The sequence below is a fragment of the Thermobia domestica genome, chromosome 5 (genome assembly GCF_964235325.1).
Source record: "Thermobia domestica chromosome 5, izTheDome1.hap1.1, whole genome shotgun sequence".
Classification (NCBI taxonomy): domain Eukaryota; kingdom Metazoa; phylum Arthropoda; class Insecta; order Zygentoma; family Lepismatidae; genus Thermobia; species Thermobia domestica.
The window spans coordinates 228085588-228217769 of NC_137458.1; the positions used below are offsets into that span (position 1 = coordinate 228085588).

The 132182-nt window shown below is 35.6% G+C and overlaps 1 protein-coding gene across 4 annotated transcripts; it reads left to right on the forward strand.

The window, feature by feature from the left end:
* Positions 1-51555: 51555 nt before the first annotated feature.
* On the forward strand, positions 51556-110882 carry LOC145686438 (erlin-2-B-like). Of its 4 annotated transcripts, none has more exons than XM_081759737.1 (8): positions 51556-51620; positions 71183-71297; positions 78589-78669; positions 89745-89853; positions 96484-96590; positions 100541-100692; positions 102806-102987; positions 110070-110882. In XM_081759737.1, the coding sequence occupies exons 1-8, from the start codon at positions 51571-51573 to the stop codon at positions 110384-110386; spliced, it is 1113 nt and encodes a 370-aa protein (XP_081615863.1). In that variant the 5' UTR covers positions 51556-51570; the 3' UTR covers positions 110387-110882. The 4 variants fall into 4 exon arrangements, with proteins under 4 accessions (XP_081615863.1, XP_081615864.1, XP_081615865.1 ...); XM_081759738.1 differs by lacking the exon at positions 51556-51620 and adding an exon at positions 51872-52014; XM_081759739.1 differs by lacking the exon at positions 51556-51620 and adding an exon at positions 52026-52292.
* Positions 110883-132182: the final 21300 nt, after the last annotated feature.

A 132182-nucleotide genomic window follows, 5' to 3' on the forward strand; every position in this document is an offset into this window, starting at 1 on the left:
TTGTCCACAGAGGTTTCTTTAAAATGTATATTCTAAACGGTACCATGTTACTTTATTAACACTTTATTATATTTAGAAAGTGCGCATAAATGTATATTTATTTACAATATGTTCTATCAATTAAATATGTGTGAAAAAATTATATAGTAACAGTTTAAATTTATATGTAAGTGGATTTGCTCAACTTGACTCTATTGCTGATATTATCAACACATTAAATTTATAAATGTTATAAACTAATTAGATTGGGTAAATGCTAGAAGATACATGTCTCACCAATTTATCAACATTTGCGCATACAGATTTATGTTCACAAAATTTGCAAGATACTTACTTATCTTTATATTTTAGCATGTAACATTGCCATACACGAGCTTTCATTATACCTATTTCTCGAAATTCCATACGTTAATTCACATGTAAAAGAAGACCGAGTACCTCTTCAGAAATTCGAGTCAGAGAGAGGAGACAGACCGACGTCTATTACTAATGTGGTTCACGGTTTATTAATAGTACTTCATCTCTATTTCTACATAATTCTAAATTACTTTACAAAATGGTACCTTTTCATCATTTGTAAATTATTACTTTGCTAATTTTGGCTGTTCTTTAGCATTGGGGGCCAGCTTTTGCACCTACTTTTTTGCGATATTCTATTCCGATGCGGTTGTTTTATGGTTTCATACGTTAAATTATGTTACCAACATTAAATTTAGGCAGCATTGCCGAGCGAGCGTCAGTGAGTGAAGGCGGGTTAGAGCCCCGCAGGACACGTTGTTCTCTATCTTCGTTACCAACAATTCACATTCTTTTCTCACATAAATGATTTCGAATTACCTTTACGGTTTGTACAAATCCCTTACTACCCTAAAAAAAATGTGTTAGATACTTTCTTGACTACTTGAACACCATTATCGACCCATTTAATCCATAAATCATCCTACTTTTTGCTAGTTTTGGTCCCCAATACTAAACAATTACTCTACTTTTTGTGCAAATGGATATGGAACTTAAAAAATCATATTATTAGTTATATAAAGTACTGTCAAAAAATCTTAAATATTTTAACCTCCAAATTCTTTAAATCCTAGAAGTAAGTCATAATATATTAAAATAAAGTAATTAGTCATATAGTTCTTATAATTTGGAAGATAAAGTAAAGAAATGGAAATAAATTCCTTCCCGGGAATTTATAGGCCAGGGAAAAAACCCGGGAATATTCCCATTTTTAAATTCCTTCCCACCGGGAATATTCCCACTGCCCATCACTAGTTCCAGCACGCACAAGAATTTTAATTTGGACCCGTTTCACTTGCGTTTAAGTCAGCCATGTTACCGACTGACTAAGGCAGCCTCAACTTATCTTTATAGTACCGGCATATTTTACTTTATCACAGCACAGCCCTTTATGACAATGTTCATAAAAGATTTTAACTAAAAATAAATCAATCAAATATCGACACTTCGCTGAAAACATATAAGCTAATAGTCTAGCGGCGAAATCGAGTAATGGGGGCTTAGGGGGTACAACATGTTACCGAGTGCCAACTGATATATTTTGAATTATGTGCCCCTAAGGAACGTGAAACGGCTTGTTGGCAGTCTTGAATTTCTAAAATTACGTCAGGAGCCGCCATTTTGTAAAACGATGGCAGTATTCAGAATACACTACTTTATCTGTAAATATACACGAAAGCCGTTCAATATATGCATATTTATTATATGTTTGTATGATATGAGGTTGTGTAAGTTAGGATAAATTATTTAAAATGTGATACTAGAACTTATAAAATATATTTTTCAATATGGCGGCCAAGAATTTTCAAAATGGTCGTCATATTTTTGCTTATTAACACAAGCCACGTTTGGTATCAAATAATATGTTTTAAAAGGATGCAAAATTCAATGAAGATGTTTAAAATGAAGGAAAAAGCATGTAAAACAAGATTATAAATATTTGTTCATCAATTTAAAATTATGCACTCAGTTTGACTCAATTTCAAATAAAAGCCTTTTGTTCGAAATCGCTACTCTAGCACTGTGCGATAATCGTATGCATAACAGCAGTGAAATATTAATAACATGACTCAAATAAGAGCAGATACAGAATTTGCACTTAATAGTTAGTCCATAAGTATAAATTGTCACTTTACGGTTATATAACTTTTTTAAAAAATATTAAAGTTCTTTGTTTTAATTTATTTGAACCAGCTATTGTTCTATCTTCTAGAAAACGAGATACATCTGTGAACTGGAAGGGATGCGTCATTTGCCAAAGTGCAATATGTGATGGTATTAGTAACACTGGCGCAAACCCCGGTGGGGGAGTCGATGAGGGAGACATGGTCCCTGCAAAGTGGGAACTGGGGTGGACTGTCCCCTCAATAATCCGATGTGATTTTTTTTAAGGAGAAATGTGATGTTTTGTGTCCGATTGCCACAAAGGAAAGTAAGATGAAATTGATGTGTCCCCAAAATAAGCCTCGAATTTGCCCGCCTGCCAATGTTCAAGGCAACTCTGCTCCCCTGATCCTCCACAGCATTGGTTTTTGAAGTTCATAAATATTTTGAACATCGCTTTAAAAAATACGGAAAAGGTCTTAACTCGCCCCCCCCCCCCACACACACACAATGTTGAAGACAGATTTGCGCCGCTGCTTAGTAAGCTAGCGGGACAAGATGTCCTGAAACTGAAAGAAGCTGTAAAGGATTTATCAGGTACCAGGATCAGAAAAATGGGGGGTATTTTGGATAGACTTGAAGAAGACTTAGAAGCAAAGTGGAATAACATCGTCGCTGCTACAACATATAACATAAATAGCATAATATATATATATATATATATATATATATATATATATATATATATATATATATATATATATATATATATATATATATATATTATCACCGTCGCTGCTATTCTGACATAACCAACAAAATTAGTATCAAGACATTCCAAAGGAAGCTCTAAAAATGTCACAAAACACCACTAACACCTGCTACCCCAAAGGATGCACGTATATTAGGAGTTTGTTTTATATTTTCAGGCATTTTGGATTACAGTCCACAAAGTATTTTCTTCATGAGCAGCAGCATTGATAATTGGCACACATCCCGCAATTGTTAAACCATTTTTGGCCGTTATAGAAGACAAAGCATTGGGTTCTGTCCACGAAGGAATCTCCTGAGCGTTTCGATCATTCATTCTGAAAAGTATCCACGCAATGTCTTGTGCAAGTGCCTTATCAGCTTCCGTACTTTCATTAGTTATGAACAAATCTGACTTTAGTACTCCAGGTGAATATACAGGAATTGGTCGGATTTGCCCCCTATAAGGTGCCTGTATTACTTGGTTAGGAAGCAACTTAGAAATTTGGAAAGCTTTATTCAAAGTGCCTTAAGTTCCCCCTGTTGTTCTTTTTCTGCAACAACTGAAGACTTAACTTGATATGCTACCATCTGCGTTGCATTTAAAGTTCCCGCACCATCAAGAGTTTCTTCAATATCAATATTATGTGCTGTGAAGTGTTCAAAATTGCCTGCTTGAAGATTAGAAGGAATCCCTATACAGTATTTCCATTCAGACCAAAGTTTTTACACTCTTTTTGTGCTAATGTTGTGTCGATACATTGGACCTGATCGTAACTGATAGTATTTCCCCCTTTATGCATTGACTCAACAAGTGACTTTGATTTAGTAGCTTGATGGACTGCCATACCAAGGCCAATGGACCTTTAGAAATATCCTGACACAGGCTGAGTAGGGTCTACACTTATATTATTTTTGGTGTTTGTGGTATCTTCATCCCATGCATCATATGTAAGAAGGGTATGAACAAACATGTATAGATTTTCAGGAATCACTTTCTTGGCTAGATTATCACTAACATGGGCATAATTACGATATGTTGGTAATGCTTGTAAATTTGTTTTAATATTCTTTGCACCATGATATACAGTAAGAAGGATTTCTGATTTGCAGTTGGTCATATGCACTAGCTTTATGTCCTCTAGCTGTAGCTTCTTCACATATAACCAATGTTTGTTTGAGATTCTGTATTTCAGGTTTTCCTGCAAGACCAGGATTCTTGCGCAAGAGTCTTGCACAAGTACCGGCTCAGTGATAGAGCATTCACCTATGGTGCATGGGGACCCTGGTTCGATTCTAGTTTGCGCCATGTGAACTTTTTTGGTAGACAAACACTGTGTGCGTGGGTTTTCTCTGGATTTTCCCGTTTCCTCCTACTTTCTTCATTCCACCATTTGATTCATTTCTCATTATCACCGTCTCCCTTAGCCTCAGTGCGTAACGTGGGACGTTAAACTAGATACTTAATTTCATTTCAAAACATATTAGTGGTGTTCTTCTACCAAAACTAAAGAGAAATGTAGTACTGAACATCGATGATTCCGTACACCATATGTGCCGACTACATGGGTATAGCCTTGATTCTAAGGCTCAAACATCCGTTGGAAAGTTTTAATGTGTGCTCTTAAAATTAATATCGAAATAACATTTTCATGACATTGACAAAAACTTAGTGCATGTGACCGCACGTTTAATTTTATGGGCGAATGCTCATACGTTGAACAATTATTTATCAATATAACTTTTAACCTCTTTAGGTATACATCACATCGAAGATTGAGCAATACGAGGATTGATTATACAACACTAAACAATCCATATTCACAAGTGAGAGTGATTTTGCACAGTTATTTCAAATAACTTGGAGTTTGATGCTGTTATTTTGTATTTCCAATATAGGTCAAAAGTATTTATATAAATTGAGATTACACAAAAGATATAAATAGTTGAGTCATTTTCAGTTTTCATGCAAATTATTCGAAAATATGTAGTTTGATTATAATCATTGTTTTCTTTAATTTTTTCTATCTTTTTGGCCAGTATTGTTAAACATATCAGCGCCATCATCAGCATCATCATCATAGCTATTATGCTATTACAGAGGTTGTTCAGGCTATATCTGGCCGATTTCGTTTCTCTCCCTCCCGGCCAGAATGGACTCACCCGACCTGGCTCGTGGCGTCCTCCAGTGTTGTGCAGTGACATCCTGGGAACGGAGTTGTTTTTCCGCGCGGACGACAATAACGCACAAAACAGGACCATTGTTGTGAGTGTTGTGTTAAATTTGTTTCCAAGTGTGTGGGTTTCCGCTCTGTGACCAAAATGCCGCCCAACCTAAGCCACTTTTGGGAAAGCTATTTTGCGGCTCTTCATCAACCCCATTTTTGTGTTTCTGTCATTAGAAAACAGTGAGAGAAGAATGGTTGCAACATCAGTTCAAGTGTAATAAAAAATGTTATTAAAAAGTACAAGGACAACGAAGCTCCACCATTTGCATCACCAACGAAGTTGCCTAGGAAGTCGGAATGCACCAAGGCCATTTCCATCATGTAGAGGAAACTTTCGCAAAATGGCAATGCAAGAAAATTCGCCAACACAAAGGTGTATGGCTAATAGTCTTCACGTGTCTTTGGGGACTGTGAGCCTAACGTTACACCATCAACTCGAGCTGGAAAAAGTCATGAAAGCTCGCGGCCATATTCCCACGGATGACAACCATCTTGAACGAAAGTGTAACGCCCGGAAGCTGTACGAACGCCATCTGGCAAAATAAAGGTGGATGTACGTCGTAACGCTCGATGAAGCATGGATTTACCTTTCCGACTGCGGCAAACCGAGAGCCATCATGTATCGAGAGAATGGGGCCAAGAACTTCAAAAGGTGGGTCCATGGCTGTAAAGAATCCTTCCCAAAAGGGTTCATGGTCGTTACTGGCTACTGTTACTGAGGTAAACTGAAGATTCGTAGGGTGGCGAAGAACTGCAAAATAAATTCGCAGTATTTTCATGAGCAGATATTGCGGCCGATCTACGAGCATGAGTTTCCAACAATGTACGGAAATGACGCCAATCTGGTGCGCATTTACATGGATAAGGCCTCATCACATACCTCAGGTCCTCTCTCGCATTCTACAGGAATATGGAGGAGACAAGTGGTGTACTGGTGATAACTTTCAATGAGGTACCTGTCAAATCTCCAGATGCAAGTCCTATGAACTATTGTGGATTTGGATTGCTGAAGTGGATTTTGGGAAAACGGTGTGTGACAACTGTGGAAGGACTTTGGAAAGCTGTGCAAAGGAAATGGGACAAGATTCCCCTCCCAATTCTTCAGAGAAGCCTATTAGAGGGGAAATTACGCTGTCGGGCTATTGTTAGGAACCAAGGGAAACACATTGAGCCCTTACGGACTTGGCGCCATGGATTCTTCTAAATTTTTAGGTAAGTCGAAATTAGCCAAGTGTAGACTGAACAATCTCTGTATTGGCAGGTCACTTGCTGCAACTGAGAAGCTTCGATATACAGTGGTCCTAAGCTAGTCTTTGTGTTGATGTAACAATTTTCTGTTTTAACACCTTCCTTCAACTATAGTCTCCTTCGCCCCTCCCTCACTTTCCTTCCACCATACCCTCTAGCACGTCCCACATAATACAGTTCCTCCTCAGCCAATGTTCCAACCAGTTCCTCTTCCTATTCTTTATATCTAAAATTCTTCTTTTCTTGGGCCAAACCAAATCCCACCAGCCTTCCTACATTACCCCAGTCAAATCTAGCATAACGCCCTGACATTCCCCAACGTGTCCTCTCGGCGAATGGGATAGGGTGGTGATGCATTCGGTTTGGCACGTTTGACGTTTTATATGGTATTCCAGAGATATTCCGATTATTTCATAAGGTTAGGGTCTTTAAATATTCGATTAAATTTTAGCTGTACTTTGGCCGTGCAGGAAAAGAAGAAGTGGAAACAGCACTGTACTAGACGCGAATCCCAGTTGCTCGATTGGCAAGCAGGCATGCTTCCAAAATTTTAAAAACTACTTATTACTAGGTTTTCATTTTTTTTACTCATTTTTCCAGTAACCTAGAACGACAAGGACACGAACACAGAAATATCGAGGACAGTTAAATTTCCAAAGGGTCTCCAAAAGGGAATATAACTTGGGACCTATTACACCAAAGGTGCACGTGCTAGCTACTAGACCAGCGGGGAGGGTAACTCAGCCACAATCACGCAAATTATAAGTGTTGGATATTTGACAGTTATTGCTGTACGTTATAAATTTTCTTTTTAAAAAACGCTCACTATACACTATGTATAGGAAAATGATTCAACATACACAACACGAACTCATATTTTGTTTTCGTAATTGGAACACAACAAGATGGAGGTGAAGAACTTCGCATGAGCAGTGACTCACTCTACCAGTATCAAGTATGATGGAGTTAGCGACCATTAGACAATGACAAAACAAAATGGCCGAGTAGTGGGAAAATTGCTTTTCGTTGAGCAGTTCTCCGACACTTAGCCAACGCTAAAGTAACTTATTTCTTAGTTTGTAAAACATTCAATTTTAGTGTCGTTGTGCAGGGGTGCCCACAAGGGGGAGCTATGACGCAAACTGCGTCATTGAAATATTTGGGGGGTTAAAATCTATATAAATATGTTTGAGGGGGTGTAAAAATTAAACGAAAAGTTTTTTTTCATGGAAGAACACCTACGGATAGACAATTGAGGGGGGTGCGTCATGGACATGAGGGGGGGTGGGCACCACTGTGTTGGGTGAAGGTCGGGAGAATAGTTGGTTGGCAAACCATACCTTTAACTATCGTTGGACTAACATAAGTTTTTCCGTTATAGGCTTGCACCGACCATCACCCACCGTTTTGACCAAATCCCATTTAATTCCCAACGGTGGACCAACCAACCTTGCTACTAGGATCCTACTGCTACTATTTCCAGTACCTTCTCATTCGTTTTCCGTTTAGCCTAACTAATTCTCTCCTCTCTACGCCCAAGTTTCGAAAGCCTCGAATTTTTTCCATAACTTCGTATGATATACAAACAGTTTTCTCTTTCTTTACTGAGTTGAACGATATATAGGTTCACGGCGTAGTTCTTTGCAGACGATTTTCTTAAAAACAATTCCTCCGATTTTCTTAATATATCATAAATAAATATTTTATAACCTTACAATATGACAACTAAAAAAAAAAGAAAAGAAAGAAAGAGTTTATTATAGGGGTAAGTTCATTGCGGATGAATTTTTTCAAAGCGATTCATCCGATTTTGTTCATATTTCATAACTAAACATTTTATTAACCTGGCAATACGACATAATTTACTTGTTCTGAAAAAATCTATGAGGGCTAGTTTATTCTTGGGAATGAGTTCTTACGACCGATATTTCAAAAATGAATCACAATATTTTGTTCATATTTCACAAATAAATGTTTTCGTTAATGATAAAATACACTTACTAGTGTTAGAATCACAGTGTGCTGTTTTTATAGTTAGTGAAACGTGGCTTGACAATTCAACTGATACAAGGCTCATTAATATACCTGGTTACTCCGTTCTTCGACAAGACAGAGAACATCATGCTGGGTGAATTTTAATGTATTATCTTTAAAATTTAGATGTAAAACTAGTTGAAATACCTAACTTAGATCAAGTAGAATGCCTCACAGTAATGGTCAAATTAAATTCGCTAGATATCAATGTATAGACCACCAAGTACTCCCCACACCAAATTGTCTATTCTTGAGGATCTGATTGATCTAATGGGTTCGGTGAATCATTACTTGATCTCATTATTACCGATTAAATTGATATGATAGCATCAAGTGGCGTTAGTCCACTCATTGATCATCCGATCACTAGGTGACACATGCTATCCTGAACATTAAAAACGCACCAAGAAAGTCATTTGATAGTATTCGTTATCACAACTTTAATATATTTAATCGTGACGCATTTGTACAGAGTGCCGAAACCAGAACTGGTAGGAAATTGAATTTCAGGATTCTATAGATGCTAAAGTTGATTTTCTTCAGACTTCTTTAAAACATCTGTTTGTTCAGCACGCTCCGATGAGAACGGTTAAAGTTTCAAATAACAAATTACCTTATGTGTCTACTAATACGAAGATGCTAATGAAAATGCGCGATCATGCGCTCCGTACGTTCAAACTCACTAAGTTGCAGCAACACTGGGATGGGTACAAAGAGCTTCGTAATTTTTCTACGGCAGTTATTCGACAAGAAAAGATTGTGTATTTTTCCTTTCGTAGAAATAACGCTAAAAGCAACAAAGACACTTGGCGGACGTTACATAATTTGAGAATAGGTGGGAAAAGTTCATCGTTGAACCTCCCTGAAGAACTAAATTGTCCTGATGTCATAAACCGTCATTTTGCAGGTTACCGAAATCTCAGTAACAAGTAACGATACATTTGATAAACAAATAAATCGACACAGTTCACTGAAACACACTGATTGTGAAACTCGTTTCATTTAAGACCTGTTTATGAACATGAAGTTAGAAGAGCAATTGTTAACATTAAATCCAATGCAGCAGGCTTTGATGAAATAACCCCACATATGCTTAAAATAGCTTTATCTGTTATCATATCTCCCTTTATTAATGTTGTGAACTGATCTTTATCGAATGGCAAATTTCCTAATCCTTGGAAACTAGCTAATGTTTTGTCATCACCAAAGAAGCATTGTATTAAATTATTGACCTTAGGCCAATGTCAGTTTTTTCAAAGGTAATTGAAAAATTAGTGTTTCAGCAAATGATTTCATATATTGATAGTTCTGGCATATTTCCATCCGAACAATCTGGCTTTCTAAATTTCACAGCATTTCTACTGCTTTGTTAGGTATTAAAGACGATTTGCTTCATGTACTAAATGACAAATATGTGGTAATATTAGTTTTATTAGACCTCTCAAAGGCATTTGACCTTGTCCAGCATGATGCTCTCTTAGCAAAAATGAAATACTCTAACTTTCAGTAAATACCATAAAGTGGTTCGAATCCTATCTAAATAAGAGAAAACAGCACGTTGCTTTACGTAGTTCCTCATTACAAAATTTCCGAAGCTGCTGTTCTTGATAGAGGTGTTCTACAAGGCTCAATTTTAGGGCCAGTTTTTTGTTCACCTTATATACTGCAGATCTGGTATCTGTTGTACAGCATTCAAAGATGTACTGTTACGCAGACGACACTCAATTGTTTATAAAAAGACTAGCCACAAGTTGTTCGACTCCTCAATCAAGAGCTTAATGCTGTCAGTAACTAATTTTTGATAACGGCCTTGTTATTAATCCCTTAGAATGTACTTATACTCTTCTAGTTTCCGCTTATCAGCTGAATAAAATTGTTCCTGAAAAATTAGAATTACAAATAATGGAACATAAACTATTCACATTGTATAAAAAGTCTTGGAGTACAAATTGATGATAAACTTTCTATGAATTATTGCGTCTCTACCCAATGTTCAAAAGCTCTGGAAATGCTGAGAAACTTGTACAAAATACGAGACTCTTTGTCCAAAACTACTAAGCTACTCCTGATACAAACACTGATACCATCTTTGTTTGGTTATTGTAATATTGTATATGGCCCACCTCTTACAAAAAGTAATGCTATTCTGATTCAAAAGGTACAAAAGTCATGCATCCGCTTCTGTTACAATGTGCAAAAATTCGATCATATTTTGCCTATTCTGAACAATAATAGCGTGCCGACAATGTCCAAAAGACGACATTTGCGTTATAGCTGTCTCATTTATAAAATTCTTAAAAAAAAACACGACATTTTCAGTATTAGCTCTAAGATTATAGGATGCTCTACCAAATGTAGTAAAAGAAGCTAAAACATTTAATTCCTTCAAGAAAATGTTAAAAATGATTTACTCAGCCAACAAAATTTAAGTTCAGGTACCCATGATTTAAATTATTCACTTCAAACACGTAAATGCAACCAGACTTGATTTGCTACACTTTTCTTTATTAAATAACCATGCATTGTAGAAATATTTCATCATCTCCCCATTGTCAACGACAAGCATACCTTATTTTGTATCTTATTTATCGGTTTGTGTTCGTTTTCATGTTTGTGTTTGTATGCTTTTTTCCATTATTGCTTTTTCCATTCTTCACTTCTAGTATTTGTGAGTTTTGTTAAAAGTACCACTTTTTCTTTTCTCTTTCTTTTATCATCTTAATGTATACTTATATTTTTTGTTGTATATCACCGTATCTTTCTGCTCGATTGATTGTATCTTTTTTTTTCCCTTGTATAACTGAATGTATTTCCTTGATAAGGGTTAGGTGGTACAGCAGCAATATGTTGAGCCTCGCCTACTTGAATAAAACCTTTTTCAATTTCAATTTCAATTACTTTAATTTACATCATAAGTCATGTCTTATGAAAAATCCATAAGGGATAGTTTACTTTCACAGGTTGAATTTTCTTAGGGCTCAATTTTCTCAAGATGTCTTATGTGAGTATTTCAGAAGAAAATATATTATTAACACAGCTGTAAGGACGAGTCTTCGCCCTTACTGTATATATTAATATTAAATTAATAGTGAAATATAATTATGCTGTTTAAATGTTTATAAAGGTAAGTCTGGCCAGACGTATATATTCTATAGTATAATTAATAATTATATTCATATATATATTCATATGTTGATAGGGCAAAATATTATTTTAATGCTTATTCCTGAAATTGTATATATGCTGCGTTCTGTTTTCTTCTTGTTTTTTCTAGTTTCTTAAAGTTATTCGTTCAAGTTTTTTTATATAGTTTTTCTAGCATGCAATGGAAAATTCCAGAGGGTAAAGACGGTTGGACAAGATTTTCAAATGATTTTTTGCGGATTCTTTTTAGCGAAAATAAGAAACAACATAAAAAAAGGGACATGTTCGCTCGAGGATATATAAGCGAAGGGGGCCATTGCATTGTGCAGGAGTTGGGAATTAGACTTGGCTGTTAGAAGCCTCCCGTCGTTGTCTTGGATATTGCCTCGCCTGGAATTTTTTTTATATACTTTCCTATCTGTGAGGGATCGGTTTGAATGATAACCGAATGACGGAGAATTAAGTTCTCTGGGGCCAGAGTGATGGCTGTAGTTTTTTCTTGATTTTTTTTAAATAGGCTTTCTAGAGGGACTAACCTGAATGATGGTTAGAGCAAGGGAGAAATTCCTTGGGTCAGAGTGATGACCGTAGCTAGTATGAAAATTTAGTTCAGATAGAAATAAGCTTGAGTGATAGCTTATCGGGATGAATGATTCCCGTAATCTTCTAGCTAGGAGAAAGTAGGATTTTGGGAAATAAAAAAAAAACCTCTGTAGTAAGGTTCATTAAGGTACTTTTAGATTTTTTTTTTGCTAGGCCAGAGAAACCTAAATGATGGTTTTCTCTTTGATATGAATAACCGTCTTTGGACTGAGTGATGTCCTTTGACATTTCTGGTTATTCTTGATATTTTTTTTAATTGACGGAAGGTTGGAGTCAGGCCTTCCTGATAGAATTAGGGTAAGACTGAGCTGTGAGGAGATGACTGATCAGTGAAGTCTGAATAGAGACTGATAGGATTTTGATTTGCTTTGAGCTTCAAACTTAAGAGACAGGGCTTCAATGCTAAAAAAGCCCTGAAGATTTTTTCGCTATTTGGAGAATTCATTTAATTATTTTTTTAATTTAAATTACTGAATAAAGATTGTTCTTTACCCTGAATCTTGTTACAAGTTTTATTGAGAGATATTCACCTGAGTGGTTTGGAATTTTTTAATATTATTATTTATGTTAGTGTTCCTAATTGGTTATTTCTCCTAGAGGAGCCTGAAGAGACTTTTGAAAGAGACCAGCGATAGAAGTTAAAAAAATTAAAGGTTGGAAGGTAACACTACATAATTTGGGGGCTCGTGGCGTGATTTTTTAGATATTTGACGAAAGAGATCGACCCACCTCATAATAGCAGAATTTTATGTTATTAAGATCAGGCAGAGTAAAGAAAGTAACCATGTCAAGTACAATAAGCTTAGAAGAGCTTAAGAGCGCTTTGGGATTAGAAGAAAGTGAGGAGGCTAACGTTGCAAATATACTAGAGGAGATTAGGAAATTAAGAAGTTCTAGAAGTAGCGAGGGAACAAATGAATCAATTTGTAATTGTAGAAAGCCAGACGAAGTGATAGATATTAAACTTTCAACACCAACCTTTTCCGGTGAGAGAAATCAATGTCCCTTTGAATTTCTCGATTTTCTCGAAGAATGGGCGAAACAGAAGAACGTGCCAGAGAAAGATATTTTGAACTTTGTACTTCCTAAAGTATTACTGGAAGAACCAGGGCGCTGGTTTAAGTTTAGAAGGCCATTTGAAACCTATGCCGAATTCAAACATAGTTTTTTACAGGAACACTTCAGTTTCGATTATAATTCGGAGATTGAAAGTATGATATCAAATAAGCTTCAAAACCCGGATGAATCTTTAGCAAGGTTCATTAGAAGTATGGCAACCCTGTTTTTGAGATTAAAAGACCCACCGACGGAAAATGAACAGATCTCAAAAATAATAGCAAAGTCCCACCCAAAATTTAGGCAATTTTTACATGGGAAGAATTTTGAGTCGTTGAAAGAACTGGAACAGGAATCATTAAGGATCCAGTCCTATCTTCTAGGAGAGTATAACTATATGCAACAGGCGAGTTTTAAAAACTCAGATTATGCTCATACTATTGCAGCCATCAATACTAGGGAAAGAATAGAAAAGTCAGACGCGGCCCAGATAGCAATTTCTGCCTTAGACCCGGCTAAAGTAAATAGGTCGGGTAATGAGAGACGCCATGTTAGTCAAAAAGAGGAAAAAAAGAGAGTTCAATGTTTCGCTTGCAAGAAATATGACCACAAAAGCTATGAATGTCCAGATAGGAAAAGAAAGACAGGAAAAAGCGAAAACGTATCAGCCTCAGTTTTAGATAAAAATAGAATGAATAGGGAAAGAGTTGAGCCCTATTTATTTGGATTTTTCTACAGGAGGAAACATTATATGTATTTAGATAGTGGTTCTTGCATTAGCTTATGTAATACTAAGATAGCAAACCAATGGAAAGAAAGCGGTGCTCATTACGAAGAGAAAGAATTTGAAATTTCGCTGGCTAGTGGCCATACAAAAAGTGTTGCTGTTATAACTCCAGTTTTTTGTATAAAGTCTAGAAAGATTAAACATAAATTCTTCGTTTTGGGAGATTTGAATATTCCTCTCATCTGTGGAGCAGATTTGATGCAAAAGATTGGCATATCTTTACACTTGAAAGATGGTGGGTGGAAATTCTCAAATGAGAATTACATAACTTCTTTTGCCAAACCAGATAGGACAGAGGATGAAAACAGGTCAACATACAGTTACCAACGTAAGCGATTTAGAAGCCGTAAAAACACTTCACGGGCGTGTTTACAAATAAACGAGCGTCAGGAGGGGAGAGAGAATTTTCAAGAAAAGAAAAGAAAAGAAAGTGGGAGAAAAAATTCCGAAGCGAAAATTGTCACTTCACTAGGTCAGGCTGGCGGAAAGAAAAAAAGCAAAAACCCATATGGTTCTACGACAGGAGGGAGAAAGGCAAACGACCATAGAACGGTGGTTGGTACTCAGGTCAGTAACCCTGAAGAAGGAGGGGTGAGTTCGGCGGACAACAGCCCTAGAGTAGAAAAACGAGGTACACAGGAGAAAATTCACAATGGAAATACCGTTGCAAAAAACTTGAATATTTCTCGTCTTCAGCAGGGAAGACGAAAAAAGCAAGAAAAATGTTTGTAAGGGAACCTTTAGTTAAATGTACGGTTTTATCAATAAATGACGTAATGTACTTAGACATTGGTAGTTCTATATCTTGCATAAGCCAGGAAACCGCAGAAAAATGGGTAGAAGCGGGCGGAAAATTAAAAAAGGGTTCCATAGAAATTCTTTTGGCGTCAGGAACGGCCAGAACAAATGGCTCTATAACTGTTAATGTTAAATTTTATGGTCATACCGTTCGTCAAACCTTCCACGTAATCTCCGACTTGATTAAGTCAGTTTTGGTTGGACGAGATTTTATTAAGAAAGCCGGAATTTCGATTCATTTAAAATCGGGTGGATGGTCTATAGATGATAATGAAACCCTAGTTTGTTTATTTGATAGGAGAGAAGCAAGTCCTGAGAGGAATGATAATGAATTGAATCTCGTGAATGAGGAGGAAACCAATGAGATAGACCGCATGATTAGTAATGTGAAATTAGACTCCCCGCTCATGGATCAGTTTTTAGAAATAATAAATGAATACAGAGGAGTTTTTTCGGAAAAGCCAGGTTTGACTGACGTCACAGAGCACACGATAAAATTGAAGGATAAAACCCCTTTCACTTCGCGTTTGAGGCCTTTGTCAGAAGAAAAAAGAAAAATTATGTCTGAACTTCTCGATGATATGGAGGCACAAGGGATTATAGAAAAAACTACATCTGATTATATAAGTTGCCCTATTTTGCATAAAAAACGCAACGGTTCGTTCAAACTTGTGCTCGACAGCAGAAAGTTAAATTTAGCTACAGAGAAAGAACAAACGAGTATACCGGGAATTTTTGAAGCTCTGAGTTATCTGGGGAACAAGAAATATTACCTCAAATTAGATCTCGCTTATGCATACGCAAACTTGAGAATTGCGAAGGAGTGTCAAAAATACACTGCTTTTATTACACATAAAGGAGTGTATATGTACAGAAGAGGGGCATACGGCCTCTGCGGCCTTCCAAACACTCTAAATAGACTAATGCAGTTGGTTTTAGGGGAGTTATATTACACTAAAGTAATCGTTTATTATGATGATTTAGTGATATCCACTGAAACGAGAGAAGAAATGCTCGAACTTTTGAGAGAGGTCTTAAAAAGATTTAAAAAGGCCAATTTGACAGTCAGTCCTTCGAAGGCATTATTCTTCGCAGAAGAAATGGAATTTTTGGGATTCCAAATAAAGCAAGGAATGGTGTCTTGCACAGAGGAAAAGAAGCGAATGGCACAGCAGATTCGGAGACCAAGGACGAGAAAGCAATTGCAGTCTTTACTCGGTTATTTTTCATATTTTAGGCAGAATATTCCGAATATGGCTAAGATAACTGCTTGTTTGACAGATCTCCTCAAGAAGACGGTGAAATTTAAATGGGAGGAGATTCATGAACATGCTCTGCAGAAATTAAAGGAAGCTTTAATTGCAGACAAAAAGCTCTTACTGCCAAGGCAGGGGAAAGATTTTTTCTTGTTCGTAGATTCTTCAAATATAAGCACGGGCTAGGTCTTATCGCAGAAGAATGAACAAGATAAGATGTGTGTCGTAGCATATGGTTCGAAAAAACTGACGGATGGACAAAGACAGTATAGCACGACAATGAAAGAATTACTAAGAATCTTATTAGCGGTAGAAAGATTCGAAGTCTATTTAATACATGCCCCGGTTGTGTATGTATACACAGACCATGAAGCTCTTCTTACCATGTTGAAGTCACATAAGCTTTCGGCCATGTTAACTAGATGGACGGCTAGACTGGCTAGATTTCCAATAGTGCTTAAGTATAGGAAGGGAACTAAGCATTACGTAGATTATCTATCGAGAATAGAGAGTGGTTATACAGAGCCAATAGATTTTGAAGGCTCTGAATTAGCTAATGAACATTTTCCCTTGGAATCGGAAAATGATTCAGGATATTTTAAACTGGAAGAAAAGGACGGAACTCTGGTAAACTGTGACGATTTTCGAGGTGAAGAAAATTTACTGATAGATATTGAATTTAGTAAACGAATGAAAGTGTTCAAGAAGGAGCTTAAAAGCAAGAGAAGGAAGAAAGAAGAAACCTATAGTGGAAAAAATGTAATTAGAGATAAAGAGAAAGCTGAGATGCTGCGTGAGTTACCTTTCTGCTTAGTCGTAGAAGATAATAGGAAGGAAGAAGAGGGAAAGGAAGAAGGGAAGAACGAGATTTTTACAGACAAGACCCTGGTGGATATGAAGGAGGTACAGAGATTGCAAGAGGAAGATACTTTTTTATCTCCAATAATCCGATACTTAAAAAAACGATATAACTGGGTTTAGTAAAAGTAAGATTAAAAAGCTGAAACTGAGTACGAAAAGGGCCTCGATTGCGAGAAATGGAGTACTACTGAAAACTGTGAAAATTAGGGGATCAGAGCGAGATGTGATTTGGCTACCGAATTCCTTAAGGGCAGCGGTGTGTGATGTAACACATAATAAGAAGTATTCGGGTCACCCTAGCTTTAAGGACACTTTAATGAGAATAAGGAAAAAGTACTTTTGGTCTACGATGTACAAGGATGTAAAACAATTTTCGCAAGCATGTGTAGCTTGTGCTATTTTTAAGGACTCTGGGAAAGTGAAATATGGTTTTATGTCGAGTTCCTTAGTGGAGGCCCCTGGTCAATGTGCTTACATAGATTCCCTGGGCCCTCTCAGCAGATCAAGTACCGGTGGACATATGTACTGTATAATTATAGTGGATGCATTCACCAGACTAGTAAGATTTTTTCCACTTCGAAAGGTCACATCTAAGACAGTAGCGAATTGTCTTATTAATTTTTTCTGTGACCAAGGGAGTTTTCCACGTATAATATCAGATAATCACGCAGTATTTCACAGTAAACTATGGAGTGAAACGCTTGAAATTTTAAACTCCAAGGCAATTTATATATCTGCATATAGAGCATGTGCCAACAAGAGCGAAGTTTGGGTAAAACAGTGCAAAACCAGTATTTCCATCTATAGTGAAAAGCATAGTGACTGGTCGAAAGATATTAAGTTGTTAGAATTTGCAGTAAATTCGAGAACTTGTTCTTCCACGGGCTACACGCCTATAGAATTGACCTATGGAAAGGAGATACAATTTCCGTATCACCCGACGGAAACAGCTGAAGGGTCCCATGCGGTGACCGAACACAATTACACAAGATTCGTCACGGATCTCAAGAAGAAGATGAAATCCGCCTACGAATGCGCTAAATTGACGCAAAGGAAAAGACACGATGAGTCTAAAAAGTTTTATGACCGGAGTAGGAAAGGGCATAACTTTATGGTAGGACAAAAAACGTGGGTGAAGGCAGTGAGATTGTCTTGTGCTCCCAAGAATATATCTGGTAGCTTATTGCCAAAATACCTCGGACCATTTTTGTTGTTTAAGAAACTGGCGGAAAATACCTTCCTAGCTAGGAACATCTTTACAAACAAGACAATAAAAGTAAACGCAGATCAAATGAAAGTATATAGGAAGCCCCCGGAGTTTAGTAAACATCTTTTAGAGCAGAAAGAAGACTTTGTTCTGAAAACTCCTGAAATGGTGGGGAGGGGGAAACATGGCCCCAAAATTAAGCTACCGTTCAGTGAGAAGAAAAAGTAGCTTGAAAGAAAGAAAAAAAAAGATGAGGGGTAATTTTTTTTGTGTGGGATGCTCTTGTTTATATTTCCTTTAGAACACTTAGAGAATTTAGTTTAAAATTAGACACCACTGCGAACAGAGGTTTAATAATTTTCCAGAGACATGGCTAGTAAGTTTAAGAAGCCATTCCCAAAGAAGTCGATTCCCAAGAAGAGAAATGTCTTCACTTCTTGCAGACCGAGTTCAAAAGACCCTTTTGAACTCGAATTACTTTTTCGACTCGACGAAAATAAGACGGAAAGATACCATCCAAAAGAGGAACTTGGGTTAAACCAAGTTAAAAAAGATCCGAGGTTCTGTACGCTAGCGGAACTAAGAGCCCTTAAAAAGGCGAGATTGGACAACGAGGTGGACGAATCCAACCCAGGACCATTTACTTCCACAGGTCATGTGCATCTTGACGGTGACAGTGACGAAGATGTACTCTCTCTTTGTGCTGAGGACATAGAATTTCCAGATATTCCTCCAACGCCGGGAAAATTTCTGGAGGTGATGGAAAACAATATAAGGAAGGATTCAGTGATCCGGAAATTATCCTTCTAATAGAAAAGACTCATGGTGCAGTTGTGACAGGTCAATAACTTCTTCAAAGAGCAGGCTGTACAACTTAGTGAAACAATGATCAAGTGGAGTTGTAAAAAACTGTTAGAGACAGTGAACTAGGCTCATAGAAGCCATTCTTAGTTTTTTTTTGTGTGTGTTGTGAAATTTGTGGTTACTTTAATAGTGTATTAAGAGAAAGAAAATATTTTTGAAGATTCCCAGTGAAAGACAGTGAGAGACAAAAGAACTGAATGGGGAATCATTTTTTTTTCTTTTTTTCTTTTTTTTTCTTTTTAGATTTTGTTGAGTGCTATGTAAGGACGAGTCTTCGCCCTTACTGTATATATTAATATTAAATTAATAGTGAAATATAATTATGCTGTTTAAATGTTTATAAAGGTAAGTCTGGCCAGACGTATATATTCTATAGTATAATTAATAATTATATTCATATATATATTCATATGTTGATAGGGCAAAATATTATTTTAATGCTTATTCCTGAAATTGTATATATGCTGCGTTCTGTTTTCTTCTTGTTTTTTCTAGTTTCTTAAAGTTATTCGTTCAAGTTTTTTTTATATAGTTTTTCTAGCATGCAATGGAAAATTCCAGAGGGTAAAGACGGTTGGACAAGATTTTCAAATGATTTTTTGCGGATTCTTTTTAGCGAAAATAAGAAACAACATAAAAAAGGGACATGTTCGCTCGAGGATATATAAACGAAGGGGCCATTGCATTGTGCGGGAGTTGGGAATTAGACTTGGCTGTTAGAAGCCTCCCGTCGTTGTCTTGGATATTGCCTCGCCTGGAATTTTTTTTATATACTTTCCTATCTGTGAGGGATCGGTTTGAATGATAACCGAATGACGGAGAATTAAGTTCTCTGGGGCCAGAGTGATGGCTGTAGTTTTTTCTTGATTTTTTTTTAAATAGGCTTTCTAGAGGGACTAACCTGAATGATGGTTAGAGCAAGGGAGAAATTCCTTGGGTCAGAGTGATGACCGTAGCTAGTATGAAAATTTAGTTCAGATAGAAATAAGCTTGAGTGATAGCTTATCGGGATGAATGATTCCCGTAATCTTCTAGCTAGGAGAAAGTAGGATTTTGGGAAATAAAAAAAAAACCTCTGTGGCAAGCTTCATTAAGGTACTTTTAGATTTTTTTTTTTTTGCTAGGCCAGAGAAACCTAAATGATGGTTTTCTCTTTGATATGAATAACCGTCTTTGGACTGAGTGATGTCCTTTGACATTTCTGGTTATTCTTGATATTTTTTTTAATTGACGGAAGGTTGGAGTCAGGCCTTCCTGATAGAATTAGGGTAAGACTGAGCTGTGAGGAGATGACTGATCAGTGAAGTCTGAATAGAGACTGATAGGATTTTGATTTGCTTTGAGCTTCAAACTTAAGAGACAGGGCTTCAATGCTAAAAAAGCCCTGAAGATTTTTTCGCTATTTGGAGAATTCATTTAATTATTTTTTTAATTTAAATTACTGAATAAAGATTGTTCTTTACCCTGAATCTTGTTACAAGTTTTATTGAGAGATATTCACCTGAGTGGTTTGGAATTTTTTAATATTATTATTTATGTTAGTGTTCCTAATTGGTTATTTCTCCTAGAGGAGCCTGAAGAGACTTTTGAAAGAGACCAGCGATAGAAGTTAAAAAAATTAAAGATTGGAAGGTAACACTACACAGCACAACATGGTTGATTCAGCTGCAATAAGACTCTCCTCAGGGAATGACTAGTGTAACTCTGCTGGAGCAAAAAGTACCCAGACGATCGAGCTGAAATGCAGAGTGTCCGCCTTAGACCTTTAATACGCAAATGGCGTTACACGCAAATGGCGGCATTTACGCTAATCCCAAGAGTTTCATTATTCGCGCGCTACTCTGTATTATTTTCGCGCGCTACCCTAGCCAGCTGTTTGATGTTGGTCATGTGAAATGTACAGAAAAATTTGGGCTAGAGAACAGAACCTAACCAACCTCTGCGGGACTTCTAACCCGTTTCTACTACTACTACTACTACTACTATTAGTACTACTGCTACTACTATTACTTCTACTACTACTACGACTATTTTTAGTACTACTTCTACTATTTTTACTATGGATCCGTATAGTGAAACTGCAGGCTTATTTTAATGAAAAAAGTGTTATGATTTTTTAAACAAAAATAATCGGTAAATCACTTTTTTGGGTATTATTTTCAATCTTAGGGATAATTTTGGAACTGAGGGGCCAAAATCTGGTAAAATCATCATGTTTACAGGAAAAATGAAATGAAATGAAATCTTTGAGCTTTACGTTCCACGGTTATGCCGGTTAGGCTAAAGGAGACGGCGATTATGAGAAACGAATGAAATGGTGGAATGAAGAAAGTGGGAGGAAACGGGAGATCCCGAGGAAACCCACGCACACGGTGTTTGTCCACCACAAAGTTTACTTGGCAGGGGCTGGGAATGTTTACAGGAGAAATGAGTTGATGTTACGTAAATGTAATTACTAAGTACTAACATAACATAACTTAAACTAAACTAAACTAACCTAACCTACCTAAGCCATCAAAAAATAGAGAAAATATAAGTTAGCAAGGAAGCACGAAATTTAAGCAAAATATTCTGGCCTCCCAGTTCCAAAAATATGCCCAATATTATTTTAATGAAAAAATGTTATGAAAATTTAAAAAATAAAAAAAACTTTTCCTGTGTAGGGTTTGAACCCAAGACCAAAAACGATTTTCATTACTAGCATGTTGCATTAGCACGCTCAGCTATGAGGGCCGACAACAATTGGCCTTTACTTTCCGCTATATGTAGGTCATGACTCTTGATCTGCTATCTGTATCGGCCAATAAGATTAGAAGAATCTGAAACTCTTGGGATTCGCGAAAATGCTAAATGGCTTTAACGATTCTCGCAAATGGTCACAGTTGCCAGTTCCATACAAAGAATTTAATTTTGAATTGCATGTAACTTGAGTTATACTGTTTTGTAATGTTAAAACTCTTAGCTGGACACCGTATGCACAGAGTCAGGTTTGAAAGGATACTACTCAATATAGGTTAAGAGGATATTATTAAATCGCAAAAAAACTCATATGTAGGTGGCGCCAATTACATTTGTGATATATTAAAATGTTCCACTATTTTTTTTCTTTTTAACTGAGTTTAAGAATGGGTTAATAAGGTTCACGCCTAAATTGATGCATATAAGGGAGAAGATATGTAAATTTCAAGAAAGGATATCAATAGAGAATGTAATTAGCCTTACTAATTGAGATATGTGGATGTGGGAATAGAAATAATCAGATGTATGGTATTTAGATATTATCTTAATGAACAATTTCTATCTTCATTTTTTACTTTATCTTTCTATTTTTATCATTTATTGGGCCTCTTCTCCTTAATAACTCCTTCCCTCAAATAACTAGAATGTAGAGCAAAGATTGCAAACCTTTCTCTCGACGACAGATATTGATCACAATTCTATCGAGGAATTTAAAGTTTAAAATATATAAAACAATAATCTTGCCTGTTGTCGTATATGGTTGCGAAACATGGTCGCTTAATTTAAGGGAAGAACGTAGAGTGAAACTATTTGAGAATATTCGGACCCAAGAAGAACGGGAATGGGGAATGGAGGGAACTCTATAACGAGGAGCCACATAATTTATACCTTTGCCAAATATTGTTAAGAGTAATCATGTCTGGGAGGATCAGGTGGGCAGGTCATGTAGCAGAATTGGAAACAGTGTAAACGCATTCGAAGTTCTAACTGGAAATTTAATCGAAAAATGGCGATCAGGAAGACCTGGGCACAAATAGGAGGATAATATTAAGATGAATCTCGCAGGAATAGGAATACAAAGTAGAAACTGGATCCAGTTGGCTAAGGACAGAAGTCAATGGAGAACTTTTGTAAACGAGGCATTGATCCTCCGGATTTCATAGAACATAGAGTTAACTATGACTCTTCATTCATCCAGCAAGGAAAAAATAGAAAGTTGTTGTTTATATATATCTTATAAACATATAAAAATATCTTTATATATATATATATATATATATATATATATATATATATAAGATATTTTTATATGTTTATTTATACAGAATAAAAATCGATTATACAATTTTAGACCGACCTTGATATCACAATACCTTTACCAAAGAGCGTACCAACGACTAATGTACAGTACAATCTACTAAAAAAGCAAACTAATTTTTGCAGAAGTGTATGACCTAGTTTCCATCATATTGAATTTCAATTTTAAAATGTCTCGCTTTTTCTTTTATCCATTGATACATTTCTGTAATGATATTTCGAGGTGTATTTTTTTTAGAAAATAATGTTAACCTATGGTTTCCATAATAATAAAAATAGTATTTTATTTAATGATAATAAATAAGATACAAATAATAAAAAACGGTCTACATTCTGCATTCTCGGCGTTCATGAAACAATTGAGGGTACGGCCGTACCATCGTAAACACCACTGGAACCGCGAGTGGCGACCAAGAAATGTTTTTCGGAATAGCATTATGCTACTTTGTCTCGATTCCAAAGGCTCAAAGACATTTTATTCCAACAGATACTTCTTTAAGAAGGAATCACATTCAGCCACTCAAGAATTTTCAGACGTCGCAAATTTTACTCTACGATATATTCATAAATACTATTGGTGACGTGAACGGTTCTGTGCGTCTAGACTCGAGATATCAGAAAGTGAATCTTGTGATTTTGAGCATAAACATGGCACATGCACTGCACCAGTTTCATGCCAACTGATGAAGTTGAGAGTATATGTAATTCGGACAATCCAGTCCAAAGGTCATTGGTACTTAGTCACCTGCGACAAAAGAACGAATACTAATAAGCAAATTGATTCAAGACAAAGTCAAGATCAGTCTGTAAGAAAAATAATATAAATCGTTTCCATGATTTTCTTTAGGAGTTGTTATCGAAAGAGAATAAGGCAATGCATACCTGTGTTCAGTGTTTCTTCCAGAGGCGTTTTTGGGGAGGCACTGCTCCCGCAGAGCTCTGAGAGTGCCCCCCGGACGAGACCAAAATAATACGTCTCTAATATAATAATAATAAAAAAATAGTACCAGCAGTACCCCCCAGAACATTTTTTCGGAAAGGACGGCTGCCTGTGTTTAAGCTCATTTACGATAACCGTTACAAACTTTCAGAATGTTACAATCCTCACTGTGGTAGTTTTATGTTGTTCTGTAAAATAATATCTTAAAAATTGGTTGTTAACAGAAAATGCTGTCGTGGTTGTAGATATTCCTGAATTACGTGCTTTGTTAGCTTTCGAAATAATATCTATAAATAACTCCCCAGTATCTCAGCTTAAGCGATTGATTCACATTGAATAACGTTCCTTTTATCACACAAATGCTCTTCAATGTAAAATAACTTTTCATACAAATTCTTAAAAATCTATAATATTCATAATGAATTTGAAATTGTTTTCTAATTATCCTTAGTTTTTCTGTTTTTTCAAGTTTGTGTCCCATTACCATGTCATTAAGCTCACAAATCGTTGTAATTGTATTAGTGCTTTATGACTAGACATCGGACTTTTATGCACTTAAAATTTATTAAATATACATGCAACTATGCTGTTAAATATGTAAAATATGCACTTAATATGCACTAACAGTACAATAAAAGAGAACACTTTCAAACATGGAGCAAAGTTGTGACAAAGTTTTGTAGGTGAAATATACCAGACAAAGTGTACTCTACTTTTCAGGGACTTCCCTTCAGAATTTATTTTTATTACAGTTGTAATATACATGAAATTATGAAATTAAAATAAACACAGTGATATGAGAACACAATCTCTAGTTTTTCTTCACATTTGTATTTGTAGAGTCAATTTACTTTAGAGGAAATAGTATGACTTTCACTTTTCTACACGTTTCCACTCTTATAAAAAAAAGTTTTCAAGTATTTACTCCGGTAATTAGCTTTTATATTGCAAGATGTTTCTTTACATTTTTGGTGTCAATTTGTGACATTTGTAGCCAGAAAAATAACCTGTTAACATCTATAAATGTTACTGGACTATATTTATAAAGGGGAACAAGTTTAGTATCTATATTTTCAGGTAAGTTGAAATTTCACCTTTGAAAATGTTTTCCCATGGCTTCAATCGTTTTGTAGTCAGAGTTTCTGACAATAACATCCGTCAATTCCTTTTTGACAAAACGCTCGAGTTTATCAGGAACTGGCTGGAGCCTGGCTTCTGAATTGATGTCGACACGATATTACGTCTTTATCATCAGATTTCTCTTAAGGTCTTGGTAATTGTAAGCGTCTTTGCTCTGCTGATGGGTTGCTAACGTTATTGGTCCTCCATAAACTAGGTATTCTTTCATCCTTCCACACAAAAAGACGTTCTGTTGCATAGACATGTAAATGCATTGAAAATACAAACTTAAACTGGATTTATTCCATGCTATAAGCATACTCTGAAATAAAAACTTACAGAATATGCTCTTAAACACTAATATATGCTCTAATGTTTAAAATATGCATTTATATGCACTATAAAACTTCAAATTCGAGCTGTAGTATTGTTGTTAGAAACCCCTATCAAGTTTCACAGAGATGCATATAAGCAAACAAAATATGCATTTGTATAAAAATCCAATGTCTAGTTGTGACATATTTGCAACTGCTAGGTTCAGAACACTTGCTAGGTTATAGGTGAGATTTATGGGAAACCCCCTCAGCTCATGGCAACCTCGTGAGGATTTTAGTTGTAGTTAGGATCCCTAGTCCAGTGCGACATAGGGTTTAGAAAAGATGTACCCCTAGTCCAGTGCGACCTCGAATGGTTAGTCGGTCAGTGGTCAAACTGATGCCGGGTTCCTCCGTGATCCCTCTTTTATTTGTCCTCTTCGGGTGGTTCATCCTCCTTCGGATCCTTTCGTGTGGTCCGTTTCCTTTCGGTTTCCTTCGTCTCTTCCTCTTTAGTGTATCGTCTGCTTTTGTAAATAAAGGCACGTGTCGTTATACATGTACTTTTGTTGTAATGTGGGAATCCTTACAATATTATTTATATTAGCCTATTATGCCATATTTTCGTTATCGTGTATCTTAGACTACAATTGCCGTGTATTATAATAAGTTATCGCGTATTTCAATAAATTATTGTGTCCGCTGGAAATATCTATAAAGAAAACAATTCGAGACATTGCAAGTTGTTAATTGAATAAGACAGTTGCTTCTTAAGTAGTTTGCCGGATTTGACTACTGACTTACAGCTGTACCTCACACTTGCTGTCACAACTGCTGCAGCAGACAGTTTTTCAAAATTAAAAATTATCAAGACTTATTTTCAGAGCACAGTAACGGAAGGTAGATTGCGTGCGCTTGCCATTTGGAGCATCGAACATGAAAAAAAAAAAAAAAAAAAAAAACGGATAAAATTATAGACAAATTCTTGCTCCTGAAGAACCGAAGAACCGTTATCGTGTAAACAGTTCTTAAAAATTTAGTGTTCTATTCCATCCCAAGTGAAATATAGTGATAATGATGCTTACAATACCTCTCCTTAGTTTTATTATGTGTGTTTGTGTGTTGCGTGTTCCGGTGTGACGATACAAGAAGAGTTTCCAAAAGATGGACCACCCAAATTTAAAGTGATCTATATTAGGGTCCTATATTATTATACCAAATGTTTAAATTGGTCAATTTCCAAAATTTAAGGGGTGGGCCAAGGTACCCCTCCCAAAATTTTCAAGGGGTGCATTAATATACCCATATCTTATAAAAGGTAATGGACCCCTGTATACGCCCATATAACCATATAGGATAATAACACCTCATCAAAGGGGATAAATTAGGTCAAAAACCTCCAAAATTTGAATTTTTGGCAATTTTTTACCCATAAAAGGGAATGACATAGACCCCCAATACTAATAGAGGTACATACTATGGTCTTAGGCTACCATACCCAATCTTCAAATTTGACAATTTCCAAAATTTAACCGGGGTAGTCCTATGTACCCCTGCCAGAAATTAGGGGGTGGGCCAAGGTACCCCTGCCAAAATTTAGAGGGGGTGGTCCTAGGTACCCCAAGGTCATTGACCTTTGACCTATGACGTCACAAAGGTCAGGGTCAAAGTCCAAAACGCGATAGGGTGCTGCTAATACTACACTCTGCCCTTACAACAAAATATTGAAGCCATACGTCACAGTTTCGCCACTCCTACTCTGCTCACTCCGCCCAATAGGATAGCAATGTTTTGAGCAAACAATCATGGCGGAAACGAAAGTATCCAATCAAACAATGGCAGAAACGAGAGTAGCCAATCAGACGTGCCGATGCTTCGTTGTTTATTGGCTATATCGATTTAATATTATGAAGATACATACGGACAGATTCTCTATTTATAACATCCTTGCGTTTTGTACTGTTATTAATCTGGGATAGCAACAAATAATTACGTTCAAATTGATAATATGCCCACAAACTGAAGTACACTGGAAATGATTACATGTTATCCTACCCATAATATATGCAATTATTTTATCACGAAATCCACACATAGTGGCTTAGAAGTTATTTCTTAAGGTAAGAGCTGCCTTCACGCGTGCAGTTTAATTTTATGAGGGTTTTCCCGAAGGTACAAATGCGCATAAAGACATATACCACATAAAGACATATACCAAAGTGCAAGAAAGGAAAAAAGAAACTAAAATCGAGAATGCTATTTAACAGTGTCAGGGCAGGAGCGTAGAAGGGGCACACACGACAGTACGTCCGTAGGGAGCAGCCCAGGCCCGCAACCAGAGGGGGACTATTGGGCCTGGCCCTCAAAATGACTTGGCCTCTAACATATTCAGGCCCCCCCCAACCTTTGTGGCTGCTTGCGGGCCTGGAGCAGGCGCGTCATCGACAGAGGTTATAGTGCTAGAAACATAAGAATAAGAATAATGAATAAATAAGAATAGTGCAAGAAACACTTGATATCGTATTCACTCATTTGAACTCAACTATAACAGTTGTAATGATTTGATATTGATAACATTAAACTTCTAAACAAAATACTTGTTTCCTACATTATACAGGCGTGTTCCGACAGTGGAAATTATTATCCCAGATAATCCTCTTTCATACGAACTCACATATTTTGACAGTAAAATTACTATTTGTTTAACGTGCTATTCTTAACCAGTACTAAATATGGGATAGGTTTCTGGAGAAAGTCTGAAGCAGATTTGGACGACAAGTCCAGTAGCTGAAGACAAAATATTATCATTGCTTCGTTTGGTTTTCTGTGTTTTCAGACTTTTCTTTAACCCTTTTAGGATTTTTGGTAACTTTTGTTACCATGGCGTAGTGCCGTCTTTGACTGCATTTTTAGGTTCTATAACAGGTATTCAAGACGGGTTTTTCCATTGGTCAAGTCAAGGATGAAAAAAAAAAGAACACCCTAGATGCATTTTGGAACCAGATGATCAACTTGGCGGCGCCAAGTAGAGGCGGAGGGAACTGACTTCTTATTTTTTCTTAAGGCAAATTAAAAGAAAAAAAGTCACGCTTGTAATTTTCAAGATATCAGATTGAAACTTTGCACACAGATTACCTTTGGGTATCTCTCAATAATTTTGAGATCTCTACATGAAATTGGAGCTGGGCCCAAGGGGCGGAAGTTTCCCTAGGGTGTATTTTTCATGAAGTGTATGATACGGACATGGGAGTGGTACCATTGAAAAGGGATTGTTATACTAAAAAAATGACGTTTGAACCATGACTAGTCCAAAAAATAATGAAGCAGTAAATTTTTATCATAAGTATATGTATGTATATAGGCCATACATTCAGACTTTCAACAAATTTTCCGCCCTTTGTTTTCAAGATACAGATTGAAATTTTGCACACGTATTATTATATAACAACGTATTCTTTTTTTTTTTTTAAATCAGATCCCTAGGTGAACTCAGGCCCGGGCCAGGGGACAAAGGGTTTTGACGAGATTTTCAAGAAAACTTTCAGGTTTTTCCCGAATTTACTGGTTCAGGTGTATGGGACTTGTAAGTGGTACGGATGGAAAGGGCTCTTTATACTGAAGAAAATGGTGTTTGAACCATGACTCTAGGTCAAACAGTAATGACGCAGCACATTTTTGAAGTATATATATATATATATATATATATATATATATATATATATATATATATATATATATATATATATATATATATATATATATATATATATATATATATACTGTTATGTACATAATACGTGAACAAAATTTGAATCTTGTATTTTGAAAACTGACCCATTTTCCTATATATATATATATATATATATATATATATATATATATATATATATATATATATATGGGTGGATCCAAGGGGGCTATAGCCCCCCTTGACCCTCAGGTATACATGGGATAAAATGGACTTCAATCCTGATTTACACTGGATACAGCGGCAAACTGGTTTAGCCCCACCCTTGATCATATCCTGAATCCGCCACTGTATATATATACGAAAAATGGGTCATTTTTCAAAATACAAGATTCAAATTTTGGTCACGTATTATGTACACAACAGATTATCCTTTTAAATAAATCAGATCCCTACGTGAAGCCAGACCCTGGCCACAGGGAGCAAAAATTTCAAAAAGTATTTTCGAAAAATCTGCCGGTTTTACCCGATATTCCCGTTTCTGGTGTATAATATGGGGAAGCGAGTGATACCATTGGAAAGTATGTTCTATTCTGAAAAAAAAAAAAAACGAGGTATGAACAGTGATCCTACAATAAATAGTAAGGAAGCAGTACGTGTTTGAGTGAAAGTCTAATATTTATCTCAAAAAGTAGAAATCCTAAAAGGGTTAAACAGCGCCGTAACTTATAATTTTTATTGGGGGGGGGGGCAAGTATTAACAAGCGTATTTGGGCCCCATGAAATTAGTTGTTTTTCTCATTCTTGGGCCCCTTCTTTTCATATTTCTCTTACTGTTTATGGACTTCAAGAGCCTGTGGACCCTCCCGCACTGAAAGTTCTGCTGGGACGTTAGTTACGCCCCTGGGCCTGTTCCACACCTGAGAAATTAATAAGGGACCAATATTGACAAATCGCAAAGACATACGAATAAATATTATTTCTAGTGCCCCTAAGTAAACATTTTTTACTGAAATGGGCCCACGTATAATTTATTTTTATTTACCCTTTGTGTGCTGGTTTGCTTATGTAATGTACTGAACCTGTTTGATGGTTCATTTATAATTTCATGTTCGTATCGTATGTGGAGTAAGATGAATTTGTTCTAAAATGGGCCCCTCTCGAACGGCGGGAAGCTTCCCTCGGAGGGCAGTTGCCCCTCCTGCCCCTCACAATTTACGGCCCTGGGGTTAAACAGTGTTCGATACCATATCATAAATAAGACCAACAGGCAGTCATTACATAGTGATACACACAATTTTGGGAAACAGTTCGATTGTTGTAATTCTGTCATCACTACGCCATGTGAAGAATCAGATTTTTAAAAAAGCTTAGTACAGGAAACGATTTTATACTAAGCAGAGCTTTACTCTTTTAAAGAATGCTAACCTAAGCCACATTTAACGTAAATGGGACAAAATATTTATGAAAATTCGATGGCGTTGCTACAAAATCAATTGTCCTGTTTTCTAAATAATTTGATATAATCTATTAAATTCCAAATGCCTGAAGAAAGTTAGGAAAGAAATGTTAATATTATAACTGTTCATGCGCAGGTCTGAATCAAATCAGTACGCAGTTTCACTTTCGTTTGTTTTAATAGTTTCGGCCACTTGTTTTGGACTGTCACCTATCAACAAGTATATAAAACATGATTCAGTTCCTCTATGATAGTGTAAAAATTATTTCAAGTTCACTCGAGACTCTTATTCAACGGTCTTGAACAATATTCCTTTGAACGTGCAAATTTCAGGTATGAATGGTCTTGTTAAAGCTTTCTTTGACGGTGTTAAGCTAGCATAAGAGGGCAAAAAAGTGTCAACAAAACAAAAATGACAGTTAACAGAGATACCAATCACACCGTGAAATTTATACGGATGTTGGCTTTACTCCATAATGGTTTCTGTTAGAATGCAATTCAGAATTTGCAATGATTACGAGGGATCAGAATCTGTACATATATTTCATATCTAAATAGATTTCTAAATGTCATATATACAGTAAAGAGAACAGAAAATTGAACGGTATTCAGTACTAAGTTGCTTTGTAACGAAATCCAGAATGTGAAAGCTGACGATTGCTTTCTTTCTGAAATTTTCACACTATGTCATCTTCAAATACAGTTTATAATTTTCAATATGGTATTTTCATGTGTTGCTGATGTCTATTCTAATATTGCTTGTAGACGATCCAAGAAAGCTTGAACAAGACTCTTGTCCAAGACCATTCAAGACTATTTGATGGAATAGACGTCAACACTGGCGTCATTTTTGTCTTGAATTCAGTATTTATATTCAAGAAATTTCGTTTCTGACCTGTTCTAAACAATCCAATTCAAGAGAATTCAATAGCCAATCAGCGCTCGAGTTGAGTGCAGAGAAATACAAAACAAGCATGATAGCGTGGTGAGTCAGCGGCAGTTGTTGAATAAATATATTTCCAGTACTCTTTTCCATAATTATCTGAGTTTCCAAGTGTGCATTAATATTAAACAAAAGCTAACATCTTGCTGGAAGATACTGTTAGTATTTTTTGCTGATAATATACACGATTTACTTAGTTTCAGTGCTTGCATGCCCAACTATTGTTAAATTTTCAGGCAATGAGAAATATAAGTATTAACTTGAGAATTTAATTGTAGCGCCCCAGAGCTGCCCAAGACTCTAAGACACCACAATTTCACCTCTCAGTACTGTGGTACCGAGATAGAATGTGGTCGCCATCCTGTGAGGACCACCGAGCACAGGAACTCGGAAAAATTAGAAGTAAAATGAGAAAATGCTCAAAGCGAAACATATGAAAAAGCAAACGAATAACACCTGACCTAAGCGAGGCTGCACCACGCCTAATAATACGAGTAGGCATGGGGAAGCCCTTTTCTCGCACACTCTTAACCTAAATTGTTACTATAAGCGGTATAGCCTCATGTAACTGATTAGATTTATATGACCTAGGATATATTTAGAGCTACTAAATATCAAAGAGTAAAAATGTGGTTAACCTTTTAGTGATCTAAGAACTTTGGTTTGCACTTTATATCAACAATTATGCAATCACACTAACACAACAAACAAACTAAAAATGACATGCTTAAAGAAAAGAAAGAGAAAAAATAATTCAGGAACTACTGTGGGCAGGTTCTCCCTCATTCCACGTTGCTAAAACACTTTTCCTAAAATTTAATAGCTTGAATAACGGAGGTATGAGATTATTCGAAATTCCGACAGTACTCTTAGTAGTTAACATAAGAGATAGCTAAAGCTGTGGTAACCATTTAGCGCTTACAACAAAAACAATAAGTCAATTCCTGTTATATAATCATTAGCAGAAAGACGAAACAAATCGGTTACGACTTTGCAATGACATGCGTCAGAAAAAGTTAGATGAAAATAACAAAATAAAAGTAAACGAAGTAAACACTGATGGAACATATCAGAATGAACACGTAAATGAGCGCGCTTAAAAAAGAAAATTATAAGTTAGAAGAAAACCATAGTAAAAATGAAACCATAAGTAAGAGTACTCTTACCTGTACCAAGATTACAGGTTACGTGAAGACATAGGAAAATGACATCTTACTTCCATGAAAATTCCTTATAACATTTATGTTTAAAACTTTTCAATAACTTGAAGCTTCCATATTCCAGGGGAAAGCATCTTTTCACTTGGTTACCAACAGGAATAACGCTTGGGTTAGCACGACAGAGTAGCATTATATCTGCATTTTATGACAAACTGACACTAAAATTGAGCCACTCAGAAAGAGGGCATAGAACATATGAATAAGGCAAAACTAGATACCATACACTAACGCAATTATAATTCATCACTGATGCTCCATTAATAACACTTTATAAGTGAGGAGAGTAAAATGATGCCATACCAAGGATGAAGACGGAGATTGCACAAAATCAAATTAAATATATATTTTTAAAAAAATGATGAGGTAAATCACACTTGAATTAAAGACACTATATAAAAATAACATGTAGAAGAAGTGCCATTCTTTAAAGGCAAGTTATAAAGGGTGACTATATTCAGTAGACGTAAACACAGGAACTATGGGGAAACTCCAGCACTGGTGAAGTCCATCGTCACACTAGCATATAAAATACAACTTTACCAATCAGATGTATGACACTATGGATAAACAACAGGTATTGGTAATTGCCTGCAGATATTGACATATTCTTTGCGATTATAGGCACACTATGGATATGCCACTGTCAGATTAGCGTTACATTTTACTTCTGAACAATTAACTTAGTAAAAGAGCTAAGCGTGAACCACAGAGAGCTGGATTTTGATGGTTTAGTTTGGCTGAGGTTAAACTTCTCCACAACAAGATGCTGTTCCACAACATCTTAATCCGCTTAGTATAGAAGCTAGGCATAGACGCCAAGAGGCTTGTTTCGAAGCATGTATGCACATACTTCAGCTTGGTATGAAAACTAAGCCTGAACATTACAAGGCCTGCTACGACGGGCAAGCATGCTCATACTAAACATTACCACATCGGGATACTGTTCCCCAATGGCGAAGGGTGATAGTTTCAAGAGGGTAGGCCCAATGTTCTACTACTACTACTAATAATAATAATAACGATAATAATAATGATGATGATAATAATAGTAAAATGAAACAGATTAGACATAAATAATCTACTACAGAAATACAAGAAGACGAATTCACATAAATTTTATACAATTGTAGTTCATCGACAGCACTTATTAGATCCGGATCTCAATTTTCGTAATGAAATTGACGTATGTGACTCATAGATGATCTTAATTCGCCATAATGCAATTTAATTGTTTTAATTGGCGTGATCGGGTGGAGAAGATGGACTATCACATTATCTTCACTTCACAAGAAACATATGTTGTTTAGTCTACATGTACTGAAACAAACTCTGCTTGTAAAATTTTGTCCTTAATTATATCGCTCAAAACATCATGACAAGCATTCAATCAAGGTATTTTGTGTGTTACTTAATTCCCCTTTAAAAACAGAATCAGACTTAAATATTTTTATACGCTGCTCTTTATTTCAACAACTATATATATATATATATATATATATATATATATATATATATATATATATATATATATATATATATATATATATATATATATATATATATAAGAGAACGCACAAATCCTTTGTTCCCTCATCACGCTAATACGGCTGAACCAATTTCTTTTATTTTTGGGGGGTTATTAGGATTTGGACCCTAGATGGTTTTTATCATATCACTTTAATTTTTAATTACCAGTGTCTTGAGATAATTGACCATTCAAGTGTCCATAACGTACAAATCCTTTGTTAGTTCATCATAGGTAAAAATAAACGTATTTATATGCAACCCGCATGACCGTGTCACTCGGCGGGTTAACATAAATGACAGGCGATATAATGTTAAGATTTACTGCAATCTACTATGGTTTTTATCATATCACTTGAAAGCGAAAACTTCCGGGATGACCGCAGCGAAGCGGGGCGGGTTAACATAAATGACAGGCGATATAATGTTAAGATTTACTGCAATCTTCTATGGTTTTTATCATATCACTTGAAAGCGAAAAAGTAAAAATTATCTAAGTAACAAAGTTTATTGCGTTCCGGGGTGACCGCAGCGAAGCGGGGTGAACGCTGCTAGTATATATATATATATATATATATATATATATATATATATATATATATATATATATATATATATATATATATATATATATATATATATATATATTCTCAACTAATATCGTGTCGTGCCTTATTGGGATGTGGATGCTCTTCGGACACGATAAGAGTTGCTTCTGTCTATTATCCGTAATAGACAGGAATTACAGAATTACCATGCGAGAGGTTATGTTATAAATTAGATTCTGAACACATCCTATTAAATTAGTCATTTATTGTGAAGCTTTGATGATGATTTATGTGTAGTATGTATGTGTGAGAATAAGTTAGTTAATTGTCAGATCACATAAGATAGACCGTTGGCTATTCACTCAACTGAGAGCAACTCGAGACGTAATACCACATACCTGAAGTTGATGGATTCGAACTCATGGACTCTGAGTTCCGTCCTTCTGTTGATTCACAGTGGAAGGATGTCCACTGTTTAAGATTCGCTGTTGGTCCTCTACGACTTCTCCTAGGAACTGACCATCCGTAACTGGTTCCAGCAACTGATCGGGGTCTGGGCTCCTGGTGACAGATCCTCATTCTCTTCGACATAACCTTTTTATGTCGTCCTCCAGACGATGATGTTGTGGTTTCTTTTCTTACCAAATTTTGATGTTATTACATCTCTTTGCTGAAACCATAGTTTCTACATTGTCTCTCAGTGATCAAATTTCCAAACAGTCTACGTTTGCGATTTCCACAATTTTGCCCAACTTTTAGAATGTGTTAGTGTTAACAGAAATTTACGTTTTACAATTTAATCTTTTCTCAATGTTTGTTGACATTGTGATGACACCTGCAGACTCGTGTCTGTATCGTTACTTCATACATAAACAAAACAAACATAAGCATAATGTAATCTTATTTGGTAACTAGTCTGTCTGCATTATTTCTTACTTCTGAAATGTAGGCCAATTTAAAATTATAATTTACTTTTTATTTTTAACTTTAGATAGCCAAATAAATGAATTTACAATAGAAATTTATATCCAAATTTAACGTTCCTTGACAATATATATATATATATATATATATATATATATATATATATATATATATATATATATATATATCAGTGGCGTAGGGAAGGGGGGGCCCGGAGGGGCCGGCCCCCCCCAAAGAGGTCCGACAATGTACTTTGGTACTTTGATGTTTGTAATTTTTTATATATTTTTATGTTTATATATTTTTTTGTTTGTAATTTTTCTATATGTGCCTATAACAGCACTTGGCCCCCCCCCAAACACACATCCTGGCTACGCTACTGATATATATATATATATATATATATATATATATATATATATATGTGTGTGTGGGTGGGTGGGTGTGTGGGTGTGGGTGTGTGCGTGTGTGTGCGTGTGCGTGTGCGTGTGTGTTTGTACAGCGGGGGACACTTCTAAATGGTACAGCCATATGGAGATTTACGGCTAAGGTGTAGAAGTGTCCCCCGCTGTACCAATGCATGCAAAACTCTCTTGCCCTCCGTTTGTTCTATTTTCAACACAGGCGTTAGTCTTTGTTCCTTAATAACACATTAATTTTCAAAAGACCACTGACATAGAAGGTTCTTTAATAGGAATTATATTACGTATGTTCATATTCTCCACTTACTGACATTTTCTTTCATTCACTTTTGCAAACGTAAGAAAAAATCACTCACAATATCTCAAAAACACACTCTCTTTCTAATGAACTCAACGAGTCTGATTTCGTACAGGTTTGCGCCAACGCAACGGAATAAAGGGGCATTGTTTTGCAATAATAGGCGTAGCGCCTTTAGAATTTCTTGTTCCAGCTTTCCCGTTGCGTTAGAGTCCGCAAAATTAAGCAAAGTTGGAACGGAATGGAGCCCACGTTATCATGCTCTTTATTTGTTTGATATATCGAATCTAAATCGAAGGTCTCGAGAGAAACTAGTAGGTAGAAACGAAAGTCGATAAGCGCTGAGGCCGGTCTCTTTCGCAGGTTATACGCTGGAGAAGAAAACGTCATTTCCAACACGTTCTCTCGCGGGATTTTGTGAGTAGCTTGGCGGTAGTTCTATTGCCGCCTGAGACAATGCTCGGTGAGCCTCCCAGCAGTGGTGCCAACCACGATTTCTTTATCGGAAATTCTTTTAAAACAGAAAATATAATGCATTCTGTACAAGGAAAATGAATTAATTATAAATTATAATTTCTGAAAGTAAATGGGTAGGCCAGGCCTCTTACCACCCTTCGCCACTGATGTTCCCAATAGAGACACATGTGGATAAACGGACAAATACAACAGGCACGGCCTGTAGGTCCAAGACCAAGTGGAAAATAGACATCATTAAAATATAAACACATCACGAGCACTTAGTTACTAAATCCTATGTTGATGAGTGGTTCAAACAGAGAGCACTGACTGCAAACACTCTGATAGCCACATAAAGTGGACTTCATTGTAACATATGTGCAATATTAGATCGACAGTGCAAAAACCCCTCTAGAGATGTGGCTTAATAACCAAGTACAGACAGAGCGGTGCGCAAGTCGGTAAACATAAACACTCCGTTAGCACCTTGGTACAGAGTTCCATTTAAAGACATGGCGGAACACAGCAGGTGAATCCCCTGGACATAAATCCACGTAGAGGCGTAGCTGGACACCCATATGAAGGCGAGGCTGAACACAGCCGGAGGAGCCGGTAGGCCTAAAACCTAGACGCAAAAGCTGACATTCTTCAAGTATAAGAACTTCATGGACACTTTAGAGCTGAGTCCAGGTGAAATCAGGATTGGACACAATAGGAGGAAACTTCAGGCATTGTAACTACAATCATAAGTTGTGCATGTTTAAAATATATAAGCTCCACTGACATTATTAGAGGTCGATAACAAACTACACTGGAAGAATTACTAGTTATATGAATGAATTGACTCATAACTTACACAAGACGAAACACTGCAGTAGGATGTATCTTGATGCCGTCTTTCGAACACATTTTAGTTGAATTATACAAATTGAAAAGTAGTAGAGGCCAAACTGGAATCAAAATTATTCTGAATAAAGTAACTAACTTCCAAGAATTGTACAGGATCAATACGGTAAGGGCTCCACTATGGGTTTTAGGCAGATATGGTTATGTCACAAAAAACATTAAAGAAAATGTTCGAAAATAGTTTCTGAAACATAGTAAATAACACTTCTTGGACAGTATATAACACTACATTAAATGAGACGATTTGTTATTGCTTAGATTCCAGGTGAATTGCAAAAAATGTTCAGTTGAAGAAGTTAAACAACGCCTCCAGCTTACATGTGCGAAGCTGGCAAAAAATACGGGAACTTAGCTTACTTCATTCAAACAACAGAAGCCATGTTAAACAGGTTATTATAAGAACCCTTTGATGACTGTTCACTTAATATTGTGGGTTGTAAGCATATCTCTTACTCACTCATTATGTGATCGTCCTAGATATATACTTACAACTAGGACGATCACATAATGAGTGAGTAACAGATGATTTTTTTCTAGGATGCTGAGTTTTAGTGTTACGGAGAAGTCATCATGCTTAGTCAGTACAATACGTCACTTCCCTTTCGCGCCGACAGAAGATGGAAACTTCACAGTTACCAGATCCATAAAAAAATTTGATATGCTGGCAGAGCCGTAGCTAGAGATTTCGGCGCCCGGGGCGAAGTAGAATTCGGCGCCCCCTACAGTCATCTTACCAATCATTATATATATATATATATATACAGGGCCTGATTTAGGGGGGTGCAAAGGTGCACGTGCAACCCCCTTCGTTGTAAATATACAGTATCTAAAATGAGAAGCTACCAGTGAAAATAGCAACACTTTCCGAAACTTTCTTCTATCGTGTTTTCGTTTGGACAAAGCTTTGAAAAAAAAAAAAAAAAAAAGAGTTTAAGTCGATTTTCTAAAGGTTGAAGGGAAAGTATTCACCAAGCAAAACAATATAACATTTCTCAAGTAGGAAAGAAAACAGAAACCACGAGGAGAGAATATTTTTCCTGCATAAGACTTGCGACCCTCTTTAAAATACTCCCCCCTCCCCCGTTCTATGGATCAGTTCTCAGGGGTAAAGAATATTGTCGCCTGTCACTTCGAAGAGTTTCAGTGTGATTGGTTATTTTGGTAGATATTGGCATAGGCGCCGACTTTGGGGGGCAGAACACTTTTGGCCCCTTCAATATTTAAAGGTAGGGTCCTCGCCCCCCCCCAATATAATAAAGTCGAGGAAAAATTAACAAAGAGGAGCAAGAATTTCTGTCGTAAACTTTGTCGTGCCTTTAATTCAATATTAAGAACAGTCTTCTTATTCGATAGAAAACATCATTTTCAAAACTGTGTTTAATAGAGCACTGAAGCTTCAACCAACACTCTGGCAGCACTGATATGAAAAGTGAAGATCAATGTGGTGTGTAAACTTCCAGTGAAGTTCCCAAATTTTGAACTTGAATTTGTTTTAATGCCTTGAGACAAATTTGACTTAGGTCGTGAATTTCCCAGCGGAGCGGATGCAGCGGAAAGAGGTCCGTGGGGGGAGGGGAGAAGTGGCCTTCATCAAAAAGTTGATATAAAACGACTGAATATAATGATATATTTATTCATTGTTTGGCCCCCCCCAATATTTTCTTCAAGTCGGCGCCTATGGATGTTGGTGCACTCCTCCTCAGACGATCCTGGACCGGCCCTGTATATATATAAGAAAAGAAGCCTTTGTTGTTATTAATCTTCTTAGAAGACCATTGCAATAATTAAAAACGATCATTATGTATCCTTTTTCAAATAAGAGCTGTTTTCAAGAGTGTTATTTTGGACTTTTTGGTAAACTTGACAAAACTACCTTTAGTTGTATACAGATTCACTAGGAGAACAGTTATGGAATGTTACGACTATTTACAGCGTTTCATACTATCGATAAGAAATGAAATTTCAATATATTAAAAACTATGTGTTTTTAAATTGTTCAAAATGGGTGACAGTATTAATTTCCAGTAATAATTGTAAAATTTTAATTTTATTCTGTATGTGACCACATCAATAGTATTTTAATTTCGATCTTTTTACGGTAAGAAATATTTTGTGAAAGGTAATGAAAATTCAGAAGGAGCCTTCTTTGTAAATTTCTAAATATTGATCCATGGAGGTGAAGAATATGTTCAATGTTTGTACTTAAAATCTAAAATGTACTTTGGCTGCTGAAATGTCTGAAATTATAGTAATTACTTAATTTCTTAATGAACGAAAGTTCTGAATTTAAGGTATTTATTATTAATTAACATATTAAAATACACTAACACGCACATACACAAAGAGTGTGTGTACTTATCTTTTATATGTATGTAGATAGATAAAAACATCACACAACTAGACACTTATGCACAAAATAATATGCTGGCGATACAAAAAAATTGATGAAAAATGACCTCAATAAATACCTCCAAATTGGAAGCATTTGATATGTCAATGGAATTTAAAAATAAATCATTGGTAGTGATAAGAGTCTGAAAAAGTCGAATTTCGTTTGGCTAAGTTCTGACCCCTTAAGCCCCTATTCTACAACTGCTTGAAGTTCGAAAATGTTATTGTTCCCCTCGTTTACCTTTATTTTTAATTTTCCCGTGCAAACAGCAGCTTGAATGTGTCTCTTCACTCTTCTCACTTTCATACCTACATTCTCACCGTCGCACAGTGGGGCCAAACCAGACAATTCTTAGCAAAAACTCGAAAAATGAAGTAAAAGATTGACTCGATATAATTTGTTATAATGAAGCCTTAATAGTGTACACATAAGATAGTGTGCAGGAAAAGAAGTGATAGCAGTTTACAATGAACTCATGGGACGTGTAAATTTGGTTATCCGCTGAAGCCGGAGAGGCGCTGCTTAGTGACAGAAGATAGGAAATTGACTTTGAATGCGACTGTTCCTCCATTGCATGTAGATATTCAGTGGCTGGCATGGGCGGATTAAAGGGGGGGCGAGGGGGGCGATCGCCCCCCCCCAAGAGCCCTCCAAAATATTAAAATTACACACACTGTTGCTTGTAGCTTACCGCCACCCGAACGAAAGTTTGGGATCGTTCTTGTGTTATTTCAAAGGAGGGTTAATTCTTTAAATTCTATTTAAAAATTGTGTCTGTCCAGCATGCTGCGTTTACGCTAACGATAACTCGAGTCATAATATCAGATAAATTTCAGGAAGAAGGAAGATTTTACTTGAGGCCATAACATCAGGAAAACTATCCATGGCTAGTTCTTTCCCATGAGAGGGGTCTTTTTTTTTTTTGTTGTTGTTGTTGTAAATATTGCTCATTTTTTGCAACGGGTTTGGTTGGGGACTATCGAATAAACATGCCTCTCCAAACTCTTTTGACTAAACCTTTGAAGAAATTCGCTACTTTCTACGGTATTTTAGACAGTGGTGCCCACCCCCCCTTATGTCCATGACGCACCCCCCAATTGTCTATTCGTAGGTGTTCTTCCATGAAAAAATCTTCTTTTCGATTAATTTTTACACCCCCTCAAACATATTTATATAGATTTTTAACCCCCCAAATATTTCAATGACGCACTTTGCGTCATAGCCCCCTCTGTGGGCACCCCTGTTTTAGAAACTCACAACAAGGCATAATAGTACATTAACGCTGTCGAGGTCGGAAAAACGTTTCTGAAAAACTACTGGGAACCAGTGAAACCACTCGAGAATCAAATCGACTTGTCAAGAAGACAAGTAATCCTAAATCACGACAAACTGAAATTAATGTTGTAGAATGTGATATTCCTTGGAAGGCAAGGCATTGCTTTTCAAGGCCACAGAGAAGATGCTTGTGCGGATAATTCGGCCTCAGATGGTGACGGTGTAGAAACTAAGTTCAAAGAGGGCAATTTTCGAGAATTGGGCAAATTTAGAGTGACTAGTGGTAACGATATCTTAAAGAATCACTGGAAGAAAGCATCGAAAAGGACAATTTTTGCCAATAAAACCACACAAAATGCCCTCATTGTGGGTTGTGGATGAGAAATCACGTCTATAGTATTGTCAATCGAGTGCGGGAGGGTCAGTTTTATTCTATTATGTTTGATGAAACTACGGACGTTTCGCACACATCTCAGCTGTCTTTGATTCTAAGGTACGAACACATGGGTGAAATAAGAGAAGACTGCTTCAGTTTCATTGATCCTCGATCAGCAGAGCTGAAACGTGAGGACATTAAATCGAGCTCGGAATCCGAAGACGCAGAACCGCCCGAACTCTCACTGACTGGAGGGAAAATTGGAAAAATTGCTCTATCTTTGCTACGAGACTTCTCACTTGACCCGAAAAACTGCGTTGTATTGGTACAGATGTTTGCGCCGTCATGACCTCTCCAAGTCGCGGGGCAGTGCAGGAGATCCAGAAGGAGGCTTCAAACACGCTGTACTGTTCATATTGCAATCACAGCCTCAACTTATTCATCTTCAGGTCATCGTCGATATAGTGCGTGAGGAAATGTCTGGGAACAATGAAAGAGATCATTGTGTTTTCCACCGCATCGTCAAAACGTAATACTGCCCTTAAGCTTACGCTTGGTGGCCAATTGGAGACATTTTATGCAACGAGATGAGTTGAACGGAACTACATGGTGTTACAATTTCACTTGAAATTTCAAGAAAATTAGTGAGGCTCCACAGTGTGTTCCAAGTGATCCAAGTTAGATACAGCCAAAGCACGGGCACTTTCTTCTGCCATGCACGACAGCGAGTTTATCGTAACTATTACTTGTCTTCAGGATGTTCTCGCGATAACTCTCTCCTTCATCGACTTTTGCAGAAGACAGATTTAGACATGAACGCAGCGTCAGATGTCATTCAGGACACTATCGCCGCATTAAACAAGAAGCGTTCAAACAGCAAAGAAGAATTCAAGGCAATTTTCGAAGCAATATACAGAATGGCTGCCAGTGTCGATGTGCAGATTCGAACTCCTCATCTCACCCAAAGACAAACACATCATACTCACTTCAGGGTAGATGACACGACATCTTACTACTGAAGAACTGTCTACATTCTGTTGATAGAGTCGGTCGTAGAAGACCTCAAAATGCGTCTTGCGCCGGAAGTTTTAAACGTATATGGACTCAACATTCTATTGCCAACACGTGCAACTGACAAAACTCTGAGCAACACCTCCGCCTTCTAGAACTATCGGACTTCACAAAACTATCGGAACTGAAGAAAAAATGCTGTTTTCCCTCTTTAGTTCTGAATTTGCAATCTGTACTTCTAAATGGAAGAGATTTAAAGAGGAAGGTAAAACTCTATCGCGGACTGCGTTGGAAGCCTTGGTCACCAGTGACAAAGATCTTCGCGTGACTATTCGAAAACTGTTGTGCATACGATACGGCTAGTGCATAACAATCTTAATCCACTTTGCACCGACCGAAAACGTGGTTACGATCTCGTTTTGGCGAAAAGCGGCTGAATGGAAAAAATGAAAATGAAATTTTTGAGTTTTACGTCCCATGGTTATGCGGGCTAGGCTAAAGAAGACGGTGCTGATGAGCAATGAATGAAATGATGGAATGGAGAAAGTAGGAGGAGTAGCACTTTTGAATGTCACAGGAACATTGTCGTAGATCGCGATAATATTATATCCACAGACACGCCTTGGGTGGTATTCACCAAAAAGCACGTTTTGCGTTGTAACTTGTCGTAAGTTCTTTTGTCCTTTTGTCTAATTCATTTTACTAAAATACAGAAACATTATGAGCGTTCTAAGAAATGTTTAACCTGATATTTTTCTAGCGAAATATTTAGTAAAGCATAGCCACGACCAGGCCTGTAGACCGAATATCGTTTTGGGGGAGGGGGCATTGTGGTGAAAATTCCGTAGCAATTATATCTTTTACCCTCTTTTCCTGAATCCGCTTTACCTTTCTTTTTTTTGGGGGGGGGTAATTTATGGGAACGTATTCCACTCCACAACAAAGAGCCCCCCCCAAGACGTTTGGTTTAATCCGCCAGTGGTGGCTGGTGAAAATGGTGACACGGCCGATATGTATGTATCGTTTTGTATATTTAGAATGTTGATGTGATGTGTAGTCAATAATCATATTTCAAATGATGTTGATGCTAATATCATTATCACATCACTATGATAATCCCCTACTTAATATCATATTTGGAAAATACTGTGGTACTGAAAGCATATAAACAATCTATGGACCATAAGATAGATCAATATTAAAAATTATGTTTATCAATTCAGTATTGTGGTTTTTGTGATGCGTGTACAGAAGTGACATTGAAATCAACTAATAATGAGCCTCCGCTCGCTCGAACTCAGAGTGTTCCAATCAAGCCCTGAAATGAGCTCACGTAATGCACGATGCAATATATGAAACAGGTTACTGATGCGTGTAAATCATAATATGTTTAATACATCTTATAATATATTCATGTCGAGAACTTGTGATGAAATAATTTTTATATTGAAGCGTCCTTGCATCTTCATTGTCATAACGAATCCTCCACAACTTTGAAATAATTTTGAGAAGCAAGAACTTCTCTTCAATTTTATTACTCTTCACTTGTAAAATGAATAAGTACACTTTTTCCTTTCATGCGTAAGAATGTAAACCAATCGTAAATTGACAAACCAAAGCATATTGCCCACGCGTTTGTTTATGCCAATCATATAATCTGTTACATAATTTAAGAGCGAATATAAGGAATATTTCCTTTTATGATGTAAAACTATGTTTTTGATGAAATAATGTCGAAATAACATTATTGTAGCCACTGCACACACCGAACTAATTGGTTTTCTTTCAATTTTCTGCTTCATATTACGAATTCTTATTTTTGCCAAGAATTCAGTGCTTTGGCCCCACTGTGCTTTGTGATTAATCCGATTGGGCAGAAAAACGTTTTGAACTGAGCAAACTCATCACTGTCAAAACGCCGAATATGACTTTGCTCGTTTCTGGGTTTGAAAATGCTCCTGCGTACGCTATAAGTCATTACTCGGCATCTTGTATACCACATGTCATTAAGAAATAATCTGTAATAACTCTTCAAGTAATAAGTAAAAACTTGTGACTTATTTAATCTCTTGGATTGCGAGCGAAGCGAGCAAGAAAATTTTAAAGAAATCTACGTATTTCATTGATAACCGACAGCAATATTAATCTAATAGGGCGCCAATACTTTCTGGGCGCGACTCATCTTTTACTCATGTCCAACACCACTTTTTCTTTTTCCTTGCTCATTCGGCGCCCCCTTGCTATCAGCGCCCGGGGCGGGCGCCCCGCTGGCCCCCCCTTAGCTACGGCTCTGTATGCTGGATCTCAAGATGTTACAAATAAAAATTACTGAAAATACAGGGGGGTATTACATAATATACAAGAATATCGGGTGTATATTAAGAAAAAAGAGTCTATCAAATAAAAAAATATATTACTGACTTTTCTTGATTTAATAAGATGTTTTGTACTGTTATTAATCTGGGATAATATCAAATAATTGCGTACAGATTGATAATATGCTCACAAACTGAAGTACCCTGGAAATAATTACATATTGTCTTATTGTAATGTAATTATTTTATCACGAAATCCACACGTACAGGTAGAGGTTGCTTTCATGCGTGCAGATTAATTTTACGAGGGCTTTCCCGTAAGTGCAAATGCGCATCTTGAGATATGACTCATACAAGGAAGTGCAAAAAATCGATAATGCTGTTTGACGCTGTCAGGGCAGAAGCATAGAAGGGGGCCCGTGCGAGAGTACGCCTGCAGGGAGCGTCCACAGCATCCACAGAGGTTATAGCTCAAGAAATATAAGAGTAATAAATAATAAATTAGAATAGTGCAACAAACTCTTGACATCGTATTCACCCATTTCAGTGGTGCCCACCCCCACTCATGTCCATGACGCACGCCCCTCAATTGTCAATCCGTAGGTGTTCTTCCATGAAAAAAAAATCTTTTCGATTAATTTTTATTACACCCCCTCAAACATATTTATATAGATTTTTAACCCCCAAATATTTCAATGACACAGTTTGTGTCATAGCCCCCTTTGTGGGCACCCTGACCCATTTGACTATACCTTTTAACTATAGCCTTTGTAATGATTTGATACTGGTAACATTAAACTTCTAAACATAAAATACTGATTTCCTACTTTATACAAGCATGTTCCGAGAGTGGAAATTATTATCTCAGACAGTCCTCTTTCATACGCACTCACATATTTTAACAGTAAAATTACTAATTGTTTGAACAGCTATTCTTAACCAGTACCAAATATGGGATAGGTTTGTGAAGAAAGTCTGATGCAGATCTGGACGGTAAGTGCAGTAGCTGAAGAAAAAGTATTATCATTGCTTCGTTTGATTTCCTGTGTTTTCAGCCTTTTCTTCAAACTGTCTTCGACGTCATAGCATAAGTAACATAAAGAGGCAGTCATTGCCTTGTGATGCACACAACTTTGGGAAACAGTTCTCTATTTTTCTTTGGAGTGATTTTGTCATCAGTACGCCATGTGGAGAATCAGCTTTTTAAAAAAGCTTAGTACAGGGGATGATTTTATACTTAGACTAGCCTATGGCTAGCTGGGGGCTATGCCCCCAGGCCCCTACGTTTGCTTGGCCTACGGCCTCGCATCTCTTAGGTATCAGCCTTTGTATCAAGAGTGAATTTTGTGCATTTGCTCTTTAATCACATTTCCTGAATTTGGCACAGCTGGGGGCTTCGCCCCCTGATCCTCACATTTATTCCGCCTACCACCTCGCACCTCTTAAATCCACAATTCTACCAAATTTTAAGTTTTTTTCCTATTTCAACTATCTAAAAGATAAGATTTTGTATCCAAAGAAAACGCCCATTTAAATAACATTGGGATTTCTTCATCCCCCTTTAAGACCCCTTAAAAACTAAAAATATTCACTTTTGGCAATTTTCCTTTGGGTTAGTCCCGGAAGGCTACACTGTTGCGAAATTTCATCATTCTAATCCTGCCGGAAGTGCCTAAACACTTTCGGGTGTAGAACACGTCCCATATAAATAACATGGGAAAGATTTTTAAGTTCCCCATAAAACCATTCTACGGCTGAAAATTTTTATTTCCAATGTTTCAGTTAGGTAAAGCTAACAAAAACGTACAAATATACCGAATTTCAAGTTTTATTCCAATTCTAAGTATCTAAAATATGAGAATATAGGTAAAAAAAAAAAAAAGCCCATTTAAATAACGTGTGGAAATTCTTCATCCCCTCCTTAGACCTCCTAAAAATTAAAAATATTCACTTTTGGTAATTTTTCTGTGGGTTTGCCCCGAAAAGCTACAATCATGTCAAATTTTATCATTGTAGTCCTACAGGAAGTGCTCAATAATTTGGGGATGTAAAAGATGTTTCATATAAATAACATGGGAAAGATTTTTCAATTCCCTATAAAAACACTCTAAAGTTGGATTTTTTTATTTTTACTGATTTATTTAGGTAGTGTTAACAAAAACGTACAAATATACCGAATTTCAAGTTTTTATTCCAATTCTAAGTGCCTAAAATATGAGAATATAGGTAAAAAAAAAAAGGGACCCATTTAAATAACGTGTGGAAATTCTTCATTCCCTCTTTAGACCCCCTAAAAATTAAAAATATTCACTTCTGTCAATTTTCCTGTGGGTTAGTTCCGGAAAGCTAGAATCATTCTAAATTTAATCATTATAGCCCTACAGGAAGTGCTGAATAATATATGTCAGCTCATGTGTTTTATATATAGTTAAGACAGCACTTTACTCTTTTAACGTAAGCTAACCTAACCCGCATTTAATGTAAACGGGACTAAATACACAATGAAAATTCTATTTCGGTGCTACAAAATTAATTGACCTAGTTTCTGAACGATTTAATATAATCTATTAAATTCCAAGAATCTGCAGAAAGTTAGAAAAGAAATGCTAATAGTATAGCTATTCATTCGCTGGTCTGAAGTAAATCAGAACGTAGTTTCGCTTTAATTTATTTTCATAGTTTCGGTAACTTATTTTGGACTGCCACATAACAAATACAAAACATGATTCAATACCTCTATGATCGTGTATAAGTTGTTTCAAGTTCATTCCAGACTCTTGTTCAAGTGTTTTGAACAATATTCATTTGAACGTGTAAATTTGAGGTATTGAATCGTCTTGTTCAAGCTTTCTTTGACGGTGTACAATCAACATAACAGATAAATGAAGATATAAAGAAGATAACTTTTTGCATCTTCCTTTTTCTTCTATTTGCTCACCATTCAAGTTAATATCACGAGAATTTAGTCATACTTTATTAAGACAAGGGCTCTATTTTGATTTATAAACAAATACGGTTAATTTTTGCTTTGCCTTCTATCATATTTTGGAAGATTCGTACCAGTTGCTTGTGGTATTGCATCGTCAACTTAGCAGTTCTGTTTTTGCAATCAGATTCCTTGAACTGCTTAAGATAGGTTCCGTAGTTTTAAAGCCAGGGCGTTTTAAAATGTGATGTTTTGCATTTTCGGCGGATTATATCTATAAAAAGAGTACATTTTCTAGCCATGTTTATCATATTTTTTTTCTTTTACAGGATAAATGAAATTACCGAAATTTTTCGGTGGAGTTCCATCTATCCTGTATACTACAGCATTCAGAACACAATTCCTTCTCAGAATAAATTGCATATGAGCAGTACAGCATCTAGAAATTTCTGCCCCTCTCCGCACGAAAATTTGAAAGGGTCCCCTCTATATTCATACTTTGGTAGTAGTACATTTTAATGAAATATTCCTAGTGTTCTATTTGTTATGGAATAGAGATTCAAATACTTACGTTTCACAAGAAATCCTTTCTTCTTGACTTCATCTGCACAAACTTCCCTGTAAGATCTGTCTTTTCAATGGTCGAAGCTCTTTCATTGTTGATTGCCAATATTTCCAAGTCGCTCATTCTCTCCTGTGTCATTGAACATCTTAAATAGCTCATGATCTTCTTTCGGTCTGAGAATGATCTGTCAGCGGAAGCCACTGTCACGGGGTAAAGTCAGGAATAAAGCGAGAGTATTCAAAACTTCACTGCCAAGTCAAGAACAGTGTTAATCTTTAAAACGTGGTTTTTAAGTCCAGTGCAAAGAGAAATTAATTCCAATGCTAGCGACGGGCCAATGTCTTGCTGATGCTTCTTTTGTAGTTTTTCAGCCTTCACTAGAATTCGTCTGAAAGGTTCACAAGTACTTTCGGGAATATGGTTGAAAATTCATCAAAAATGGTCTGAAACGATGTAAAACGTTTCTCTATTTCATTGTACGCGATATCTAGAAGTCCATTGTAAACATTAACCCTGAATCAAGCCTGTGTGTCCGAAAACGATATGATCTACCAGTTCATCGAAATGGTTTTTTCACTTTGGGTTGTCTTTTCTCTACAAACACATTGTTGACTTTTCATTTTGCAGCTACAGCTGTGGTCTCTTATTTTATTTGATGGTATTCTTCTCTCATTATCTTCAATTCCTCTCGACTCCCTTCTAGAGTGCGTAAAGATTTCTCAAGGTCAATTTGTTTAGTTTGGAGAAGTTGCAATGCCATGTTCAGTTGTGAAAATATCTTTGACACCACCATAGTCAAAAACACAAAGTCGAAGGAAGCCATGACTTTCGCCAATCTCTCTGCTTCTGATACCTCGTTAGCCTCCTCACTTCTCAGCGAAAGCTTCCGGAGAGTTTTCATTACATCTGCATACCTCTACCTGATAGCTACAATAACTGATAGCTCGACTGATACCGTGAGATCCAGCTGATTGGATTGAACTTTTTCAGTGACATCTAAGTCTCCAGTCCCTGATGACAGAATATCCCACCTATTTATACTTTGGTCAAAAATATATATACCAATTCTGGAGTGTTGTGTGGTAACTTCTTTTATATCTTTGACGGCATCATTAATGACAAAGTTTAGGTTTATGTACCGCGCAGTCAATATATATATATATATAAATATAAATATAGCTTGTTGCTCAAAATTTCTTGAAGTTTCTTCTGAGCACATGAATAAGTACCACTCATCACTACTGCGCCATTATATCCCTACCCTCTGCATTTTTCACAGACAATCCCAATTTCTCTAAATGAATTAACACTAGAGTTGCAAGTCCGGATGCAGTTGAATTTCTTACATGTAAAAATCTATTAAAACATTTCCGCAGTGTTGCAATTGAGGGGTGTATTTCCAAAACATGCTAAATCCAAAAATGTCCGATTTTGAATTGAGTTTGGAATAGTATACCAGGGGTGCCCACAAGGGGGCTATGACGCAAACTGCGTCATTGAAATATTTGGGGGGGGGGTTAAAAATCTATATAAATATGTTTGAGGGGGGGTAAAAATTAATCGAAAAGGTTTTTTTTTCATGGAAGAACACCTACGGATAGACAATTGAGGGGGGGCGCGTCATAGACATGAGAGGGGGTGGGCACCACTGAGTATACTATGGAACCTTTTACGTTATATATTATTATTATTATTATTATTATTATTATTATTATTATTATTATTATTATTATTATTATTATTATTATTATTATTATTATTATTATTATTAATATAATTTGTCAAAACATTACTTTCTGTGGATTTTTTTTTCAAATGTCACTTGAAATAGTGTTTCAATATAAAAAGATATAGTTTTTTGCCCTTTCTGAAGAATTCTACCAAATGGATTTAGCATGTTTAGGAAATACACTCTTCAATTGTTGCAAGGGGCACAATGTGCGGGTAAGCTTATTTTTAAACCCATCAAAAGTAAGAGACATCTCGTGCGTCGTTGTCAGTCCTGGTAGTTTATTACTTGGTCCAAGTAATTAAACTATTGTGAAGATATATTTCTTTTTCAAGTGTTTACAAAAATAGTATTTACAGGCAAGGTACAGGGGATCTTTAAAAACCCTTGGACACCTTAGGGTCCGCTCCCCAAGCACTGCGGTTTATAGATCCGTCACTGCATATGAGTAGATACATAATTGAATATTAATATTCCTTATGGGGCGTTTACACTTGGTCGATTTAGTCGCACGGCTTAATCGACTCGTTGCATTTGCGACTAAATCGAAGCAACTAGGCCGAATCAGATCGATGGATGTGTTCAATTGTTTCAACCGAAATTGAATGCTGCTTGTCGACTCGCTCTCCTCTGGTCGATTCGAAATCGACTGGCAATTTTAAAGATGTCCAAGCAAGCAGTAATTGGTACAATTTGCGGTGTTATAGCAGAAGAAAATAGAACGTCTTTCAATTCAGTTGCCAGTCGATTAGTCGCCTTCGATCAACAAGCGATTAAATTGAAGTCCCGTTTACACGGTCGATTAAGTTGAAAGTGGCGGCAATTCAACTGAATCGAACGCAAATCGACTAAGTGTAAACGCCCCATTAACAAGATATATTAATTTGTTCTTCTTATTTATCTATTTATTCCATTTAAGTACTTTCAATCTTCATTCATTTCCTTTTCTACACAAACTTGGGGTGGGGGGGGGTCTCTGTTCCTCTATCAGAGAAGCCCGTGACAACCAATGTGCTTATAAATACGGAAGTTAGCACCACATGTTAGTCAAACTTGTAGTGGTGACGCTAATTACATGATAAAACGTCTCTAAATGTGGGCTATCATGTCTTGGGTGTCAGGGTTAGCTTAGGGAGACAAACGCCCTTTGTGGCATAGTTACTGCTCCTTCGTAACTAGATACTTTAGTAATTACGGGCAATGGCGGATGTACGATGTAAAAACTTGGAGAGCCTACCAGATTCCAGACTATGATAGGTATATCATGATCTCACTATAAACTTTCAAAAATATATAAGTAATAGCTTAAATTATTTCAGTCACTCTGAAAACTGGAGGCTTAGGATCCCCCGTCCACGAGTTGATCCGTTACTAATAATGGAAAAATTACATCTATTTCTCCAACCTTTTACTATAATTAAAAAAAAAAAAAAAAAAAAAATGATAAAATGGGATAACGGTGAAAAATGCACAGGCGAAGCAAACATCAATATAAAAGCCATGTAAGATTTACGGAATATGACTTGCATTTGTTTTCATTCATTCCAAACAAGCAGCGTCTTATAGATTTGTGATAAAATATGTAATAATTGTGAACACATGCTGACGAAGTTGTGGAATGTGTATTTATTGCTGAAAAAGCTGGAGAACTGTATGTTCATTTGATTTAGAAATTTATTATTTATGTATCAAAATTTAATAGCCCTAATATAATATCGAAAAGAAATTTGTGTTGTTACTGGCGGTTATCTTACTTGTTCATGAGGATATGCGACGTTTGATGGAGTGTTTTCAAAATACAGATCTTATACGAGAAATCACGGGTAGTGTTGTATTTTCATATAAGTTCAGAAGCACGTAATACAGTAACCTCAATCTTCATACGAATGAACAGAATATGTTAGATACGCAAAACGTGTGCAATACATGGTATGTTTTTCCCTGCAGATCAAGTTTAAGAACAATTTAAATAATTTGTGAAATAATTTTTTTCATTAGTTTTCTTCTTGCCCTCCAAAATATTTGCACCGAGCGACATGACATCTGCCACTAAGAGGTGAAGTTCAAGCGGCTTACCAGAAATAATTTGTGAAAAATTAGAATTTCTTTATGATTTGCGTATAAATACAGTGTCCGAATATATGACATAAAACCAACAATGCAACAAATACAAGCCAATCTGTGCTAGGTGTCACAAAATCACGAATGATATCTAACCGGGTCAGGGCAGGGTGATTTTTTGTATCCACATTAAGCCGGTGCGTTAGTTGGTGTGTACGCGCGGGAATGGTTCTAGAATGCTGACTCAGACATACAAGTGAAGGCGGGATAGTAGCCAGATTGGTTTCTTTCTGTATCAAAGATCAATACTCGATTATCGCGTAATAATGCCGTGCGAGCGATAGCGACTAAAGCTGGGTTAGGTTTAGTATTTTCTTTATAACAACTCTGTGGGAAGCCGGGTCAGTGTTCTAAAACCCTTTCATATGCGCGTAACCAAGGATAAGGGAAACATACTGTTCCTCATGTTGCTAGATGCCTCATCTGTCGGACATAGCTCAGTCGTGGGTCATAGAGTAGGGTAGGGTAGGTTAGATTATATTAGTGCTCATGTTTTGTGCATTTACAAGTGTCTTTATGTGTTTCGTGTTTTATGCACTAGTTTTTATACCATACATCTACACTGTATTTATACTGGCAGGATCTGTAATGGTTCCACATCAGTAACGCTACTAATAGAATACAGCATAGAAATACTGCTCCAGCGGAAAGTATTTGATACTGTCCTTTTTCACATGCAGTTATTTTCATTCTCGTGTAAAATCGACGCGGTCAGACCATCCTTAAGCGACATCAAACGAAGTAGAAGACTAGTGAAGTAACCCACCTGCGTTATATGACAGAGATAATTTCAACAAATCCCTCTAGTTAAGGGTGGTCTTCCGGTTGATCTCCTGGAAAAGAAAGCGATGTTGCATTTTTTTAAGCGTGTTTTACAGGAAGCAATTTATGTTTAATTGACACATTGTTTGATCTTTGTAGCTCCATGTTGATTAGATTGGATTATCTTAAAATGACTGCTCCTTTAGTTTGGATTCACTCGAGTATACGATTCTACCAGATATAAAATTTATGGGTAAAATGATATATGAAATATTTTCGTGAAGGTATGAGGGTATGAATATAAGTAATTACGCTCAGTGCACAGCATATTGAAATAATTTTGAGTGATAGTGAAAGTATTATATGTGTAAGTGTGCTCTTCCACTATTATTATTTATACGTATGCCACTTGTCGCAGACGCGCCTCCTTCCTACGGACACAACTGCTCGGGACTCTCTTCCGCGCTCCAACCCTAACTCAGTTTCATAACAGTTATGTTTTTAGTGGCCACCAGGCACAGGTTGGTTCGTGTTTTATGCACTGTAGTTTTTATACCATACGTCTACACTGTATTTATACTGAGTCCTCCTGAAGTCAATATGCAAGTATTAATGGAGCTCCACATTTAGTGCATGATCTGCTAATAGAAATACAGAACTCTAATCTAACCTGACAATGTAAATGTTCAAAATTTTGTAGAACCGTCTGCTCGAGTAATGCGTTTAGTTTTTATATTAGTGATAGTGTTTTTACTGGACAAGATTTATCCATTATTAATATGAATTTAGCGATGTCGACAACACACGTGTACAGTTTATGGCTTGCTTGGTGTATTATTTCTGGATGCGGTAAGGGTAAATTTTTTGCTTGAGTACAAAGGAAGTCGGTTAGGGAAGATTTGAACATGGCAAGTATAGCACTTGTAATGGTGTTACACTAATGACCGCACACTTTTAAACATAAAAGGCAGCTTTATTACTTACTATTTAAATCAGTTACCTGCAGAAATTTGTTCCTTAGAAACATGTATTTTTACGTACAGGTTTTCTTTGCTGCACCACTAGAAAGAATTGTTGAAATTCTTTCACTAACTTCCTTCTTATTGTCCCCTAAAAAGTTTTCACTGGGCGACATAAAAATACCTCACCAGGAATAGATCAATTTCAAGGAGTCACGTAAGTAATTGTTGAAAAATTAAAGTTCTTTTACGATTTCCGTATAAATACGGCTTTCAGACGTGTAGCATAAAAACTCAATATAGAAAACACAAACCAACTTGTGCTAAGTGTCCACTAAATATCACGAATACTATCTAACTGAATAAGGGCAGAGCGAAACTTGGGGGCCTGTGCGGGGCTGTGTCCGAAGGGAGGAGACGCGTCAGCGATGGTGGGTATGCGTCCAAGCGAGAGTAGTGGAAAGAAGTGGGTTTTGGCAAGATTTTCAGTGGCACTTATCTTGTTTGAGTAGAATCGCTCCACTTGTATACAAAATACAGGTTCTGTGCACTGTCCAGAAATATGCCACCAGTGGAAAATGGCGTGTAATTGAGCCATTTTTCACATACACCCACTTGTTTTATCCGTCGTAAAGCACTTGTAATGTTTTTACACTAGTAACCCTACGCTTGTAAACTTAAATACAGCTGGATTACTTCGTATTTCAGAGTGTCTATCAGTGACGAAAAAGTCACGAAATCAGAAAATGGTCATGAAAGTCACGAAATTCCATTTTGGAATTTGGTAGACACCCTGTATTTAATTCTGTCGCCTGCAGAAATTTGTTGCTTATAAACATTTTTTTTCTTTCTTTGTCTTTTTTTTTTTTTTTTTTTTCATGTAAAGTATTGAACGTTACCCGTAAAATTCCAAAATGTGCTGCTCCAAATACCAACAACACCTGCATCGTTTTATATGCAGTGTTAAATTTTTCCTGCAAGGTTTGCAAAATATGATGTTCTTAACCTCAATCTATGCCTATTCTTCATCGCTTGTTAATCAGGATGGGTTGAGGTCGGGCACCAAATTATAAGCAAGTGTAATTTCTATTTTTTAGAAATCGGACGTGGGAATTGACGAGAATTTGGCCACAAGGAAAGTGATTCATGTACTTGATTCTTTTCGGGGTGAGATTGAGGACAGCCGATGTAAAATTACATATACCCTGCGTGGAATAATCACAGTTTATGGTAAACACCAGGTTGGAAAAGAATAATGATTTTGTTGATTTTTTTTTTTTGGATTTTTTTGATTTAAATCAAATCTTTCTCCTCGTATAATACAAGTCGCCAACTGAAGAAAAAGCATTAGAAATTAGTATTAAATGCTAATTATGCCATTTAAGTGAAAGTATTGGGGTTGAATTTTGAATTATCACCAATCGTTAACCTATATCAATCCCAAACAATGTTTCTTAACTTTTTTAAATTATGGCTTTTTTTAAAGGTAAAATATAGACTTTCAGTCAAGCGGCTACAGCATCATCCCTATTTATCCTAGGATCATGGTACATACATCACTCTCTTTAGAATAGAGCAACTTTTGAAACGGTAACATTCACATTTCCCTATCATGTCCCTGAAGCGGGAAATTTTGAGAGTAATCGGCATCTCTTTTTTTTTTTTTTTTTTTTACTTTTTTTTTTTTTTAAATTTTGATTCCCTCTGGATTCCCCTTTGTTAACGCACAGATCTCAAGATGAATTGGGAAATACTAAGGGGTGTACTAAATGTGTGTACAAAATTTCAAGCTTCTATCTTGAGTAGTAAGAGTGAGGAAACTATTTAACAATGAGCTAAGAACATTCCCACAATGCCCCAGATGACCCGGATGTAATATAAAAATTTCCTCAGACATCCCTATTTATCCTAGGATTATGATTTGTACATTATTCTCTTCAGAATAAAACAAATTTTCAGACGGTACCCTTCAAATGTCTCCTTCATGTATCGGGAAAGGGAAAATCACGAAAAAAGGAATTTTCTGTTAAAAATACCTTTTTTAAATTTCTACCTCTGTGGGACCCCTCTCCCTGTATTAAGGCAGAGATATGAATCAAATCTGAAAAATACTGAGGGGTGCACTGAGTAAATGTGCAAAATTTCAATCTTGTAGGTGCAAAAGTAAGCCCGCGAAAATAATATTACCCAAATATTTCAGATTCCCGTATAAAACAGAATCTCAGGTAACAGTTTCTTGAGACATCCCTATTAATCCTGAGAGCATAGTATGTACATCACTTTCTTCAGAATAAAACAGCCTTTCAAACGGTACCATTCATATGTCTCCATCTTAGGCGGAAAAATCACGAAAAGAGCTATTTTTTGTTAAAAAATATCCTTTTTTTAAAAGATTTTTGCCCCTCGGAACCCCGCTGTTTCCACGCAGAGATCTGAAAATTATTAAGGGGTGCACTGAACAAATGTGCAAAATTTCAGTCTTCTGAAAGCAAAAGGTCACCCGCCAAAAAAATAATAGTAATACGCATAACAAAAAATATCTTTTTAAATTTATGACGCAGGCGTGAAAGCATATGTAACGTGTTCTAAAATGCCTCCAGTCTTGAAGAAAACGAAGTAAAAAGCCTTATTGGTACTTTTTTAAATCGAATAATGAAGATTCTAGCCTATCATCTAAAAAAAAAATAGGTGATATAATTTGAAAGGTTAAGCATTAAGGAAAAAGTACAGCCACATTTATCAAAATGACTTTTTTTCACAAAAGTTACTGATATTTGGCCGGGGCCTATTTTTATAAACTCAGAACTAGCTTGCGGTATGAAATATATAAATTTCGCCTAAAGTTATAAACTTAACCCCCCCCCCCCAAAAGAAATAGGAGAGGGGATAGGGTCCCTCTAAATACGCCCTTTTATCTGGGAACAAACAGACAGACACGCACAAAAAGAATTTTCGTCTTAAATGTACATGGTGATTTCCCCGTTGGAATAGTTAACGATTTTAAAACCCAAACCCAATGTTACGAAAAGAAGAAAGCATAATTGCTCCGTTACCTGTTCAAAACAGGATCATCCTCTGCATGACACTTGTTTTCATACTATACTGTACATTTGAGTCGCATTGTATTATGATTATTAACTTCCATAATCGAAATAACAGAACAGAAACGGGATTTGACTTATTTTCACTTTAAATTAATTTATTTAGGAATTCGATTTAAATCAACGATTTTTATTTAAAAAAAATCAAGTGATTTAAATCAGACTGATTTAAATCAATCCACCCTGGTAAATATGGTTCGATTACAAGTTCTTTGAATGCGTGAACTATCACGTAAACAAATCACAGTAATCGAAACTGAACAGCAACAAGGCAAACCGATAATTTTGTCCATAAGTATAATTTCAACCTAATGTACTCTACTAGAAACTTTCTATCTTAACTATGCCCCTGCTGGCGTTACTGTTGATATGTGATTTCCCTCGAAAGAGGAGGACTAATCGCTGCGGCCGACATCTTTCAATTGTTAGACGCGGAAGCGTTGCCACAATGAATTATTTCTCGGGCTTCGCTGTGGTCTGTCTTATTAGCCGCTCTAAGTAGCCTATGATCTTCACTCGTCAAGATCAAGCGATTGAATGACCAATTGGCAACACGGAAGACGACGTTCATTTCTTTTCCCTAAGCAAAAGGAGGGTTTCCTTCGTCAGAGGACGGCGGGAGTTGGGCCGAAGTATAGTTCACATAGTTTCCGAGGGCACAGTTGGAATAGACAGGCTCTACCTATTCAACTTTTAAGCTTTGTGGACACCACGTACAAATTAAATTGTAACCAAAAACAATTAATAAGCATGGAATAAAATAGTCGAGGTGAAAATTCTTGCTTGCAAGTACTAGCCAGATGGAATAAAACACCTTTTTGATTGATTGGGCTTTATTCGCCAGCTGTAAAACAAGTGGTACAAGTATATCGTCGGCGGCAATTCAAAACCTGCTATGTGCATTTTGCAGGAGAAGCGAAAAACAGTATCCTGGTTAGCTTTTTGGCTTTATAAAAGTGATGTTATAAGTAATATTTGATGCTGCACGTAACTGGTACCTTCTCAAGTTACTTGAAAAGGTATCAAGTTACGTGCAGCATCAAATATTACTTATAACATCACTTTTATAAAGCCAAAAAGCTAACCAGGATACTGTTTTTCGCTTCTCCTGCAAAATGCACATAGCAGGTTTTGAATTGCCGCCGACGATATATGTATGCCGGTCCGTATTTATATATTATGCGTCCCTGTGCTGTAACTAATTGCCCCCCCTCCCCCCCAGCCCGCACAAACTTATCTCTCAAACAAGGAAACAAGCCATGATTTTGCGAACATATCAGCTTTTGTTGAGTAGCAGTTTGGGTATTCCAAGTTACAAAAGTTACAACGTAATTTTAAATGGCCTAATTCTTTCAATGATGATTATGATGTGGTGGTCTTCCCGAAGTTAGGTTTTTGACCCGAAGGTCTTTGGGCAAGGAGAACCCATGGTAGTTTGCCATTGCCTTCCATGGGATGATAGTGACGTAATAAGGACGGGATCTACAGCTTAACTTGGGAACCGAACGACTCATGTCCCCACTGGGAATCGAACTTGGAACCCCTTGATTACAAGGCAACTGGGGACACATTCTTTCAATACTGGCATGTAATTTATTCATGTAGGTTTTAATTTACTATCCGGAGAAAGTGCATTCTTTTAATTCTTAATCAACTGTTATGTTATTTTTATCGATATATCTGTACGTGAGAGTATGAAGTGCGTAAGTCACAAATCCTTGTTTTCCAGAAAACAGCAAGAAAACTTACTTAAGCACTAAACATATATTGGACACGCTACATTATATACTTGGTTAATTACGTCATCAATCCGATAGAACAAAATACAATCCACCATTCGTTGCAGACCTCTGAAAGATATACAAAACTGGTTTTAGCTCGCACTTCAAGCTCTCAGGTACAAATATTAAAATGCTAGGTTTATGTTTGTCCGCAATCCTTTCGACAGTTAGACCTCGAAAACCATAAGTGCTAAAAACGTGCCGTTTTCACTGGTCGATTCCAAAGTTTATGTATATTGTCCAGGTCTCATTCAAATTTTCAAAAACTGTGTCGTTATTGTCCCATTCATCATTTTAGGGGCCGTTTTGAGCCCATAAGACTAACATTGTTGCAGGCCGAAACTACGGTGTTAGGCAACCAGTAGAAAAGTTACGTATGGCGGGTTGACGGACATTGCAGACGCTTTGCGTAAATCTGAAAGCAAAACCTATTGCATGCTGGCAACTTCGAAGTTCTCAAGAGACGCAATGAGGCGTACTGTGACGGATATGTATTTATTAGAAAAAAAGTATTTCCACTTGATATCGTGTTATTTCTACAAATTTGCTACAAACTCACCGCAACATCTATACATAGCAGTTCACTTCCTTTGTGAGTCTCCTATCCTTTACTTGTATGAGTAAGGAGACATGCACAGTGGGAAGGAGATTCATGGTCATAACAGAACGATACGCTGAGTAGACAGCACAGGTTCAGCTAGTATTTCGGAATTTAACTTGAATTATGGTTGAATTTCTTAAATATTTACTCTTATCATTGTAATAGTAAAGTATGGAATTTGAAAAAATAAGCAGTGTTTTTGACATTGTTTATTTTGAACTTATAACTAAAAAAATTATAGTGAATTTAGTAAAAAGCATTTTATAAAACTTTATATGCAAAAAAAAAAAAAAAAAAAAAAAAAAAAAAAAAAAAAAACATTAGTTTACATAGTGAGTGTGTATTCTTTCATATGATTTAACGCTACTCGAACGAATAAGAAAAAACTCTTTCCAAAGTATTTGCAAATAAACTTGGGGTGGAAGTAGGAGAGGATGACTTTTTAATAATAACTAGATAAGCTAGCTAGTTAGTAACTACTATAACTAGAGCGAATTAAACACATTAACATATTTTCTCGCATTTGCGCGGGGACACTGCGGGTTGCTAGTTTTAAAGATTACTTTATTCTGAGTCTTTGAAAAATTTCAAAATTTTGCGCGCCCTAAATTCTGCCGCCCTGTACTCGAGCACAGAATAGCACTTACCTAAATACGGGCCTGTATGTATGTGGTACTGATCGGATCTGAACCAAACTTGGTGGACAAATAGCCCAAGGGCAAAGGAATAAATAATGCTATATTTAGTGACCAGTCTCCGCCAGGGTGGATTGGTTTAAATCAGTCTGAATTAAGTCAAGATTTAAATCACTTGATTTTTAAATAAAAATCGTTGATGTAAATCAAATTCTGAAATAGATTAATTTAAAGTGAAAATAAGTAAAGTTCTGTTTCTGTTTTGTTATTTCGATTATGGAAGATAGTAATCATAATGCAATGGGACTCAAATGTATGTACGGCCTGGTATGAAAACGAGTGTCATGCAAAGGATGATTAGGAAATATCCCGTTTTGAACGGGTAACGGGGGAAATCTGCTTTCTTCTCTTCATATCAGGGTTTTTAAATTATTGACTATTCCAACGGGGAAACCATCATTGGCATTTAAGATGAAAATTGTTTTGTGTGTGCGTCTGTTTGTTCCCAGATAATAGGGACGTATTTAGACGGATTCGATCCCCTCTCCGAAACTTATTATTATTATTATTATTAGATTTTATAACTTTAGGCGAAATTTATGTAGGCCTATTTCGTGCCGCAAGCTAGTTCCGAATTTTTAAAAAGATGCCTCTGCCAAATATCAATAACTTCTGTGGAAAAAAAAGTGTCATGTTGATAAACGTTGCTGTACTTTTTCCTAAGAAACATTGTTTGGGATTGAAATAGGTTAACGATTGAGGATTAATTCAAAACTCAATCCCGGTGCTTTCACTTAAAGGACATAATTAACATTTAATAATAATTCATAATATTTTTTCTTCAGTTCGCGACTTGTATTATAGGGGGAGAAAGATTTGGTTTAAATAAAAAATCAACAAAAGTGATTTTTTTTTTTTTTTTTTAAATCATGATTTTTCCACCCTGGTTTCTTCTCGGCTCGACTCCCCTTGTCGTAATATTTTATTTCTCGGTAACTATTGGTTTGAGCTAAAAGAAATTCGGTGGGCAAGTAGCCCATCGTGTAAGGAATAAAAATCGCTATATTTGATAGCCAGGCTCGGCCGGGGACAAGCTCGGCTCGTCTTGTATTTGGTACCATACTTTATTTCTCGGTAACTATTGGCTGGATCTGAACAAATAGCCCACGGCCAAGGAAATAAAGATTGTTATATGTGGTGGCCAGTCTCAGTAAGGGGGACAACTTATCTCGTTATGTATGTGATACTTTTATTTCTCGGTAACTATTGGTCGAATTTCAGCGAAATTCGGTGGGCAAGTTGTCCATCACTTGGGAACTAAAGATGGATATATTTGGTGCCCATCGACATTCTCTGCCCAACGAAGGTTATGTTCGACAACTTTACACGCTGGAAGCTTTTGAATTCTGTTCACCTTGGGTATCTATGTACATAGAACTGAAAATTGACTGGTGCAAATATAAAATTGAACTGAGAATATATATACACACACATCTGTTTAGAAGAACATAATATTACCTTGCATGTTGGGTATAAAGTGTCATAATAGTCAGTTTGTCATCACTAGCCTCTTTCTCAATATATCTTACACTATGCTACAACTAAGACAGAATACGAAATTACAGGTATGAATCCAGTAGCCAAATCTGAGAGTTTGGTCGCCAGTTTTTCTTCGCAATTTGAAAGCAAGGAAAGTAAATACCAAATGCCTATCGCCTAACTAGAAAATTCGGTAGCCAATGGTGACCTTGTGGCCGGAAATCTCGCGCCCTGAACTAACACATGGTGATGAGTTCTTTCCGTAATCCAAGCTTAAATAGCAAACCTTAAACATTTGTTTTCATATTTTATTTTTATGTTTGTCGGGGCCAAGGTCAGCGGTAGAGTGTTCGCATTTAGTACATGGGGTGTGATTTGATCGTAGTTTGCGCCAAATGGACTTTGTGGTGAACAAATATAGTATCTTCGATCTTCGATCTCCTCTAGCCTATAAGGCATAACCGTTGGACGTCAAACTACAAGATTTCATTTCATTTTGTGTGTTACTTTCGACCTATGTAGAGAATAGTTTCATCTCAAAAACATTGGTACTCTTGACATGTAATCAAATAATACGTGTAGATTATTATTATTATTATTATTATTATTATTATTATTATTATTATTATTATTATTATTATTATTATTATTATTATTATTATTATTAAGTATTCTACTTTTTGGCAGGTCCTGGAGCTTATGTGTTTTTTTAGATTTGGGCCTGGAAATGTTCCTCCCACGCTTCTTGATTTTCAGCTTCCTTTGTTAACTCCCAATATTTTCTTCTATTTTTCAGATCATCGATCAGCTGTGTTCTTCTTCCTATTCCGCGCTTTTCTTCCATCTTTCCTTCTATGGCAGTGTGAAGAAGACAATTTCTTCGCAAGATGTGTCCGATCCAATTCGCTTTCCTATGAAAGATGAGGGCTAGAAGCGTCCTCTTTTCCTCCTATCTGTTTCAGAACATCCTCATTTGTTACTCCCTTCGTCCCTCCTGAGAAAAAGATAATGATAGTATTTCCATTTCCTTTCTGCATCTCCATGTCGTTGACCACCTTGTGGTTCATCCGCCTTTTAGGACAGTTTCTCCTCCTAAGGACAAGAAGGTGCTATGACCTCTACCCGCTCATTCGCCCTCTGAAAAAGCCGTTGGTACTTGGTAGATGCAGACTCCTTATACCGGGAGTCACTCGGTCACCACCTACGTTAGCTGCGTAAGACGCCCGATTTTTCCCGCGATGAGTTGTAGGTTGGGATTTTCCCTTCGTTTAGGATGAGACCCGAAGGCTTTTTTCAAACCTCTCCAGTACTTTAAGAAAGCTCTGTGTGTGTAGATACCATAAACAAATATAAACCAACTGATTCAATACTTATTTATTTCACAATTTGACAGAGAAACATTTGAAATTGATCAATAAAAAATCCTGATAAATATTACTGTATTATCATCTAGATAAATCATGATCCCTGAGAAAGTCATATCGTTAAGAATTTAAGTTGCATTACTATTAGCTAAGGAAAGAAAGATTACCTAATATACTAATCTTATATGCACTTTTCTGAGGCTGTATGAAGGTTTAATGGTTTGGCTTTTGGTAATAAAATTAAAATTTTTCTCGATGTGACTGTTCATGACTAATTATTCTTCAGCCCCTATAGAGATTATAATAATAATAATAATAATAATAATAATAATAATAATAATAATAATAATAAAGTACTCGCTGAAATCAAGTCAGTAGGCTAGGAGTAATTTCAATGAGAAGGAAACAAAACACCTTAATCCTTAGGTATAATATATTTTATTGCAGAATGTATGCGAGTTAGAAACGAAAAAGTGATTCAAGGAACATACGATGACTGGAACAAAAACAATTAAAATCCATAAAGAAACGTGAAATGAGGGAATGGAACCGTCTTTGCCATGAATTATAATATAATTCCATGTCTTTTAGGTAAAACGAATTCTTAGTAGGCTACCTTAAAGAATACCAATTTATATGCGACATTCTACCCCTCGGTGCAGATTTATTTTACAGCGATATGCAATGGCTATGAAGACAGCGTTTTCTGTGCAAGATTCAGTTCAAATTGACAGAAAATATAACTTTCATCCACTTGATTTAATAGGATGCTTATTCACTATTCATTACAAAGTGCTTACCTCAGAAACGCGAGAATTATTCAACTATGAACGTTTAGGCAAAGATAATTGCCTTCCTCAGCACAGATCCCTTCGGAAAACATATTCTCTGTGGAGCTACATTAAGATGATTATCCTTTGAATATAATAACTCTTTTTAATTTCAAAAAATTTCCCTTGTAGGTTTGAAGTACTCATAAGAGTTAACTACTTTTTTTTTTCTTTCTTTTATACATAAACTCTTAAACTGTTATCTGTTTTTAATAGAATGCTTGAACGAGGGGATTTGCTTCATGATCTTGGAGTGACTTGTGAAGGGATAGCGAGGGAAGGTGGGCGAGTGGTACAGAAGTTGTAGGGTGCTCTTTACAGTAAATTTTTGGTTACAATTTCCTTGCTTTACTATATGCAGGGTGACCCAATAAAATCCCCTACATTTTAAAGGTTGATAAAACAAAAAATATTGGAGATAAACGCTTGTTTGTTCCAAAATATGAAATGGTATTTGAAAACAGTTTGTAATTATTCTGTTCTATTGTGTGTTGCAATTACGGAACAATTGTAACAAAATTATTGTAAATAACACTCAATAGAACCCACTTTTTGATCGGCTGTAACGCTTTCAGTGGAGGGGCAAGAAAAGTTAGGGTCTTTGCTCCCGCCAGGGCTGGCCTTAAGCCGATTGGACCGATTGCTCCCAATCGGGCCCCGTGCTAGTGCCGTCTACTGCCGTTTTAACAGCATATTGGGGCCTAAAGCAAACAAGTGCGTTATGGTCCCTATGACTAAATTTTGCTCCTAATACATGTAGTTAGTACACATCATTCTGCTCGTGGGGCCCCGGACCAAGTGGCTATGGTACCGTTAAGATGGTTCTGGTAGTCTTGGTTATCAAGTACACACAACAACATATTTCAATACAGGCACATCCATGGACTCCACAAGGGAAGGTACGGCCTCTCACTAAAAGGTAAATGAATAGGTTGTATTACTTTTCCGGGCATAAGCAAATATTTTCTAAATTTAATGCTGCAATAGTTTTTTTTTTTTTTTTTTTTTTTTTTTTAACGTTTACAACTTCTGTTGTAAAAATAACTATTATCTCCAGGGAGTACCAACACTTCCCCAAATTTCCTTACACACACACCCATGGGCGCAAAAATATTGTTTGTTTGAGTTTGTGTAAAAATGTTAATCATTATCTGAGTGTACACCCTCTTTTATTTTGAATACCCCACTAAGTAAAAGTTCCTGGTGTTCGTACGGATTATATCATGTGACACTACTGTGAATACCGAGATGGTATCAAATAAATCAGGCTCAGTGCAATTTCTTTGCAGATCATTTTTCTTATCTATATATATAAAATTGAAAATCACTATGTTTGTGACTAAATCTCCTGAACCGCCCGACCGATCTCAATCAAATTTTCAACATACATGAGTTCAGAGACAGGGATTACTTTAGGCTATTCACTTTGACAATGCAACGTAGGAGAGGAGGAGGGGGAGAAAAATTTAAAAATGATCAAAAATGACCGATATTAATCTTGAATCAATAGTTTTCGGGGTCGATGAGAGAAACAGTGACACTTCTGATGCTGTTTCAATCCAAGTTCGGGCTTGATAGTTGGGGAGGGGAATGTACAACGTATGAGACGGGATAACATTTAAAAATGATCGAAAATGACTAATATTAGTGTCTAATCCCTATATTTCGGGATCATTTAGATGAACAGTGACATTTCCGATCAGGTTTAAATCCAAAATCAGCCCCACAACTTGGGGGAGAGGGAGAAAGAGATATATTAAAATGATCGAAAATGTTCACTATCAATGTTGAATTTATATGTTTTCTGGGTCCCTTAGATGAGCAGTGATACTTTCGATCCCGTTTAAATCCAAATTCAAACCTGAAACTTAGGGGAGGAGAAGGAAGAGGTATTTAAAAATCATCGAAAATGACCGATATTAGTGCTGAATCCACATTTTTGGCGGTCACTAAGATGAATCGTGACACTTCCGATGCCATGGCCTGCCACATGGGGGAGGGGGAAATATATACCTAGGTATATCTATAAATATAAATGGTCAAAAATGACCGATATTAGTCCTGAATCTATAGTTCTCGTGGTCGCCGAGATGAACAGTGACACTTCTGATGCTGTTTAAATCCATTTTCAGCCCCGACACTTGGAGGATGATTGAGGGGTGACATACATTAAAATGATCGAAAATGATCAATATCAGTGTGCATTTAAATTATTTATTTCAACCCAGCGAAGCGGGTAATATATGCTAATTATAGTACAAAACCAAGAGGACAAACTTTGCCCTCTCCTGCGAAAAATCTCGTGGATGTATTTTTTTTTAAAAAAAAATTGGATGTATTTTTTAAAATTAAGTCAGGAAAACCGTACCTATGGTAGTCCCTACTGAATAGGTGGCTGCTTATGAAGGTTTGTCTTTTAACTAGAATAATCCAATGGAAAATATGTCATCCATCTTTCGTCAGTTCCTTAAGGTTTGTGATCGTGTCATCACCATTTCATTTTCTCTGCAGTAGATAACAATTTCAAGCTGATTATACAGGGTGTCTATCGGTCACGAAAGTCACAAATGTCACGAAAAAGTCACGAAATCAGAAAACAGTCATGAAAGTCACGAAATTTAGCTTTTGGGTCACGATTTTTTTTTTTAACTGTACAAATGTAAGTACAGATTGGAAAATTTTGTTCTGTGAAACGTCAAAATTCACCACCAAAAATGTCTATGGCCGGCTTTAGACGCTACCAAATCGCAAGCAAAGTACGTTTCTATCGCATGGATGAAAATTCGGCCTAATTCGCACGGAAATTCGCTATTGAAAATGATAGAAATTTTATGATTTTTTAAAGAAAAAGTCACGAAATTTCATTTTGGAATTTCAGTAGACACCCTGTTATACCTTTCATAACTAGTTATCTGCGATGTTCTCACTAGCGTACATTAAGTTTTCCTGACATGAATTCTTTTCAAAAAGATACAGCTTTAAGAAATCTTTGAACCAACGAATTCATATCAATATGCCTTTCATTATGTCTTACAAATATAAACTAGTCTATGGAAACATAGACTTCACCATTGAATTTCTCGTAAAATTCTATCCCACTTTGATATATTACATGATCCTCTTCCTATTATAAAAAGTCGAGCGAGATAGAATATGGCCGACTTCAAGATGGCTGCCTTGATAAACATACTCACAAATAAATGTCTACTTCCTTCCGGTGTCGGTTAATGTGTTTTTGTTTTTCATCCCTTTACCCGTTTTACAATAAAATGAAATTTTCCAACTTGAAACATATTTTTATGCCTTATTCTGATGAATCAGGTTTTTGGCCACTGCGGCCGTCTTTATAGACGGAAGCATTTTAAATTTTGCTTGCGCTCGTTTCTTGATACTCCACATTTCTCTGCCAAGTTTGGTCAAGAAACTAGATTTTGACATCGATAGGTTTACTTGTAAGAGGAGAAAACTATGAAATACTGGTACAGAATCATCTTGAAAAATAGCGATTCACAAGGGTGAAATATGTATGTTAAAAGTCATTTACTGCGTGCATTTCCATTTGAGTTATTTCTGTGAACAAGAATTTTAGGAATGATCAAAAAATGCATCAAATTTTGCGATCTTTGCCAATAAGTTTTTGGATCAGGTGCTTCAACATTTTCGAACGACTCCTAAACGAGTTTTCGTATTTTCTGCGAATAAACACATCATATTGAGTTAACTCTTAAATTTGGCTACACTATAAGTAGTTCTTCATATATATAAGGCCTGCAGGAAAATTTTTTATTGAATTATATTGGATCTTTTGATCCAAAAAGAAGCTGCTGTAAACAATGAACAGGCAGAACATTTTTCAGATCATTTTTCACCTGAACATTTTGAGCAAACGGAAAAAAGTTATAAATTGAAATGGGTATGACCACAATATATATGTACATAACAAAAGTCACTTTGCAACACGAATGAAAAAGATCCTTCAAGATGATAGAACGTTGAAATATTACATTTTTTATTTTATTAAATTTTTTTGTGTGTGGAATAAAACAGTACTCGCCACTGGCGAGGAGGCGAGTGGATTTTTCAATCCCTATATATATATATATATATATATTCCACAGACCTGGTGCAAGTTAGTTGTAAACCTGGGGTCCCCCCTCGGGCATACACTACCTAAGGCCGGCCCTGGCTCCCGCTCACCTCTCCTGTCGTTTTCAGTCGTCATTATAGTTTATCCAAGAGCTCATCACGCGTACGTAGTCGAAATATTTTGCAAAAACAGCAGTTCTCTGAGTACAGTGCAAAGAACTTTTTGCTTCAAGTTAGCTATTCCACATAGTGAAAATGTTCCTGATCGGAAGACTACCCTGCACTAAGTGGAGAACATCCGAACAACAAGTCACTGTTGGAAAATCGAGGCTGAGAGACAGTCTATTTTGCAGTCTTCAGAACGTTCTGCAAGGAAGCATGCTGCAGCCGTTGAGTATCCTAGGGAGAGAGTAAGAACAAGACAAATCAGAACAAAGTAATTAAGAATGTTTTCAATACCATTTTACATTTTTCAGTAAACAACTTTCTTTCTGCTATACTTTTTGTTTTATTCGCTTTCAAATGTGGGAGGTTGCTTTTGGTCACCCTCCATATTACATAACCCACCTTATGTTTCCATGAATGTTACCCGTACTTGCTTTCCATACTCCTATTTTTATTGTACTTTATCTTGATACATCCTCTTACTTTTTTTCATGTATTCTTTTTCACAGTGCCACTCTGAAATGTCATTTGTCTCACTTTTTCCCACTAGTGTTATGTATTCATTAAAATGATGAAATTTCACCGCTCTTTCATTACTGGCTTGAACTTTTCAAACTTCAGACTAACATTTCAAGTAGAAGAAAACAAAAGATCTTGATCCTTTTCACAATACTTTTTTTTTTTTTGGAGGATTCCACCTTATAGGTGGTTGTATGCCAAATTACATGCTAAGACAATACTGTTTCTTTCGTATATCAGTCATTCTACCTGTGTATGTCCTAAATTTTGCCAGCTCGATTCTCAGTTTTACTTTTCTGGTACAGATCGAATCCTACGTGCATGACAATGCTTATTCAGTTTGTATTTTTATTTATTTATTATTTTCTCTTAAAGAACCATCTGTGAACAAATTTTGAAGATGGGTACACATGACAATGGTTACAGAATCAAATGTTTTCTCTCTTGCTTTTGTAGACACATATATTTTATGTGCGAGTTAACGTTCATTCACTAATCAGCACCATATAGGTGGGTAGACAATGAGTTTCGGGGCAACAAAATAATGATTTCTAATCCTTTTGCTTTTAAAAATTGTTCTGATCATATTTTAAATACTTTGAGCTCCTGATAACAGGCAAGTTTGTTTCTTGTCATTAAGAAAGAAGTTATGCAGAAAATTCTATCTTGTCATTAACAAAGAGGTGATATTTGACCATTAGTATTATTAAAGGTTCTAGACATAAATACAATAAAATTACCAGATGTCTGCGTTTCCTGGGAAAAGTCAACGGATTTACAAGGGAAGCATTAGAAACCGGATTTATCGAAAAAAAAAAAAAAAAAACTGGTAAACTTAAAATACAAATTTGTGCCATATTGTGCCGAGTTTGTGAGATTCAAAATTCACCATTAATTCAAAGTAATAGTTAAAAATTACAAAATCACATCATACTGGAGTAAACAAGTAACAGTACACGTAAGATTTGAAGGAAGCAGATGATTTAGCAATCAGATCCGTTCCCATGGTATTTCTGAAGAATCGACTAAAACATTGGTCGTAAGAACTCGTTTACTTTACTGAGGTGTGTTCGTTCTAAACTCCAAATATCAGAAAGTACAGCGAGGGAACTGGAAAAAACGTGGCTGAGAAAAATAATCAATTGCTTTTACTGCGCTTTTTTTTTTTTTTTTTTTTTTTTTTTAAAGGTAAACGACTGTCGTATGTACAAATCAACGTAGCCACTATTGTATAATTGATGTATATTTGCATGGCGTCTTGCGAAGAAAATGTTAATTAACTAAAAAGTACTTATCTAAATGATGTACCTTTAATAGGTTTTGTAGTCAGTATTTCAAGTGTATCCCGCGGGTACTTATCTTCAGGGCTTAGGCTTGGAATTTCTTTTGTGCTTGTCTCCACATAGTGTCCATAACAACCGGTGTGTATAAAAATATTTATAATATAGTATAATTTATTCTAATAATTCTTATTGTAATAATTGTAACCAAATTGTAATATATCTATATAAATAAAAATGAAAGTGACTATGTTTGTAACTTAATAACTCTTGAATACCCTGCCGTTCTCGATCAAATTTTCAACATAGATGAGGTTCGGGGCTGGAATGGTTTTTATCATATCATTTTGACAGTGCAACTAAGGGAAGGAGGGGGAAGTTACATAAAAATGTTCGAAAACACCGATGTTAGTGTCGAATCCATAGTTTTCGGAGTCGCTGAGTTGAACGGTGACACCTCCAGTGCCATTTAAATCAAAATTCAGACCCGCAACTTGGGGAAGGTGGGATATATATATATATATATATATATATATATATATATATATATAATATACACAAATGATCTACAATGACCGTTATTAGTGTCGAATCCATAGTTTTTGGAGTCGCTGAGTTGAACAGTAACATCTCCAATGCCATTTAAATCTAAATTCAACCCACAATAGTAATATTTAATTCTTATTTATATAGATAATTTATTATTTTCTGATTTTCATGATATTTTATTTGCTCCTGTCAATTTGAGAGCGCTTTAGTAATAGTAAAAAGTGACTGACTAACAACATATTACTAATTTTTCTTATTTCATCCCAGCGAAGCGGGTAATTGACGCTAGTTATAAATACTTTTACACACACTTGTTGTTACGGACATTATAATATAAAGATCAGCACAGAAGAAATTCTAACCTTAAGCCCTGAAGATAAGTACCCGCGGAGAACACTTGAAATATCGGCTACAAAACACATGAAATGAACATAATTTCGGTGAGTTAGTAATTATTATTATTGTAATGTGTTCCATATGCTCAGTAACCGATTAATAAAGTGATTTTATTCTCAATTGATTTACAGATTAACGATGGCTGAGTCAATGGCAGTGATAGCAACAGCGGTTATTGGAACAGCTATATTATTGAATTTTTCTTTACATAAGCTGGAAGAAGGACATGTAGGAGTGTATTACAGAGTAAGTATATTTGTTATAGTAAGAGTTGTAAAGTGTAGTTTAGCTGATTGGGTTATTGTTTAGCTTTACTTTTCAACACCAAGGTTATACGAGACGCGGACGTACAGTTAAAGGCGAAGTCCGAAACATCGTAATGCGTTCAAACTTAAAGGCAATCCCGTGGTGGACAAAGCGTGTGTTCACAATTCTGCGTATTGTATTTTTTAAAACAAGGTTATCCAGAAAATAATTATTTCAACATAAGCTCTTCCGTGAAAACACTATTACTTTGTTTTGTACAGTCAATCTACATAATAATTTTCATCAACAATAAATATTTAGGGTAAAGAATTTAGCGTAAAAAATTGATTTTGCTTATCTTAATAATGCGTAATTTTTTACTGTTCTAGACGAATTTTAGTTTTATAGGTTTCGAGTTTCATTAGTCAGTGTTTCAAATGTAAAATTGAACAGGGGACTATTATACCTTCTATATGTCTTATATAACTAATAAAGTTTTCTCTAAAATGTTTTTAAATTGTTATGCATTTGAAGAGAGCTTAAATAGTTACATCTAAAACATTAAGCATATTGAGCGAAAGGATATAATATAACTTGTAAACATCAAGAATCAATCTCCATCTTATTTCACACTAGCTTCCAATTGTCATGTAACGATTTTGTATGTATTTTTCAGTACTTGCCATTATCAAAATTTCTTTCAGTGGAAAATTTGTTGCTATATTATATCTGCTACAGGGCTCCCAGCTGTCCTATTTTCCTATTTTTCGTATATTTGGAAATGTGTTTATTTTTGTCCTATATTTTAATATTTTCCTTTATTTCCTATATATTTCATTGGTTGAATTCTTAAAATTACAAGCCAAGGGAAGTTCCAGTGATGATTTAAATTACTACATATTAGCAATATGCTAAATGTGTCTTAGCATTTTTTTTCTGAGGGATAGTCACTAATCCTCTCTGGTATTTTTTAAATTTGCTTCCCCCCATGTCCGCTCTTTTTTTGTTTCCTATGTGCTTATTCTTCCCCAATGAAGCTTAGCTGATGAACCTTGCTATACTCCAGTTTCTTATAACGCAAGCTGTGTTAGCATTTTCTTTCAGCAGTGTCTGTGCAGCAGTATTGGCTAGGTATTGAGGTATGTTGGTATTCACCAACATATCCTAACGCCTTGCAATATTGCTGTACGTAATATGCAGGGTTCCCATGCGTCCTTGAAAACCTGGAAATAAAAATGTGTCCTGGAAAGCAGAAAAATGGCGAAAATCCAAGAAATATCCTGAAAATTATTTATGAATTGAAAATGTCCTGAAATTTATGTTGCATAACAGTTGTTAGAAGTGTATATATAATTACCAGAGCCAGAAGTTTAAGAAGTAAAAGGTTATATATATACTCTTATTCTGTATTATTCTAAATTGTGTTTCCTGTTGCCCATTGGGATGGAGGGTGGTCTTTTCGTACAATACATTTGGATTTTTTTCTGCGCTTCAGAGCATAATATTCTATTGCATTAACCAAACTGTCCTATATTTTTTCAATGTCCTACTGGGTGGCCTACTACTATAATAATTTATCGAAGTTAATAAATTTAATTTACTTATAGTGAAATTCCATTATTTATAGAAATTTAATTTTGAACTTTCTTTCTTGATGAAATAAGATTCGTATACATATCTTTCTATTGTAGATTTTCATACTATCTTGATACTATGATGTGTTATGTAAGATCATTAAATCTTTTATGCATTGCTTGGAGTCATTTAAGTGTTTACTTAATCCTGATACAGCCACATTGTTGTCTTTGGCGTCCCTCATGTGTTCTCTAATACTAGTGTCAATATTTCATGTTTTCATTCCAATATATGTTTGGTCATAATTACATTCGATTAGGAAGTAGATTTCTGGGCTTTCTGCTTTATGACAATGTTAGACAGTCAGGTGAGAGGGTTGATGTCCTTCGGCGATCACACTTACCAGGGTAATTGGGGAGGAAGAGAGGAACTGGGAAGGAAGGAAGCGGTCTAGAACCATTATGTTAGGTACTATCCCAGCATTTGCCTGCTGTGAATGAGGGAAAGCTAACTCAGGATGGTTGGCCTGAAAACGCTTTTACACTTTTTCGACCGAGTATCTTTACCGGGAATCGAACGACTCGGGGCCAGTCACAATTACATTTGATTTCCTATACGTCCGAATATACCATACCTACCACACAGTAGTTTTTGCAACGGTTATTGATTTCTCAAGACTTTTAGAGGATTTGAAAGCAGTGGATTTCAGTCACAATATAATCGTTTAAATTTCAAAACATTGTCTACAGTATTTTAGCCATGTGTCTGCTATAGAGAATCAAGTATGTATCCTGACCATTATATGTATTCTACAATTGGTTTATTTGTTTCGTTTTGGAGTTTTACATCTTTTTTCACCACCAAGGCTATGTGAGACGTAGACTTACAGCTTAAGGTGGAATCTAAACTACCGTAATGCATTCAGATGTCAGTGCTCTTTTACCGGAAATTGAACCCAGGATCAAGTGCACCGAAGACGTGGACGCGATCTCGTAGATCATCGTAAGAAAGGGGGAGAGGGCGGTGGTGTTTCTTCAGGAGATAATTGTTTGCAACAGAATAATATATATCCTGACATGCGGCCAGGGTGATCAAAGAACTTTTTCTAGAGCATACTAGTGAGTCGACAATATTTCGGTAATTATTTTGTTTTTCTGATCTTAAAGAGCTAATTGAGGGATCAAGTGAAGTGGGCTATTCCAGCATTATTTCACCTACTAGTAAACTGTGCAAGTTGTAAATATTATCTCTTGTTACAGTAACTCTGAGGAGCATTGTTTCTGTATAAAATGTATTGTTTCATAATGAATCTATGCACTATTACTTCTAAAGAGATGCGACATGCCATTAAATAAGTGTGATGTGACCTTGTGGTTTATAATCTTTTAACAAGTTGAATAATAAATTATTCATAAATATTAAAAGCCATTAACCTGTTGCGTGACCAGGAATCCTAATCGGGTGATTATTTTCCTGCAATGATTTCGCCAACAAATGTTGTTGCTTTGAGTAATGAAGAGCTTTGAAAATAAACGTAAAAATTTTTGTGAAGCCGAAGCACTTCATTTAATGTGTGATAGTTGGAGGCAGTCGGATTGATTGCCAAATTATTTCAAGAAAATAATCATCTCATTAGGATTCCCAGGGCACATAACATGTTAATGCTCTTTTATATTAACAAAATGTGCCAGGCGGTATTTCTGTTAAAGTATTCGTAGAAGTATTAAAAGAATTTTAAAGACTCCGCCTTTTATCAACTTAATCTAATGTTTCCAGGTGCAAAAGGATACATGTTTTACTCGAACTTACAACGATATTGTATATCTGATATATGTGAATTACTTCCATTTTTAATTGTAGCTACTTTGGGCAACAGTGCTTATAAATGCACATCTGTTGTGAAGAAGAAGAAGAAAAATGTAGAATATATGTTGAGATAGATAGATTTTTATATAATGATAGTTACAGTTTTGTGTTGCTATGACAACAGAAAATTTTTCATGGAGATTTGAGAATAAAAGTAAGTTGTGCTGTATATAATTTTAATGTGTGATAATAGATGGTTCTTGCAAAATATATATATAAAAACTAAATGTGCTAATGGTGGTGTGTTACTTATTTTAATCTTCGAACTGGGTAATATAAAATATAACGAAAATCTCGTTATCACTGGATTGTCATAAATTCCTTTGCATCTCTGTAATCCTAAATCTTGTAATTTAACGCCTACTTTTCGTAGTAAGACATATTTTAAACTTGTGACTGAGATAAGAAAAAACGAACTTCGTTTGATGTTATTTTAAAAGCATATGCTATGAAAAGAAAAAATATGGTATGTATAAAGAATATTATTGTATGTTTGGAGAAGTATATCAGTCATTAAAATCAAACTGTCCTGGATAAATTAGGCAATGTGATTTGATTAGAATTTATACTTTACTCTAGTTGTTCACTAACGTCTACATTTTGTATTGCATGTTTGATCTTAAGATAAGATGTTTCATTATGGCTCGTAAAGCTGTTTTCGTGAAATACATCTTTAAGATGAATAAAGAAACACAGAGTCCTAAAATGATCAACTTGGAGCTCGATATTGCTAAATGAACCAATAAAATGCATATAGAATAAGTTTGTACTAACTGAAGCACTTAGTGATAAAAATGGTAATGTTGACCGTAGACGTTTCAGCGTCGACATGTCTCTTTCATCAATATGAATTCTTTAAAGAATTTTACGTTGCTTCAAGAAACATGTTATCGGTATCATTGATACACTGTAGAAAATACATTTCAGCTGAGCTATCTGAATCTGAATCTGCTTCTTTATTTTAGAAATAACACATTTTTCTGAGTTTCCGTCATTCTACATACGTATTTCTTTCTCTTTACTTGCATTCAAACTCACGATGAAATACTGACATATTTTATATTTATGCCGACACACTCCAAAGCTTACCAGAACATTTAGTTCATTAAAAACTATTATTTAGTTGCATTTCTTCCCATTAAGCTGTCGGTAATTTTTAATGCCAAAACTGCTATTAACTGATTTAATTAAATAAATAAATAAATAAATAATAATAATAAAAACATCATCCTACTTTATTTACACTAGTTATTGAAGAATACCATATTAGACTCTTTTGTTTGATAAGTTTATATACTCCGTGCTTAACGAAACTGAATTGATGGGTGAACAAATCAATGGTCTTCAAAAACAGGTACAAGTTCTCCTTTGAAGTTTTAACATGGTGTTCCATTTTCTCTTCAAGTATTGTTGTTAAAGTAAAGAAGTGTGGTCAATAAATAATAAAAGATTAGATTAAATAGTAAAAGGTTAAGATTAGTTCTTTTTCCAAAGTGTGGCAATGTTACCTATAACGATTCCTCGAGCAACATAAAATTCGTTAAAAAATTCATGTAATGAAAGCAACAAGTCGTCACTGAAACCTCTACAGTTAACATTATTTTTCTTACCGGTCCGCTCTTCGGTGAGTACAAACTCTTTTAATATTGGACTTACAAGGAGACTTACGGAAGTGTCACCCACCGATTTAAATGAAACTTTGCACATTTGTAGAACGTTGAAAAATAATCGACACGTAGTTTTTTATTTCGGCAGTGGTGCGGGTTTAAGGGTAGAAATCACCCTTTGAACGTTAGAGGTGGTATTGAAGCATAGACAGAAAACAATCATTTAATGTAGAAGAAAACATACTACCATGGGGGTTTTAGGGTAGCTGGATCAGAATGATGTCAAAATTACAAAATTCAAAATGGTGGATCCAATATGGCGATTACAATTACAAAAAGTTTTCTGATTTAAAATGCTGTACATTTAACCAAGGACAATCATAGTTGGCAGGGATTACTGCGAGGAGGTTGCAGATTTGAAACCTCTTTCTGTACTTATTTTAACGAGATGCTTGATTAAAGTGCGTTTCTGCATCTTCACTATTCGGGGTGCGTATTTAAAGTGAGTCACCTTGCCTACCACTATTCATGTTTATTGAAATTGACTCCCCCCCCCCCCTTTCACTAGTCGGAGTGCATATTTAAAGTGAGTCCCCTGTCCTCTCACTATTCGGGGTGCTTATTTAAAGTTAGTCTCCTCTCCTCTTACTACTCCGGATACTTATTCCAGCTTCTAATACAGTCGATTTTGTTATTAGATTCGTGGAGTGGCCACAATTCAACTTTTGAATCTATTTTAAGAACAAGAGAGGACCTCAAAATATAAACCATTTCTGCAGAAATAACTAGTAGGATTTAGCCTCTTGATGTGTTGTTCTTTAGACGATAGAAAAACTTCTTGAGACACTTTTCTGACATCGTCCTTCTCTACAACTATAACATAAATTTACATCTCCGTAATAATATAACTAAGATCAAATCACTGATTGATAATAAGTTTTTTTCTCCAAGATTTGCAAACCTTATTAGGTATTCGTGGCACAAAAGCGGTGGTTATTTTAAAAGAAAATACTTTTGAAAATCACATAACATTTTTTTTCAAAGATTGTGCAGCATTTTGCGATTTGGGCACAGTTATTGCAGTAATAAGGTATGTGTGATGTAAACAAAGTTTATGCATCACACACTTTTTTACGGAATATCATTAGTGCAAAACGTTTTCTCAATACATTCATAATTATAACAATTGAGAATATACTATGAAGTTCTGACATAGAGGCGAGGGGACTCACTGTACATAAATAAAATGAAATCTTCGAGGTTTACGTTCCACAGTTATGCCGGCTGTGCTAAAGGGGACGGTGATCATGAGAAATGAATGAAATGGTGGGATGAAGAAAGTAGGAGGAAACGGGAGAATCCCGAGGAAACCCACGCACACGGTGTTTGTCTACCACAAGGTTCACTTGCAAGCTGGGATCGAACCAGGAACCCCATGTACCAGAGGTGAACGCTCTTCCACTGAGCCACCGCGGTCCTCACTATACATAAGTACCCCGAATATTGAGAGGTGCAGAGACTCACTTTAATCGAGTATCATGTTAAAATAAGTACAGAAAGAGGTTTCAAATCGGTCTGCAACCTCCTCGCAGAAATCCCTGCTAACTATGATTGCTCTTGGTTAAATGTACTGCATTACCAATGAGAACACTTTTTGTAATTGTAATCGCCATATTGGATCTACCATTTTGAATTTTGTAATTTTGATATCAGATTCTGATTCAGCTACCCTAAAATCCCCATGGTAGTATGTTTTCTTCTACATTAAATGATTGTTTTCTGTCTATGCTTCGATACCACCCCTAACGTTCAAAGGGTGGTTTCTACCCTTTAATCCGCACCATTGCCGAAATAAAAAAAAATACGTGTCGATTATTTTTCGATGTTCTACAGATGTGTAAAGTTTCATTGAAATCGGTGAGTGACACTTCCGTAAGTCTCCTTGTTAGATACTTCATCTCATATTAACCAAACTTGTAATATCTATTGAAGAGTGAGTTGTTTCTGTTGTCTTTTCAAAAAGAAGAATAGCTTTATGGATGGGAAGAACTTAAATATGCATTCCGCGATTGCTTCCGTGTATTATTCTACATCTTCTGTTCACGTATTTTACTATTATTATACCTTACCTGACATGAAATATCTTCTTAGACTTAATTTGTTCGTAGACTGTCTTAAAATTGTGCTTAATATTAAATGTAAAAATTCGTTTTTTCACTGCATATATTTTAACTTTTTGTTAGGGTGGAGCTTTACTTCAACAAACTAGTCAACCTGGATTTCATATGATGATTCCATTTATTACGACGTATAGAGCAGTCCAGGTAAGCCAAATTATTGACACATATAAATCTTATGAATATCGTATTTTGTTATCAAGTAGCTCTACCGTAACGTACGGTTTGTCAGGGTAGTGCGTTTTGATTCTCTGGCTACTTACATAACGTTGTCTGAAGACTACATAAAATTCACATTAAAGAGTGTCAAAATAATACTTATTTGGCTCTGCACACCTACCAAAGAAATTCTGGAACACTAACTGTAAAACTTGTCCTATATTCAACACTGATATGATTGTGCAACTTTCTGTATAGTAGAGACTTGTCCATCATGTGCAGTTTCGATAAGTCAAAGACCTAGTTTTCTTCCCTCGCAACCACGAAACAGTACCCAAATGATGCGAACCCTCCGCCGGCACAACCTATGTATGTGTCCTTCAACGTTAGCTCATGTTTGAAGCTTTCCGAAGCAACTGAAGCTCCTTTAAATATATATATAATATATACATGAAAGTTGTGTTACTATATGTAATAACCAATTTTCAAAAATCATTTCGACCAGACACATGTGGGAGCGTGATCCTTTTTTATCTTGTTAAATACTCAAGTTGGGAGGTTAAAAATATCCTTTTCTGTAGTGTTAGAAAGAATTCATTATTTAATTTTGCAAACTAGAAAGAAAAAAAAAAGTGACTGAATGGAACTTCCATGACTTACACATACACTCAAAAGCAGCAGTAACGCTCTGCGACCAATCATAAGTAAGCTCCAGACTGAGCTTAGCGACGTCTTAATCCACCTACCATGCTCCCGCATTGAACAGCAACTCTGTACGAAAACCGCAGTGGCTTAGTGATAGAGCGCTCATCTCTAGTGTATGGAGAACCAAGCTTTCCAAGTGGTTTTGGTATGAACAAACACTGTGCGTGGATTTTCTCCCGGTTCTTCCGTTACCTCCCACTTCATTCATTTTACTATTTCGTTCATTATCATTAGAACCGCCTTCGTTAGCCCCGGAGCATAATCTCGGAACGTTAAACTTTAAAAAAAAAATGTACAAGAGGAAAGTGTACAGAATAGACTACACCACACAAATTCGATCATTGTGGTATATGAGATGACCTATCACATTATTTCTTTAAATGTACCCACTGTCCGGCCTTTAATATTGGCGAAACTCTTTAACTTTATTTTCGCATCAAGCGTCATTGATACTCCTGTAAACAGCACTTACAATATTCCGCATGTACTTGTCCCAGAACACGCAACTCATAAGGTAAGAACAGCGATACATTTGATCTTCCGCTTAACTATCTTTAAAAATTTTTCAAGTCCCTTAGATAGAGATGAAAGGCATTTAAAGTATTCGTGAACCGCAAAAGTCTTAACTGTCTATTCTTATAAAACCCTACCCAAACACACTTAGTTTTATTTATTCTTACTATTGTTTTACATTAATTTTACCTATTCTTATTTTCATTTTAGTATTCAGTTTTATTTTCGTCACATTTTTGTTATCGTTCGTTCTCATTATTGTTACATTTAATTTTCATATATTTGACAGTAATAATAGTTGCACTCTACTTCAGAAAGCTTGTAAATAATACTGAAGAACTGTCGAAACTTCTCATGAGAGAAAGAACGTACCTAATGTAGACGAAACAAAATGTAAACCGATCTAATAATTACAGACCTATAACTTTCCTGAACACTAAGTATGAAATGATAACAGCATGTTGCTAACTAACTCTGTGGCCTATAAAGAGTTCCCTCGTGGCTTTATGGTTAGCTTACACGTCTTCTGCACGGATGACCCGGGTTCGATTCCCGGTGGGAGCTCATGGAGTTAGAATCCCACGATAAGCTGTCGGCCCGCGTTCCACATAACCTTGCTGCTAAACGGATTGCCAAACCTAAACTCAACCAACCAATCTACGGTCTGTGGAACCCAGAGGTTCAAATGCCGCATTCACAAAAGCTCTGCATTGACTTCTGTCCTTAGCCAACTGGATCCAGTTTCTAATTTGAATTCCCATTTCTACGAGAGCCATTTTAATGTTGTTCTGCCATCTGTTCCTAGGTCTTCCTAATTGTACTTTTCTGATCGGGTTTCCAGTTAAAATTTAGAAAACGTTCCTGCTGTTTCCCATTCTGGCTAGGCCACCTACCCACTTGAGCCTCCTGGACTTAATGACTCTAACAATGTTTGGTAAACGGTATAAATAATGACTTCTTAATGAAGTTTGCGCCATGCCCTATTCCTGTTCCCCCTTCAAAGCAAGCGACCGTGTTTCGCAACCATACATCACAGCAGGCATAATTATCTTTCTATATATTTTAAGCTTCAAATTCTACTTCTGCCGCACAGATCAAAGTCTTTAAGCATTGTTAACAAAATACAATACAATATTCCATTGTTATTATAATATCTTCAATACAATATTCCATTGTTACTGTAATATCTTCATGTATCTTTAGAAATTTTTAACTCAGAGAAACACGTACAGTGGACTGTACGGTGCAACATGGACTCCTGGTGGAATTTCAAACTAATGTATTATACGTATAAATTACCATCTGAAAAATATACTGGGGGAGGGGACTAAGACACTGAAACCAGTCCTAGCAGGAGAAGGGGTGTCATGTAAAAGTAATAGAATACGAACGGTATTAGTGTCGATTCATAGTTTTCGGGGTCGCAAAGATGAATAGTGACACTGCCAATGCTGCTTAAGTTCAAGTTAAATCTTGGTTGGAATGGAGATCAGAGTGGAAGGGTGACAGGCAAAACGAGTCGAAAACATCATATATCTGTGTCGAATGCATAGTTTTCGGTTTCACTGACATAAATAGGGATATTCCAAATGTGAGATATGGTCAAGCTTGGCCTCATTGGCATGTGGGTCAGAGGGGAGAACCAGTGAAGGTATCAGAACAGTTCCTTTGGAGTGAGTTTCAGTACACTGAAAGTGAAAAGTTGTAATGCACAAATACTGGTATCACATAGGAAACTATCAGAAATACGACTTTTGGGGAACTGACGTTGTTGCTCCAGGAAGGTACCCCCTGATCATTCCCTAAGATCGTCACTGTTTTGCTGGGGCGTAGGCAAGATTTTTTTTTTTCAGGGATCAAAAACTTTTTGAGGTGTTTAAATTCAATATGAGGACATACTATACTGAAATGTCTAACATCATATCTAAAATTAGGTAAAATCTACAGAAAAGTAGTTATTTCGGGGGGAGGAGGGGGTAAGACTGGACCGCCAGGGCCTACACCCTATGTATGTCCATGCGGCTCTAAATTATCATAAACTTCTCTTCAAATGTGTAAGACATAAAATGTAAATAATACATGTATAACAGAATATAATATAAATAGAAAATATATGTAATTACAATTGAGAAAATAATTTTAAAAAGTAAGTTGGACAAGTTTTTCAATAAATTGTACTTGAAAGAAAATATATAATTTTAAAACAATTTTCCGTTTATGCATATAAAGGAAAGGAGTGCTCATCTGGAGTGCCACTATTCATCTCTTCTAACCCGAAAACTACGAATTTGACACCAATATCGTTCGTATTCTATTAGTTTTATGTCACCTCTTCCCTTCGTAGGAATGGTTGCAGTGTCTTACCCCCCTCCCCGCCAGTATGTATTTCAGAAGGTAATTTATACGTATACAAAATTAGTTTGAAATTCCTCCAGGAGACCATGTTGCATCGTACAATCCACTGTACTTTTTTTTTTTTTTCTGAGTCAAAAATTTCTAAAGATATATAAATATATTACAGTAACAATGGAACGTTGTATTACTATCCGACTGTCATCGTTGTGCAAAGCTTCGTCGTGATATCACGTAGGGAAATGAGTTATATTAAAGTTGTAAGATTTAATATCGAAGTTAAAACATCACAGTCAAAGAAAAGCATCTAATAAAAAAATCTCATATTTGAAAATAATTTCGGCTTAAACTAGCTGTGACTATATGTAATACAAAATTGTACTTGTAAAATGCACAGTATAAGCGTAGCTATATATATATATATATATAAAAAAAAAAAAAAAAAAAACGTAAACGCGCTATTTTTTTTTTTTTTTATATAAAGTTATATGTTGGCATGCAAGTTACACGTATGCGCATTTCCATTGCTATTTTTTTTTTAAACTTTTCTTTTGAAAAGTCTAACATATTTACGATTTGTTTCATTTTTCACCAGAACTTCGCAAAAGATTATTTATGTCCGAGTACTTGCACTAATTTATCAGACGACTCTATCAAATATAACTCAATTAACACAGTAGTAACATACTTTTACTGCCTTAAAGAGTATTCCTGAAAAAGAGGAGGTTCATTATGTACCCGGTAACTGTAAAGCGTGTGGAATTCCCGAATTGTGCCGCACGATTTGTCCCCAGCTCAAATTTCATATCCCACGTGCTTGGTTTATTATATAATCTGCTAGTATGTTTCGGTACTATTCACTATTTCTCAATACGGCAATGAGGCAATAACCCTAGAAATTTGCAGTGCAGTAGTGTTCAGTGGTACTAACTCACAACGGTTTCCTGCTGCAATACACAGGTATTTTCATTACTTTAATTTTTTTTAAATATATAGATTATTGTTAGGTGACTATGATGCACAAGTACATTTTTAAATGAATTCTGGTTACTAATCTTCTTTTTTTATGTTCCTGCGTAAATGTGCTTTACCCAAATTTGAAATGGTGAGTGAGCAATGAGGTGTAAGAAAATTTGTCTTAACTTGTAACCGTACCTCTCTCCAGATGAAGACCGTAGAGGGGGCAGTTAAAATTGTTGAGAGAGTATACTTTAAAATTTGGAACACAAAAATTGTTAGCATCAAAAAGTTAACAATATACATTAATTTATGTATCCATCTTGAAACGGCTTCGTAACTTTCAAACCAATAAAAATCCGCTGAAATTTTGTATGATGCAATTATCGACTAAAGATCGTTATTTGACATACTCTCCAATACCACTAGATTAACAGTGTCACCAACCAGACATTAAGTTGTACTTTTTCAAATGACACTACGTCAGAATATTACATGTTTCAAATCTGCATATTAGAAGAACATTTTCAATACGTCATTTGTTTTAACAAAAGAGACACTGACCAAAGCTTAAAACCCACTTTATTTTAAATTATAATTTGAACTGTTTCGGATATCTAGCATATCCTTCTTCAGACACTATCGAAAATAATTCAGGAGTATTTTCATTTATTTTCGATAGTGTCTGAAGAAGGATATGCTAGATATCCGAAACAGTTCAAATTATAATTTAAAATAAAGTGGGTTTTAAGCTTTGGTCAGTTTTTCTTTTGTTAAAACAATCAATCCAAAGCCATGAATAGTCTTACCTCATTTGTTACAAACAAAGGGAGGCACGGTGGCTCAGTGATAGAGCGCTTACCTCTGGTGCATGGGAGCCCCTGGTTCGATTACCGGCCAAGTAAGTTTGTGGTGGACAGCATCGTGTCTGTGGGTTTCTTGGAGTACTCCCGTTTCCTCCTACATCTCATTTCACCAATTCTTGCATCATCATTCACTTGCCTTAATTATCGTCTCCTTTAGCCTAAAGAGCATAAACGTGGGACGTTAAACTGAAAGATTTCGTTTCATTTTTGCTACCAACTAAGAATGCTGTAGTATCACAAACAAAAATTTTGGAGGCCTGTATAACAGTAATAATGCAAGTGAGACAGACAGGCCAATGCACTTTTAAAGCAATTTACGGGTGAATACTATAATCATGAAATGACGTGTTTCGAATAAATAGGAACAAAGTTGGAATTGAAAAATTGACGCTTTTCAAAAGGCTTTATTTCGAATAACTGGCTAGGTAAGTCAGAGTCAATACGTAAATGGTCTTCAAGAAACGTAAAGAACATAGTATCGTATAGAAAAAGATGAAATAAATGCAATAAAGAATTTACTTTCAAGTTTTTCAGTATAATAATTGATTTTAGTGTCTTTATGCTTGTTTCATAGAGCAAGATGAATCCTTTTTTGTTTACCAGGACATACATTATTTCTTTCTTTTTCAATGTGCAGTATAGTTCATGGGTTGAAGGTAAGAATTGGCTCACCATGCACCTAAGAACGTAGAAATTATGTTGTAGTATATAGGTTACTTCGAACTTAAAAGTATTAAATGTGATATTGAATGCAACTAGTTCCTTTGTAATCACATGTTGTGATAATATACCTTTTTTTTCTGAGCAGCCTAATTTTCACAAATTTTTGGAGCAGTGTTGTTGTCTAAAATTGAGACAATATATTATATCCAGATATCTGATAATTGCTAGTATTCGGAATTATTCAAATATTGTCTGTTATCCGGATAAGAATAACCATACATAGCCATAGCGTCGATTTGTTTTTATGGGGATGGTGTTATTGGTTTCACATGACCGTTATCATCATTAATTTTCGACAGTATCCTTCTACGTCTGGGTCTGTACGAGGCTCAGTTACTAGTAGATGCTGTAAGGAAAACCAGAAATCTTACCTTGCACCCAATCCAGTCTTCTCTCTAGAATTTAATCGTACTCAATATTTCGGCTCTCTCTGTGGCCATGAACACGAGCTATGTTGTGTACTAGCCGAAATATTACTAAAGATCCATATTGTTACTGTTTGTTTTCTTATCCTATTTGTGTTTTGTGTTTCTGTCGTCTTTTTCATTCTTTTTTACGTCATGAGGACAAGATAACACTCCCGAGAACTTAATAGTGTATATTTAATATGATATTTTCAGTGTGTTTGTGCCAATAATTTTCATATAAGTACCTGTTATTTCCATCCACATGCTGATGTGCTTTCTGTGTTCTAACACCCTGTATAAAATTATGAAGAAACCCATCTACTCCAACACGTTATCTTAACACTGCTCATTCGTGTGCTGGAACTATCTTGTGTTAGTGCTGAGTTGGATTATAATGAATAGTACTCGATGCAGAGTACTGACGGATTCCTGTATATTTAATATTCCAGATATTGATGGTGTAAAATGGGAAACCTCTCTGATTTTCAACGAGCGAATAGTGTAGGTGCGCCATTAGTTAAAGAAAATGTATCCAGGATTGCCAGTGTGCATCGAGAGCAACTGGGTGTTCAAGGTATTGATCGCATAGACACCTTGTTGCAAGTCATCATTCTAGAAGAGGAATAATGAAAAGAAACCAAGCGTACAAAAGGATCGACGAATATTGAAGAGAATTTTCGCAAGAAACCGCAAAACTAACGCGGCACAACTGACTATAGATCTCAACCAGCTCTGGAACTTACTGTTTTTACAGTCACAGTCTGGCGAGAATGTATAACGTCAATATACATACACGATCGAGTTGTGTTTTCGAAACCTGTGATAGCTACTTCCGCGGTAACGCAAAAGAGATGAAGTTTAGAACATTAAAGGAGCGACAGAGTAGTCCATCTCTTCTTGTTTTCAGCAGACCGCGTTTTTGTATGGCAGACGCTCGAAGAGATGTTTTCTTCGGGCTGACTGCTTCTTATAGTTAATTACGGCGGTTGCTTTGTGATGATCTGAGCATTAATTTCATGGTATTTCATTGATCCGATTATTATCCTGAAAGGACAAATTATCACCAGTGATTATGTGAACGTTTTCGGTGACTAGGCAATGATCAGAGAAGCTGTTGCTTCTTGTCAGCGATGCAGTCTTCCTTCAAGATGACAGTGTGCCAGTACACGCAGCGAGACTTGTTCAATCATAATTCAAGGAATATCAGAATGAACAATACTCCCTCTAGCCGTTCAGTTCTTTGACTTGAACATTATTGAAGATATCAGTTTTACAGGGTTACTAAGTACCTGGAGAACCTAGAAAAGTCAGGGAATTTAATTTTGCTCAGGAAAAACCTGGAAAAGTCAGGGAATTAATTGTTAATAGTACAAAAAATCAATAACGTTATTTTTACTTCTCTGCTTTTAATCAATCAAAGCGTTGTAAATATACTTTTCAAACTTCCTAGCATGAAGGACTCGAAGAACTTAAGGCAACCAACTAAACTTGCATACCGGTCTTACTTTTTGTGAACTTAGTGTCAATGTGAATACTAACCCACTATCCTATGAATACTCTCAATCTCTAGTTAATTGTATAAGGGAAAGAGGGAGAAGATTGGGTAGATAATAGATCAAAGAAGTTTAAAAAACCTTTTACTCTCAGATTTCATGTTTGATGCTTACCGACTTAGACTGTAGAACTTCGTGTTAGAATTAAAGAAAATAATTACATTTTAGAACCAGTTAAGAGGATAATGAAATCAGGTTTCTAGCAAGTATTCAGTTAATGAATATCTACGTTTTGATGTGAATAGACTGTATGCAAAACCGGCTCATTGCATTTTCTGTTACGGGTCATTTTCGCATTCGTTTAAACGAAACTGCCTTTGAGAGGAAAATGTGCATGCGATATTCAAGGCTGGGGTATGAACAGTATAGTCTATTAAGAGTATCAGGGAGATCTTTAAAAAATGTCCAATAAAATATATGTTTATGCCCAAACTGTCTTTTCTCAGTCCGAGAAAGATTCGTGCAAATGGAAATTTGTGTGAAAGTCGTATGAACTACGTTTTGCAAGAACTATCACATTCCGCTACGAACTGCAGAAGATGCAAAACATCAGTACAGTAAAATGTGTTCTAAATTGCAGAGTGAATGGAAGGATTAATTTAAGTTTCAACCTTTAAACTGATCAACTGAACACTTTATCACAATTTACTTGGAAATAATAATGAGTTCTAATAACTGGAAAGATGGTGAAAATTTTGCTTATTCTTTATCATGGAAACGCGAGTGTTAAAAGTGGTTTTTCAATTAATAAGGACATGGTGGTTGAAAACCTTCGTGAAGATTCAATAGTATCATTGAGATTAGTATACGATTGGGTAAAATGTTCTGGGGAACCGTGTGCATTGGAAATAATGCAAAAATACTTCAATCTCTTCGTGCTTTACAGAAGCAGTATGAGCAAGCCATGAAGAAAATTCGTGCCGAGGAAAATGCAGTTGAGTCGAAAAACATGAGTAAAGGCATTGCTGATCGAATTATCATACTAGAGAGGAAGAAAACAAAGTTATCAAAATAACCTGATCTGAAAACAGAAACTATCAGCGTGGAAATTGCTTTTTTAAGCAATGGAAACTTGGCACAAATGTTTCTTAATTATAGTATATTGTATGTTAGGTTCTGTTTGTTATCATCAAAATACAGCATGTAACTTTCTGTTAAAACTTGTTTTTCTTATATAAAGAATATATAAAAATATAGAGAAAGGCAGAGGGTGGGTTTTTTGCTGGGACTCTCTGTGTATGTTTTTTTAAATACAACCTTTAGCTAATTAAGATTTCCTAATTTTAGAAGCTAAAATATACACTAGAAACTCAAGAAGTTCAACCTGGAAAATATGCTCCACAGACTTGGAAAACCTGGAAAAGTCAGGAAAAATGTAAATATAAAACCCCTGGAAACTTTGGTTTTAGAAAAGTATGCCGGCTCAGATTTCCTTCTCCATCGTTGCTGACTTAACTGAATGATATACTACGTGAAGAATGTCCCATGCTTCCATCGGAAATAATTCATGAGAGTTATATATTTGGGCCGCGGTGGCTCAGTGGTAGAGCGTTCACCTCTGGTGCATAGAGTCCTTGGTTCGATCCGAGCTCTTGCCAAGTGAACTTTGTTTTGGACAAACACCAGAACTTTGTTTTGGGTTTTCTTGAGGTTCTCTCGTTTCCTTCCACTTTTCTTCATTCCACCATTTCCTTCATTTCTCATTATCACGGTCTCGTTTAGTCTAGCCGGCATAACCGTGGAAAACGCCGGGAAAACCCACGCACTCGGTGTTTGTCCACTACAAAGTTCTCTTAGCGCGAGCTGGGATCGAACCAAGGACCCCATGCACCACAGGTGAACGCTCTATCACTGAACCATCGTGTTATAGTGTTGTAGGAGATTATATATATTATATATATAAAAATGGTGCCTACGGACCACAGAGCAATTATTCTACAAGTCAAAATAAAGCAAAAATTGTATATATTTGTATACCTTTCGAATCCTCGTTTGGAGACACAAATTGCAGTATGTGGCAACGTCACAAATAGGGAACCGTTGATCTACCAATCTATCAAATAATTATATCGATTCTTTCCATATGGCAAGTAAATTCGATATTGATTGACACTAGAATCACTTATTAGTGTAGCAATCGATTCATTTACTTGTAGTATTCGTAGAGTAATGCTAATGGCTTCAAGTTACTCTGTGACGTTGTCACATTGTGAAATTTTGATTCCCTACAGCGGTTGAAGGAGGCCAAGGAGGGCATACCATCATATAACATTTTCACTTTATTTTCACCTGTAGGATAGTGTTCTGTGGTCCGTGAGCACCATTTTCAGAACACTCGGTATATATATATATATATATAATAAATGAACTGATGCCTTACGTTTTATATAGAAAAGTGTACTTCACTGCACTGATTTCGTTTCTACAGATAGATAAAAGCTTCTTTTTTCGTCACAAATTTTTGTTCTGAAGTTAGTAATTCGAAACGCATCGCAATATTGAGAAAACGTACGTTAACGATGGAAAATTATGATACAATTTCTTTTCATTTAACTACTGGCTTTTATCACGTAAATCTAGAAAATATTTTCTTTTATATGCGTGCTATTATATGCTTACGAAAGTGAAGAAGTATGAAATAAGATTATCGTTTTGATAACCTGAATAATAATTCCATAGCTGACTAAAGACTTACATTAATCTATTAATATTTGAATATGCTCTAGTCAATCTCCTCACATATTCATCAGTTTATACAGTATAGTGCATGGTAGAATATTGCATACGTCGAAACGCACCAACTTTAATTTGGAATATGTATTGTATGTAAAAGAAGTAATTTATGGAGTAGAGAGTTACTTACGTAGTTTACTGCTTCATAATAGTTTTGTTTTAATGTAAAATTACGTTTAAAATGAAAGTTTCACTATATGCAAGCTGTCCGTATTACTGTTATTAGTTACTTTTAAGATAATACTTCTTTTCAGGTTACCTTACAGACAGATGAGGTGAAGAATGTGCCTTGCGGAACTAGTGGAGGTGTCATGATATACTTCGACAGAATAGAAGTAGTGAATATCTTGAGTGCAAGTAGTGGTAATAAAATTTACATTCCTCTAATTTGTTGCTGAACCATAATTTCTGTAATTTGTAAGGGATTATTAAAAGTTTGAAGAAAATAAATTTCAAATTTTCCATTAAAAAAGTATTGCTGTTTCAGATTGACTTTCTCAAAAGGAATCAGGATATCTTGTTCATATTTCACAAATAAATACTTCATTAATAACCTTATAAAGATGCATAAATCGCTTGTTACGAAAATGCTCACGAGGGATAGTGTACTTTTGGGAATTAGTTTTAATTAAAGACAATTTCCTCAAATACGACTCATCCAATTTTGTTGACAGTTTCTAAACGAATACTTCATTAATAACCCCAATAAATGGCATAAATAATATATTGAAAAAATTGAGAAGGGCCGAATTTTACCTTCGAGTTTACTTACGGGGCGAATTTTCTTCTGACGAAGCTTTCCGTAAACGGCTTGTAATTTTGTTCGTATTTCATACATAAATGTCTAAGTAATAACTGCAGCACGTTTACTATTTAAGTTTTTTTCCTGATTTTTAATATATTCGCTTATTGGTCGCCTTACAAGCCGATGCTTATAGGTTATTAAAGTCTTCTTTTAACTCAACACACTGGATAAGGTTCGTAAAATTTTAACCAACAATTTGTGTAAATTAGTACTCATTATGTAATCATATTATTATGTTATGATATTTTTTAAAAGTAATAGGTTGTATTTTCGCAGGTCGATATAATATGAGTAACAGCTTATTCTTGTGGAATGAGAAACTAGGTAATACATTTAATATTTTATTTGTAGAAATCGAATATCTCTACACTGAGGTTTTGATCTGTTGTTCTTTGCAAGCTGACTTTACTTACTTCATGCTTTGTTATGTCTCCTATTCCATCGTAGACATTCTTCCCATGGCAAGAGCCAAAAAGAGTTCAAAATCTGTTTTGTGGTTTCATTTTTTTCTATTCTTATCTTGGCTATCATTTCTATCCAAAAAGTAATTAATGAGCGTGCAAAGACATGGTTCTACCTACTGTACTTATTCTTAATCCAATTATTAATAAACAGTTTCATGTTTTCCAATGCTATATTAATTTCTTACTTCTTTTAATACTGTATTTTATTTTTATTCGTTATTGGTAATCAGTTTAATTTAATTTTCAAAATTTACTTTTTTTTTTTTTTTTTTATTTGACTGTTGTAAACTTATTCTGAGGTATAAATCATTCAATATTAAAATAGAAATTATAAATTAAAACAATATGTTCTATGGTTCAAGTTGTTCAAGTATTTAGTTCAGATACAAATGCTTGAGAGTAGCATACATATGTATTTTACATGCAATTTTTGAAAATCATAACTTCGTTCACAAACATCAAAGATAAAATTTCAAATATATATATACCTGTTTATTCCAAGCCCCAGGAGAGGTATCATATATTATATTGCAAAAATTACAAAATTTTAAATTTTTTAAAAAATGGTAGAATTTGTAGGAAAAAAATGATCAATGTTTTTGCTGTAGCTATAGTAACTATAGTAGCATATAAAATTATAATAAAAAATTAACGTTAGTATTTCACCCCTTCATTACAACATTCACCTCTAAGAAGTAGAATTCATTAAATTTCCATACTAAACTTAGGGAGTAATATTCACTTAAGAGGGCTTTTCATACTAAGAGACAAAATTAAATACGAGAAAGTGCTGAAGAAAATGATGTTTGTTCCGATGTTTTTTGAATAACCTAGTTCTAAAACGACTGCGAAGTCACTTATTGACACGCAATGTTCAGCAGTAATGACCGCTACTTACAAACTGGCTGGAATTTCGAATGAAATGAAATCGTTTCACGGCTATGCCGGCTAGACTAAAGGAAACGGTGATGATGAGAAATGAATGAAATGGTGGAATGAATAAAGTGTGAGGAAATAGAGAACCCCGAGAAAATACATACACACGGTGTTTGTCCACCACAAAGTTCACATAGCGTGAGCTGGTATCGAACCAAGGACCCCCGCACCAGAGCTGGCTGGGATTAAAAATTTTAAAAACCAGTTTTGTGCTGCGAATGTAAATGTAATAGTATAGAAAAAAAAAGAAGTGAAGAACCCCTCATTGATACAAAGCAACTTCATTTGGATTGGCCCATTTTAAAATCAGTTGTTCTATTACATGAAACCTTGCATAATGAAGACGGATTTGATCTTTTCGTACAGATTAAGAACTGTCAGCATACCAAATATGGTTGCAAAATAGTGTTTATTTGTGGCCAAACAAACATCTTGATACTTTAAGTACATTTACGCGTATTCTGTTACGAGACTGCCATTTCACTAAACATTTTGCGAAGTATACTTATTTCATAATACATAGGAAAGTGTACGGACTGAAGGGACGAAGGCAAGCGAGTGGCATAATGTAAGTGCGCCCAATGCGCAGGTGAGATCACCATTCGTAGTCACACAGATTTACGAAACTTCAGACAAGTGCTTCTTAGGTGTCGGAGTGCATAAGATATATGAAATACTTTTCTTGTGGAGGCATATATGGAAATCGTTTTCTACCGTATTACTGTAATTACAGATTTGCCAGTTGTATAAATGAGTTCCTTAGACATATTATTCTATCGTTGTAGAGTAATATATTTCCCCTAACATTTCCAATTGTAATTCGGAAAATTCCCAATCTGTACCATTGTAAATATTTTTATTTTTTAAATTATCAGAGCGTGTTTCCTTCATGTTGAGCGTGTACTTGAGCGTAAACAAAAAAGCGTGAGTTGAGCGCGCTCATTTTAAAAATCTTGAATATGAGCGTGAGCTAACTCACTTTTTATACTGAGTTTGTGAGCTGAGCTAAGCTCTTTCAAAAGTGAGTGTTTACAACCCTGATTTCAAATTATAAACCAAAAATTTTATAGAAAAAATGTAAACAAAAAGTGTGTTTACAACCCTGATTTCAAATTATAAACCAAAAGTCTTACAGAAAATTTTTTAAAATAGACTTACTATATACTCATTAAGTACTTCTCGCTTCCACTGCACAAAATCAGTTAGCACATCCGAACTTCATACATCTCCCATTGAAACTGACGCATGAAGATAGTGTCCAAGTCGGGATAAAGGCAACTATACTGTAACCGCTTTTCGGATCTACCTCTTTCTGTCCCACCAACGAGTATTTTCAGGAGATCTGAACTTACCTGGTTAAAACATTAAAGGACATTTCCAAAAGGGAATACAGAACTTTTCCCGGATCGCCCTCTGGTCTCAGCAATGAGCATTAAGCCCGAGAGGTTCAGATGTCTCGTCTCGAAATCCTCACGGACATCCAGATGATCGCTCAGACCACGACACACAAAACATTATTCACACATGCAACAAAAACACATTAAATAAAATACTACTATGCTTATTTATTAAATGCACTATGTGTAAAAAAATATGTAGAATAAAAACGATCACACTAAACACAGATATGCATGTAGACAACTATTTCCACAAACATAAAATTACACTTCACATTTTACGACGTTATAGCCCTTGGAAATTGTATCAAGTATATATATATATATATATATATATATATATATATATATATATATATATATATATATATATATATATATATATGAATGAAATATTATATTTGGGGGTTCACCACAAACACTTCTCTCACACCACTAAATTATGAACATTGGGGTTAGCCCTATGGGGTAACACTAAAGGTAATCCCGCGACGTAAGTTCCTGGCTGCTGCGAAAAGAATCCATAAAAGGTTGACAGTAGTATCCAGCAGAATAAACGCAGGTAGTCGCAGTGTATAATTTAGGACATTGATAGGACCCGTTTACTAATTATGCGCACTGGATCAGCGGACCCAGGACCTCCACTAAATGGGGGCTAGCCGCTGTACCAGTCCTTGAGCGGTCACTAGACGTATACCTCTTTACTTATGTCTATAGCGAATTCAATGAACGTGTTGGCTGTATCGACACGCGGAGGAAACTCCCAGAGTTGAGGTACTCTAGGTACGAGCCGGGTACGAGCCGCTCAGTGTTTTCTCCACGTTCTCACGCCCGAATTACTTACTTCTCCTTCTACACTGTGGCCAGTGAACTGTGAATTAACGCAGATTCTTTCAACATTTAATTTGCATATCCATACAGGTGGCTTAACCTGATTACATTTCAAAATGAACTGCCAACATTGGCCACCTGTATGGATATGCAAATTAAATGTTGAAAGAATCTGCGTTAATTCACAGTTCACTGGCCACAGTGTAGAAGGAGAAGTAAGTAATTCGGGCGTTAGAACACTGAGCGATATGGTTGGTATCGCTCAGATGTTCAAGCACCTGTCTGCTTTGGACTGCTAGTATTTCCATAAATGATTGAAGAAAATGATCCAAGCAATCATATAATGTAGTCTTTGCATATTAATGAGTAAGGAAAAATCACTGAAGTATGCAAGTAGTAGAAATACGATTTTCATATATATAGTTCAGAAAGTGAATGTGGTCTTTCTTACTCACTAAAATCTTCTCACCGTGAAAAAAACATTTCGCATATATGTATTGGCGAACGATGAAAGACTCTTCGTTCTAATTCGTGGGAAAGAAATCGGTTACTAGCAGTTCCCATCAAAGAAAAGAAATTATTTGCGGCGCAAAAATAAAGTATAAATTGAAGAACAAATCTGTCTTTCTAAAATATACAGAGCGTCCACAAAAATTACTTATATAATCTGGTGACGGTTGTAGTACCATAAATACGTCTGAGTACTCAAGACGGCGCGCGGCTGGTCGGCCTGGGAGGGTAACTCTCCTACATCTGCAGTCATTTGATAAGAACTCTCTCGGTACCGTTGCCGTTCCTACAAGCCTATCAATGCATATATCATTCTAAAGCTAAGAAAACAAGGTAAAATTTTATTTGAAACGTTTTGTTGTAGCTTTATCAGATTTTTTTAGTAATAATAACAAAAATGTTGAATATTATCTTGCAAAAACTACCTTTTTAGCAATTTATTTCAATAGTGCCATATATACTTACTTTAGCTAGAAACACATAAGGACATAATGTGACGAAATTAGTCGCTACAAAAGCCTATTTTTTTCCTTTATTGACTGGACTAATAATTTAATGCTTCGCATACAACGTTGTTAAATCTTCGACTTCAGTCTTTCTTATACAGAAAGTTGCGTATGTCCTTAGAAAATCGGAACCTGTCCTTAACCAACTTCATTAAAAATGGATTTAGGTTCTTTCTGCAATCATCGATTCACTTACTGTCAAGCCGTAAAATTGTGGAATGATCTTCCAGAAGATATTCGAAAGTCAACCTCGATAACTATGTTTAAAAATTGGCTCAAAAATTATTTTTTTTTGTTTCAGTCTTATCAGCTCAACTAAATTAAATAAGTACTTATTTTTGTAGGTATTCTGTCTCAGACCCAGTTCTTACTGTCATTCATACCATTTTCTTTTATTTTCTAGTTTTTTCTTAATATTCTAAAAATGTTCTTTTCTTTTTAATGTACTCATCGTTTTCATTTGATTTTTTTTTTATTTATTATTGTCTGTGGTATAACGTTGTGTAAGGATTTAGTTTAATGCTTAGTAGATTGAAATTAACATTTTTTTTCACTTCGGTCGGGCTGAGAATGCGTGAGAATAAATTGAGAACTTACTGAGGTAAGTTATATTCTTAAAATGCACCCACAATTCTTCTGTTATAGAAGCTCTTCTTTACATTTTTCTCGACAATCAACGATACTTGTGTAGGACTCTGTTCTACATTTACTATTTCCATCATAAAGGACCAACTCTTTCGCGAAAGCATGCTTAAATTTTTTCTTCTGCACTCTTTACTTTTTTCAGAAAGAGATGGGAAGACACATTTCCAACCAGTCCGTGCCCTGCTCTTAACAGTCTACATAACATCCTACCTCACTACAACCGTTCTGTTCTCTATGTGTTATTTTCATCTTTATATTTTTTCTATTATTTTTTCTTGCATACATTTTTACTTTTTATTATAACCTATATTTGTCGTTACATTTTTATTACTAGTTCATAATTTAATTTTTTAAAAATCACAAATTTCATTCCATTACTTTTATTTTTTTAAATTTTAACTATACATCGTATTTTTATTTTCATTTTTGTTATTTTACATAATTTTACGTATATAAATTTCTCTCTTCTTTTATTACTATTTTCTCCAGTACTCATAACCCATTTATTTTTGTCTTCAGTAAAATATCGCCTTTTGCAACTTGCCAATAGTACCACATGACTGCATTACATTATGGCGCCCAATTTTTATTTTTCTTTCCGCCCAACTTCTTACCCTCTGTATTTGATAAAACATTTTAGCGAAAGTTTCTTTAGCGTTGTGTGTAATGTTTTGGTATTTTTCTATCAAGTAATTATAAATGTATTTTGTGTAGTTCGGGATTATGTTTTAGTGGTATCACGTTTTTCATGGTAATGTTTTCATTCACATCTTACACTTCTTATATATATATATATATATATATATATATATATAATATGTATGTATGTGTTTGTAAACTCAGATTGTTCTATTCAGTTTGATCGTTGACACTTATTTTAATTTATATTGTAATTTCAGTGTATGATATAGTGAAAAACTATACAGCAGATTATGATAAAGCTCTTATTTTTAATAAGATTCACCATGAACTTAATCAGTTCTGCAGTGTTCATAATTTACAGGAGGTAAGTCGTCTCTCTTCTTTGATATGTTTTTATGTTGTACCTTTCTTTCATGCAGTTTATTAGCTCTGATGCGTATGTACCTGTAATACCTCCCACCCTGTATATTTAAGCAAGAGAGGTAGTATCATCCTGGTGCTATCATTCTTGCTTAAATATACAGGGTGGGCGGAAATTAACTCCCTATTGAAAATTGTTTATCACAAGATCACGAGCCGGAATCACGAGACTAGAAAAGTGGGGTAGAATAGCCAGTTTCTTTCACCGGTGGCACCACGGAAAAATTGGTTAGGTCAAAATTTGATGAAAGGAAATTATGTACACAATTAGATTTGTTTCGGTAATTATCTTGTCAGAATATGTAAGAAAAGAAAAGGATTCCTGACTGATATATATTGGTTTGTAATTATGAAGATATACAGTTTAGTTAATGTAAATTTCGTTTTGGTTCTCATGTGAAATGAATTTCTAATGTAAACTTTTTATTTATTTATTTATTTATTTATTTATTTATTTATTTATTTATTTATTTATTTATTTTTTATTATTATTATTATTATTATTATTATTATTATTATTATTATTATTATTATTATTATTACTATTATTATTATTATTATTATTATTATTATTATTATTATTATTATTATTATTATTATTATTATTATTATTATTATTATTATTATTATTATTATTATCGCTACCTGTATGAAAAAGCGAAAATTAAGATTGGGAGTGAGCATACGAGAACTGAGTAATAATGACTTCATTATCACTTAAATACGTCTATTAATGTTACTACAATTTAAGGTCCTTCGAGAAGAAGTCAGATCCTCTCCGTAAGAAACATAAAATCGTAACATCTCAAGTGGCGATCTTTCAAATATCAAAACTATCAAATTTACTTTTGGGATTCTAGATTTATATCTAGATCTATCGAACAATACTGGGATGCAAACCTAAGTAGAGATTCGGATTTAAGTTTGATAAGAGGTCTAATGTTTCTTGACTTTCGTGTTACAAGAGAACGTAATGTCTGATAATAAGCACTTCTGAGGGTTTACGAATAAGCGAAATAGTTGTAGAGATGGGCTCCCCTCGACCGAGGCGGGGAGGGCTGCAATTCTTATGTGGTTAACTGCTAGCTCAAGATTCAAGATTCCCCTCCCCTCTAGAAAATTCGTAAATAAAACACTGACTTAGCCTACAAAATCCCTATTAAACAATGGCAAGCGAAATCACAAGATAAAACTATAGTTAAAGGAACAAAGGAAAATATTCAAACCAGTTTTGGAGGTAATGTATCTTTAAAACTGTAGGTAAATACAAAACAATGTAATTTAATCGGTTATTTTATGATACTAAATGATGAATATTCTTGACCGGATTTCGAGACCAAATCATACAGTGTGCCTAACAAAACATCAAGACATTCCATGATTATTTTCTACTTGCTTCTAAGAAATACCTGATCACAAATACACTAAAACTTCTATCCAAGTTGGCCAATGAGGAAAAAAAAAAAAAAAAAAAAAAAAAAAAACCTAGTGGACCAAAGGTACTCCCTGCTTACCTATGGTCGTTTCACAGCAGGTGTTATCTGCAGATAGAGAAAAAGAAGCTTTTGTGTAGAGAAAAATCTACAGTGTTTTCGAATTACAGTATACTTCTCCCTGCTATTGGAAGAACCAGATGTTTACTTTGATCCAACTTCACTCAACCTCACGCTTACAAACTCATTTCGACCTCACGCTCACCTCACTGGTCTGACCTCACGCTCACTCAACCTTACGCTCACATCACCAGTCTGACTTCACGCTCACATAACCAGTCTGACCTCACACTCACATCATCATTCTAACCTCACGCTCACTTTGTGAGGTTGAGGTCGAGTGAGCGTGAGTTCCGAACTCGTGAGCGCCGACCTCATGAGTTTGGACCTTTGACTGATACTATTATAATCGTGAAATGTATATTTGTGATTAATTTTTATTTAAAAAAAAATATAAATACAAAAATTGGAATGAGTAAAACAAAATGTTTTATTGTTCTTATTTACTGCTCTTTTGACATGAAATTTGCCACATACATGTCTTTGCCCATTATACAAATACTAACATTATAAGAAATACCGGGCGAATTCGTTATCAAATTATATTCCTACAACATATTTATAGACATGCGACATTAATTTTGGACATGAGTGTACATTAGTTAGAGGCACTTTCTAGCAATTTGTGAATGCTCATCTAACATAACCCGCAACACTCCTTCCATACTATCCACTTCACCAGTAGATACCGTTCGGAGCTCATTTTGTAATTGGATGTAAAATTTCAAAAATTCACGGTGGTGTATTTTCTCAAAAAATGGAAATTTTCATCAGAATGCTAGAAAACTTAACATCAGCTTTTGCAAGTTTGAGCTGGGGAAGATAAAATAATGATGTCAGTGTCCTAAAGATCTCACCAGCTCGACTCACAGTCAAGTATGCAGAAGGGAGAGATAGTGGTAATGAATAAATCGTAAAAGCGTCGAAAAATTGTAACTTTTGCGTAAATTTCGTGGAATATCGGGACTTGTTTCAAATTTCGCTTATTCAACAGAATTTCGCTTTTAATCGCGAGCGTTATATGGCCTAACAAATAGTGAAAAAATGTATGTTTTACGTAAACAACATTCTGATACAAAGCTGACACATTTCGCGTGTCACCAAAGAATTGTGTCTATTTATCAGCATATATTATACTTTCTTTAGCATTAATTGAAAACTATCCTGCCACATATTTGAAATTCAATATTTGTCATTGTTCTACTGATATTAAAAGTTCATTTCTACGCATGATTTATTATACGAACACTTTATGTAAGATTAACTTATTCAGTCGGTAGTGTTTTAAAGATTTTATGATGTTAAACGCTGTAGCTACTGTGGCCTCTGACGAGATAGTAGTTAATACATTCACGTGATGTAGGCATGGTTCATTATACTGCACATGCTGTTTTGTTTAGAGTGGACGGGTGGAAAAATATCCACTCTTGAAATTTCACACCTTACTTTATAAACTGACCTCTTATTGCGACCCGCATGTGTTAATTTATCGAAGGTAATTAGTGGTTAATCATTAGAAATTTGATTTTTTGTGTACTAGGCCAGTGTCAGACTGGTTTTATTGTCAGTATAGTAGTTTCAACAGTGAGGAGTAAATTTAACAATAGGAATTTCGTCTGTTATAGTTTCGTATGTTGTCAACATATAATGATTTACAGTGAGGCTGTCGATAGGCGGCCTGGAACAGAATTGGAACTTTTTAAATAAAAGTTATGATATAAATTTGTCCAAATTATTGTTGCATATCACGCAGAATTTTTGAAATGTATATTAATATGGAATTTGAAAAAAAAAAAAAAATCATAATTTTACATGACAAGGGCTTACACGCTTCATCTAACGATTCTCTTCTGCTATTAGCAAATGTTAATAGGATTACAATGTACTCCTCAACAATTTTTTAAATAGAGTACGCCACGATTGTATAAAAAAAAATGACAATATCCTCTGTGCTGATGTGAAATTTTGTTAATTTTCCGATTTTTTTCTTACGTATGGTAATTACACTAATTTCTTGCAATTGAGTAACATTTCCAGTTGATGTAATACTGCAAGTGTCAAAAAACGCGTGTCGTTTGTATTTCTTATTATTTCACAGTATCGGAGTTTCGCTTACACGTGTATTAAGGACGGTTTACTTAGCGAAGAAAATAATGTTTCTTAAGTAATAAATATTATGTATAAAAGAAGTAATATAACTAAGAAAGTGAATTACTATGTTAGATATAATAATAGGCTATTGCTTTATCATAAATAAAATTCTGTATTGAATTTTAAGAACGAAAATAATAACAATTATGTTTCATGAGGTTATTTTATTTTGGATAATTATTTATTGTAGGTTTACATCGACTTGTTCGATCAAATTGATGAAAATCTCAAGGTCGCTCTGCAGCGGGACTTAAATGAAATGGCACCAGGACTTTATATTCAAGCTGTACGAGTCACGAAGCCAAAAATTCCGGAAACTATAAGGAAAAACTACGAAGTTATGTGAGTATTCCAAATAATTCAAAACTTCCTTGTTTGCATATCCCATCTTATCGTCTTTGTTGTACGTCTATGTAGTTTTTCTAACCAGCAAAAGTCTGGTTAACAACAGAAGAAATGAGGGGCTCCCTGATAGAAGAACTATCAGGCTTGCTTTTATTGATCAGAGGGAAGTTTAAAGAGAAAAATGTTAGCTGAACAGCTTATCCACTTCCATATCGGATTTCTAATGAAATTACACTATCGTTAAGTTAATTGTTCAGATTAAAATGTTCGGGCTTGACTTTATGAACTTTGTCGTAATGATACAACTAAGTTGAAGAACACATTCTATTGATGAATAATTTGAACTTGTAAACTTTGGAACTCATTTTCCTGATTATCACTCCCTGGTTTTCATTGTTACCCTCAGGAATTCAATCTCCCACCAGTATGTGTCTGTTCCACAGTTTCTCCTGTGATATATTCTGCAGACCAAATTATTTTTTATTTTTACACATGTATGACACGTGTGAATGGTTGTAACTGTAATTGGATGTAAAGAAAATACAAGGATAAATTTTGAAGATTGATTCCTAATAACAAAATGTGGTGTTTTAGAACTATACTTTAAAAATATAAACATTTGTTAAGGAATGAAGAAAGCTCGAATATTTTTGTGATATTAACTTGTATGTTTGATGTTCATCTGTTCCATGTGGTAGAAAGAATATTTTTCCGAAATGATTTCTTTAGCTTTTCGGTAATTCTTAGTCGTATTTTATTACTTTATCTATTATATATACACTCACTGAAAAAAAAAAGCGTCAAGAAGGAATCGTCTGATTCAACTGTATTGCGGTAGATGTGCAGCGCTATGGAGGGAATATAAACGATTAGAGTTTCAAAGATCGGGAACATCACAAATGGACATCAGAGGACAGTAATGTCAACGATAAGGAATGCAGCCCTGATCCTACCAGTCAGTTGTGAAGCGTGATAGAGTGAGCCAGCACGTGTAGATAGGTCAAGAAACACACACAATGCCTCGTTACCGCATTAGACAACATTACTGGCATTTGATGACGTTTGAAAAGGGCAGGATCATGGGGTTGCACAAGATATACGGGGCATTCGATGTCGCATTGTACGTGAAGGATTACGTAACCCTTTGACACCTGCACCTGCCATTCGAACACTAGTTTTGGACTCTCTCAGCACATTCTGTCATCCTTCATGTATCTTGACTGGTATCAGCTGGATTGCGAGCGCACCGTCCTCTGCGGAAGTTGCCACTAACACCAGTGCATAAACAACAGCATGTGGAGTGGTGTTGCACTTGAGCAGTATGAAGTCTTTGCGAATTGTAAAATCATATTCAGTAATGTGTTTCGCTTCTGCATTATGATAGATAACCATCATGTGGGTGAGTGGCGGCGACGTGGGGAAAAGTGACATCCACCCAACATTGGGGAAGGGCATACCAGCGTTACTTCAGATATCATGGTATGGAGAGCTATAGCGTATGACTTTCGGTCACTTCTCGTAGTAATTCACGGAACCTTGGTAAAATTCTGCGTCTGAATGTATTACCTCTCCTGCGACAGCACGCTGACACAATCTTGCAAGACAACGTTCACCTCACGGCATTTATATCTATGGACTGTCTCCATTATGTTGAGGTTCTTTCCTGGCCAACAAGGTCACTTGAACTCTTTGCAGTTGGATCCGTTTGGGAGCAGTTCGGATGCCAGCTCCGTGCCATTACCGATCTGTGAGGTCTCGAGGCATAGTTACGGCAACTATGGACTGACTTGCCTCAGGCAAAGATACGATGACTTTACGACTCACTTCCAAGACACATCAACGCGTATCATACCTGAGGGTGTGCTACGAATACAAGTTACTGATATGCAACATGCACTACGCTCGTACAACCAAACCCGCTGTCGGATTGATGTATGATATTATAATCATTACAGCTTTATGACCTTACAATCCAGAAGTTTCGTCCATTCCTTCCATTCCTTCTGTGCTTTTTTTTTGTCTATACTTATTTATTTTGTCGTGAGTTTATTTACATGCAAATTTTGATCGTAACTGTAATCTTTCTTTTCCATTCTTCTATGTGATGCAGGGAAGGTGAAAAAACGAAGCTTCTTATTTCCATACAGCGTCAAAAGGTGGTAGAAAAGGATGCTGAAACGGATAGAAAGAAAGCTATCATAGAAGCGGAGAAAGAAGCGCAAGTGGCGAAAATCCAATTTGAACAAAAAATCATGGAAAAAGAATCGTTTCAACGCATGTCTCAGATAGAAGGTATGTGTCTCAGATGCATATTCAATTCCAGCAAACGAAAAAATATTTTTCCGTAGTAATAATTATTTTTTTTAATCAAAATTAACTTTATAGGAATATTATTAAGAAGCAATTACATGTATTCACCCTTTTTCCTGCCACCATACCCCATAGTACATGTCTCGTGATATAGTTCCTTCTCAGCCAATGTCCCAGCCAGTTTCTTTTCCATCTTTCAGTTACATCTAAAATTATTCCGCCACCATTTCTGACACCCTCTCATTCATTTTCTGCTTCACCTAGCTAATTCGCTCCAATCTTCTCCGTACTCACACTTCGAAAACTTTCAGTCTTTTTTTTTTTTCATCGCTTTTGCTTAATGCCCATGTTTCTGACCCATACAATACAATACTTCACACGATGCCTTTTATGAATTGTTTTCAGAAATCTTTATTCAAGGACTTACAAAGTATTTTCTTTCCCCTTATGCTTTTTCCGCCATTTCTGTCCTTGCTTTTATTTGACGTTTGCACTTTATATCATCACTAATGAAGCAGCAGGTTACAAGGTGATGGGTTTGTGATTTAATAATAATAATCTTCACACCAGAACCTGCGCCTCGTAGAAGTTAATATGTGGGAATTTTAACATTATAACAAAATATTTGTGTTGAATTCCCGTTTGGAGTTATGTATTTTACCTGGCAGAGACATAAATACTATTCAGAAGCGACGGTACACGTCTAGAGGTTTTTAAAGTATTGGTATGGAGAAGAATGGGAAAAATGAAACGAAATTTTTAGCTTTACGTCTTGCGATTATGTCCTTTAGGTTAAAGGAGACGGATGATTAATGAAAATGATTATTCAATAATTGATAGAATGAAAAGAAAAGTAAGAGGGAACAAGAGCCCTGAGAAAACCTACGGATACGGTGTTGTCCACCACAAACGCGTAGCTTGAGATCGAATCAGAGACTCCTGTCACCAGGAACTCCTGTCAATAAAATAATTTGCATGTGTTTTCGAAAGAGTATCTACAAAACATGGACAGTCTGTTTACCTGTATCCCGTGAAAAACACTGGGTAAAATTCAGAGAAGAGATAATAGAAAATATACAATTGGTATATTAAACTTCAAGTAAAACCGCTTGTTGCTGTTGGTATGTAATTTGTTGATTTCTAATATGAGTAATGTCCGGATTTGTATGTAATTACATATTTTTTCCTTCATATGTAGATTCGTCAAATCCTTAAATATTTGTGATTCACACCTGTAGGGTGCTTCAACTCAAGTTTCATATTACATATTTTTACATATTTTGACCAATATTACATATTTCTATGGTTTCTACATATTTTTTTTTTAACATAAAACTGTCTTAAAATTTTGCGTTTACTGAAATTTTAATTTAAAATAATAAAAATAAACTCTCCAACTGTGCAAGGCTTGCATCTAGATTCAGTTTTGTCATGTCCATCTTTTTGTTTCTTTACCGAAAGAGAAATATCTCTCTCTCTCTCTTTTTTTTTTCTTTTTTTTTTTTTTTTTTTTGTCAAACCATGTTCCGCAGAATTTTCGCCGATAACAAAAGAAATATAAGAAGAAACAAGTAAAAATCCTCCTTCCAGGATACATTAGCAGCGCCCTTTATTCTCAACTCTGGAGGAAGACAGATCATGTGCCTGACAGGCGACTGGCCAGGAAATTCCTAAAATGAAGTCTATTTGATTGTTATCGGAGGTCGGACGGGAAAAAAGATGAAAGCAAATTCTGCAATTCAAGTTAAAACTGTATGCCAGTGTGCTTCCAGGAATTTACTGCAAGAGTTCGTTCCAAGAAGCTGGCGACAATGGCAATATCATAGCAGGTAACCTAAGCTTTCAAAGAACTTCGCTTGTTCAATTGAATGACAGGAGGACAGTACTCTAGTTTTGCAGTTCCAAAACGCACGTGTTCTGTATTGACCGTCGAAGTTAGAAATGGCTCCGGTTGCCCCAACTTTATCCGCGAAATTGTGGTCGTGGGTAACTATTGATGATGCATTTACTACGGACGGTAAAGTGGTGTTGTGCCAAGTGTGTGGGAAAAAAAAAAAAAAAAAAAAAAAAAAAAAAAAAAAAAAAAAAAAAAAAAAATGTTCAATGAAATCTTAGTTAGAACATGTACGAAGTGCACTCCATGCAAGAAATAAAAATTTGCGAACTGCAAAATAACAAGTAGTCTTGACACAAATGCATCAAGATACTTCAGTGAGTGAGTTTTTCCAAGACTTGTGCCAAGCAATGTTAGCAGCAAACATTACTTGGAACAAAGTTCAAGTGCCAAAATACCGTGTTTTCTGGAGAAGTACTGCGGGCGTCGAATTTCTGACGAATCCACTCTTCGAAAGTGTTATCTCGAAGTTTGTTATAGGGAAGCTATAGATACCATTAGGGCAGAAATATGTAGTTCATATATATATTTGGATTTCTGTGGACGAAACAACAGACGTTTTATGACGTTATGTAGCATATTTAGTGATTGGAAAGTTAAGTGAAGATGCTCCATCTAAATCCTATCTTATTGCGAGTAAATTGCTGGAACGGACGAATCATTCCGCGATTGGTCGCTGTGTAAACGATGGTCTTAAAGTGTTGTGGCCGGGAGGAGTTTAGGAAGAAAAAGTCCTTGTTCTTTATACAGACAGTGCAGCGTACATGTTAAAAGCTGCTAGAGCACTTACAGTTTTTTACCCTCACTTAATTCATTTCACCTGTATGGCCCATGCTCTTCAGCGTGTTGCTGAAGAGGTGACAGACAACTTTTGCGAAGTAAATCAACTAGTTTCTTCCACAAAAAACATGTTTGTTAAGGCGCCACAACGTGTTCAAGTTTTCAGAAATCAACTGCCAGACGTGCCACTTCCTCCGGAGCCTGTGCTAACGCGATGGGGCACTTGGATACAGGCAGTACATTTCTACAATGAACATTTTCAAAAAAATAAGCCTTTTGTTCATTCATTTCCATCGGAGTCTGCTGTGTCAGTTGGCATTGCTCAGAAACTGTTTAATGATTCAAAAGTAGCGTGTGATATCGCATATATAGACAGCAATTTTGGTTGGCTACCTACAAGCATTAAAAAGTTAGAGACTGTTGAGCGGCCTCTTCCGGAATCCATGGAAATCATAGAGGATGCAAAGAGACTGCTGCAAGGTGTGTGTGGAGATGTAGGAGAAAAAGTTCCAAAGAAACTAAATGCAGTGTTGGGAAGAAACCCGGGTTACGACAGCCTATTGTCAGTGTGTGAGATTCTCAGTGGTGAAACAAGAACCCCCTCTGAAGATATTTCCCCCAACTACATTTCCCTGTTGAAATACGCTCCTGTTATCTCATGTGATATGGAGAGATCATTCTCTGCATACAAGAATATTTTATCCGATCGCCGACAAAATTTTACTTCTGATCATTTGGAAATGTACCTTGTAACCCATTGTGCAACTAGTTTAGCTGGTATTGTTTAAAAGATATAGGACTGCTTTTCCCTGCATGAAATAAATATATATAAAACAATAAATTTCGTCTTAAGTTGGTTTTAGTATTTAAATTTGTATAGTGCGTATAATTAATTTCAAGATTGGGCCGTGGTGACGGATGCGCATTTAGAGTAAAAGGTTCTAGATTTGAAACGGGACCACACCACACCACATGAGATTTCTGACGTACAAATGCCGTATGCATAGCTTTTCTCGGGGCTTTCCTGTTTCTCTCTAGCTGATTCACATCTTCCTTCATTCGCGTTTGATTTTTATTATCCTGCAATCAGTCACGTCAGTGACGTATGGCTGTCTCAGCTGTTCAAGCATTTCACTTCATTGGGGGACTTGCATTAAGCAGGATAAAGTGTAGTAGATTTTCCTTTCTACTTTCATAATTCGTGTAAATATTGCATACCCATACGCTTGTCAATATTACATTTTCGTAGATATGTAACATATGTAATATTACATATTCTTATATAATATTACATATTTCTTACATTTTTAAGAGATTTTTGTTACATATTTATGTACATATTTAGGGGGTTGATATTACATAAAAATCCGGACTTTAATTATGATAATGAATAATCGAAACACGGTAGTCGATGGACTTCTAAGGAAATATTGTATGAAGTTGGGATATATTTCATTCTTCTAAATACGTAGTGTCTAATGTCAACCGGGACAAGTACGGCATGCTATTATCTTGCTTCCGTTGTGGTTATATTGCTCCATATATTGCAAACACAGTACCTATTTGTACAGAATAATATTACTTTATGTACAGTATATTACACTGTTAGAATTTTTAGTGTATATAGATGTTAGATTTCTAGTGTTAATGGCACTGTTAGATTTTTTCCCCTCCATATCTTGAACATTTTTTAAATTGGTCACCGTTCCGGAGAATGTTAAGTGTAGAAGTTACACAGGGATTTTACTGTGCTACAGTATGAATGACACTCTTAGGAGATTTTCTTCGTTGTCATGGGTATCTCTGTAAATTGGGTACGTTTCCAGATTCTTAAGAGAGGCTTTACTGCATTTGAGAACGCTATCAAGATATACATACAAACAATTTTGAAATAGTTATCGCCTCGAAAACTGCTATGATGCCCCGTCGGTTGTTGTATTCTATTAGTCATCAGTATGTTTGACGATCGCTCTACAGCGCAAATTTTATCGCAGGGGGTAGCATTGCAGACGCGATATGGTATTCTCTCAATTTCGCCCTCGCCTTTCCAGGGGCCTGTATATCGGAGAACCCACATCACACACACACATACACAATATATATATATATATATATATATATATATATATATATATATATATATATATATATATATATATATATATATATATATATATATATATATATATATATATATATATATATATATTTAGCTGACATGTGATCTCTTCATTGGTATATCGGAACGATGTAACATAGATTCCGGTTCCCTCCTTCGAAACATTCAGGGGTAAATTCTAAGGCATGATCTTGCTGTGTTGATGGATACCTTATTCGTGAGAATGTTCATACAAACGTGATACGTCATCTAGAAAATGCGAATCAGCTTTGTTTGGAGGCATGCGGCATTCGGTCCGACATTTATATCAATCCTATGAATTACCAGCTGCCAGCGTAATCAAATTCAACAACTATGAAATCCTTTGGAAAATTTCCCTACCAGTAGCGTATAGTTTCAGCGTTCTTTTGGATCATCATTACACTAGGTGAAGATACGAGTTTTGTCACAGTTTATCATATAAATAGGGTGTCTACTGATACTGGAAATACTGGAATTATATTGTAATTTAATTTTGATACTGGAAATACTGAAAATATATTGGAATTTTGATCCACATACTGGAAAAATTATAAAGTATACAAATATCATTCTTTATAATCTACTCTGGATTTTTGAGCTCCGAAAGTCCCGGGTAATGATAATCTTGCATTATAACTAGAATAGAATAATAGACAATTATTTATACATGAAAGTCATGAATTAAGGTTGTCGGTCAAAGAAAAGTAATGAAATTGAGCTTCAGATCGTGAAAAAGGTGATTTTATAGAACAACAGTACTTATGTAATACAGTGCAGTTACTGAAATAATAAATTGTGATTTTCCTCAATGATCCGGCGTTAAGAAGGGACGCCATCTCTTTTTGGGTTGCAGATAGTCACTAACTTTGCCCTTTTTACCAATACTGTTTCCAGTTTCCGCTTTTCTTCTTTCTTTCTTTCTTTTTTTCAATACCTCACGTATAATAACAATGGATGCATTATACTTAATGCAATGCTTCAAGTACAGTATACAGGCTACAGATTAGTTAGTAAAGTGAGTAAAAATATGGCCATTGATGGGAAACTGAGGGCCAGTTTTAATGTTTGGTATGGATGTGGCACATTGCCTATGTAAAGATTTCAGCGTTTTCATGAGCTATTTGTATTATTTGTATTTCTAATTATACATATACCTAATTATTTGTATTTCAAAGAAATCAAGGCTAACTAAATTTATTAAAAATAAAATATTCATTTGATGGTAAAACAATTACAAACCTGAAATCATCAAGAGTGTGATTATTCCTAAAGAACTTTAAACAAAAATCATTGTATTAGGCTGGAAATTTGCTGATAGTTAATACTGAATATACTGGAAATATACTGAAATTTTGAAATTGAAACTCAGTAGACATCCTGTATAAATCTATATCTAATCAAATATCACCACATATTACCACGTGTCAGTCACTATTTGGCGATGTACAATTCACAGTAGTTAGTCCGTTGTACTTTAATGTTCCGTGGTTGAAGGCCATGTACACAAATCTTACGATTGCATTTTATGCTGGAACATTCATAAATGGCACTGTTGACAGCTAGGATGACTTTTATGGCTCTAATGACTATATCCTGTTAGATTAGCCTCTTTCCTTAGTTAGTCATCCAGCGTACGTCGGTCAGCACAAAAATCATCGCTTCGACTGGGGCATTATTCTGGGTACTTTTACGTGGGTGAATATTTAATCACTGGTTTCAATTGGCTATCCACTGAAATCACTGGTGTTCGTAATGGCTATCACGACATACACACACATACAGTATATCCGACATGAACCCATTGTCCAGACACTGTTCTAAATATTTTTGTAGGTGAACGAACTGTATATGACAAAAGGGCCATTATATACGTGTCTGCATACGGGCTGAATTTTGGCGCCATTTTACTGCTACACTGACTTCATTCCGAACTCTGCTAAAATTATACAAATGTGCCACGTGCGACATTTCACTACAGCTCTTTCATGCGCGTTTTAAACATGATCAAAATTATTCGCATATATTCTGATAATACATCAACATATTGTGAACAGAATTACAAATTTGCACCTTGGAGATATTTTACTGTACATGGTTATAAAATGTGTACGAATGGCATGGCAAATGACTAACAGTAGGGATTAAAATTAGAAATTTGTGATATGTCTGGTCTTTCACTGAATACCTCAATTCTAAATCATATGGAGTAAATGAGATTCTTATCGTTTTTCTTTTCTTATTTTTAAACAGATGAAATTCACTTAGCAAGACAGAAGAGCAGAACAGATGCAGAGTTCTATCAGATGCAAAAGCAAGCCGAGGCCAATAAATTATTACTGACCAAAGAATACTTGGAACTGAAGAAGTATGAAGCAATAGCTCAAAACAACAAAATATTTTACGGTACAGATATACCGGAAATGTTCTTACATGCGGGCTGTTCGTCTGCAGATGAAAATAGTAGACAGTTTTCCGAGAAAAAGAACTCGGGAGTGTTTTCAAGTGGAGATGCAAAGTCTCGTTCAGAAGCATTAGCTGCTGCGGCAACAACTTCAATTAAATCATGAATTGTCTTAAATGTTTGTACATTGTTAATATTCATCCAACCATAACGAGTGATCCAAATTCATATTCTCTTTAACTGTCATTGTGTTGGTGATGAGTTGTGTACATTTAAGGTAAGTTAAGGATCAATTAGGTGGTGGTACATGTGCGATATTTTCTGCCATAATTGCTGTGATATTGCGTTATTTCAATTTGAAATTTCTTTACAATTGGGCACTCCCCCCGCTTTATTTTAAAAATCCTTTTCAAAACTTTCAAGAAGGGTGTTTCCTCAGGGATGTTTATAGCTTAAATATTTTTACAGGTACAAGAAATTTGAACTGCTTAATAGAAAACCTATTGTGACATTTTCTTCGCAGTTTTGCTGAATTGATGAATTCTTTTTGTATGTGATTTCTCTGTAAATTTTAAGTTCAACGTCATGTATACGCCTGAGAAGATTGCTCATAAGTGTTTCACATTGACTGAAAGTTATTTGAATAAAGTTTTGTAATTTAAGTAATGGTTTTTGTTTATACTTCCATCTTCAGACTTGTTTTGCGTACCTCACTGCGACAGTAAATACTTCGAAGTATTCGTTTGATTTGTCAGATTGTACTTACATATTTTAAGACATTAACGTAGAGTTTCTCATAGAGCAGACTCATAAGCCTATTTTAAGTTTGGTGCTCTTAGTCAAGAGTTAAATTTTTCGTGAGCTCATGTTCTATCCCATGTTAAAGTTTGAGACCACGTCTCATATGCCCTTAACACTCTTAGCATTGTAAGGGAATGTTAAACTCCAATAATTAAGTAGAAAAAAAAGTGCACAATTACTGAAATAAGTAATTCTTAGACTAAAATATTAGCGTGTTAGTATGTTTTGGAATAAATCGACCAGTCTCGTCTTTTCAGTATATCTAATCTCTTTATAACCTCTATTATTTTCTTTACAAATTAATGTACTTTTTAAAATTTTGTCAACTATTTTCACATAATTTTGCTTAATTAAGTTTCATCTTTTGACTATTCATACGAGGCGTTTTTTTTTTTTCTTTCTTTATAAATAAGTACCATTTTGAAATTCGACAACTGTAGTGCTGCTGTCTGCATCCTTTTATGCCTCCGCCTACTGTGAAGTATGCGCTGTGATTCGTTTTCGTAGTACTAAAGGCCTGAAAAGCGGCTGAAATTCATCGCCAGATTAGCGAAGTGTATGGAGAAAACATTATGAGCGATGGAATGGTACAAAAATGAGTTAGAGCTTTTAACGATGGCCTCACGAATGTTCATGATGAATGATGTGCTTGACCTGTCATCACTGAAGACTTGGTGCAGAAGTTGGCGGAAAAATAAAAGAGAGCAGACGCTTTAGGACTTTGTCATCTGATGAGTTTCCTCACAGTGACTACCATCTGTTCCTGCATTTGAAGAAGCATTTGGGTGGTCAGCGCTACGACGACGACGATGAAGTCAAAACGGCCGTGCCACTGGTTTTCAATCAGGCGGCAAACATCTATAAGGATGATACTCAAAAGCACGTTGCACGGTTTGATTGGTGGAAACTATGTAGAAAAATAAGAGTAAGGTACAGGCTTCCATGTAACAATAAAATTGTTACGAAAAGTTAATTGTTTTATTATTATTTATTTATTTATTTCAAAATGGTACTTAAACAACACGCCTCGTGGATACTTTATTCGGACCGTTACTTCCTTGCTTAGCGTTTTATATTCGATACCTTTATTTATCGCAACATTCTGTGTGATTTATTAGTGATACATGCCAGGACACTTTATGCATTTAGTATTTTTCATTAATTTTACTAATGTTACCACCACCACCACTATTACTACTACTACTACTACTACTATTATTATTATTATTATTATTATTATTATTATTATTATTATTATTATTATTATTATTATTATTATTATTATTCAGTGGCGGCTTTAACAGGTAGGCCGGGTAGGCATGGGCCTACTCAAACATTTTGAAAAATATATAAACGCTAAAAGATACGATAAAGAGTAAATATATTTTCCACTATTTATATTAATGGTAGTTAATATTTTAACAAATAGCATCAACCATTACTGTAAAAGTAATGTCCTACTGTTACTAATCAATCAAATGTGTATATGTATCCATAAGCAAGGGACCGGGCCTACTCACAATTACTCCTAAGGCCGTCCCTGTTATTATTATTATTCCTGTATATCCAGATGACGAGACATTGTCATTTGAAAGCTCAGTGGTTTTGTTAGTTCTTTCTTAGTACTACAATTAGTAGGTATGCACTAATTATTGTGATGTGGTGATGATTTGTTTGTCATAATTGAAATTCATTTTGCTTACGGCAAAGAAAGAAAATTCTCAATATTCTTGTAAAAGCTAGGGGATAGGCTAGTTAGTGAATTATTGGGCGAAAATTAATCGAATTTCTCTTTTCTTTTCTAAAATTATAGACTAATACAATACTGGTAAGTACATTATTAGCAATGTTTTTCGATCTATTCATTTTCATAATATTATAATGTTACCTGCATTGTTTTGGTAAGTAAACGAAACCACGAAGGACTTAGAACTAATCAGCTGGTGGTAAACTGAACAAATACATATTAAAATTTGAGTTCAAGCTCTTTTAGTTTTATAGGTAGATTAAATTCTCTCAAAATCTTTTTCCAGATCTCTTATTTTCGAGGCAGAAATTTAGTCCAGCCTATGAGATTTAATCTAACAATTACGTACAGACTCTGACTGCAAATTAAAATTATTGATCATTAAACAAATCTAAAATACTGAGAGGACGGTCTGTGGTACTCTTGGACAGGGCCGGATCTATTGGGTGGGGGGGTGGGGGGAATTCGGGACATTTGCCCCGGGGCGCAGCTGGTTCAGAGTATGTAGGGGGCGCCATTTCGAACGCAAGATTAATGCTGGCAGGATATAGGCCGATGATGGTATTATTGGTGGAATTAAGAAAGTGGGAGGAAACGGAAGAATTTCGAGAAAACACGGACACGAGTCAAATAAGAGGAACATAGGCTCGTTTCCAACATTTATTAACTTTGTACACTGAAATTAGTTCAATGAATTTACATCTTGTCAGGCCAAAATAAATCAATTAGTCTTATGAAAAGTGCCAGAAAGACATTTTTCTTTCCTTAATTTGTTGGTATTACATTTTTACGCGTAATAATTAAATTTTGTGAAATGAAATCGGTTATATTTTTATTTAATGAAAAAAAAGGTATCTGAATGTGCCATCTTTTTAATATATAAACGTTTTAAACGATACTGTTTCACAATTAAGAAAGGAATATGAAAATTATAGAAAGTCAGTCAAAACATAACATTTACCTCCAGATATTTTCTGAAGATTGGGGGCCACTGAAGTAAGATTGTAATTACTTTGGGTAAAAGAGTTTATAATTCTCGATAATTTGTCAGTAATCCGACAATATATAATTGTTGTAAAAGATGGAAAAGAAATATGAAACAAAATTACCCCACAGTCATAATATTTCTAGATTTGATACGCACACTTCTGTTTGGCTTTCCGTAACTTTTCTTATCCAAAGCTGTTTGTTATAAAACTAGGGTATCTCTTCAATTTAAAGAGCATAGTATAGTACTTTTACATTGTAGGGTAGAGAACCGTAAAAAAAAAAAAAAAAAAAAAAAAAAAAAAAAAAAAAAAAGGAAGAAAATAAGGTATATGAAATAACAATGAAGTGGTTAGACAAAGAGGACGATTCTCACAAATTCTCTGATTCCCCTTCCAAAAATATGGAAAAATCTGAAAATGACAGTGTTCATCAGTTCAAAGTATTGCAAAAAATGGAGAGTTTTCCAGAACTGCTTTTTAACAATGATCGTGAAGGCTCTTCTGAACCAGACGAGCACGCTGTTTTTCCAGTTGCTGCACATAGTCAAATATCAGTGAAATTACGACAAATCCAAGACAAGTGATTTACGTATCCAAAAAAATTGATATGTGCGTTGAAGATCTTGTACTTGACCAAGCGAAATATTAGACAAAGAAAGCTGCTATTTTGTACAAAAGTTCACGGTTTCGTCATTGAATCCAGACAACATAGACTTTTCTTGTACAACTAGACTGTTAACTCGCCACATGTGATTTCACAGCTTGTTCTCAATTTTCAATTTATGGCCATAGGGTTTTATTTGAAAATAAATGTAGAGGTGTTAGCCCGTATGACAACCATTTGACATAATTCCCACGTACAAGATTGTGCTGTCATTTTTTTTTTCAGGTTGCTGAATTTTGGATTGTGCAAAGTTAGAATGCCCACATACACATTTATTTAAGAGAAAAATTTTCGTTATTTAAAGTTATACAGTATCAGCTTCTGCTATCTCAGGCACATACACGTTACATCAAAGTAAGAGTATTTCAAATTTTAGGATAGACAATAACAGCTTTTTATACAATAATAATAATAGTACAATTGATTATAATAAATTATTGGCTTTTACAATACCTATGAAACTCCCTTATAACTACGAATTTAATATATGCTCCTTTGACATGGGGGATCAAAGTTCGATTCTCGATAGATACTCATGTGGTTCAGATCTTAACGGTAAGCTACACCACATGTAACCTCATTGCATAATAATAATAATAAAAGCGACGAAACTAGATTTAAAGACCAATATTCCGCCATAGATTATTATTATTGTTTTAAGCTTTTCGTGTACGAATAAAAAAAAAGTTTTCTAAATTGGTTCACAAAAATATATGTCTTTTTCAACGAGAAGGCTAAGCGAGTCAATTGTTAGTGTTCCCAGAACCAAGAGTAGACCTTCAATAAAATCACTGTACATGAACGGTTACTCGGAAGATTTCATTGAGAATTTTACAGCTAATTTTAGTTACCTATAACTATCGCCTCATATGTGGTTGCAAAGTTCTTGTTTCTCTCAAATTGTTAGCATCTTACTATAAATTTCGTCGTGATGCCAACAGCAAATCTGTTTCTGCAGTGCTAAGGTTTTGACTTTTCATTTAATGAGGCCAATTTTCTTTATTGCATCAGAGCAGTTCACCACTTTGAAATGCTAAAACAATCGTATGATTTAAGTATGCGAAATGCCAAAATCAAGATTTTCTTTGAGATCATGAACATTGAATTTATTACACTGCGATCCAATATGTGGGATAAAGGTGAATTTCGGTATAGATATTTGTTAATTTCACTACCATCATCATCATCAATAGCAAAAGAAAACACTGATTTAACTTCAGATAACGAAGAATTATTGGATATACATATATACCGTATCCAGCACCTACACCACTACATCGTTTTCAGATGATACGTTACATACCCTTGAGCAGGCTTTCCGCGATGTCCTAGTGGATTTGCGTGGTATTGTCGATTTATGATAGGCAGTACTGTATGCTGATTTCTCGCACTAATGCAAATGTTTTCAGCAACAGATGCACTACCTAAAAGCGCAACATTAACTGCTCGCTTTGGCAATTAGAAAAAAAAAAAAAAAAAAAAAAAAAAAAAAAAAAAAAAAAAAAAACCATTTATGAATAGATACATGCAAACCGCATCCTTTTATGTCAACTGGTTGTTGTGATACGTGATTTTAAATGTTTCTATATAAGACAATTAGGAAAACTTAGCCTAAGTTGAATAGCGTGTGAATTCCAGTGGATTTTAATTAGATATGTGAAATTGAATTCATGATTCTTGTTACACTATAGCAAGCTTTCTCAACGTATTTTATACAACGACCCCTCTTTTTTTTATCACATCCTCTTGGCAGCGACCCTCATACGTAATTTCCGGTTTAACCTTTTAAGTATTACTGCATATCGCTTACTGTTATGTTTGTATTAAATATAAAGTTTTCACCAGTTTAATTCCTCTTTTATTCAATTTTTTAAACGATTCTCTTTTTTTCCCAACTTTTTAACATTCTTTGCTGTACGCGGCAATACGCAAGGTAGAAATAAAAATATGCCTATCAAAATAAGAAATTCAAAATAATCTTAAAAATATTTTTCCCGATACTAGATCCTAATTACGTTTATCTTTTTCACCCCCTTCGCGACCTGCAGGTTGAGATGCCCCGAAGTAACCAAATAAATAACCTAATATGAAGTCTGTGTGCAGTTAGATGTATATGTTATTAAGTAGCTTACTACAGTAAGAATAAAAAGCATGGGAATTCTTAAAGTTATTTTGCAATTCATTTTAAAGTAGGTTCTTTGTTCGATATAGAAAACGCAGTCTTTTTTTTTTACGTTTCACTAACTTCCTATTTTTAACTCTCCGAGGTCCAAAAATATCCAGACGTGTGTGAATGGTTGGTTGCATCTCTTGTAAATTATTGTTCCCAAAGCAAACAATAGTTTCGTAATACGCAGAGGGCAGAAGGGATGTTTTTGAGATCTGAGCGGGAGTGTTTATATTATGGAAATTGATACGGAAAGAAAGAAGCTAGCTATATAGGAACAAAAGAAAGAAGCTAGCTTTTGTAAACGATATTCGCCAAAATGTCTCTTAAGCAAACCGAGTGCAAGTAGTGCTAAAATCTCTAAAAGAGAAATGCTACGTAGCCAAACTAGAAGAATAATTTTTTATGCTTATAAATTTTTAAAGAAATACGCGTCGCAGGAAGAGAGGCAAAAACTTAACGTTCAAACACGTCAAAGCCTTACAGCAGATGCTTACGGGATTAATCGTTGAATGTGTGTTGAGGCGAAAAAGTAGCCTCCCCCCAACAGTGCTCCAGTGTATTTGTTCCCCAGAAAATAAAGAATCTCTCAAAAAGCTCACAAACCTTATCGATTTTGAAAAGGATTGTATGCAGAACTATTTTTGACTTTCGTAACCAAGGCGAATTTCTCGCTTTGAAAAAGATTACCAGTACTTTGGAAAGCAGAATTTTCTATATAGGTTTAAATTCATCCACTTACAAAATTCTCCCCGCTTTAGGTTTCTGGTATGAGAAAACTTTTGATGGAGATTAGTGATATCGTGGTTCCTTCGAAAAATACATCAAATTCGAACTTCTGACGACACAAGACCGATATTTTACTTGGGCGAGACTTGAGTAAACCAAAACTATTCCATTAAATTAGTTTGGCAAAATTCCTCTAAAGACTGTGAATTAAAGGTGCCTCTGGGAAAACGAAGCAAACTTTCGTCTGTCACTTGGAATCTGTGGAAACTGGTTTTATAGCTGACAGTAAGTGGGTATTTCGATCCAAATTAACGTCTATCACGAAGAAATGACAGTTACATTTAAGGACTAATTTGTAAACATATTTCTAAATTATTTGGAGGAGGGTAGCATTATAATAAAGGATGGTGCTCCATATCATTCGATCGTCATGAATAAAATTCCAGATAAATCAGGTATAAAAGATGCCATCGTTGAATGATTGCAACAAAAAAGATGTTGAATTTTTGGCAACGGAAACTAAGGTTGAGCTTTACAGCACGTAATACCAATCAAAAACCAAGCTAAAATGTACGAACTAAACCAACTTGCAAACGAAAGAGGACAGAAAATAATACACTTATCACCCTATGACTGTCAATACAATCCGTTTGAGTTTATATAAGGCTCAAGTAAATCGGAGAGCTGCAAAGAAAATAAGACATTCAAACTGACAAATGTAGAAAAACTGATTACCGAAGAAATTGATTATGTAACACGAAAAGATTGGGAGTCTTGTGTGCAACATACAGAAAAATTACAAGAAGAGAACTTCATGAAAGAAATAGGACGTGACGAAATTTTGGAAACCATAAGACTTAGAGAGTGACGAAGTACAGACTGACATAGATGTTAGTGATAGCGGTGATAAAGATGACTAGCCTTTAGCTGTTCCACTGGAATAAAATAACAGGTAAGTTGCTATTTATACTTTTAGTATGCACAGTAAAAATTCTACGTTTTCGTAATTTCCATTCGTTGCTGGAATAATACGTTTTACATTGCGAATAATTGTGGTAATTAATTTGTCGTACTCCTAGATGGAGAAAGAGCGAAAAGGGAAAGGAGAGTCTGCAAGCCAGCAACACTGCGCGGAGTATCGCTTGTAATTGGATACTGCTCGTGTTGCTTCTCATGTGAAAAGCGCTGTAGGGCATATTTCGTGTGCCTGTAGTTCAGTACATGTAGATGTGAACGTGCTTGAAAAGTGAAATTAAATATATATATATATTGTGTGGTGGATGTGTTGAAATTATCAGTATAACTCAAACATAGCTTGTAAAGAGACAGAAGAATGCTACTCCTTCGAAACTAAAGTACTTTTTCTTATTACAGATACAACAGTAGAAGAAGAAATATTTTATATGTATTTGAGTTAAAGACTATATTTCATATAAACGTTTAAAGAAACCAATAATTGTGTTAATAAAGAGTGAAATTATATTGCGAAACTCGTAAATATTTACTTGTGAAAAATAAAGACAAATATTGTGCACCCAATGTATTGGGTTATTAGTAATAAACAGTGATTAGAAATTATATTCTTTCTTTAAGCAGGTGTTTCTTCACAATTGTGACAAACACTAACACTTTTAAAACTATAAATGTCCACATTAAAGCAAACCACAAATAGTCGTACTGGTTTTAAAAAAATGCATATATGTAGTTTTATTTATTTACGCTAATTTTCTGAAAGGCAAAGTACAATTTGAAAATGACTACCCCTGTCAATTTAAGTGGCCATAAGAGACTTTTTGTGTATATATATATATATATATATATATATATATATATATATATATATATATATATATATATATATATATATATAAAGAGGGAATTAAGTTTAGGTGGTATTATATCGCAAGTGTAATTTAAGGAATACGAAGTACTCTTTCAATTCAGTTAGATCGTGTGTTAAAAGTACGTCTGTCTCAGGCTAATTTAAGAGGGGTGTAATTTACGGAGATGACCCTGTGAAGTTAGGCAGTGAGCCTAATAACATCAGTTTTACAAGCACATGTCATACAATTGCCAAAAACGTAATCGTAGAAGGAAGCAATTTATACTCAGCAAAAGTTTCAAGAGGGAGACGTGGTCCTGGTCGTTTTCGCAAAATTGGTACTACTAATAATTTAGTTTACGAAGGGGTGTAAGTTGGTCCTACATGTATCAATGTTCTATGCCCAAAATTTTAAGAGGGTAAGGTACAGTCACGAACGAAAGTATTCTTCAGTTCACAAAATTTATTTTCCTAATAACTCAAGAATAAATTACCCTATTAAGAGTACCGATTTTGGCAAGTTATCAAATTATAGCTATTCTAAGAATAACGACAAAAAGATCCAAATTAATTCATTTGATCCTGAGTTATTGGGAGAAGACAATTTGTCAACTGTCAAATACTTTCTTTTCCGTGTGTACACTTTTGCTCCAGGGAGTACCAAAGATCAGGGTTATGTTATTTGGTCTTGAGAAGTACATGGTTCTAAACCTCCCGTATCAAATTTCAGAGGGATACGTGGTCCCAAATTGCCAAATTTGGGTTTGCTTGAGGTCATTTGGGATGAGAAGTGCCTATTTTTCTGTATTTGTTCGGATGGCTTTCTTCATAATTTTCAGTAACTATCTAAACAACCACCGTATAGAATACTATAATAATATTTCTTACAAAAGCTTAGAAGAGGCAGTTTGTTGGCAAGGATGAATTTCGTTTGGGTGATTTTCTCAAAACCGGTTCTAATGATACTCCCACTTAACAAATACGAGGTGTGTTCAAAAAGTATCAAACCTTTGGTTGGCAAAAATACATTTATTGATTTGGAAATCCGAAATACTAATCCCCTTTCAAGTCTCCCAGCGCTCCCGCCATTGTAGAAAACTTGTGAAACGCAGATCTTGGAATGGTGAGCAACCGTGCCGTCGCTTTCCGCATGATGTCTTCTCTTGACTCAAATCGAGTCTCTCTTAGTGGCATTTTCAGCGTGGGAAATAACCAAAAGTCACACGGAGCCGTGGCGGTGAGTAGGGAGCTTGACGATACACGAGAATGTTGTGTTTGGCGATGAAAGCCTGAATCAAAGCGGATATTCTTCTCATGCTCAAATTTTCGTTCAAAATTGAATGTACCGATCCGATTGAATGGTTTCCGCTTGGGTATTGCCAAGCTTTTGGCAAAATTTGATGCAATGTCGCTACTTAAGTTTTTCTGTTATCTTACAAAAAAACTGATGTGCGACGACCGCTCACTATACGTTCTCACTTGTCCGACTGCCAGCGACTGATGCTTTCTCCGGAGCGGGGAAAAAATCATGACTGCGCATGAATGTTCCCTCTACATTTGTACTGAAGAAAGTCTTCTGCATTTAATTGGTTTAGTTGGGGAAAAAATAAGGTTCGATACTTTTTGAACACACCTCGTAAATATTCCAATAACAATCTTTAAATATGGCCCTAGTTATTTCTCGAAAGAGAAAAGCAAGAAAATAAAAACACTCACTTATGCAGCTTTAATGCTGGATACGGACATTAAATTCGCGTGCGTAGTCCTGCCTCCCCCCCACCACCATCACGCAATTCTTCGAAAACAATTTCAATCGTTTGTACTTCGTTTGCTCCCGTTTGCTCCTCAGTAACTCCGTTTGCTCCCTTACCGTTCCCGAGAAAATGGAACCTTAAAGTGTGGGGCAGAACAACGTCCTCCCAGCCCCCCCCCCACCCAACTAAAATAATCGTTGAGGGGAACGGATGGTGGCATTCGTTAACCGCGGAGCAAATGGGAGCAAACTAAGTACAAACGAATGCCACCATCCGTTCCCCTCAACGATTATTTTTAGTTGGGTGGGGGGCTGGGACGACATTGTTCTGTCCCGCCACTTTAAGATTCCATTTTCTCGGGAACAGTAAGGGAGCAAACGGAGCTACTGCGGAGCAAATGGGAGCAAACGAAGTACAAACGATTGAAATTGTTTTCGAAGAATTGCGTGATGCTGGGGGGGGGGGGCAGGACTACCCACGCATTAAATTCCAATAAGTTAATCGGAAAATGCAGAAAAAGATAGCTTAAGTTAGTTGTTGTTCTTTTTTATAAATAGGATTTTGAGAAGAGTTTACAACGATTATATCCATAATTCATAAGTAAGCATTTCAGTACTAACCCTAAAATATGATAAAGCTATTTCCTGACAATCTGCTGTGAACCAAATTGAGAAAAGAGTGGTCTACTGATGTTGTTCTTCTAACAAAGATTTGAAACAACACTTTTATTCATATTTCAGTAGTAATTTTATAGCATCGTATAATTAATTTGTGATTCAACTGGGAGTGAGAAAGTTTAGTGCTGTGACCCATATCCTGTTTTATTACCTTTGTTGCACCAATTTTATGTCATATAATTTTTGCGTTCTCTTGTTTCGTTTCCAAGACGAGGCGTGATTGGGCCATCATTTCGATAAATGAAAATGACATTGAAAACTTTTAAGTTAACGTTCCGTCATTATTCCCGCAGATTAAAAAGCAGGTGATTATTGAGAATGAACGATTACACAGGCCTGCAACCAAAAAGCTGTTTGCATAATTTTAGCTTCTGGGTGCACCAAAGTCGAAAATGACCCCCGTTTCTTCCTGGGACGTCACGTTTCTGCACAATCGAAATGTAACGTGGTCAAACGGGTAGCTGGAAATCGCTAAATTGCAAATGCATCACACGAAAATAAAAATGAACATGGAAGATTAAATGTATTTGTGCTCCCCGAAACATGAAAATGCATGTATATTGGTCCGGATGGGGATCACTTACACATATCGTAATGTCATGAATGAGAGTACGAGATTACAAAAAAAAAAAAAAAAAAAAAAAAATTAAAAATAAATCTGTTCATAAAACGAATTTAGTAAGGTTACATCTTCGATTTGTGAAACGTTAGTAAATAGTTCTGGCTACACTGTTTGTTGCTCAAGTATTACGAGTACGCGGGTTTTTGTTGGCCCTGATAGAAAATTCATATCCGACAAATACTTAATCAATTCAATGACTTCAACTCAAATAGAGGCTTGGAATGCGTTTACTGTGGTCATCAAAACGTTATTGAGAAAGCGAAAGGACACACAGTACAAGGAAATTGTGAAAAAAAATGTTGCACGCGTTCCAAAAGCTTGGTTGCTCCATGATCTTAAAAGTCGGTTTTCTCAACTCCCACCTTGACTACTTTCCTGACAATGTGGGAACAGTGAGTGAAGAACAGGGGGAGCGTTTCATCAAGATATCAAAGAAATGGAATGACAGTATCAGGGGAACTGGAATGTTACGATGATGGCAGACTACTGCTGTGTGATTAGGGATCTTCCGGCAGCCACCTACAAAAGGACAAGTTCCAAACGAAGTTTGACCTTTAAAAAAATGATTCCACAAGCAATCTAATTGAGGGTGGTCTTAACTTTTTTGTCTTCACGGGAGTGCGTTTTTCTGTACATTAATTTGTGTTACGCTGTTAATGGTGTTTCTGTAAATCGCATATTTGTGTTCATATTTTTGTTCAATAATGACCACCCGTTTCTTCGAAACCCGGACGTCCCAGGACAAAACGGTTGTCATTCCTGAATTCAGCGCACCCCAACATATACATACGAATCAGTTAACTAAACCGAAACAGCTTAGCATTGTTTTATTTTTGCAGACCTGTGTTATGAAAGAATTGTCAGAAGGAGAATGTGGGAGAAAAAGGGGAAATCCAAGAAGAAACCCACGAGTATGATAATGTCCATCACAAAATAGCTATCTGGAGCTCGTAGGTTCATGAAGAGCAGGAGCGTAGAAATCATTTTTAGTCTAACTTCTTTCAAACAAACATCACCAGACATAAAAAATGCTTTGATCGCTTCATAAACCTCGCTTCATAAACCTTGTATTGTTACAGGCTTTTAAAAAAGAAATAGACCTGACCTATTTTGTTTTAAGTTGATGACACTCCTGATGTTTCTTGCAGAGCTCAAATGAGCATTATATTCAAGTGTGTTATAAATGACAGAATAGAAAAAAAAAAATGTTTCTAAAAATACAACGGTATCTGATGTTATTTTGAGTGTTTTGAAAGATTAGGACATAAATAAACTCGTTTGTCGAACATACGACGTGACGTCTATAATGGAAGTTTGCCATGCCAGCGTACAAACACTTGTCAAGCAAATCTCATTGATATGCACTTTTCATTCATGCTATGCCCACCAAATGGATCTTGTTTTATTATGTGCATCTAAGCACACAAGAGAAATAAACCTCTTCATGTGTGATATTAGAACATTTCACACAGAGGCGGGTCTAGAAGGTAAAAACTGGGGGAACCAACCAGAAACCAGACTGATAGGTGTATCATGAGTTGATAGTAAACTTTCAAAAATATATAAATAATAGCTTCAATTATTTTTGATACTCAAAAAACTGGGGCGCCTAGGCCCCCCCCCCCCGACTCCGGGCTAGATCCGCCACTGATTTCACACAGATTTTTAGCGAGTTTTTAAAAAGAAGCGAATCTTTGCGGGAACAAGGTGTTAGACTTCCAATTCACACTGACACCAGATGGAGGTACCATTCCAGAGGAGCGCTAACAATTAAAGCTGATTTTGAAGAATTGAGAAGAGCGGTAACCCATGTTATTGAAGATTATGAGTGAGACCTAATATCTCTTTGAATATGCTCGTAGTTATCAAGAAAATTTGTGAAATTACGTTTATATTTTCACTTTGCTTGTTCAGTAAATTGTTTGCGTTTACTGATAACCTATTTAGGGTTCTACAATTGAAAGGTTGTTCTGATATTAACTTTATGTATCAACGAGGTTCGTTTTGTATTAAGCCAGTTAAATTTTAGATTCATTTGCAAGCCAAATGAGAGAAAGGTTTCAAGATTTCGATGAAATCACTTTTGAATTGTTAAACGAGAAAAAGTTTCTTAAATATAAAGTTAACTTCCTCTTAATAAATTACAACAGTTAGTGTAGATGTATCCTTTCTTCGATGAACAACTGAGAAATGAACTCGCGATCTTTACAGTGACTCTCAAAAATACTTGTCACCACACGAATTATTAAACTATATTCATGAGAATGAGCTACATAGCATTTATATATGCAACTGACGAAGTTGTTACACTTTAAGTATTGCTGCAAGCACACGCCTTCAAGTGAAAAAAAGCATGAATACTTTTAAACGCGTTAAAACATTTTTAAGAAGTTCTGGACCGTATGCAGAGTCGTTCTGTCGCGTGATTAGTGCCATACTAAAGAGTTCGACTAACGTGTTTTCTATAGTAGTCAGGTCTTTAGTATGATGCTAATCATACCTCAAAACGATTCTGCATAAGGCGGTCTATGTCTAACGAGAGATTTTCAGCTATTGGTTTGATGGGCATTGAAAAGTCTCTGTTAAGAGATGCTGCAAGTGATCCCAGTTTCAAACAAAAAGTTATTGATATGTTCGCTGAGACGATGGATCGTCGCATCGAATTGTCATACAAGAAAATGTAGAAATTATGAAGGCATGTTGTTGCACGTTTCTGTAATTGTTGATGATAATTCTTAGAATTTAGTAAATCCGACATACAAAAAAGAATGATTATTCCTCGGTTTTTCATAAAATATTATGTATTAAGTGAAAATATGTTTTCTTTACAGAGAGCAGCTAATAGTAGATTTTCGTACATTTAATATTAATGCTAATGCTAATAATAATAATAATAATAATAATAATAATAATAATAATAATAATAATAATAAGCATAGGTTTATTTTTTAAAATATATTTTTCTAATGTACATTTCCAACTTACCAGCTACTAATGCGAATACTAGTATATATATTTGCATCATCCAGGCCCGCAACCAGCTACAGAGGTTTGGGGGGGGCATGAATATGTTAGGGGGGCCAAGTCATTAAAAATTCTCTTACACATAGCTAAATTGTGTTTTTTGTATTAATAATAGCATTTTGTATTAAGGTCTAGGGAGGCCAGGCCCCCCATCCCCCTCTAGTTGCGGGCCTACATCTATCTGTAGTGTGTTGAAAATGAAATGTTACAGGGTGTCTATCGATCACGAATGTCACGAAAAAGTCACGAAATCAGAAAACGGTCATGAAAGTCATGAAAAAGTCACTAAATTTAGCTTTTGGGTCACGGTTTTTTTTTAAACTGTACAAATGTAAGTACAGATTGGAAAATTTTGTTCTATAAAACGTCAAAATTCACCACCAAAAATGTCTTAAAAAAATAAACACACTGCTGAACAAGACTGCACTGATTTAATATAAAAACACATTTACACGTGACGTTTCGATCTTCTAGGCAAGATTCTCATCAGACGTACACTCAAGTAAGTAAGTCTGATGAGGAACTTGGCTAGAAGATCGAAATGTCACGTGTAAATGTGTTTTTATATTAAATAAATGCAGTCTTGTTCAGCAGTGTGTTTATTTTTCTGATTTTATTCGCAAGACGTTGGCTATTATTATGTGTCAGTTCAAAAATGTCTATGGTCGGGTTTAGACGCTACCAAATCGCAAGTAAAGTATGTATCTATTGCTTGGATGAAAATTCGGTCTAATTAGCACCCGAATTCGCTCTTCAAAATGTTAGAAAATTTTATGATTTGGTAAAGAAAAGGTCACGAAAAAGTCACGGAATTTCATTTTGGAATTTTTAGTAGACACCCTGTGTTAAGATATCAACCTGTTTTGAAAATTTACGCTACGCTACTGCTGTTAGTGTAAGTAGCCTAAAAGTAAGAATCAGTGAATGTGTTGGAATCAGTTCACTTAACTTCTTATTTTTGATTCGAGCTACTTTATCTACATGAAATGGGCTCGTGATACAGCAATTGCCGACAATTCCTCCATACAGAGAGCATAACCCTAACAGCACAATTACATAGCAGGCATATACCTATCATGTTCCCTCAGGTACATGGGAATGTGTCCAATATGTGCCTTATATACCTTTGAGAGAGAAATCACATGGATGGCAAGTGATAGTCAGTCTATGTTCACCCCTAGGCACATGCTTGACATGTACCTAGGGAACGTGCCTAGTATGTTCTAGGTATGTTCCGCATGCCGCAAGCGTCAATGAACCACAAAATTACTCCCCCAAAATATGTTATAGCGCCTATATGCGTAATGTGTTTAAATTAAGGTGAGTCTAAAAACATTTTAAACAAGTAAAACAAAATGTACCTCAGGGTGAGCGCAAACCACCAACCTTTGGATTACTAGCCGCGTGCTCTTCCGACTTGGCCACGGAGGCAATGTAGAGAATGTCGCTTATAGAGGGATAAATTGTTGAGGTCTTTTGAATTTGGCCAATCATACTGCTCCTTTAACCGCGTATATTCGAGGATAACCGTTTGGGATCAGATATAATCTGCTCACTATTTAATTTCATAAAATGACGAGTGTCTATTTACTTTATTTCATGATTCTTCCATATTCACTTTCAAATGATCGGCGACAGTTGTTATCTAATAAAGTTGATGCGTTTGTTGCTTCTAGTACACAATCGCTTAGAAAAAGAATCAACAAATGCATCAAATGTGGGAGATGAATTTAGAACATCTAAATGACGCATGCCTAGCACATCTTGTGCTGTTAGAGTAGCTGAAACAGTATGTACCTAAAGGACGTACCTAAAACATGACAGATATATGTCCCAAGTGACGACATAAAAACCAATAACTGTTAGAGTGCGAAACTGAGCCAGGTATATAAATGCTCTATTTGTGGTACATAGTTGCAAATATCAATTAGGTGTAACAAGTACCTAAAACTAGGTAGCTGAAGTACATACCTAGCACATGAATATTATATGTTCCAAGTGTCGGGTAGCTAAGAAATAGCTGGGACACCTAAATGGCACATGCCTAGCACATCTTGTGCTGTTAGGGATCCTTTCGTGAGTGCAGAAATGATCTTGTGGTGTGAGGATGAAAAGGGTCACGTGGCGACAACCAATATCTGGTACGCGTGGGAGTGTCAAAGAGGACCCACTTTTCGACACCAGTAAGCAAGTGTACGCATGGGAGTGTCAAAGAGGACCCACTTTTCGACACCAATAAGCAAGTGATCAGAGATAGGTGTGTTCAGGTGCCGAGTGAGCAAGGTCAGACATGCTGTTACTCGTTCCTTGTTGGTTGCCGACAATGTATGAGGTACCCACTTGCTTAAGAGTCTGACATACTAAAAATTACGCAAAATTTACCATTTTCCTTTTGCCTGTTTTTCATAAGTGAAAGGAGATAATGAAATGCAACTTGTTACAATCATAGATAATGTTATTTTACAACAGAAAATATTAACCTGGAGAATTTTCAGTGTTGCCATCCATAGAAATTACAGTGTTGCCAGAATAACATTTTCTCAAAATCTAAGAATGCAGATACTAGAGGAACAAACTTAACTGCATTTGATTATGTATCATGTTGTTTTGGTATCCTGTGAACTATTTATTATTATTTAAATTTAATAACTGTGTGTTAAAATTAATTTGTTTATTACAAACTAAATACAACGATTATTTAAGAATTAGTTAACAAAATTCCAAGACAACATGATACGTGGGAGATGAATTGTAGTTGTAGTTGAGTTCTTTCCTCTAGTCGCTGCCTTAACTTAGATTTTGGGGGGGGAAATGGTAAATTTTGTATTGTGTTTACAGTAGTATGTCAAGTTCTTAACTTGTTTGACTTTCTTATCCCATGTAGCGCAGTCTGATTGTTTCAGCGGAAACATGGAACGTTTCTGCAAGTTCATGACATGTTAGACCATTGTCCTCGAGGTCTAACATGCTGCTTTTGAGGCCTCGTCATCCAACACATGTGGTCGTTCACTACGAGGTTCATCCGAAAAGCTCACATCTCCTGTATAGAATTTCTGGAACCAATTCCTGTCGATGCGTTCGTTCACCTCATTCTTCCCAAATGCCTGGCATATGTGGCGACTTGATGAGGCAGCAGACAGGCCCACTTTAAAGACATGCAATAAACACACGCGAACAAGGTACTTCGATATTTCCATTTCTCTTCAACACTAGCCAAGTTGTGGCTGCTGTGTGTGCGTAACGTGTCTGTGTTACTGAAGGTCTATGATTAGACTAACTCCCGGTCGTTTGGCAGGCACGTGCTTCATTTCGTTTCGTCTCTTTGAGCGCATGATTAATAGGACGTCAAAAATGATAAGAACTGTTTTGGTTACCTTTAAGACAACTCATGTAGTCTTGTAATTTATCAATATGCTTTAACATTCTTTTAAACTTGCTTTCAATCTTTTCAAGCCTGTCTACCAATCTAGCCACGGTATCATTTAATTGCCTCACTTCCAACTCGACACTATCATTGTAATTGTACAAAGCACTGATTATATCTTTAAGCTTTGATGTGTCGGTTTTATATGAGGTAGGGTTTCCCTAGTTCTCCTCTATTCCTGAAATTATTAGCATAGCTAGAACTACATGTCCATTAACATAGTATGCTTTGTTCGATTTTGAATTATTACCCATACCTGGTTTACTACACAATATTCTATTCTCCAGTCTTGAACAAGCTAATTCTGGCCTTCCACACACCAATTGATACTCCCATGCCACACTTTACTAGCACTGGAGCGTTGAGCAAACACATCTTTTCTGACTCACTCAAATATATTCCTGTGATTGTAGACCTCTTTTTATAAGAAATCAGCTCAAATCACACCTTTATGGTTCAAGAACATGGACAACATAACCTTGCTGGATGCATGCGGCACCTTAGCCTTTTTTTGGGGTGGGAGTGAACATGGTTCCATGTTTTACTTATTTCTTTGATTTTAGGGTCAAATATACCGGTATAAAAACAACATTCATCCATAGTGCTAATGTTTAGAAAATCATCCTTTTCGCATAGATCCAAAATGTTTTGTATATATTGTACTAGTTGCTATTTTTGAAAAGGTGTTCACAGTCGGGGAATCTACCTTGCTGCCGTTTTCTTCATATGCAGAATCTTATGTATATGGACGAACACCCTACTAATGTTTACCTTCCTAACTAAACAATTAAAAGACCTGTATCTCTCTTCAAGCACTGGATGCTCAACTTTTGCCTCCATTGTTGTCAGACTTATTCCTCTCTCTTGATTAGAGATGCAAGGGTTCGGAAAAAAACCGCCTTTTTTGAAAAAAAAACTCAGTTTTTTCTGCTTCGCTTGGGAAATTTTGGGCTTTTTTCAAAATACTGCTTTAAATTGATAAAACAGACATTTTATCGCTTCTCTATAACACAAAAAATCATTTAATTAGTGGTTGATGCTGATAATAATATAAAACATCGAAAATAAACTGTGAATTTCGAAAAGATATTTCAAACAATTTTTCTTCAACATATTTACATTATGAATTCCACAGAATTAACCAATGTATATAATAAGAATTTTTTAACCTCCTATATACAAAAGTAAGCAGAGTTGGCAAGAACCATGGTTGTTTTTGAAAATGCCTAAAACCCGTTTTTTGGGGGATGTTTAAACCAGGTTTTTTTGGTTTAAACCAGGCTTTTTTGATTTAGTTTTTTGCTTTATGTATTTATATTACATATTCACAGAAATAAGTTTGTTTCGCCTTGGTGTTATTATGTAACAGCGGGGTTATGCCGGAAGAACTCACATAAGCTTAAAGAAGTCCGGTCAGTAAATTTCTTAAATTGAGAATCTCCCGCCCTAGCCACTGGGAAAATCCCGTCATTACTTGAAATGTAAGACAATAACAGGAAAGTCCTGTTATTGCTTTCCATGTAAAATTTAAAGGTCAACGTACCATAATCAGTACGCTAAAACTGAGGAATTAAATTACAAATTTAGTACGTAGATATCATTGAAAGTCCAATCCAAGCTAATGTTGGAATCTACGTAGGCAATCGATAAATTTTGCCAATTTCTATCAATATATTTAAGTAATTTCGGTTTCTTTATAAAGCAACAGGCATTTAGGCATGCAGAAATATACAAATTGGTTTGTTTCGTATGTTTAGGCTTAACATCCTTACGAAATACCGAGGTTATCAAGAAGACTTTCGCTTAAACTGACATCCGAACCGCTACTTGGGTTACGCATGAAAGAAGGTTTGTGGTTCGACCGAGAATTGAACATGGGACACCTTGATTAAAAGGTGAAAGGGAAATAAAACTATTGCAGGTGGATTGATATCTGGAAACGTCACCATGAAGTTCACACGATTCGCATTTTTCATTCTTTTTATTTTTGTGGTTTAAACCAGTTATTTAAAAAAAAAGTTGGTGTAAACCAGCCAACCCTTAAAAGTAAACACTTCTTTTTAAAGAATACACAAATAACTAGCAAAATAGTATGTAGTATTTTTACTTTAAAATATTCCATACCCTCTTTTTGAAACAAATAAAATTAAAATGAAACATGAGAGAAATACTTAGATTTATATGATACACTTAAAGGCTGCACATCTAGAGCTTTTGGTTCTGTATATTCTTGAAATTCTACAGTTAAGTTTTATAGAACCACCATCACAGTTTACCCAATCCTCAAGTTTTCTGAATTTTTAACAAGAGGGATTCAACATATCATTACGAAACTCCCCCATCCTCCCTCCAAAAAAAGGACTACGCAATATATTTAAGTTAAGATAAATATAACTGCACAACAAACATGACTGAGTGATTAGCTTTTACGCTTCTATCGGGAAGTCCGGGATTCAACCAGCATTCGACCATTCTGACAAAGCTTTTCTTCATTCCATCTGTGAATGTAGAAATAGTGCGTGTACTGTGAGTTGGGCGACTTCCTTTCTTATTGTTTTTAAATCGTTATTATTACTAATTACCAGCAGTGACGGTTTTGCGAAAGTTAGGGGGGCGGTTTTTCGGACTGAAGCCCGTTCCCCAAAGTTACGGAATGTCTGCAACAAACGAAATATCTATTATTTATGCCTTTACTCATAAACTCTAAGCTCCCGTCAAATGAAAATTACTAATGTTTTAAAAAACTAAACATTAGTAAGAAAAACCCTTCCCATAATACTTTTCTAAATCCGCCACTGATTCTCAGTATAAAATGATTTTTAAAGTTGTATCCGGAAGATTATTGCTAAACATATAAACGAAACGAAATATTAGGTATGCCTGTATTCATAAACTTCAAGCACCTCCCAATAAAATTAGGACTTTTTAGGAAACGAAACAATCAGAAAAACCCATCCTAAAGTACTTTTCTAAATCCGCTACTGATTATTTGTATAAATTAGTATTCAAGGTTGTGTCCGGAAAATTATTGCTAAATCACTTCACAGCTACAGTATAACAGAAATGTGGAAGTACGGTTTGACGGATATATTAAAAAACGTACGCTTTGACGGATAAATAGAAAAACGGGCAAGTTTAACTTTTGCGCTAGAAGCTAGAGTACTAAAAGCTCTTAGAAATGAAACACGGATGACAAACTAGAGACGAAAAAAGATGTCGATAACTCAAAAGTTAAAATAAAGTTAAATAATCTCTAAAATTACCCTCAAATACTACATTCTTCATGTTAGCTTTAATTCGTAAAACGCCCCATCCATCTTGATGGTGAATTTCAGAGCGAAATATCGCATTTAGGTCATGGAATTCTTATCTGACTATAGAATATACTATAAGAAAGCTATTTAGATAGAAAAATCATGAAAATGAAAAAAGCCAAAATTTCCAAAATTCTCGTTTTTTTCCCCAAAAGCCGGCTTTTTATGTGAAAAAAACCATCGATTCAAAAAACCCGGCTTTTTTGCATCTCTACTCTTGATTATAAT

Coding starts and splice junctions, on each gene's coding strand:
- LOC145686438 (XM_081759737.1), top strand. CDS start 51,571: ATGTACGATGTAAAAACTTGGAGAGCCTACCAGATTCCAGACTATGAT. Junction 89,854..96,483: donor TATCTTGAGTGCAAGTAGTG/GTAATAAAATTT, acceptor TTGTAATTTCAG/TGTATGATATAGTGAAAAAC. Junction 102,988..110,069: donor ACGCATGTCTCAGATAGAAG/GTATGTGTCTCA, acceptor ATTTTTAAACAG/ATGAAATTCACTTAGCAAGA.